Source organism: Ovis canadensis, chromosome 22, assembly GCF_042477335.2.
Source record: "Ovis canadensis isolate MfBH-ARS-UI-01 breed Bighorn chromosome 22, ARS-UI_OviCan_v2, whole genome shotgun sequence".
NCBI classification, from domain to species: domain Eukaryota; kingdom Metazoa; phylum Chordata; class Mammalia; order Artiodactyla; family Bovidae; genus Ovis; species Ovis canadensis.
The window spans coordinates 6112507-6254608 of record NC_091266.1 but is presented as its reverse complement, the minus strand read 5'-3'; positions in this window follow the sequence as shown (position 1 = coordinate 6254608).

Sequence of the window (142102 nt, the reverse complement as noted above, 5' to 3'; positions counted from 1 at the left end):
ACAGGAAAGGGGAGAGGAACTCCAGGGTCGTGCCACCATTCCAAGAGTCCCCCAGATGTGTCAGTCCATTCCAGAGGAACCTGTTTTCCCTGCACTGCCTTGACGTTCAAGCCGAGGATAGACTCCCACCACGTGTGCACGTGGGACAGCCCTGTGGGAAAGCCTCGTGGGAAAGCCTCGTGGGAAAGACTCGAGGGAAAACCATAGAACCTTTGATCCACGCGGCGGACTGCGTGACACTGCTGCTACCGCTCTGGAGGAAAGCGCAAGTGCATGCCCGCATTCGAGACGAGGACTGACTCCCCTGGGGAGACTCCAGAAGTATCCCAAGATCCATGTCAGCACTGGAGAGGAATCCTCAGGTTCCGGCCCCGACTCCACACAAGGTCTTAGTCCCCAGCATTGACGGGAGAGGAATCCCGAGAGGCCCCCGAGGAACTCGCATGGGGACTGGCCTTTCCTGAGGCCACCAGAGCGGGTCCCTGAGGTCCCCGTCGTAAGTCGAGAGCACCTGCCGCAACTCGAGAAAATCCATGAGGTTTTGCCCTCCAGGCGAGATGAGGCCCATTTCCCCTGAGGCTTCTCGAGGCTAATCACGTCTAACCACTGGAACTTCCAAAGGGTCCTTCACACCCTTGCTGCAACTCAAGAAGTTCCCCGACATACCCGTCTCCACTCGAGAGGAAGCACGTGGGGTTCCGCACACATCCAGGGGAGCCGCGTTTCCGCCTCCTAGCTCGAGATGAGGGATCCTTTCCCTGTTTCGTAGGGAAAGAATTCCCGGCGTTCCCGTCGCATCTCAAGAGGAGGCGCTCTCCACAGGAAAGGCGAGAGGAACTCCAGAGTCGTGCCACCATTCCAAGAGTCCCCCAGATGTGTCTGTCCATTCCAGAGGAACCTGTTTTCCCTGCACTGCCTTGACGTTCAAGCCGAGGATCAACTCCCACCACGTGTGCACGTGGGACAGCCCTGTGGGAAAGCCTCGTGGGAAAGCCTCGTGGGAAAGACTCGAGGGAAAACCATAGATCCTTTGATCCACGCGGCCGACAGCGTAACACTGCTGCTACAGCTCTGGAGGAAAGCGCAAGGGCATGCCCGCATTCGAGATGAGGACTGACTCCCCTGGGGAGACTCCAGAAGTACCCCAAGATACATGTCAGCACTGGAGAGGAATCCTCAGGTTCCGGCCCCGACTCCACACAAGGTCTTAGGCACCGGCATCAACGGGAAAGGAATCCCGAGAGGCCCCCGAGGAACTCGCATGGGGACTGGCCTTTCCTGAGGCCACCAGAGCGGGTCCCCGAGGTCCCCGTCGTAAGTCGAGAGCACCTGCCGCAACTCGAGAAAATCCAGGAGGTTTTGCCCTCCAGGCGAGATGAGGCCCATTTCCGCTGAGGCTTATCGAGGCTAATCACATCTAACCACTGGAACTTCCAAAGGGTCCTTCACACCCTTGCTGCAACTCAAGCAGTTCCGCGGCATACCCGTCTCCACTCGAGAGGAAGCCCGTGGGGTGCCGCACACATCCAGGGGAGCCCCGTTTCCGCCTCCTAGTTCGAGATGAGGGATCCTATCCCTGTTTCGTAGGGAAAGAATTCCCGGCGTTCCCTTCGCATCTCAAGAGGAGGCGCTCTCCACTGGAAAGGCGAGAGGAACTCCAGGGTCGTGCCACCATTCCAAGAGTCCCCCAGATGTGTCAGTCCATTCCAGGGGAACATGTTTTCCCTGAACTGCCTTGACGTTCAAGCCGAGGATCGACTCCCACCACGTGTGCACGTGGGACAGCCCTGTGGGAAAGCCTCGTGGGACAGCCTCGTGGGAAAGACTCGAGGGAAAACCATAGATCCTTTGATCCACGCGGCGAACTGCGTGACACTGCTGCTACCGCTCTGGAGGAAAGCGCAAGTGCATGCCCGCATGCGAGACGAGGACTGACTCCCCTGGGGAGACTCCAGAAGTAGCCCAAGTTCCATGTCAGCACTGGAGAGGAATCTTCAGGTTCCGGCCCCGACTCCACACAAGGTCTTAGGCCCCGGCATCGACGGGAGAGGAATCCCAAGAGGCCCCCTAGGAACTGGCATGGGGACTGGCCTTTCCTGAGGCCTCCAGAGCGGGTCCCTGAGGTCCCCGTCGTAAGTCGAGAGCACCTGCCGCAACTCGAGAAAATCCAGGAGGTTTTGCCCTCCAGGCGAGATGAGGCCCATTTCCGCTGAGGCTTCTCGAGGCTAATCACATCTAACCACTGGAACTTCCAAAGGGTCCTTCACACCCTTGCTGCAACTCGAGAAGTTCCCCGACATACCCGTCTCCACTCGAGAGGAAGCACGTGGGGTCCCGCACACATCCAGGGGAGCCCCGTTTCCGCCTCCTAGCTCGAGATGAGGGATCCTTTCCCTGTTTCGTAGGGAAAGAATTCCCGGCGTTCCCGTCGCATCTCAAGAGGAGGCGCTCTCCACAGGAAAGGGGAGAGGAACTCCAGGGTCGTGCCACCATTCCAAGAGTCCCCCAGATGTGTCAGTCCATTCCAGAGGAACCTGTTTTCCCTGCACTGCCTTGACGTTCAAGCCGAGGATCGACTCCCACCACGTGTGCACGTGGGACAGCCCTGTGGGAAAGCCTCGTGGGAAAGCCTCGTGGGAAAGACTCGAGGGAAAAAAATAGAACCTTTGATCCACGCGGCGGACTGCGTGACACTGCTGCTACCGCTCTGCAGGAAAGCGCAAGTGCATGCCCGCATTCGAGACGAGGACTGACTCCCCTGGGGAGACTCCAGAAGTATCCCAAGATCCATGTCAGCACTGGAGAGGAATCCTCAGATTCCGGCCCCGACTCCACACAAGGTCTTAGTCCCCAGCATTGACGGGAGAGGAATCCCGAGAGGCCCCCGAGGAACTCGCATGGGGACTGGCCTTTCCTGAGGCCACCAGAGCGGGTCCCTGAGGTCCCCGTCGTAAGTCGAGAGCACCTGCCGCAACTCGAGAAAATCCAGGAGGTTTTACCCTCCAGGCGAGATGAGGCCCATTTCCCCTGAGGCTTCTCGAGGCTAATCACGTCTAACCACTGGAACTTCCAAAGGGTCCTTCACACCCTTGCTGCAACTCAAGAAGTTCCCCGACATACCCGTCTCCACTCGAGAGGAATCACGTGGGGTCCTGCACACATCCAGGGGAGCCCCGATTCCACCTCCTAGCTCGAGATGAGGGATCCTTTCCCTGTTTCGTAGGGAAAGAATTCCCGGCGTTCCCGTCGCATCTCAAGAGGAGGCGCTCTCCACAGGAAAGGCGAGAGGAACTCCAGTGTCGTGCCACCATTCCAAGAGTGCCCCAGATGTGTCAGTCCATTCCAGAGGAACCTGTTTTCCCTGCACTGCCTTGACGTTCAAGCCGAGGATAGACTCCCACCACGTGTGCACGTGGGACAGCCCTGTGGGAAAGCCTCGAGGGAAAGCCTCGTGGGAAAGACTCGAGGGAAAACCATAGATCCTTTGATCCACGCGGCGGACTGCGTGACACTGCTGCTACCGCTCTGGAGGAATGCGCAAGTGCATGCCCGCATTCGAGACGAGGACTGACTCCCCTGGGGAGACTCCAGAAGTACCCCAAGATCCATGTCAGCACTGGAGAGGAATCCTCAGGTTCCGGCCCCGACTCCACACAAGGTCTTAGTCCCCAGCATTGACGGGAGAGGAATCCCGAGAGGCCCCCGAGGAACTCGCATGGGGACTGGCCTTTCCTGAGGCCACCAGAGCGGGTCCCTGAGGTCCCCGTCGTAAGTCGAGAGCACCTGCCGCAACTCGAGAAAATCCAGGAGGTTTTGCCCTCCAGGCGAGATGAGGCCCATTTCCGCTGAGACTTCTCGAGGCTAATTACGTCTAACCACTGGAACTTCCTAAGGGTCCTTCACACCCTTGCTGCAACTCAAGAAGTTCCCCGACATACCCGTCTCCACTCGAGAGGAAGCACGTGGGTTCCCGCACACATCCAGGGGAGCCCCGTTTCCGCCTCCTAGCTCGAGATGAGGGATCCTTTCCCTGTTTCGTAGGGAAAGAATTCCCGGCGTTCCTGTCGCATCTCAAGAGGAGGCGCTCTCCACAGGAAAGGCGAGAGGAACTCCAGGGTCGTGCCACCATTCCAAGAGTCCCCCAGATGTGTCAGTCCATTCCAGAGGAACCTGTTTTCCCTGCACTGCCTTGACGTTCAAGCCGAGGATCGACTCCCACCACGTGTGCACGTGGGACAGCCCTGTGGGAAAGCCTCGTGGGAAAGCCTCGTGGGAAAGACTCGAGGGAAAACCATAGATCCTTTGATCCACGCGGCGGACTGCGTGACACTGCTGCTACCGCTCTGGAGGAAAGCGCAAGTGCATGCCCGCATTCGAGACGAGGACTGACTCCCCTGGGGAGACTCCAGAAGTACCCCAAGATCCATGTCAGCACTGGAGAGGAATCCTCAGGTTCCGGCCCCGACTCCACACAAGGTCTTAGGCCCCGGCATCGACGGGAGAGGAATCCCGAGAGGCCCCCGAGGAACTCGCATGGGGACTGGCCTTTCCTGAGGCCTCCAGAGCGGGTCCCTGAGGTCCCCGTCGTAAGTCGAGAGCACCTGCCGCAACTCGAGAAAATCCAGATGGTTTTGCCCTCCAGGCGAGATGAGGCCCATTTCCGCTGAGGCTTCTCGAGGCTAATCACCTCTAACCACTGGAACTTCCAAAGGTCATTCACACCCTTGCTGCAACTCAAGAAGTTCCCCGACATACCCGTCTACACTCGAGAGGAAGCACGTGGGGTCCCGCACACATACAGGGGAGACCCGTTTCCGCCTACTAGCTCGAGATGAGGGATCCCTTCCCTGTTTCGTAGGGAAAGAATTCCCGGCGTTCCCATTGCATCTCAAGAGGAGGCACTCTCCACAGGAAAGGCGAGAGGAACTTCAGGGTCGTGCCACCATTCCAAGAGTCCCCCAGATGTGTCAGTCCATTCCAGAGGAACCTGTTTTCCCTGCACTGCCTTGACGTTCAAGCCGAGGATCGACTCCCACCACGTGTGCACGTGGGACAGCCCTGTGGGAAAGCCTCGTGGGAAAGACTCGAGGGAAAACCATAGATCCTTTGATCCACGCGCCGGACTGCTTGACACTGCTCCTACCGCCCTGGAGGAAAGCGCAAGTGCATGCCCGCATTCGAGACGAGGACTGACTCCCCTGGGGAGACTCCAGAAGTATCCCAAGATCCATGTCAGCACTGGAGAGGAATCCTCAGGTTCCGGCCCCGACTCCACACAAGGTCTTAGTCCCCAGCATTGACGGGAGAGGAATCCCAAGAGGCCCCCGAGGAACTCGCATGGGGACTGGCCTTTCCTGAGGCCACCAGAGCGGGTCCCTGAGGTCCCCGTCGTAAGTCGAGAGCACCTGCCGCAACTCGAGAAAATCCAGGAGGTTTTGCCCTCCAGGCGAGATGAGGCCCATTTCCCCTGAGGCTTCTCGAGGCTAATCACGTCTAACCACTGGAACTTCCAAAGGGTCCTTCACACCCTTGCTGCAACTCAAGAAGTTCCCCGACATACCCGTCTCCACTCGAGAGGAAGCACGTGGGGTTCCGCACACATCCAGGGGAGCCGCGTTTCCGCCTCCTAGCTCGAGATGAGGGATCCTTTCCCTGTTTCGTAGGGAAAGAATTCCCGGCGTTCCCGTCGCATCTCAAGAGGAGGCGCTCTCCACAGGAAAGGCGAGAGGAACTCCAGGGTCATGCCACCATTCCAAGAGTCCCCCAGATGTGTCAGTCCATTCCAGAGGAACCTGTTTTCCCTGCACTGCCTTGACGTTCAAGCCTAGGATCGACTCCCACCACGTGTGCACGTGGGACAGCCCTGTGGGAAAGCCTCGTGGGAAAGCCTCGTGGGAAAGACTCGAGGGAAAACCATAGATCCTTTGATCCACGCGGCGGACTGCGTGACACTGCTGCTACCGCTCTGGAGGAAAGCGCAAGTGCATGCCCGCATTCGAGACGAGGACTGACTCCCCTGGGGAGACTCCAGAAGTACCCCAAGATCCATGTCAGCACTGGAGAGGAATCCTCAGGTTCCGGCCCCGACTCCACACAAGGTCTTAGGCCCCGGCATCGACGGGAGAGGAATCCCGAGAGGCCCCCGAGGAACTCGCATGGGGACTGGCCTTTCCTGAGGCCTCCAGAGCGGGTCCCTGAGGTCCCCGTCGTAAGTCGAGAGCACCTGCCGCAACTCGAGAAAATCCAGGAGGTTTTGCCCTCCAGGCGAGATGAGGCCCTTTTCCGCTGAGGCTACTCGAGGCTAATCACATCTAACCACTGGAACTTCCAAAGGGTCCTTCACACCCTTGCTGCAACACAAGCAGTTCCACGACATACCCGTCTCCACTCGAGAGGAAGCACGTGGGGTCCCGCACACATCCAGGGGAGCCCCGTTTCCGCCTCCTAGCTCGAGATGAGGGATCCTTTCCCTGTTTCGTAGGGAAAGAATTCCCGGCGTTCCCGTCGCATCTCAAGAGGAGGCGCTCTCCACAGGAAAGGGGAGAGGAACTCCAGGGTCGTGCCACCATTCCAAGAGTCCCCCAGATGTGTCAGTCCATTCCAGAGGAACCTGTTTTCCCTGCACTGCCTTGACGTTCAAGCCGAGGATAGACTCCCACCACGTGTGCAAGTGGGACAGCCCTGTGGGAAAGCCTCGTGGGAAAGCCTCGAGGGAAAGACTCGAGGGAAAACCATAGATCCTTTGATCCACGCGGCGGACTGCGTGACACTGCTGCTACCGCTCTGGAGGAAAGCGCAAGTGCATGCCCGCATTCGAGAGAAGGACTGACTCCCCTGGGGAGACTCCAGAAGTACCCCAAGATCCATGTCAGCACTGGAGAGGAATCCTCAGGTTCCGGCCCCGACTCCACACAAGGTCTTAGGCCCCGGCATCGACGGGAGAGGAATCCCGAGAGGCCCCCGAGGAACTCGCATGGGGACTGGCCTTTCCTGAGGCCTCCAGAGCGGGTCCCTGAGGTCCCCGTCGTAAGTCGAGAGCACCTGCCGCAACTCGAGAAAATCCAGATGGTTTTGCCCTCCAGGCGAGATGAGGCCCATTTCCGCTGAGGCTTCTCGAGGCTAATCACATCTAACCACTGGAACTTCCAAAGGGTCCTTCACACCCTTGCTGCAACTCAAGAAGTTCCCCGACATACCCGTCTCCACTCGAGAGGAAGCACGTGGGTTCCCGCACACATCCAGGGGAGCCCCGTTTCCGCCTCCTAGCTCGAGATGAGGGATCCTTTCCCTGTTTCGTAGGGAAAGAATTCCCGGCGTTCCCGTCGCATCTCAAGAGGAGGCGCTCTCCACAGGAAAGGCGAGAGGAACTCCAGGGTCGTGCCACCATTCCAAGAGTCCCCCAGATGTGTCAGTTCATTCCAGAGGAACCTGTTTTCCCTGCACTGCCTTGACGTTCAAGCCGAGGATCGACTCCCACCACGTGTGCACGTGGGACAGCCCTGTGGGAAAGCCTCGTGGGAAAGCCTCGTGGGAAAGACTCGAGGGAAAACCATAGATCCTTTGATCCACGCGGCGGACTGCGTGACACTGCTGCTACCGCTCTGGAGGAAAGCGCAAGTGCATGCCCGCATTCGAGACGAGGACTGACTCCCCTGGGGAGACTCCAGAAGAACCCCAAGATACATGTCAGCACTGGAGAGGAATCCTCAGGTTCCGGCCCCGACTCCACACAAGGTCTTAGGCCCCGGCATCGACGGGAGAGGAATCCCGAGAGGCCCCCGAGGAACTCGCATGGGGACTGGCCTTTCCTGAGGCCTCCAGAGCGGGTCCCTGAGTTCCCCGTCGTAAGTCGAGAGCACCTGCCGCAACTCGAGAAAATCCAGATGGTTTTGCCCTCCAGGCGAGATGAGGCCCATTTCCGCTGAGGCTTCTCGAGGCTAATCACCTCTAACCACTGGAACTTCCAAAGGTCATTCACACCCTTGCTGCAACTCAAGAAGTTCCCCGACATACCCGTCTACACTCGAGAGGAAGCACGTGGGGTCCCGCACACATACAGGGGAGACCCGTTTCCGCCTACTAGCTCGAGATGAGGGATCCCTTCCCTGTTTCGTAGGGAAAGAATTCCCGGCGTTCCCATTGCATCTCAAGAGGAGGCACTCTCCACAGGAAAGGCGAGAGGAACTTCAGGGTCGTGCCACCATTCCAAGAGTCCCCCAGATGTGTCAGTCCATTCCAGAGGAACCTGTTTTCCCTGCACTGCCTTGACGTTCAAGCCGAGGATCGACTCCCACCACGTGTGCACGTGGGACAGCCCTGTGGGAAAGCCTCGTGGGAAAGACTCGAGGGAAAACCATAGATCCTTTGATCCACGCGCCGGACTGCTTGACACTGCTGCTACCGCTCTGGAGGAAAGCGCAAGTGCATGCCCGCATTCGAGACGAGGACTGACTCCCCTGGGGAGACTCCAGAAGTACCCCAAGATCCATGTCAGCACTGGAGAGTAATCCTCAGGTTCCGGCCCCGACTCCACACAAGGTCTTATTCCTTGCATTGACGGGAGAGGAATCCCGAGAGTCCCCCGAGGAACTCGCATGGGGACTGGCCTTTCCTGAGGCCACCAGAGCGGGTCCCTGAGGTCCCCGTCGTAAGTCGAGAGCACCTGCCGCAACTCGAGAAAATCCAGGAGGTTTTGCCCTCCAGGCGAGATGAGGCCCATTTCCGCTGAGGCTTCTCGAGGCTAATCACGTCTAACCACTGGAACTTCCTATGGGTCCTTCACACCCTTGCTGCAACTCAAGAAGTTCCCCGACATACCCGTCTCCGCTCGAGAGGAAGCACGTGGGGTCCCGCACACATCCAGGGGAGCCCCGTTTCCGCCTCCTAGCTCGAGATGAAGGATCCTTTCCCTGTTTCGTAGGGAAAGAATTCCCGGCGTTCCCGTCGCATCTCAAGAGGAGGCGCTCTCCACAGGAAAGGCGAGAGGAACTCCAGGGTCGTGCCACCATTCCAAGAGTCCCCCAGATGTGTCAGTCCATTCCAGAGGAAACTGTTTTCCCTGCACTGCCTTGACGTTCAAGCCGAGGATAGACTCCCACCATCTGTGCACGTGGGACAGCCTTGTGGGAAAGCCTCGTGGGAAAGCCTCGTGGGAAAGACTCGAGGGAAAACCATAGATCCTTTGATCCACTCGGCGGACTGCGTGAAACTGCTGCTACCGCTCTGGAGGAAAGCGCAAGTGCATGCCCGCATTTGAGACGAGGACTGACTCCCCTGGGGAGACTCCAGAAGTACCCCAAGATCCATGTCAGCACTGGAGAGGAATCCTCAGGTTCCGGCCCCGACTCCACACAAGGTCTTAGGCCCCGGCATCGACGGGAGAGGAATCCCGAGAGGCCCCTGAGGAACTCGCATGGGGACTGGCCTTTCCTGAGGCCACCAGAGCGGGTCCCTGAGGTCCCCGTCGTAAGTCGAGAGCACCTGCCGCAACTCGAGAAAATCCAGAAGGTTTTGCCCTCCAGGCTAGATGAGGCCCATTTCCGCTGAGGCTTCTCGAGGATAATCACATCTAACCACTGGAACTTCCAAAGGGTCCTTCACACCCTTGTTGCAACTCAAGAAGTTCCCCGACATACCCGTCTCCACTCGAGAGGAAGCACGTGGGGTCCCGCACACATCCAAGGGAGCCCCGTTTCCGCCTCCTAGATCGAGATGAGGGATCCTTTCCCTGTTTCGTAGGGAAAGAATTCCCGGCGTTCCCATCGCATCTCAAGAGGAGGCGCTCTCCACAGGAAAGGGGAGAGGAACTCCAGGGTCGTGCCACCATTCCAAGAGTCCCCCAGATGTGTCAGTCCATTCCAGAGGAAACTCTTTTCCCTGCACTGCCTTGACGTTCAAGCCGAGGATCGACTCCCACCACGTGTGCACATGGGACAGCCCTGTGGGAAAGCCTCGTGGGAAAGACTCGAGGGAAAACCATAGATCCTTTGATCCACACGGCGGACTGCGTGACACTGCTGCTACCGCTCTGGAGTAAAGCGCAATTGCATGCCCGCATGCGAGACGAGGACTGACTCCCCTGGGGAGACTCCAGAAGTACCCCAAGATCCATGTCAGCACTGGAGAGGAATCCTCAGGTTCCGGCCCCGACTCCACACAAGGTCTTAGTCCCCGGCATAGACGGGAGAGGAATCCCGAGAGGCCCCCGAGGAACTCGCATGGGGACTGGCCTTTCCTGAGGCTACCAGAGCGGGTCCCTGAGTTCCCCGTCGTAAGTCGAGAGCACCTGCCCCAACTCGAGAAAATCCAGGAGGTTTTGCGCTCCAGGCGAGATGAGGCCCATTTCCGCTGAGGCTTCTCGAGGCTAATCAAGTCTAACCAGTGGAACTTCCTAAGGTTCCTTCACACCCTTGCTGCAACTCAAAAGTTCCCCGACATACCCATCTTCACTCGAGAGGAAGCACGTGGGGTCCCGCACACATCCAGGGGAGCCCCGTTTCCGCCTCCTAGCTCGAGATGAGGGATCCTTTCCCTGTTTCGTAGGGAAAGAATTCCCGGCGTTCCCGTCGCATCTCAAGAGGAGGCGCTCTCCACAGGAAAGGCGAGAGTAACTCCATGGTCGTGCCACCATTCCAAGAGACTCCCAGATGTGTCAGTCCATTCCAGAGGAACCTGTTTTCCCTGCACTGCCTTGACCTTCAAGCCGAGGATCGACTCCCACCACGTGTGCACGTGGGACAGCCCTGTGGGAAAGCCTCGTGGGAAAGCCTCGTGGGAAAGACTCGAGGGAAAACCATAGATCCTTTGATCCACGCGGCGGACTGCGTGACACTGCTGCTACCGCTCTGGAGGAAAGCGCAAGTGCATGCCCGCATTCGAGAGAAGGACTGACTCCCCTGGGGAGACTCCAGAAGTACCCCAAGATCCATGTCAGCACTGGAGAGGAATCCTCAGGTTCCGGCCCCGACTCCACACAAGGTCTTAGGCCCCGGCATCGACGGGAGAGGAATCCCGAGAGGCCCGCGAGGAACTCGCATGGGGACTGGCCTTTCCTGAGGCCACCAGAGCGGGTCCCTGAGGTCGCGTCGTAAGTCGAGAGCACCTGCCGCAACTCGAGAAAATCCATGAGGTTTTGCCCTCCAGGCGAGATGAGGCCCATTTCCGCTGAGGCTTCTCGAGGCTAATCACATCTCACCACTGGAACTTCAAAGGGTCCTTCACACCCTTGCTGCAACTCAAGCAGTTCCGCGACATACCCGTCTCCACTCGAGAGGAAGCACGTGGGGTCCCGCACACATCCAGGGGAGCCCCGTTTCCGCCTCCTAGCTCGAGATGAGGGATCCTTTCCCTGTTTCGTAGGGAAAGAATTCCCGGCGTTCCCGTCGCATCTCAAGAGGAGGCGCTCTCCACAGGAAAGGCGAGAGGAACTCCAGGGTCGTGCCACCATTCCAAGAGTCCCCCAGATGTGTCAGTCCATTCCCGAGGAACCTGTTTTCCCTGCACTGCCTTGACGTTCAAGCCTAGGATCGACTCCCACCACGTGTGCACGTGGGACAGCCCTGTGGGAAAGCCTCGTGGGAAAGCCTCGTGGGAAAGACTCGAGGGAAAACCATAGATCCTTTGATCCACGCGGCGGACTGCGTGACACTGCTGCTACCGCTCTGGAGGAATGCGCAAGTGCATGCCCGCATTCGAGACGAGGACTGACTCCCCTGGGGAGACTCCAGAAGTACCCCAAGATCCATGTCAGCACTGGAGAGGAATCCTCAGGTTCCGGCCCCGACTCCACACAAGGTCTTAGTCCCCAGCATTGACGGGAGAGGAATCCCGAGAGGCCCCCGAGGAACTCGCATGGGGACTGGCCTTTCCTGAGGCCACCAGAGCGGGTCCCTGAGGTCCCCGTCGTAAGTCGAGAGCACCTGCCGCAACTCGAGAAAATCCAGGAGGTTTTGCCCTCCAGGCGAGATGAGGCCCATTTCCGCTGAGACTTCTCGAGGCTAATTACGTCTAACCACTGGAACTTCCTAAGGGTCCTTCACACCCTTGCTGCAACTCAAGAAGTTCCCCGACATACCCGTCTCCACTCGAGAGGAAGCACGTGGGTTCCCGCACACATCCAGGGGAGCCCCGTTTCCGCCTCCTAGCTCGAGATGAGGGATCCTTTCCCTGTTTCGTAGGGAAAGAATTCCCGGCGTTCCCGTCGCATCTCAAGAGGAGGCGCTCTCCACAGGAAAGGCGAGAGGAACTCCAGGGTCGTGCCACCATTCCAAGAGTCCCCCAGATGTGTCAGTCCATTCCAGAGGAACCTGTTTTCCCTGCACTGCCTTTACGTTCAAGCCGAGGATCGACTCCCACCACGTGTGCACGTGGGACAGCCCTGTGGGAAAGCCTCGTGGGAAAGCCTCGTGGGAAAGACTCGAGGGAAAACCATAGATCCTTTGATCCACGCGGCGGACTGCGTGACACTGCTGCTACCGCTCTGGAGGAAAGCGCAAGTGCATGCCCGCATTCGAGACGAGGACTGACTCCCCTGGGGAGACTCCAGAAGTACCCCAAGATCCATGTCAGCACTGGAGAGGAATCCTCAGGTTCCGGCCCCGACTCCACACAAGGTCTTAGGCCCCGGCATCGACGGGAGAGGAATCCCGAGAGGCCCCCGAGGAACTCGCATGGGGACTGGCCTTTCCTGAGGCCTCCAGAGCGGGTCCCTGAGGTCCCCGTCGTAAGTCGAGAGCACCTGCCGCAACTCGAGAAAATCCAGATGGTTTTGCCCTCCAGGCGAGATGAGGCCCATTTCCGCTGAGGCTTCTCGAGGCTAATCACCTCTAACCACTGGAACTTCCAAAGGTCATTCACACCCTTGCTGCAACTCAAGAAGTTCCCCGACATACCCGTCTACACTCGAGAGGAAGCACGTGGGGTCCCGCACACATACAGGGGAGACCCGTTTCCGCCTACTAGCTCGAGATGAGGGATCCCTTCCCTGTTTCGTAGGGAAAGAATTCCCGGCGTTCCCATCGCATCTCAAGAGGAGGCACTCTCCACAGGAAAGGCGAGAGGAACTTCAAGGTCGTGCCACCATTCCAAGAGTCCCCCAGATGTGTCAGTCCATTCCAGAGGAACCTGTTTTCCCTGCACTGCCTGACGTTCAAGCCGAGGATCGACTCCCACCACGTGTGCACGTGAGACAGCCCTGTGGGAAAGCCTCGTGGGAAAGACTCGAGGGAAAACCATAGATCCTTTGATCCACGCGCCGGACTGCTTGACACTGCTGCTACCGTTCTGGAGGAAAGCGCAAGTGCATGCCCGCATTCGAGACGAGGACTGACTCCCCTGGGGAGACTCCAGAAGTACCCCAAGATCCATGTCAGCACTGGAGAGTAATCCTCAGGTTCCGGCCCCGACTCCACACAAGGTCTTAGTCCCCGGCATTGACGGGAGAGGAATCCCGAGAGTCCCCCGAGGAACTCGCATGGGGACTGGCCTTTCCTGAGGCCACCAGAGCGGGTCCCTGAGGTCCCCGTCGTAAGTCGAGAGCACCTGCCGCAACTCGAGAAAATCCAGGAGGTTTTGCCCTCCAGGCGAGATGAGGCCCATTTCCGCTGAGGCTTCTCGAGGCTAATCACGTCTAACCACTGGAACTTCCTAAGGGTCCTTCACACCCTTGCTGCAACTCAAGAAGTTCCCCGACATACCCGTCTCCGCTCGAGAGGAAGCACGTGGGGTCCCGCACACATCCAGGGGAGCCCCGTTTCCGCCTCCTAGCTCGAGATGAAGGATCCTTTCCCTGTTTCGTAGGGAAAGAATTCCCGGCGTTCCCGTCGCATCTCAAGAGGAGGCGCTCTCCACAGGAAAGGCGAGAGGAACTCCAGGGTCGTGCCACCATTCCAAGAGTCCCCCAGATGTGTCAGTCCATTCCAGAGGAAACTGTTTTCCCTGCACTGCCTTGACGTTCAAGCCGAGGATAGACTCCCACCATCTGTGCACGTGGGACAGCCTTGTGGGAAAGCCTCGTGGGAAAGCCTCGTGGGAAAGACTCGAGGGAAAACCATAGATCCTTTGATCCACTCGGCGGACTGCGTGAAACTGCTGCTACCGCTCTGGAGGAAAGCGCAAGTGCATGCCCGCATTCGAGACGAGGACTGACTCCCCTGGGGAGACTCCAGAAGTACCCCAAGATCCATGTCAGCACTGGAGAGTAATCCTCAGGTTCCGGCCCCGACTCCACACAAGGTCTTAGGCCCCGGCATCGACGGGAGAGGAATCCCGAGAGGCCCCTGAGGAACTCGCATGGGGACTGGCCTTTCCTGAGGCCACCAGAGCGGGTCCCTGAGGTCCCCGTCGTAAGTCGAGAGCACCTGCCGCAACTCGAGAAAATCCAGGAGGTTTTGCCCTCCAGGCGAGATGAGGCCCATTTCCGCTGAGGCTTCTCGAGGCTAATCACATCTAACCACTGGAACTTCCAAAGGGTCCTTCACACCCTTGTTGCAACTCAAGAAGTTCCCCGACATACCCGTCTCCACTCGAGAGGAAGCACGTGGGGTCCCGCACACATCCAAGGGAGCCCCGTTTCCGCCTCCTAGCTCGAGATGAGGGATCCTTTCCCTGTTTCGTAGGGAAAGAATTCCCGGCGTTCCCATCGCATTTCAAGAGGAGGCGCTCTCCACAGGAAAGGGGAGAGGAACTCCAGGGTCGTGCCACCATTCCAAGAGTCCCCCAGATGTGTCAGTCCATTCCAGAGGAATCTGTTTTCCCTGCACTGCCTTGACGTTCAAGCCGAGGATCGACTCCCACCACGTGTGCACATGGGACAGCCCTGTGGGAAAGCCTCGTGGGAAAGACTCGAGGGACAACCATAGATCCTTTGATCCACACGGCGGACTGCGTGACACTGCTGCTACCGCTCTGGAGGAAAGCGCAAGTGCATGCCCGCATTCGAGAGAAGGACTGACTCCCCTGGGGAGACTCCAGAAGTACCCCAAGATCCATGTCAGCACTGGAGAGGAATCCTCAGGTTCCGGCCCCGACTCCACACAAGGTCTTAGGCCCCGGCATCGACGGGAGAGGAATCCCGAGAGGCCCGCGAGGAACTCGCATGGGGACTGGCCTTTCCTGAGGCCACCAGAGCGGGTCCCTGAGGTCGCGTCGTAAGTCGAGAGCACCTGCCGCAACTCGAGAAAATCCATGAGGTTTTGCCCTCCAGGCGAGATGAGGCCCATTTCCGCTGAGGCTTCTCGAGGCTAATCACATCTCACCACTGGAACTTCCAAAGGGTCCTTCACACCCTTGCTGCAACTCAAGCAGTTCCGCGACATACCCGTCTCCACTCGAGAGGAAGCACGTGGGGTCCCGCACACATCCAGGGGAGCCCCGTTTCCGCCTCCTAGCTCGAGATGAGGGATCCTTTCCCTGTTTCGTAGGGAAAGAATTCCCGGCGTTCCCGTCGCATCTCAAGAGGAGGCGCTCTCCACAGGAAAGGCGAGAGGAACTCCAGGGTCGTGCCACCATTCCAAGAGTCCCCCAGATGTCTCAGTCCATTCCAGAGGAACCTGTTTTCCCTGCACTGCCTTGACGTTCAAGCCTAGGATCGACTCCCACCACGTGTGCACGTGGGACAGCCCTGTGGGAAAGCCTCGTGGGAAAGCCTCGTGGGAAAGACTCGAGGGAAAAACATAGATCCTTTGATCCACGCGGCGGACTGCGTGACACTGCTGCTACCGCTCTGGAGGAAAGCGCAAGTGCATGCCCGCATTCGAGACGAGGACTGACTCCCCTGGGGAGACTCCAGAAGTACCCCAAGATCCATGTCAGCACTGGAGAGTAATCCTCAGCTTCCGGCCCCGACTCCACACAAGGTCTTAGGCCCCGGCATCGACGGGAGAGGAATCCCGAGAGGCCCCCGAGGAACTCGCATGGGGACTGGCCTTTCCTGAGGCCTCCAGAGCGGGTCCCTGAGGTCCCCGTCGAAAGTCGAGAGCACCTGCCGCAACTCGAGAAAATCCAGGAGGTTTTGCCCTCCAGGCGAGATGAGGCCCATTTCCGATGAGGCTACTCGAGGCTAATCACATCTAACCACTGGAACTTCCAAAGGGTCCTTCACACCCTTGCTGCCACACCAGCAGTTCCACGACATACCCGTCTCCACTCGAGAGGAAGCACGTGGGGTCCCGCACACATCCAGGGGAGCCCCGTTTCCGCCTCCTAGCTCGAGATGAGGGATCCTTTCCCTGTTTCGTAGGGAAAGAATTCCCGGCATTCCCCTCGCATCTCAAGAGGAGGCGCTCTCCACAGGAAAGGGGAGAGGAACTCCAGGGTCGTGCCACCATTCCAAGAGTCCCCCAGATGTGTCAGTCCATTCCAGAGGAAACTGTTTTCCCTGCACTGCCTTGACGTTCAAGCCGAGGATAGACTCCCACCATCTGTGCACGTGGGACAGCCTTGTGGGAAAGCCTCGTGGGAAAGCCTCGTGGGAAAGACTCGAGGGAAAACCATAGATCCTTTGATCCACTCGGCGGACTGCGTGAAACTGCTGCTACCGCTCTGGAGGAAAGCGCAAGTGCATGCCCGCATTCGAGACGAGGACTGACTCCCCTGGGGAGACTCCAGAAGTACCCCAAGATCCATGTCAGCACTGGAGAGGAATCCTCAGGTTCCGGCCCCGACTCCACACAAGGTCTTAGGCCCCGACATCGACGGGAGAGGAATCCCGAGAGGCCCCTGAGGAACTCGCATGGGGACTGGCCTTTCCTGAGGCCACCAGAGCGGGTCCCTGAGGTCCCCGTCGTAAGTCGAGAGCACCTGCCGCAACTCGAGAAAATCCAGGAGGTTTTGCCCTCCAGGCTAGATGAGGCCCATTTCCGCTGAGGCTTCTCGAGGCTAATCACATCTAACCACTGGAACTTCCAAAGGGTCCTTCACACCCTTGTTGCAACTCAAGAAGTTCCCCGACATACCCGTCTCCACTCGAGAGGAAGCACGTGGGGTCCCGCACACATCCAAGGGATCCCCGTTTCCGCCTCCTAGCTCGAGTTGAGGGATCCTTTCCCTGTTTCGTAGGGAAAGAATTCCCGGCGTTCCCATCGCATCTCAAGAGGAGGCGCTCTCCACAGGAAAGGCGAGTGGAACTCCAGGGTCGTGCCACCATTCCAAGAGTCCCCCAGATGTGTCAGTCCATTCCAGAGGAACCTGTTTTCCCTGCACTGCCTTGACGTTCAAGCCTAGGATCGACTCCCACCACGTGTGCACGTGGGACAGCCCTGTGGGAAAGCCTCGTGGGAAAGCCTCGTGGGAAAGACTCGAGGGAAAACCATAGATCCTTTGATCCACGCGGCGGACTGCGTGACACTGCTGCTACCGCTCTGGAGGAATGCGCAAGTGCATGCCCGCATTCGAGACGAGGACTGACTCCCCTGGGGAGACTCCAGAAGTACCCCAAGATCCATGTCAGCACTGGAGAGGAATCCTCAGGTTCCGGCCCCGACTCCACACAAGGTCTTAGTCCCCAGCATTGACGGGAGAGGAATCCCGAGAGGCCCCCGAGGAACTCGCATGGGGACTGGCCTTTCCTGAGGCCACCAGAGCGGGTCCCTGAGGTCCCCGTCGTAAGTCGAGAGCACCTGCCGCAACTCGAGAAAATCCAGGAGGTTTTGCCCTCCAGGCGAGATGAGGCCCATTTCCGCTGAGACTTCTCGAGGCTAATTACGTCTAACCACTGGAACTTCCTAAGGGTCCTTCACACCCTTGCTGCAACTCAAGAAGTTCCCCGACATACCCGTCTCCACTCGAGAGGAAGCACGTGGGTTCCCGCACACATCCAGGGGAGCCCGGTTTCCGCCTCCTAGCTCGAGATGAGGGATCCTTTCCCTGTTTCGTAGGGAAAGAATTCCCGGCGTTCCCGTCGCATCTCAAGAGGAGGCGCTCTCCACAGGAAAGGCGAGAGGAACTCCAGGGTCGTGCCACCATTCCAAGAGTCCCCCAGATGTGTCAGTCCATTCCAGAGGAACCTGTTTTCCCTGCACTGCCTTGACGTTCAAGCCGAGGATCGACTACCACCACGTGTGCACGTGGGACAGCCCTGTGGGAAAGCCTCGTGGGAAAGCCTCGTGGGAAAGACTCGAGGGAAAACCATAGATCCTTTGATCCACGCGGCGGACTGCGTGACACTGCTGCTACCGCTCTGGAGGAAAGCGCAAGTGCATGCCCGCATTCGAGACGAGGACTGACTCCCCTGGGGAGACTCCAGAAATACCCCAAGATCCATGTCAGCACTGGAGAGGAATCCTCAGGTTCCGGCCCCGACTCCACACAAGGTCTTACGCCCCGGCATCGACGGGAGAGGAATCCCGAGAGGCCCCCGAGGAACTCGCATGGGGACTGGCCTTTCCTGAGGCCTCCAGAGCGGGTCCCTGAGGTCCCCGTCGTAAGTCGAGAGCACCTGCCGCAACTCGAGAAAATCCAGATGGTTTTGCCCTCCAGGCGAGATGAGGCCCATTTCCGCTGAGGCTTCTCGAGGCTAATCACCTCTAACCACTGGAACTTCCAAAGGTCATTCACACCCTTGCTGCAACTCAAGAAGTTCCCCGACATACCCGTCTACACTCGAGAGGAAGCACGTGGGGTCCCGCACACATACAGGGGAGACCCGTTTCCGCCTACTAGCTCGAGATGAGGGATCCCTTCCCTGTTTCGTAGGGAAAGAATTCCCGGCGTTCCCATCGAATCTCAAGAGGAGGCACTCTCCACAGGAAAGGCGAGAGGAACTTCAGGGTCGTGCCACCATTCCAAGAGTCCCCCAGATGTGTCAGTCCATTCCAGAGGAACCTGTTTTCCCTGCACTGCCTTGACGTTCAAGCCGAGGATCGACTCCCACCACGTGTGCACGTGAGACAGCCCTGTGGGAAAGCCTCGTGGGAAAGACTCGAGGGAAAACCATAGATCCTTTGATCCACGCGCCGGACTGCTTGACACTGCTGCTACCGCTCTGGAGGAAAGCGCAAGTGCATGCCCGCATTCGAGACGAGGACTGACTCCCCTGGGGAGACTCCAGAAGTACCCCAAGATCCATGTCAGCACTGGAGAGGAATCCTCAGGTTCCGGCCCCGACTCCACACAAGGTCTTAGTCCCCGGCATTGACGGGAGAGGAATCCCGAGAGTCCCCCGAGGAACTCGCATGGGGACTGGCCTTTCCTGAGGCCACCAGAGCGGGTCCCTGAGGTCCCCGTCGTAAGTCGAGAGCACCTGCCGCAACTCGAGAAAATCCAGGACGTTTTGCCCTCCAGGCGAGATGAGGCCCATTTCCGCTGAGGCTTCTCGAGGCTAATCACGTCTAACCACTGGAACTTCCTAAGGGTCCTTCACACCCTTGCTGCAACTCAAGAAGTTCCCCGACATACCCGTCTCCGCTAGAGAGGAAGCACGTGGGGTCCCGCACACATCCAGGGGAGCCCCGTTTCCGCCTCCTAGCTCGAGATGAAGGATCCTTTCCCTGTTTCGTAGGGAAAGAATTCCCGGCGTTCCCGTCGCATCTCAAGAGGAGGCGCTCTCCACAGGAAAGGCGAGAGGAACTCCAGGGTCGTGCCACCATTCCAAGAGTCCCCCAGATGTGTCAGTCCATTCCAGAGGAAACTGTTTTCCCTGCACTGCCTTGACGTTCAAGCCGAGGATAGACTCCCACCATCTGTGCACGGGGGACAGCCTTGTGGGAAAGCCTCGTGGGAAAGACTCGAGGGAAAACCATAGATCCTTTGATCCACTCGGCGGACTGCGTGAAACTGCTGCTACCGCTCTGGAGGAAAGCGCAAGTGCATGCCCGCATTCGAGACGAGGACTGACTCCCCTGGGGAGACTCCAGAAGTACCCCAAGATCCATGTCAGCACTGGAGAGTAATCCTCAGGTTCCGGCCCCGACTCCACACAAGGTCTTAGGCCCCGGCATCGACGGGAGAGGAATCCCGAGAGGCCCCTGAGGAACTCGCATGGGGACTGGCCTTTCCTGAGGCCACCAGAGCGGGTCCCTGAGGTCCCCGTCGTAAGTCAAGAGCACCTGCCGCAACTCGAGAAAATCCAGGAGGTTTTGCCCTCCAGGCTAGATGAGGCCCATTTCCGCTGAGGCTTCTCGAGGCTAATCACATCTAACCACTGGAACTTCCAAAGGGTCCTTCACACCCTTGCTGCAACTCAAGCAGTTCCGCGACATACCCGTCTCCACTCGAGAGGAAGCACGTGGGGTCCCGCACACATCCAGGGGAGCCCCGTTTCCGCCTCCTAGCTCGAGATGAGGGATCCTTTCCCTGTTTCGTAGGGAAAGAATTCCCGGCGTTCCCGTCGCATCTCAAGAGGAGGCGCTCTCCACAGGAAAGGCGAGAGGAACTCCAGGGTCGTGCCACCATTCCAAGAGTCCCCCAGATGTGTCAGTCCATTCCAGAGGAACCTGTTTTCCCTGCACTGCCTTGACGTTCAAGCCTAGGATCGACTCCCACCACGTGTGCACGTGGGACAGCCCTGTGGGAAAGCCTCGTGGGAAAGCCTCGTGGGAAAGACTCGAGGGAAAACCATAGATCCTTTGATCCACGCGGCGGACTGCGTGACACTGCTGCTACCGCTCTGGAGGAAAGCGCAAGTGCATGCCCGCATTCGAGACGAGGACTGACTCCCCTGGGGAGACTCCAGAAGTACCCCAAGATCCATGTCAGCACTGGAGAGGAATCCTCAGGTTCCGGCCCCGACTCCACACAAGGTCTGAGGCCCCGGCATCGACGGGAGAGGAATCCCGAGAGGCCCCCGAGGAACTCGCATGGGGACTGGCCTTTCCTGAGGCCTCCAGAGCGGGTCCCTGAGGTCCCCGTCGAAAGTCGAGAGCACCTGCCGCAACTCGAGAAAATCCAGGAGGTTTTGCCCTCCAGGGGAGATGAGGCCCATTTCCGATGAGGCTACTCGAGGCTAATCACATCTAACCACTGGAACTTCCAAAGGGTCCTTCACACCCTTGCTGCCACACCAGCAGTTCCACGACATACCCGTCTCCACTCGAGAGGAAGCACGTGGGGTCCCGCACACATCCAGGGGAGCCCCGTTTCCGCCTCCTAGCTCGAGATGAGGGATCCTTTCCCTGTTTCGTAGGGAAAGAATTCCCGGCGTTCCTGTCGTATCTCAAGAGGAGGCGCTCTCCACAGGAAAGGGAGAGGAACTCCAGGGTCGTGCCACCATTCCAAGAGTCCCCCAGATGTGTCAGTCCATTCCAGAGGAACCTGTTTTCCCTGCACTGCCTTGACGTTCAAGCCGAGGATAGACTCCCACCACGTGTGCACGTGGGACAGCCCTGTGGGAAAGCCTCGTGGGAAAGCCTCGTGGGAAAGACTCGAGGGAAAACCATAGAACCTTTGATCCACGCGGCGGACTGCGTGACACTGCTGCTACCGCTCTGGAGGAAAGCGCAAGTGCATGCCCGCATTCGAGACGAGGACTGACTCCCCTGGGGAGACTCCAGAAGTATCCCAAGATCCATGTCAGCACTGGAGAGGAATCCTCAGGTTCCGGCCCCGACTCCACACAAGGTCTTAGTCCCCAGCATTGACGGGAGAGGAATCCCGAGAGGCCCCCGAGGAACTCGCATGGGGACTGGCCTTTCCTGAGGCCACCAGAGCGGGTCCCTGAGGTCCCCGTCGTAAGTCTAGAGCACCTTCCGCAACTCGAGAAAATCCAGGAGGTTTTGCCCTCCAGGCGAGATGAGGCCCATTTCCCCTGAGGCTTCTCGAGGCTAATCACGTCTAACCACTGGAACTTCCAAAGGGTCCTTCACACCCTTGCTGCAACTCAAGAAGTTCCCCGACATACCCGTCTCCACTCGAGAGGAAGCACGTGGGGTCCCGCACACATCCAGGGGAGCCCCGTTTCCGCCTCCTAGCTTGAGATGAGGGATCCTTTCCCTGCTTAGTAGGGAAAGAATTCCCGGCGTTCCCGTCGCATCTCAAGAGGAGGCGCTCTCCACAGGAAAGGGGAGAGGAACTCCAGGGTCGTGCCACCATTCCAAGAGACCCACAGATGTGTCAGTCCATTCCAGAGGAACCTGTTTTCCCTGCACTGCCTTGACGTTCAAGCCGAGGATCGACTCCCACCACGTGTGCACGTGGGACAGCCCTGTGGGAAAGCCTCGTGGGAAAGCTTCGTGGGAAAGACTCGAGGGAAAACCATAGATCCTTTGATCCACGCGGCGGACTGCGTGACACTGCTGCTACCGCTCTGGAGGAATGCGCAAGTGCATGCCCGCATTCGAGACGAGGACTGACTCCCCTGGGGAGACTCCAGAAGTACCCCAAGATCCATGTCAGCACTGGAGAGGAATCCTCAGGTTCCGGCCCCGACTCCACACAAGGTCTTAGTCCCCAGCATTGACGGGAGAGGAATCCCGAGAGGCCCCCGAGGACCTCGCATGGGGACTGGCCTTTCCTGAGGCCACCAGAGCGGGTCCCTGAGGTCCCCATCGTAAGTCGAGAGCACCTGCCGCAACTCGAGAAAATCCAGGAGGTTTTGCCCTCCAGGCGAGATGAGGCCCATTTCCTCTGAGACTTCTCGAGGCTAATCACGTCTAACCACTGGAACTTCCTAAGGGTCCTTCACACCCTTGCTGCAACTCAAGAAGTTCCCCGACATACCCGTCTCCACTCGAGAGGAAGCACGTGGGTTCCCGCACACATCCAGGGGAGCCCCGTTTCCGCCTCCTAGCTCGAGATGAGGGATCCTTTCCCTGTTTCGTAGGGAAAGAATTCCCGGCGTTCCCGTCGCATCTCAAGAGGAGGCGCTCTCCACAGGAAAGGCGAGAGGAACTCCAGGGTCGTGCCACCATTCCAAGAGTCCCCCAGATGTGTCAGTCCATTCCAGAGGAACCTGTTTTCCCTGCACTGCCTTGGCGTTCAAGCCGAGGATCGACTCCCACCACGTGTGCACGTGGGACAGCCCTGTGGGAAAGCCTCGTGGGAAAGCCTCGTGGGAAAGACTCGAGGGAAAACCATAGATCCTTTGATCCACGCGGCGGACTGCGTGACACTGTTGCTACCGCTCTGGAGGAAAGCGCAAGTGCATGCCCGCATTCGAGACGAGGACTGACTCCCCTGGGGAGACTCCAGAAGTACCCCAAGATCCATGTCAGCACTGGAGAGGAATCCTCAGGTTCCGGCCCCGACTCCACACAAGGTCTTAGGCCCCGGCATCGACGGGAGAGGAATCCCGAGAGGCCCCCGAGGAACTCGCATGGGGACTGGCCTTTCCTGAGGCCTCCAGAGCGGGTCCCTGAGGTCCCCGTCGTAAGTCGAGAGCACCTGCCGCAACTCGAGAAAATCCAGGTGGTTTTGCCCTCCAGGCGAGATGAGGCCCATTTCCGCTGAGGCTTCTCGAGGCTAATCACCTCTAACCACTGGAACTTCCAAAGGTCATTCACACCCTTGCTGCAACTCAAGAAGTTCCCCGACATACCCGTCTACACTCGAGAGGAAGCACCTGGGGTCCCGCACACATCCAGGGGAGACCCGTTTCCGCCTACTAGCTCGAGATGAGGGATCCCTTCCCTGTTTCGTAGGGAAAGAATTCCCGGCGTTCCCATCGCATCTCAAGAGGAGGCACTCTCCACAGGAAAGGCGAGAGGAACTTCAGGGTCGTGCCACCATTCCAAGAGTCCCCCAGATGTGTCAGTCCATTCCAGAGGAACCTGTTTTCCCTGCACTGCCTTGACGTTCAAGCCGAGGATCGACTCCCACCACGTGTGCACGTGGGACAGCCCTGTGGGAAAGCCTCGTGGGAAAGACTCGAGGGAAAACCATAGATCCTTTGATCCACGCGGCGGACTGCTTGACACTGCTGCTACCGCTCTGGAGGAAAGCGCAAGTGCATGCCCGCATTCGAGACGAGGACTGACTCCCCTGGGGAGACTCCAGAAGTACCCCAAGATCCATGTCAGCACTGGAGAGTAATCCTCAGGTTCCGGCCCCGACTCCACACAAGGTCTTAGTCCCCGGCATTGACGGGAGAGGAATCCCGAGAGGCCCCCGAGGAACTCGCATGGGGACTGGCCTTTCCTGAGGCCTCCAGAGCGGGTCCCTGAGGTCCCCGTCGAAAGTCGAGAGCACCTGCCGCAACTAGAGAAAATCCAGGAGGTTTTGCCCTCCAGGCGAGATGAGGCCCATTTCCGATGAGGCTACTCGAGGCTAATCACATCTAACCACTGGAACTTCCAAAGGGTCCTTCACACCCTTGCTGCCACACCAGCAGTTCCACGACATACCCGTCTCCACTCGAGAGGAAGCACGTGGGGTCCCGCACACATCCAGGGGAGCCCCGTTTCCGCCTCCTAGCTTGAGATGAGGGATCCTTTCCCTGCTTAGTAGGGAAAGAATTCCCGGCGTTCCCGTCGCATCTCAAGAGGAGGCGCTCTCCACAGGAAAGGCGAGAGGAACTCCAGGGTCGTGCCACCATTCCAAGAGACCCACAGATGTGTCAGTCCATTCCAGAGGAACCTGTTTTCCCTGCACTGCCTTGACGTTCAAGCCGAGGATCGACTCCCACCACGTGTGCACGTGGGACAGCCCTGTGGGAAAACCTCGTGGGAAAGCTTCGTGGGAAAGACTCGAGGGAAAACCATAGATCCTTTGATCCACGCGGCGGACTGCGTGACACTGCTGCTACCGCTCTGGAGGAATGCGCAAGTGCATGCCCGCATTCGAGACGAGGACTGACTCCCCTGGGGAGACTCCAGAAGTACCCCAAGATCCATGTCAGCACTGGAGAGGAATCCTCAGGTTCCGGCCCCGACTCCACACAAGGTCTTAGTCCCCAGCATTGACGGGAGAGGAATCCCGAGGGGCCCCCGAGGAACTCGCATGGGGACTGGCCTTTCCTGAGGCCACCAGAGCGGGTCCCTGAGGTCCCCGTCGTAAGTCGAGAGCACCTGCCGCAACTCGAGAAAATCCAGGAGGTTTTGCCCTCCAGGCGAGATGAGGCCCATTTCCTCTGAGACTTCTCGAGGCTAATCACGTCTAACCACTGGAACTTCCTAAGGGTCCTTCACACCCTTGCTGCAACTCAAGAAGTTCCCCGACATACCCATCTCCACTCGAGAGGAAGCACGTGGGTTCCCGCACACATCCAGGGGAGCCCCGTTTCCGCCTCCTAGCTCGAGATGAGGGATCCTTTCCCTGTTTCGTAGGGAAAGAATTCCCGGCGTTCCCGTCGCATCTCAAGAGGAGGCGCTCTCCACAGGAAAGGCGAGAGGAACTCCAGGGTCGTGCCACCATTCCAAGAGTCCCCCAGATGTGTCAGTCCATTCCCGAGGAACCTGTTTTCCCTGCACTGCCTTGACGTTCAAGCCGAGGATCGACTCCCACCACGTGTGCACGTGGGACAGCCCTGTGGGAAAGCCTCGTGGGAAAGCCTCGTGGGAAAGACTCGAGGGAAAACCATAGATCCTTTGATCCACGCGGCGGACTGCGTGACACTGTTGCTACAGCTCTGGAGGAAAGCGCAAGTGCATGCCCGCATTCGAGACGAGGACTGACTCCCCTGGGGAGACTCCAGAAGTACCCCAAGATCCATGTCAGCACTGGAGAGGAATCCTCAGGTTCCGGCCCCGACTCCACACAAGGTCTTAGGCCCCGGCATCGACGGGAGAGGAATCCCGAGAGGCCCCCGAGGAACTCGCATGGGGACTGGCCTTTCCTGAGGCCTCCAGAGCGGGTCCCTGAGGTCCCCGTCGTAAGTCGAGAGCACCTGCCGCAACTCGAGAAAATCCAGGTGGTTTTGCCCTCAGGCGAGATGAGGCCCATTTCCGCTGAGGCTTCTCGAGGCTAATCACCTCTAACCACTGGAACTTCCAAAGGTCATTCACACCCTTGCTGCAACTCAAGAAGTTCCCCGACATACCCGTCTACACTCGAGAGGAAGCGCCTGGGGTCCCGCACACATCCAGGGGAGACCCGTTTCCGCCTACTAGCTCGAGATGAGGGATCCCTTCCCTGTTTCGTAGGGAAAGAATTCCCGGCGTTCCCATCGCATCTCAAGAGGAGGCACTCTCCACAGGAAAGGCGAGAGGAACTTCAGGGTCGTGCCACCATTCCAAGAGTCCCCCAGATGTGTCAGTCCATTCCAGAGGAACCTGTTTTCCCTGCACTGCCTTGACGTTCAAGCCGAGGATCGACTCCCACCACGTGTGCACGTGGGACAGCCCTGTGGGAAAGCCTCGTGGGAAAGACTCGAGGGAAAACCATAGATCCTTTGATCCACGCGGCGGACTGCTTGACACTGCTGCTACCGCTCTGGAGGAAAGCGCAAGTGCATGCCCGCATTCGAGACGAGGACTGACTCCCCTGGGGAGACTCCAGAAGTACCCCAAGATCCATGTCAGCACTGGAGAGTAATCCTCAGGTTCCGGCCCCGACTCCACACAAGGTCTTAGTCCCCGGCATTGACGGGAGAGGAATCCCGAGAGGCCCCCGAGGAACTCGCATGGGGACTGGCCTTTCCTGAGGCCTCCAGAGCGGGTCCCTGAGGTCCCCGTCGAAAGTCGAGAGCACCTGCCGCAACTCGAGAAAATCCAGGAGGTTTTGCCCTCCAGGCGAGATGAGGCCCATTTCCGATGAGGCTACTCGAGGCTAATCACATCTAACCACTGGAACTTCCAAAGGGTCCTTCACACCCTTGCTGCCACACCAGCAGTTCCACGACATACCCGTCTCCACTCGAGAGGAAGCACGTGGGGTCCCGCACACATCCAGGGGAGCCCCGTTTCCGCCTCCTAGCTCGAGATGAGGGATCCTTTCCCTGTTTCGTAGGGAAAGAATTCCCGGCGTTCCCGTCGCATCTCAAGAGGAGGCGCTCTCCACAGGAAAGGCGAGAGGAACTCCAGGGTCGTGCCACCATTCCAAGAGTCCCCCAGATGTGTCAGTCCATTTCAGAGGAACCTGTTTTCCCTGCACTGCCTTGACGTTCAAGCCGAGGATCGACTCCCACCACGTGTGCACGTGGGACAGCCCTGTGGGAAAGCCTCGTGGGAAAGCCTCGTGGGAAAGACTAGAGGGAAAACCATAGATCCTTTGATCCACGCGGCGGACTGCGTGACACTGTTGCTACCGCTCTGGAGGAAAGCGCAAGTGCATGCCCGCATTCGAGACGAGGACTGACTCCCCTGGGGAGACTCCAGAAGTACCCCAAGATCCATGTCAGCACTGGAGAGGAATCCTCAGGTTCCGGCCCTGACTCCACACAAGGTCTTAGGCCCCGGCATCGACGGGAGAGGAATCCCGAGAGGCCCCCGAGGAACTCGCATGGGGACTGGCCTTTCCTGAGGCCTCCAGAGCGGGTCCCTGAGGTCCCCGTCGTAAGTCGAGAGCACCTGCCGCAACTCGAGAAAATCCAGGTGGTTTTGCCCTCAGGCGAGATGAGGCCCATTTCCGCTGAGGCTTCTCGAGGCTAATCACCTCTAACCACTGGAACTTCCAAAGGTCATTCACACCCTTGCTGCAACTCAAGAAGTTCCCCGACATACCCGTCTACACTCGAGAGGAAGCACCTGGGGTCCCGCACACATCCAGGGGAGACCCGTTTCCGCCTACTAGCTCGAGATGAGGGATCCCTTCCCTGTTTCGTAGGGAAAGAATTCCCGGCGTTCCCATCGCATCTCAAGAGGAGGCACTCTCCACAGGAAAGGCGAGAGGAACTTCAGGGTCGTGCCACCATTCCAAGAGTCCCCCAGATGTGTCAGTCCATTCCAGAGGAACCTGTTTTCCCTGCACTGCCTTGACGTTCAAGCCGAGGATCGACTCCCACCACGTGTGCACGTGGGACAGCCCTGTGGGAAAGCCTCGTGGGAAAGACTCGAGGGAAAACCATAGATCCTTTGATCCACGCGGCGGACTGCTTGACACTGCTGCTACCGCTCTGGAGGAAAGCGCAAGTGCATGCCCGCATTCGAGACGAGGACTGACTCCCCTGGGGAGACTCCAGAAGTACCCCAAGATCCATGTCAGCACTGGAGAGTAATCCTCAGGTTCCGGCCCCGACTCCACACAAGGTCTTAGTCCCCGGCATTGACGGGAGAGGAATCCCGAGAGGCCCCCGAGGAACTCGCATGGGGACTGGCCTTTCCTGAGGCCTCCAGAGCGGGTCCCTGAGGTCCCCGTCGAAAGTCGAGAGCACCTGCCGCAACTAGAGAAAATCCAGGAGGTTTTGCCCTCCAGGCGAGATGAGGCCCATTTCCGATGAGGCTACTCGAGGCTAATCACATCTAACCACTGGAACTTCCAAAGGGTCCTTCACACCCTTGCTGCCACACCAGCAGTTCCACGACATACCCGTCTCCACTCGAGAGGAAGCACGTGGGGTCCCGCACACATCCAGGGGAGCCCCGTTTCCGCCTCCTAGCTTGAGATGAGGGATCCTTTCCCTGCTTAGTAGGGAAAGAATTCCCGGCGTTCCCGTCGCATCTCAAGAGGAGGCGCTCTCCACAGGAAAGGCGAGAGGAACTCCAGGGTCGTGCCACCATTCCAAGAGACCCACAGATGTGTCAGTCCATTCCAGAGGAACCTGTTTTCCCTGCACTGCCTTGACGTTCAAGCCGAGGATCGACTCCCACCACGTGTGCACGTGGGACAGCCCTGTGGGAAAACCTCGTGGGAAAGCTTCGTGGGAAAGACTCGAGGGAAAACCATAGATCCTTTGATCCACGCGGCGGACTGCGTGACACTGCTGCTACCGCTCTGGAGGAATGCGCAAGTGCATGCCCGCATTCGAGACGAGGACTGACTCCCCTGGGGAGACTCCAGAAGTACCCCAAGATCCATGTCAGCACTGGAGAGGAATCCTCAGGTTCCGGCCCCGACTCCACACAAGGTCTTAGTCCCCAGCATTGACGGGAGAGGAATCCCGAGAGGCCCCCGAGGAACTCGCATGGGGACTGGCCTTTCCTGAGGCCACCAGAGCGGGTCCCTGAGGTCCCCGTCGTAAGTCGAGAGCACCTGCCGCAACTCTAGAAAATCCAGGAGGTTTTGCCCTCCAGGCGAGATGAGGCCCATTTCCTCTGAGACTTCTCGAGGCTAATCACGTCTAACCACTGGAACTTCCTAAGGGTCCTTCACACCCTTGCTGCAACTCAAGAAGTTCCCCGACATACCCGTCTCCACTCGAGAGGAAGCACGTGGGTTCCCGCACACATCCAGGGGAGCCCCGTTTCCGCCTCCTAGCTCGAGATGAGGGATCCTTTCCCTGTTTCGTAGGGAAAGAATTCCCGGCGTTCCCGTCGCATCTCAAGAGGAGGCGCTCTCCACAGGAAAGGCGAGAGGAACTCCAGGGTCGTGCCACCATTCCAAGAGTCCCCCAGATGTGTCAGTCCATTCCCGAGGAACCTGTTTTCCCTGCACTGCCTTGACGTTCAAGCCGAGGATCGACTCCCACCACGTGTGCACGTGGGACAGCCCTGTGGGAAAGCCTCGTGGGAAAGCCTCGTGGGAAAGACTCGAGGGAAAACCATAGATCCTTTGATCCACGCGGCGGACTGCGTGACACTGTTGCTACAGCTCTGGAGGAAAGCGCAAGTGCATGCCCGCATTCGAGACGAGGACTGACTCCCCTGGGGAGACTCCAGAAGTACCCCAAGATCCATGTCAGCACTGGAGAGGAATCCTCAGGTTCCGGCCCCGACTCCACACAAGGTCTTAGGCCCCGGCATCGACGGGAGAGGAATCCCGAGAGGCCCCCGAGGAACTCGCATGGGGACTGGCCTTTCCTGAGGCCTCCAGAGCGGGTCCCTGAGGTCCCCGTCGTAAGTCGAGAGCACCTGCCGCAACTCGAGAAAATCCAGGTGGTTTTGCCCTCAGGCGAGATGAGGCCCATTTCCGCTGAGGCTTCTCGAGGCTAATCACCTCTAACCACTGGAACTTCCAAAGGTCATTCACACCCTTGCTGCAACTCAAGAAGTTCCCCGACATACCCGTCTACACTCGAGAGGAAGCGCCTGGGGTCCCGCACACATCCAGGGGAGACCCGTTTCCGCCTACTAGCTCGAGATGAGGGATCCCTTCCCTGTTTCGTAGGGAAAGAATTCCCGGCGTTCCCATCGCATCTCAAGAGGAGGCACTCTCCACAGGAAAGGCGAGAGGAACTTCAGGGTCGTGCCACCATTCCAAGAGTCCCCCAGATGTGTCAGTCCATTCCAGAGGAACCTGTTTTCCCTGCACTGCCTTGACGTTCAAGCCGAGGATCGACTCCCACCACGTGTGCACGTGGGACAGCCCTGTGGGAAAGCCTCGTGGGAAAGACTCGAGGGAAAACCATAGATCCTTTGATCCACGCGGCGGACTGCTTGACACTGCTGCTACCGCTCTGGAGGAAAGCGCAAGTGCATGCCCGCATTCGAGACGAGGACTGACTCCCCTGGGGAGACTCCAGAAGTACCCCAAGATCCATGTCAGCACTGGAGAGTAATCCTCAGGTTCCGGCCCCGACTCCACACAAGGTCTTAGTCCCCGGCATTGACGGGAGAGGAATCCCGAGAGGCCCCCGAGGAACTCGCATGGGGACTGGCCTTTCCTGAGGCCTCCAGAGCGGGTCCCTGAGGTCCCCGTCGAAAGTCGAGAGCACCTGCCGCAACTCGAGAAAATCCAGGAGGTTTTGCCCTCCAGGCGAGATGAGGCCCATTTCCGATGAGGCTACTCGAGGCTAATCACATCTAACCACTGGAACTTCCAAAGGGTCCTTCACACCCTTGCTGCCACACCAGCAGTTCCACGACATACCCGTCTCCACTCGAGAGGAAGCACGTGGGGTCCCGCACACATCCAGGGGAGCCCCGTTTCCGCCTCCTAGCTCGAGATGAGGGATCCTTTCCCTGTTTCGTAGGGAAAGAATTCCCGGCGTTCCCGTCGCATCTCAAGAGGAGGCGCTCTCCACAGGAAAGGCGAGAGGAACTCCAGGGTCGTGCCACCATTCCAAGAGTCCCCCAGATGTGTCAGTCCATTTCAGAGGAACCTGTTTTCCCTGCACTGCCTTGACGTTCAAGCCGAGGATCGACTCCCACCACGTGTGCACGTGGGACAGCCCTGTGGGAAAGCCTCGTGGGAAAGCCTCGTGGGAAAGACTCGAGGGAAAACCATAGATCCTTTGATCCACGCGGCGGACTGCGTGACACTGTTGCTACCGCTCTGGAGGAAAGCGCAAGTGCATGCCCGCATTCGAGACGAGGACTGACTCCCCTGGGGAGACTCCAGAAGTACCCCAAGATCCATGTCAGCACTGGAGAGGAATCCTCAGGTTCCGGCCCTGACTCCACACAAGGTCTTAGGCCCCGGCATCGACGGGAGAGGAATCCCGAGAGGCCCCCGAGGAACTCGCATGGGGACTGGCCTTTCCTGAGGCCTCCAGAGCGGGTCCCTGAGGTCCCCGTCGTAAGTCGAGAGCACCTGCCGCAACTCGAGAAAATCCAGGTGGTTTTGCCCTCAGGCGAGATGAGGCCCATTTCCGCTGAGGCTTCTCGAGGCTAATCACCTCTAACCACTGGAACTTCCAAAGGTCATTCACACCCTTGCTGCAACTCAAGAAGTTCCCCGACATACCCGTCTACACTCGAGAGGAAGCACCTGGGGTCCCGCACACATCCAGGGGAGACCCGTTTCCGCCTACTAGCTCGAGATGAGGGATCCCTTCCCTGTTTCGTAGGGAAAGAATTCCCGGCGTTCCCATCGCATCTCAAGAGGAGGCACTCTCCACAGGAAAGGCGAGAGGAACTTCAGGGTCGTGCCACCATTCCAAGAGTCCCCCAGATGTGTCAGTCCATTCCAGAGGAACCTGTTTTCCCTGCACTGCCTTGACGTTCAAGCCGAGGATCGACTCCCACCACGTGTGCACGTGGGACAACCCTGTGGGAAAGCCTCGTGGGAAAGACTCGAGGGAAAACCATAGATCCTTTGATCCACGCGGCGGACTGCTTGACACTGCTGCTACCGCTCTGGAGGAAAGCGCAAGTGCATGCCCGCATTCGAGACGAGGACTGACTCCCCTGGGGAGACTCCAGAAGTACCCCAAGATCCATGTCAGCACTGGAGAGTAATCCTCAGGTTCCGGCCCCGACTCCACACAAGGTCTTAGTCCCCGGCATTGACGGGAGAGGAATCCCGAGAGGCCCCCGAGGAACTCGCATGGGGACTGGCCTTTCCTGAGGCCTCCAGAGCGGGTCCCTGAGGTCCCCGTCGAAAGTCGAGAGCACCTGCCGCAACTCGAGAAAATCCAGGAGGTTTTGCCCTCCAGGCGAGATGAGGCCCATTTCCGATGAGGCTACTCGAGGCTAATCACATCTAACCACTGGAACTTCCAAAGGGTCCTTCACACCCTTGCTGCCACACCAGCAGTTCCACGACATACCCGTCTCCACTCGAGAGGAAGCACGTGGGGTCCCGCACACATACAGGGGAGCCCCGTTTCCGCCTCCTAGCTCGAGATGAGGGATCCTTTCCCTGTTTCGTAGGGAAAGAATTCCCGGCGTTCCCGTCGCATCTCAAGAGGAGGCGCTCTCCACAGGAAAGGGGAGAGGAACTCCAGGGTCGTGCCACCATTCCAAGAGTTCCCCAGATGTGTCAGTCCATTCCAGAGGAACCTGTTTTCCCTGCACTGCCTTGACGTTCAAGCCGAGGATCGACTCCCACCACGTGTGCACGTGGGACAGCCCTGTGGGAAAGCCTCGTGGGAAAGCCTCGTGGGAAAGACTCGAGGGAAAACCATAGATCCTTTGATCCACGCGGCGGACTGCGTGACACTGTTGCTACCGCTCTGGAGGAAAGCGCAAGTGCATGCCCGCATTCGAGACGAGGACTGACTCCCCTGGGGAGACTCCAGAAGTACCCCAAGATCCATGTCAGCACTGGAGAGGAATCCTCAGGTTCCGGCCCCGACTCCACACAAGGTCTTAGGCCCCGGCATTGACGGGAGAGGAATCCCGAGAGGCCCCCGAGGAACTCGCATGGGGACTGGCCTTTCCTGAGGCCACCAGAGCGGGTCCCTGAGGTCCCCGTCGTAAGTCGAGAGCACCTTCCGCAACTCGAGAAAATCCAGGAGGTTTTGCCCTCCAGGCGAGATGAGGCCCATTTCCCCTGAGGCTTCTCGAGGCTAATCACGTCTAACCACTGGAACTTCCAAAGGGTCCTTCACACCCTTGCTGCAACTCAAGAAGTTCCCCGACATACCCGTCTCCACTCGAGAGGAAGCACGTGGGGTCCCGCACACATCCAGGGGAGCCCCGTTTCCGCCTCCTAGCTCGAGATGAGGGATCCTTTCCCTGTTTCGTAGGGAAAGAATTCCCGGCGTTCCCGTCGCATCTCAAGAGGAGGCGCTTTCCACAGGAAAGGCGAGAGGAACTCCAGGGTCGAGCCACCATTCCAAGAGTCCCCCAGATGGGTCAGTCCATTCCAGAGGAACCTGTTTTCCCTGCACTGCCTTGACGTTCAAGCCGAGGATCGACTCCCACCACGTGTGCACGTGGGACAGCCCTGTGGGAAAGCCTCGTTGGAAAGCCTCGTGGGAAAGACTCGAGGGAAAACCATAGATCCTTTGATCCACGCGGCGGACTGCGTGACACTGCTGCTACCGCTCTGGAGGAAAGTGCAAGTGCATGCCCGCATTCGAGACGAGGACTGACTCCCCTGGGGAGACTCCAGAAGTACCCCAAGATCCATGTCAGCACTGGAGAGGAATCCTCAGGTTCCGGCCCCGACTCCACACAAGGTCTTAGGCCCCGGCATCGACGGGAGAGGAATCCCGAAAGGCCACCGAGGAACTCGCATGGGGACTGGCCTTTCTTGAGGCCACCAGAGCGGGTCCCTGAGGTCCCCATCGTAAGTCGAGAGCACCTGCCGCAACTCGAGAAAATCCAGGAGGTTTTGCCCTCCAGGCGAGATGAGGCCCATTTCCGCTGAGACTTCTCGAGGCTAATTACGTCTAACCACTGGAACTTCCTAAGGGTCCTTCACACCCTTGCTGCAACTCAAGAAGTTCCCCGACATACCCGTCTCCACTCGAGAGGAAGCACGTGGGTTCCCGCACACATCCAGGGGAGCCCGGTTTCCGCCTCCTAGCTCGAGATGAGGGATCCTTTCCCTGTTTCGTAGGGAAAGAATTCCCGGCGTTCCCGTCTCATCTCAAGAGGAGGCGCTCTCCACAGGAAAGGCGAGAGGAACTCCAGGGTCGTGCCACCATTCCAAGAGTCCCCCAGATGTGTCAGTCCATTCCAGAGGAACCTGTTTTCCCTGCACTGCCTTGACGTTCAAGCCGAGGATCGACTACCACCACGTGTGCACGTGGGACAGCCCTGTGGGAAAGCCTCGTGGGAAAGCCTCGTGGGAAAGACTCGAGGGAAAACCATAGATCCTTTGATCCACGCGGCGGACTGCGTGACACTGCTGCTACCGCTCTGGAGGAAAGCGCAAGTGCATGCCCGCATTCGAGACGAGGACTGACTCCCCTGGGGAGACTCCAGAAATACCCCAAGATCCATGTCAGCACTGGAGAGGAATCCTCAGGTTCCGGCCCCGACTCCACACAAGGTCTTACGCCCCGGCATCGACGGGAGAGGAATCCCGAGAGGCCCCCGAGGAACTCGCATGGGGACTGGCCTTTCCTGAGGCCTCCAGAGCGGGTCCCTGAGGTCCCCGTCGTAAGTCGAGAGCACCTGCCGCAACTCGAGAAAATCCAGATGGTTTTGCCCTCCAGGCGAGATGAGGCCCATTTCCGCTGAGGCTTCTCGAGGCTAATCACCTCTAACCACTGGAACTTACAAAGGTCATTCACACCCTTGCTGCAACTCAAGAAGTTCCCCGACATACCCGTCTACACTCGAGAGGAAGCACGTGGGGTCCCGCACACATACAGGGGAGACCCGTTTCCGCCTACTAGCTCGAGATGAGGGATCCCTTCCCTGTTTCGTAGGGAAAGAATTCCCGGCGTTCCCATCGAATCTCAAGAGGAGGCACTCTCCACAGGAAAGGTGAGAGGAACTTCAGGGTCGTGCCACCATTCCAAGAGTCCCCCAGATGTGTCAGTCCATTCCAGAGGAACCTGTTTTCCCTGCACTGCCTTGACGTTCAAGCCGAGGATCGACTCCCACCACGTGTGCACGTGAGACAGCCCTGTGGGAAAGCCTCGTGGGAAAGACTCGAGGGAAAACCATAGATCCTTTGATCCACGCGCCGGACTGCTTGACACTGCTGCTACCGCTCTGGAGGAAAGCGCAAGTGCATGCCCGCATTCGAGACGAGGACTGACTCCCCTGGGGAGACTCCAGAAGTACCCCAAGATCCATGTCAGCACTGGAGAGGAATCCTCAGGTTCCGGCCCCGACTCCACACAAGGTCTTAGTCCCCGGCATTGACGGGAGAGGAATCCCGAGAGTCCCCCGAGGAACTCGCATGGGGACTGGCCTTTCCTGAGGCCACCAGAGCGGGTCCCTGAGGTCCCCGTCGTAAGTCGAGAGCACCTGCCGCAACTCGAGAAAATCCAGGACGTTTTGCCCTCCAGGCGAGATGAGGCCCATTTCCGCTGAGGCTTCTCGAGGCTAATCACGTCTAACCACTGGAACTTCCTAAGGGTCCTTCACACCCTTGCTGCAACTCAAGAAGTTCCCCGACATACCCGTCTCCGCTCGAGAGGAAGCACGTGGGGTCCCGCACACATCCAGGGGAGCCCCGTTTCCGCCTCCTAGCTCGAGATGAAGGATCCTTTCCCTGTTTCGTAGGGAAAGAATTCCCGGCGTTCCCGTCGCATCTCAAGAGGAGGCGCTCTCCACAGGAAAGGCGAGAGGAACTCCAGGGTCGTGCCACCATTCCAAGAGTCCCCCAGATGTGTCAGTCCATTCCAGAGGAAACTGTTTTCCCTGCACTGCCTTGACGTTCAAGCCGAGAATAGACTCCCACCATCTGTGCACGGGGGACAGCCTTGTGGGAAAGCCTCTTGGGAAAGACTCGAGGGAAAACCATAGATCCTTTGATCCACTCGGCGGACTGCGTGAAACTGCTGCTACCGCTCTGGAGGAAAGCGCAAGTGCATGCCCGCATTCGAGACGAGGACTGACTCCCCTGGGGAGACTCCAGAAGTACCCCAAGATCCATGTCAGCACTGGAGAGTAATCCTCAGGTTCCGGCCCCGACTCCACACAAGGTCTTAGGCCCCGGCATCGACGGGAGAGGAATCCCGAGAGGCCCCTGAGGAACTCGCATGGGGACTGGCCTTTCCTGAGGCCACCAGAGCGGGTCCCTGAGGTCCCCGTCGTAAGTCGAGAGCACCTGCCGCAACTCGAGAAAATCCAGGAGGTTTTGCCCTCCAGGCTAGATGAGGCCCATTTCCGCTGAGGCTTCTCGAGGCTAATCACATCTAACCACTGGAACTTCCAAAGGGTCCTTCACACCCTTGCTGCAACTCAAGCAGTTCCGCGACATACCCGTCTCCACTCGAGAGGAAGCACGTGGGGTCCCGCACACATCCAGGGGAGCCCCGTTTCCGCCTCCTAGCTCGAGATGAGGGATCCTTTCCCTGTTTCGTAGGGAAAGAATTCCCGGCGTTCCCGTCGCATCTCAAGAGGAGGCGCTCTCCACAGGAAAGGCGAGAGGAACTCCAGGGTCGTGCCACCATTCCAAGAGTCCCCCAGATGTGTCAGTCCATTCCAGAGGAACCTGTTTTCCCTGCACTGCCTTGACGTTCAAGCCTAGGATCGACTCCCACCACGTGTGCACGTGGGACAGCCCTGTGGGAAAGCCTCGTGGGAAAGCCTCGTGGGAAAGACTCGAGGGAAAACCATAGATCCTTTGATCCACGCGGCGGACTGCGTGACACTGCTGCTACCGCTCTGGAGGAAAGCGCAAGTGCATGCCCGCATTCGAGACGAGGACTGACTCCCCTGGGGAGACTCCAGAAGTACCCCAAGATCCATGTCAGCACTGGAGAGGAATCCTCAGGTTCCGGCCCCGACTCCACACAAGGTCTGAGGCCCCGGCATCGACGGGAGAGGAATCCCGAGAGGCCCCCGAGGAACTCGCATGGGGACTGGCCTTTCCTGAGGCCTCCAGAGCGGGTCCCTGAGGTCCCCGTCGAAAGTCGAGAGCACCTGCCGCAACTCGAGAAAATCCAGGAGGTTTTGCCCTCCAGGGGAGATGAGGCCCATTTCCGATGAGGCTACTCGAGGCTAATCACATCTAACCACTGGAACTTCCAAAGGGTCCTTCACACCCTTGCTGCCACACCAGCAGTTCCACGACATACCCGTCTCCACTCGAGAGGAAGCACGTGGGGTCCCGCACACATCCAGGGGAGCCCCGTTTCCGCCTCCTAGCTCGAGATGAGGGATCCTTTCCCTGTTTCGTAGGGAAAGAATTCCCGGCGTTCCTGTCGCATCTCAAGAGGAGGCGCTCTCCACAGGAAAGGGAGAGGAACTCCAGGGTCGTGCCACCATTCCAAGAGTCCCCCAGATGTGTCAGTCCATTCCAGAGGAACCTGTTTTCCCTGCACTGCCTTGACGTTCAAGCCGAGGATAGACTCCCACCACGTGTGCACGTGGGACAGCCCTGTGGGAAAGCCTCGTGGGAAAGCCTCGTGGGAAAGACTCGAGGGAAAACCATAGAACCTTTGATCCACGCGGCGGACTGCGTGACACTGCTGCTACCGCTCTGGAGGAAAGCGCAAGTGCATGCCCGCATTCGAGACGAGGACTGACTCCCCTGGGGAGACTCCAGAAGTATCCCAAGATCCATGTCAGCACTGGAGAGGAATCCTCAGGTTCCGGCCCCGACTCCACACAAGGTCTTAGTCCCCAGCATTGACGGGAGAGGAATCCCGAGAGGCCCCCGAGGAACTCGCATGGGGACTGGCCTTTCCTGAGGCCACCAGAGCGGGTCCCTGAGGTCCCCGTCGTAAGTCTAGAGCACCTTCCGCAACTCGAGAAAATCCAGGAGGTTTTGCCCTCCAGGCGAGATGAGGCCCATTTCCCCTGAGGCTTCTCGAGGCTAATCACGTCTAACCACTGGAACTTCCAAAGGGTCCTTCACACCCTTGCTGCAACTCAAGAAGTTCCCCGACATACCCGTCTCCACTCGAGAGGAAGCACGTGGGGTCCCGCACACATCCAGGGGAGCCCCGTTTCCGCCTCCTAGCTTGAGATGAGGGATCCTTTCCCTGCTTAGTAGGGAAAGAATTCCCGGCGTTCCCGTCGCATCTCAAGAGGAGGCGCTCTCCACAGGAAAGGGGAGAGGAACTCCAGGGTCGTGCCACCATTCCAAGAGACCCACAGATGTGTCAGTCCATTCCAGAGGAACCTGTTTTCCCTGCACTGCCTTGACGTTCAAGCCGAGGATCGACTCCCACCACGTGTGCACGTGGGACAGCCCTGTGGGAAAGCCTCGTGGGAAAGCTTCGTGGGAAAGACTCGAGGGAAAACCATAGAACCTTTGATCCACGCGGCGGACTGCGTGACACTGCTGCTACCGCTCTGGAGGAATGCGCAAGTGCATGCCCGCATTCGAGACGAGGACTGACTCCCCTGGGGAGACTCCAGAAGTACCCCAAGATCCATGTCAGCACTGGAGAGGAATCCTCAGGTTCCGGCCCCGACTCCACACAAGGTCTTAGTCCCCAGCATTGACGGGAGAGGAATCCCGAGAGGCCCCCGAGGACCTCGCATGGGGACTGGCCTTTCCTGAGGCCACCAGAGCGGGTCCCTGAGGTCCCCATCGTAAGTCGAGAGCACCTGCCGCAACTCGAGAAAATCCAGGAGGTTTTGCCCTCCAGGCGAGATGAGGCCCATTTCCTCTGAGACTTCTCGAGGCTAATCACGTCTAACCACTGGAACTTCCTAAGGGTCCTTCACACCCTTGCTGCAACTCAAGAAGTTCCCCGACATACCCGTCTCCACTCGAGAGGAAGCACGTGGGTTCCCGCACACATCCAGGGGAGCCCCGTTTCCGCCTCCTAGCTCGAGATGAGGGATCCTTTCCCTGTTTCGTAGGGAAAGAATTCCCGGCGTTCCCGTCGCATCTCAAGAGGAGGCGCTCTCCACAGGAAAGGCGAGAGGAACTCCAGGGTCGTGCCACCATTCCAAGAGTCCCCCAGATGTGTCAGTCCATTCCAGAGGAACCTGTTTTCCCTGCACTGCCTTGGCGTTCAAGCCGAGGATCGACTCCCACCACGTGTGCACGTGGGACAGCCCTGTGGGAAAGCCTCGTGGGAAAGCCTCGTGGGAAAGACTCGAGGGAAAACCATAGATCCTTTGATCCACGCGGCGGACTGCGTGACACTGTTGCTACCGCTCTGGAGGAAAGCGCAAGTGCATGCCCGCATTCGAGACGAGGACTGACTCCCCTGGGGAGACTCCAGAAGTACCCCAAGATCCATGTCAGCACTGGAGAGGAATCCTCAGGTTCCGGCCCCGACTCCACACAAGGTCTTAGGCCCCGGCATCGACGGGAGAGGAATCCCGAGAGGCCCCCGAGGAACTCGCATGGGGACTGGCCTTTCCTGAGGCCTCCAGAGCGGGTCCCTGAGGTCCCCGTCGTAAGTCGAGAGCACCTGCCGCAACTCGAGAAAATCCAGGTGGTTTTGCCCTCCAGGCGAGATGAGGCCCATTTCCGCTGAGGCTTCTCGAGGCTAATCACCTCTAACCACTGGAACTTCCAAAGGTCATTCACACCCTTGCTGCAACTCAAGAAGTTCCCCGACATACCCGTCTACACTCGAGAGGAAGCACCTGGGGTCCCGCACACATCCAGGGGAGACCCGTTTCCGCCTACTAGCTCGAGATGAGGGATCCCTTCCCTGTTTCGTAGGGAAAGAATTCCCGGCGTTCCCATCGCATCTCAAGAGGAGGCACTCTCCACAGGAAAGGCGAGAGGAACTTCAGGGTCGTGCCACCATTCCAAGAGTCCCCCAGATGTGTCAGTCCATTCCAGAGGAACCTGTTTTCCCTGCACTGCCTTGACGTTCAAGCCGAGGATCGACTCCCACCACGTGTGCACGTGGGACAGCCCTGTGGGAAAGCCTCGTGGGAAAGACTCGAGGGAAAACCATAGATCCTTTGATCCACGCGGCGGACTGCTTGACACTGCTGCTACCGCTCTGGAGGAAAGCGCAAGTGCATGCCCGCATTCGAGACGAGGACTGACTCCCCTGTGGAGACTCCAGAAGTACCCCAAGATCCATGTCAGCACTGGAGAGTAATCCTCAGGTTCCGGCCCCGACTCCACACAAGGTCTTAGTCCCCGGCATTGACGGGAGAGGAATCCCGAGAGGCCCCCGAGGAACTCGCATGGGGACTGGCCTTTCCTGAGGCCTCCAGAGCGGGTCCCTGAGGTCCCCGTCGAAAGTCGAGAGCACCTGCCGCAACTAGAGAAAATCCAGGAGGTTTTGCCCTCCAGGCGAGATGAGGCCCATTTCCGATGAGGCTACTCGAGGCTAATCACATCTAACCACTGGAACTTCCAAAGGGTCCTTCACACCCTTGCTGCCACACCAGCAGTTCCACGACATACCCGTCTCCACTCGAGAGGAAGCACGTGGGGTCCCGCACACATCCAGGGGAGCCCCGTTTCCGCCTCCTAGCTTGAGATGAGGGATCCTTTCCCTGCTTAGTAGGGAAAGAATTCCCGGCGTTCCCGTCGCATCTCAAGAGGAGGCGCTCTCCACAGGAAAGGCGAGAGGAACTCCAGGGTCGTGCCACCATTCCAAGAGACCCACAGATGTGTCAGTCCATTCCAGAGGAACCTGTTTTCCCTGCACTGCCTTGACGTTCAAGCCGAGGATCGACTCCCACCACGTGTGCACGTGGGACAGCCCTGTGGGAAAACCTCGTGGGAAAGCTTCGTGGGAAAGACTCGAGGGAAAACCATAGATCCTTTGATCCACGCGGCGGACTGCGTGACACTGCTGCTACCGCTCTGGAGGAATGCGCAAGTGCATGCCCGCATTCGAGACGAGGACTGACTCCCCTGGGGAGACTCCAGAAGTACCCCAAGATCCATGTCAGCACTGGAGAGGAATCCTCAGGTTCCGGCCCCGACTCCACACAAGGTCTTAGTCCCCAGCATTGACGGGAGAGGAATCCCGAGAGGCCCCCGAGGAACTCGCATGGGGACTGGCCTTTCCTGAGGCCACCAGAGCGGGTCCCTGAGGTCCCCGTCGTAAGTCGAGAGCACCTGCCGCAACTCGAGAAAATCCAGGAGGTTTTGCCCTCCAGGCGAGATGAGGCCCATTTCCTCTGAGACTTCTCGAGGCTAATCACGTCTAACCACTGGAACTTCCTAAGGGTCCTTCACACCCTTGCTGCAACTCAAGAAGTTCCCCGACATACCCGTCTCCACTCGAGAGGAAGCACGTGGGTTCCCGCACACATCCAGGGGAGCCCCGTTTCCGCCTCCTAGCTCGAGATGAGGGATCCTTTCCCTGTTTCGTAGGGAAAGAATTCCCGGCGTTCCCGTCGCATCTCAAGAGGAGGCGCTCTCCACAGGAAAGGCGAGAGGAACTCCAGGGTCGTGCCACCATTCCAAGAGTCCCCCAGATGTGTCAGTCCATTCCAGAGGAACCTGTTTTCCCTGCACTGCCTTGACGTTCAAGCCGAGGATCGACTACCACCACGTGTGCACGTGGGACAGCCCTGTGGGAAAGCCTCGTGGGAAAGCCTCGTGGGAAAGACTCGAGGGAAAACCATAGATCCTTTGATCCACGCGGCGGACTGCGTGACACTGCTGCTACCGCTCTGGAGGAAAGCGCAAGTGCATGCCCGCATTCGAGACGAGGACTGACTCCCCTGGGGAGACTCCAGAAATACCCCAAGATCCATGTCAGCACTGGAGAGGAATCCTCAGGTTCCGGCCCCGACTCCACACAAGGTCTTACGCCCCGGCATCGACGGGAGAGGAATCCCGAGAGGCCCCCGAGGAACTCGCATGGGGACTGGCCTTTCCTGAGGCCTCCAGAGCGGGTCCCTGAGGTCCCCGTCGTAAGTCGAGAGCACCTGCCGCAACTCGAGAAAATCCAGATGGTTTTGCCCTCCAGGCGAGATGAGGCCCATTTCCGCTGAGGCTTCTCGAGGCTAATCACCTCTAACCACTGGAACTTCCAAAGGTCATTCACACCCTTGCTGCAACTCAAGAAGTTCCCCGACATACCCGTCTACACTCGAGAGGAAGCACGTGGGGTCCCGCACACATACAGGGGAGACCCGTTTCCGCCTACTAGCTCGAGATGAGGGATCCCTTCCCTGTTTCGTAGGGAAAGAATTCCCGGCGTTCCCATCGAATCTCAAGAGGAGGCGCTCTCCACAGGAAAGGTGAGAGGAACTTCAGGGTCGTGCCACCATTCCAAGAGTCCCCCAGATGTGTCAGTCCATTCCAGAGGAACCTGTTTTCCCTGCACTGCCTTGACGTTCAAGCCGAGGATCGACTCCCACCACGTGTGCACGTGAGACAGCCCTGTGGGAAAGCCTCGTGGGAAAGACTCGAGGGAAAACCATAGATCCTTTGATCCACGCGCCGGACTGCTTGACACTGCTGCTACCGCTCTGGAGGAAAGCGCAAGTGCATGCCCGCATTCGAGACGAGGACTGACTCCCCTGGGGAGACTCCAGAAGTACCCCAAGATCCATGTCAGCACTGGAGAGGAATCCTCAGGTTCCGGCCCCGACTCCACACAAGGTCTTAGTCCCCGGCATTGACGGGAGAGGAATCCCGAGAGTCCCCCGAGGAACTCGCATGGGGACTGGCCTTTCCTGAGGCCACCAGAGCGGGTCCCTGAGGTCCCCGTCGTAAGTCGAGAGCACCTGCCGCAACTCGAGAAAATCCAGGACGTTTTGCCCTCCAGGCGAGATGAGGCCCATTTCCGCTGAGGCTTCTCGAGGCTAATCACGTCTAACCACTGGAACTTCCTAAGGGTCCTTCACACCCTTGCTGCAACTCAAGAAGTTCCCCGACATACCCGTCTCCGCTCGAGAGGAAGCACGTGGGGTCCCGCACACATCCAGGGGAGCCCCGTTTCCGCCTCCTAGCTCGAGATGAAGGATCCTTTCCCTGTTTCGTAGGGAAAGAATTCCCGGCGTTCCCGTCGCATCTCAAGAGGAGGCGCTCTCCACAGGAAAGGCGAGAGGAACTCCAGGGTCGTGCCACCATTCCAAGAGTCCCCCAGATGTGTCAGTCCATTCCAGAGGAAACTGTTTTCCCTGCACTGCCTTGACGTTCAAGCCGAGGATAGACTCCCACCATCTGTGCACGGGGGACAGCCTTGTGGGAAAGCCTCTTGGGAAAGACTCGAGGGAAAACCATAGATCCTTTGATCCACTCGGCGGACTGCGTGAAACTGCTGCTACCGCTCTGGAGGAAAGCGCAAGTGCATGCCCGCATTCGAGACGAGGACTGACTCCCCTGGGGAGACTCCAGAAGTACCCCAAGATCCATGTCAGCACTGGAGAGTAATCCTCAGGTTCCGGCCCCGACTCCACACAAGGTCTTAGGCCCCGGCATCGACGGGAGAGGAATCCCGAGAGGCCCCTGAGGAACTCGCATGGGGACTGGCCTTTCCTGAGGCCACCAGAGCGGGTCCCTGAGGTCCCCGTCGTAAGTCAAGAGCACCTGCCGCAACTCGAGAAAATCCAGGAGGTTTTGCCCTCCAGGCTAGATGAGGCCCATTTCCGCTGAGGCTTCTCGAGGCTAATCACATCTAACCACTGGAACTTCCAAAGGGTCCTTCACACCCTTGCTGCAACTCAAGCAGTTCCGCGACATACCCGTCTCCACTCGAGAGGAAGCACGTGGGGTCCCGCACACATCCAGGGGAGCCCCGTTTCCGCCTCCTAGCTCGAGATGAGGGATCCTTTCCCTGTTTCGTAGGGAAAGAATTCCCGGCGTTCCCGTCGCATCTCAAGAGGAGGCGCTCTCCACAGGAAAGGCGAGAGGAACTCCAGGGTCGTGCCACCATTCCAAGAGTCCCCCAGATGTGTCAGTCCATTCCAGAGGAACCTGTTTTCCCTGCACTGCCTTGACGTTCAAGCCTAGGATCGACTCCCACCACGTGTGCACGTGGGACAGCCCTGTGGGAAAGCCTCGTGGGAAAGCCTCGTGGGAAAGACTCGAGGGAAAACCATAGATCCTTTGATCCACGCGGCGGACTGCGTGACACTGCTGCTACCGCTCTGGAGGAAAGCGCAAGTGCATGCCCGCATTCGAGACGAGGACTGACTCCCCTGGGGAGACTCCAGAAGTACCCCAAGATCCATGTCAGCACTGGAGAGGAATCCTCAGGTTCCGGCCCCGACTCCACACAAGGTCTGAGGCCCCGGCATCGACGGGAGAGGAATCCCGAGAGGCCCCCGAGGAACTCGCATGGGGACTGGCCTTTCCTGAGGCCTCCAGAGCGGGTCCCTGAGGTCCCCGTCGAAAGTCGAGAGCACCTGCCGCAACTCGAGAAAATCCAGGAGGTTTTGCCCTCCAGGGGAGATGAGGCCCATTTCCGATGAGGCTACTCGAGGCTAATCACATCTAACCACTGGAACTTCCAAAGGGTCCTTCACACCCTTGCTGCCACACCAGCAGTTCCACGACATACCCGTCTCCACTCGAGAGGAAGCACGTGGGGTCCCGCACACATCCAGGGGAGCCCCGTTTCCGCCTCCTAGCTCGAGATGAGGGATCCTTTCCCTGTTTCGTAGGGAAAGAATTCCCGGCGTTCCTGTCGCATCTCAAGAGGAGGCGCTCTCCACAGGAAAGGGAGAGGAACTCCAGGGTCGTGCCACCATTCCAAGAGTCCCCCAGATGTGTCAGTCCATTCCAGAGGAACCTGTTTTCCCTGCACTGCCTTGACGTTCAAGCCGAGGATAGACTCCCACCACGTGTGCACGTGGGACAGCCCTGTGGGAAAGCCTCGTGGTAAAGCCTCGTGGGAAAGACTCGAGGGAAAACCATAGAACCTTTGATCCACGCGGCGGACTGCGTGACACTGCTGCTACCGCTCTGGAGGAAAGCGCAAGTGCATGCCCGCATTCGAGACGAGGACTGACTCCCCTGGGGAGACTCCAGAAGTATCCCAAGATCCATGTCAGCACTGGAGAGGAATCCTCAGGTTCCGGCCCCGACTCCACACAAGGTCTTAGTCCCCAGCATTGACGGGAGAGGAATCCCGAGAGGCCCCCGAGGAACTCGCATGGGGACTGGCCTTTCCTGAGGCCACCAGAGCGGGTCCCTGAGGTCCCCGTCGTAAGTCTAGAGCACCTTCCGCAACTCGAGAAAATCCAGGAGGTTTTGCCCTCCAGGCGAGATGAGGCCCATTTCCCCTGAGGCTTCTCGAGGCTAATCACGTCTAACCACTGGAACTTCCAAAGGGTCCTTCACACCCTTGCTGCAACTCAAGAAGTTCCCCGACATACCCGTCTCCACTCGAGAGGAAGCACGTGGGGTCCCGCACACATCCAGGGGAGCCCCGTTTCCGCCTCCTAGCTTGAGATGAGGGATCCTTTCCCTGCTTAGTAGGGAAAGAATTCCCGGCGTTCCCGTCGCATCTCAAGAGGAGGCGCTCTCCACAGGAAAGGGGAGAGGAACTCCAGGGTCGTGCCACCATTCCAAGAGACCCACAGATGTGTCAGTCCATTCCAGAGGAACCTGTTTTCCCTGCACTGCCTTGACGTTCAAGCCGAGGATCGACTCCCACCACGTGTGCACGTGGGACAGCCCTGTGGGAAAGCCTCGTGGGAAAGCTTCGTGGGAAAGACTCGAGGGAAAACCATAGAACCTTTGATCCACGCGGCGGACTGCGTGACACTGCTGCTACCGCTCTGGAGGAATGCGCAAGTGCATGCCCGCATTCGAGACGAGGACTGACTCCCCTGGGGAGACTCCAGAAGTACCCCAAGATCCATGTCAGCACTGGAGAGGAATCCTCAGGTTCCGGCCCCGACTCCACACAAGGTCTTAGTCCCCAGCATTGACGGGAGAGGAATCCCGAGAGGCCCCCGAGGACCTCGCATGGGGACTGGCCTTTCCTGAGGCCACCAGAGCGGGTCCCTGAGGTCCCCATCGTAAGTCGAGAGCACCTGCCGCAACTCGAGAAAATCCAGGAGGTTTTGCCCTCCAGGCGAGATGAGGCCCATTTCCTCTGAGACTTCTCGAGGCTAATCACGTCTAACCACTGGAACTTCCTAAGGGTCCTTCACACCCTTGCTGCAACTCAAGAAGTTCCCCGACATACCCGTCTCCACTCGAGAGGAAGCACGTGGGTTCCCGCACACATCCAGGGGAGCCCCGTTTCCGCCTCCTAGCTCGAGATGAGGGATCCTTTCCCTGTTTCGTAGGGAAAGAATTCCCGGCGTTCCCGTCGCATCTCAAGAGGAGGCGCTCTCCACAGGAAAGGCGAGAGGAACTCCAGGGTCGTGCCACCATTCCAAGAGTCCCCCAGATGTGTCAGTCCATTCCAGAGGAACCTGTTTTCCCTGCACTGCCTTGGCGTTCAAGCCGAGGATCGACTCCCACCACGTGTGCACGTGGGACAGCCCTGTGGGAAAGCCTCGTGGGAAAGCCTCGTGGGAAAGACTCGAGGGAAAACCATAGATCCTTTGATCCACGCGGCGGACTGCGTGACACTGTTGCTACCGCTCTGGAGGAAAGCGCAAGTGCATGCCCGCATTCGAGACGAGGACTGACTCCCCTGGGGAGACTCCAGAAGTACCCCAAGATCCATGTCAGCACTGGAGAGGAATCCTCAGGTTCCGGCCCCGACTCCACACAAGGTCTTAGGCCCCGGCATCGACGGGAGAGGAATCCCGAGAGGCCCCCGAGGAACTCGCATGGGGACTGGCCTTTCCTGAGGCCTCCAGAGCGGGTCCCTGAGGTCCCCGTCGTAAGTCGAGAGCACCTGCCGCAACTCGAGAAAATCCAGGTGGTTTTGCCCTCCAGGCGAGATGAGGCCCATTTCCGCTGAGGCTTCTCGAGGCTAATCACCTCTAACCACTGGAACTTCCAAAGGTCATTCACACCCTTGCTGCAACTCAAGAAGTTCCCCGACATACCCGTCTACACTCGAGAGGAAGCACCTGGGGTCCCGCACACATCCAGGGGAGACCCGTTTCCGCCTACTAGCTCGAGATGAGGGATCCCTTCCCTGTTTCGTAGGGAAAGAATTCCCGGCGTTCCCATCGCATCTCAAGAGGAGGCACTCTCCACAGGAAAGGCGAGAGGAACTTCAGGGTCGTGCCACCATTCCAAGAGTCCCCCAGATGTGTCAGTCCATTCCAGAGGAACCTGTTTTCCCTGCACTGCCTTGACGTTCAAGCCGAGGATCGACTCCCACCACGTGTGCACGTGGGACAGCCCTGTGGGAAAGCCTCGTGGGAAAGACTCGAGGGAAAACCATAGATCCTTTGATCCACGCGGCGGACTGCTTGACACTGCTGCTACCGCTCTGGAGGAAAGCGCAAGTGCATGCCCGCATTCGAGACGAGGACTGACTCCCCTGGGGAGACTCCAGAAGTACCCCAAGATCCATGTCAGCACTGGAGAGTAATCCTCAGGTTCCGGCCCCGACTCCACACAAGGTCTTAGTCCCCGGCATTGACGGGAGAGGAATCCCGAGAGGCCCCCGAGGAACTCGCATGGGGACTGGCCTTTCCTGAGGCCTCCAGAGCGGGTCCCTGAGGTCCCCGTCGAAAGTCGAGAGCACCTGCCGCAACTAGAGAAAATCCAGGAGGTTTTGCCCTCCAGGCGAGATGAGGCCCATTTCCGATGAGGCTACTCGAGGCTAATCACATCTAACCACTGGAACTTCCAAAGGGTCCTTCACACCCTTGCTGCCACACCAGCAGTTCCACGACATACCCGTCTCCACTCGAGAGGAAGCACGTGGGGTCCCGCACACATCCAGGGGAGCCCCGTTTCCGCCTCCTAGCTTGAGATGAGGGATCCTTTCCCTGCTTAGTAGGGAAAGAATTCCCGGCGTTCCCGTCGCATCTCAAGAGGAGGCGCTCTCCACAGGAAAGGCGAGAGGAACTCCAGGGTCGTGCCACCATTCCAAGAGACCCACAGATGTGTCAGTCCATTCCAGAGGAACCTGTTTTCCCTGCACTGCCTTGACGTTCAAGCCGAGGATCGACTCCCACCACGTGTGCACGTGGGACAGCCCTGTGGGAAAACCTCGTGGGAAAGCTTCGTGGGAAAGACTCGAGGGAAAACCATAGATCCTTTGATCCACGCGGCGGACTGCGTGACACTGCTGCTACCGCTCTGGAGGAATGCGCAAGTGCATGCCCGCATTCGAGACGAGGACTGACTCCCCTGGGGAGACTCCAGAAGTACCCCAAGATCCATGTCAGCACTGGAGAGGAATCCTCAGGTTCCGGCCCCGACTCCACACAAGGTCTTAGTCCCCAGCATTGACGGGAGAGGAATCCCGAGAGGCCCCCGAGGAACTCGCATGGGGACTGGCCTTTCCTGAGGCCACCAGAGCGGGTCCCTGAGGTCCCCGTCGTAAGTCGAGAGCACCTGCCGCAACTCGAGAAAATCCAGGAGGTTTTGCCCTCCAGGCGAGATGAGGCCCATTTCCTCTGAGACTTCTCGAGGCTAATCACGTCTAACCACTGGAACTTCCTAAGGGTCCTTCACACCCTTGCTGCAACTCAAGAAGTTCCCCGACATACCCGTCTCCACTCGAGAGGAAGCACGTGGGTTCCCGCACACATCCAGGGGAGCCCCGTTTCCGCCTCCTAGCTCGAGATGAGGGATCCTTTCCCTGTTTCGTAGGGAAAGAATTCCCGGCGTTCCCGTCGCATCTCAAGAGGAGGCGCTCTCCACAGGAAAGGCGAGAGGAACTCCAGGGTCGTGCCACCATTCCAAGAGTCCCCCAGATGTGTCAGTCCATTCCCGAGGAACCTGTTTTCCCTGCACTGCCTTGACGTTCAAGCCGAGGATCGACTCCCACCACGTGTGCACGTGGGACAGCCCTGTGGGAAAGCCTCGTGGGAAAGCCTCGTGGGAAAGACTCGAGGGAAAACCATAGATCCTTTGATCCACGCGGCGGACTGCGTGACACTGTTGCTACAGCTCTGGAGGAAAGCGCAAGTGCATGCCCGCATTCGAGACGAGGACTGACTCCCCTGGGGAGACTCCAGAAGTACCCCAAGATCCATTTCAGCACTGGAGAGGAATCCTCAGGTTCCGGCCCCGACTCCACACAAGGTCTTAGGCCCCGGCATCGACGGGAGAGGAATCCCGAGAGGCCCCCGAGGAACTCGCATGGGGACTGGCCTTTCCTGAGGCCTCCAGAGCGGGTCCCTGAGGTCCCCGTCGTAAGTCGAGAGCACCTGCCGCAACTCGAGAAAATCCAGGTGGTTTTGCCCTCAGGCGAGATGAGGCCCATTTCCGCTGAGGCTTCTCGAGGCTAATCACCTCTAACCACTGGAACTTCCAAAGGTCATTCACACCCTTGCTGCAACTCAAGAAGTTCCCCGACATACCCGTCTACACTCGAGAGGAAGCGCCTGGGGTCCCGCACACATCCAGGGGAGACCCGTTTCCGCCTACTAGCTCGAGATGAGGGATCCCTTCCCTGTTTCGTAGGGAAAGAATTCCCGGCGTTCCCATCGCATCTCAAGAGGAGGCACTCTCCACAGGAAAGGCGAGAGGAACTTCAGGGTCGTGCCACCATTCCAAGAGTCCCCCAGATGTGTCAGTCCATTCCAGAGGAACCTGTTTTCCCTGCACTGCCTTGACGTTCAAGCCGAGGATCGACTCCCACCACGTGTGCACGTGGGACAGCCCTGTGGGAAAGCCTCGTGGGAAAGACTCGAGGGAAAACCATAGATCCTTTGATCCACGCGGCGGACTGCTTGACACTGCTGCTACCGCTCTGGAGGAAAGCGCAAGTGCATGCCCGCATTCGAGACGAGGACTGACTCCCCTGGGGAGACTCCAGAAGTACCCCAAGATCCATGTCAGCACTGGAGAGTAATCCTCAGGTTCCGGCCCCGACTCCACACAAGGTCTTAGTCCCCGGCATTGACGGGAGAGGAATCCCGAGAGGCCCCCGAGGAACTCGCATGGGGACTGGCCTTTCCTGAGGCCTCCAGAGCGGGTCCCTGAGGTCCCCGTCGAAAGTCGAGAGCACCTGCCGCAACTCGAGAAAATCCAGGAGGTTTTGCCCTCCAGGGGAGATGAGGCCCATTTCCGATGAGGCTACTCGAGGCTAATCACATCTAACCACTGGAACTTCCAAAGGGTCCTTCACACCCTTGCTGCCACACCAGCAGTTCCACGACATACCCGTCTCCACTCGAGAGGAAGCACGTGGGGTCCCGCACACATCCAGGGGAGCCCCGTTTCCGCCTCCTAGCTCGAGATGAGGGATCCTTTCCCTGTTTCGTAGGGAAAGAATTCCCGGCGTTCCCGTCGCATCTCAAGAGGAGGCGCTCTCCACAGGAAAGGCGAGAGGAACTCCAGGGTCGTGCCACCATTCCAAGAGTCCCCCAGATGTGTCAGTCCATTCCAGAGGAACCTGTTTTCCCTGCACTGCCTTGACGTTCAAGCCGAGGATCGACTCCCACCACGTGTGCACGTGGGACAGCCCTGTGGGAAAGCCTCGTGGGAAAGACTCGAGGGAAAACCATAGATCCTTTGATCCACGCGGCGGACTGCTTGACACTGCTGCTACCGCTCTGGAGGAAAGCGCAAGTGCATGCCCGCATTCGAGACGAGGACTGACTCCCCTGGGGAGACTCCAGAAGTACCCCAAGATCCATGTCAGCACTGGAGAGTAATCCTCAGGTTCCGGCCCCGACTCCACACAAGGTCTTAGTCCCCGGCATTGACGGGAGAGGAATCCCGAGAGGCCCCCGAGGAACTCGCATGGGGACTGGCCTTTCCTGAGGCCTCCAGAGCGGGTCCCTGAGGTCCCCGTCGAAAGTCGAGAGCACCTGCCGCAACTAGAGAAAATCCAGGAGGTTTTGCCCTCCAGGCGAGATGAGGCCCATTTCCGATGAGGCTACTCGAGGCTAATCACATCTAACCACTGGAACTTCCAAAGGGTCCTTCACACCCTTGCTGCCACACCAGCAGTTCCACGACATACCCGTCTCCACTCGAGAGGAAGCACGTGGGGTCCCGCACACATCCAGGGGAGCCCCGTTTCCGCCTCCTAGCTTGAGATGAGGGATCCTTTCCCTGCTTAGTAGGGAAAGAATTCCCGGCGTTCCCGTCGCATCTCAAGAGGAGGCGCTCTCCACAGGAAAGGCGAGAGGAACTCCAGGGTCGTGCCACCATTCCAAGAGACCCACAGATGTGTCAGTCCATTCCAGAGGAACCTGTTTTCCCTGCACTGCCTTGACGTTCAAGCCGAGGATCGACTCCCACCACGTGTGCACGTGGGACAGCCCTGTGGGAAAACCTCGTGGGAAAGCTTCGTGGGAAAGACTCGAGGGAAAACCATAGATCCTTTGATCCACGCGGCGGACTGCGTGACACTGCTGCTACCGCTCTGGAGGAATGCGCAAGTGCATGCCCGCATTCGAGACGAGGACTGACTCCCCTGGGGAGACTCCAGAAGTACCCCAAGATCCATGTCAGCACTGGAGAGGAATCCTCAGGTTCCGGCCCCGACTCCACACAAGGTCTTAGTCCCCAGCATTGACGGGAGAGGAATCCCGAGAGGCCCCCGAGGAACTCGCATGGGGACTGGCCTTTCCTGAGGCCACCAGAGCGGGTCCCTGAGGTCCCCGTCGTAAGTCGAGAGCACCTGCCGCAACTCGAGAAAATCCAGGAGGTTTTGCCCTCCAGGCGAGATGAGGCCCATTTCCTCTGAGACTTCTCGAGGCTAATCACGTCTAACCACTGGAACTTCCTAAGGGTCCTTCACACCCTTGCTGCAACTCAAGAAGTTCCCCGACATACCCGTCTCCACTCGAGAGGAAGCACGTGGGTTCCCGCACACATCCAGGGGAGCCCCGTTTCCGCCTCCTAGCTCGAGATGAGGGATCCTTTCCCTGTTTCGTAGGGAAAGAATTCCCGGCGTTCCCGTCGCATCTCAAGAGGAGGCGCTCTCCACAGGAAAGGCGAGAGGAACTCCAGGGTCGTGCCACCATTCCAAGAGTCCCCCAGATGTGTCAGTCCATTCCCGAGGAACCTGTTTTCCCTGCACTGCCTTGACGTTCAAGCCGAGGATCGATTCCCACCACGTGTGCACGTGGGACAGCCCTGTGGGAAAGCCTCGTGGGAAAGCCTCGTGGGAAAGACTCGAGGGAAAACCATAGATCCTTTGATCCACGCGGCGGACTGCGTGACACTGTTGCTACAGCTCTGGAGGAAAGCGCAAGTGCATGCCCGCATTCGAGACGAGGACTGACTCCCCTGGGGAGACTCCAGAAGTACCCCAAGATCCATGTCAGCACTGGAGAGGAATCCTCAGGTTCCGGCCCCGACTCCACACAAGGTCTTAGGCCCCGGCATCGACGGGAGAGGAATCCCGAGAGGCCCCCGAGGAACTCGCATGGGGACTGGCCTTTCCTGAGGCCTCCAGAGCGGGTCCCTGAGGTCCCCGTCGTAAGTCGAGAGCACCTGCCGCAACTCGAGAAAATCCAGGTGGTTTTGCCCTCCAGGCGAGATGAGGCCCATTTCCGCTGAGGCTTCTCGAGGCTAATCACCTCTAACCACTGGAACTTCCAAAGGTCATTCACACCCTTGCTGCAACTCAAGAAGTTCCCCGACATACCCGTCTACACTCGAGAGGAAGCGCCTGGGGTCCCGCACACATCCAGGGGAGACCCGTTTCCGCCTACTAGCTCGAGATGAGGGATCCCTTCCCTGTTTCGTAGGGAAAGAATTCCCGGCGTTCCCATCGCATCTCAAGAGGAGGCACTCTCCACAGGAAAGGCGAGAGGAACTTCAGGGTCGTGCCACCATTCCAAGAGTCCCCCAGATGTGTCAGTCCATTCCAGAGGAACCTGTTTTCCCTGCACTGCCTTGACGTTCAAGCCGAGGATCGACTCCCACCACGTGTGCACGTGGGACAGCCCTGTGGGAAAGCCTCGTGGGAAAGACTCGAGGGAAAACCATAGATCCTTTGATCCACGCGGCGGACTGCTTGACACTGCTGCTACCGCTCTGGAGGAAAGCGCAAGTGCATGCCCGCATTCGAGACGAGGACTGACTCCCCTGGGGAGACTCCAGAAGTACCCCAAGATCCATGTCAGCACTGGAGAGTAATCCTCAGGTTCCGGCCCCGACTCCACACAAGGTCTTAGTCCCCGGCATTGACGGGAGAGGAATCCCGAGAGGCCCCCGAGGAACTCGCATGGGGACTGGCCTTTCCTGAGGCCTCCAGAGCGGGTCCCTGAGGTCCCCGTCGAAAGTCGAGAGCACCTGCCGCAACTCGAGAAAATCCAGGAGGTTTTGCCCTCCAGGCGAGATGAGGCCCATTTCCGATGAGGCTACTCGAGGCTAATCACATCTAACCACTGGAACTTCCAAAGGGTCCTTCACACCCTTGCTGCCACACCAGCAGTTCCACGACATACCCGTCTCCACTCGAGAGGAAGCACGTGGGGTCCCGCACACATCCAGGGGAGCCCCGTTTCCGCCTCCTAGCTCGAGATGAGGGATCCTTTCCCTGTTTCGTAGGGAAAGAATTCCCGGCGTTCCCGTCGCATCTCAAGAGGAGGCGCTCTCCACAGGAAAGGCGAGAGGAACTCCAGGGTCGTGCCACCATTCCAAGAGTCCCCCAGATGTGTCAGTCCATTTCAGAGGAACCTGTTTTCCCTGCACTGCCTTGACGTTCAAGCCGAGGATCGACTCCCACCACGTGTGCACGTGGGACAGCCCTGTGGGAAAGCCTCGTGGGAAAGCCTCGTGGGAAAGACTCGAGGGAAAACCATAGATCCTTTGATCCACGCGGCGGACTGCGTGACACTGTTGCTACCGCTCTGGAGGAAAGCGCAAGTGCATGCCCGCATTCGAGACGAGGACTGACTCCCCTGGGGAGACTCCAGAAGTACCCCAAGATCCATGTCAGCACTGGAGAGGAATCGTCAGGTTCCGGCCCTGACTCCACACAAGGTCTTAGGCCCCGGCATCGACGGGAGAGGAATCCCGAGAGGCCCCCGAGGAACTCGCATGGGGACTGGCCTTTCCTGATGCCACCAGAGCGGGTCCCTGAGGTCCCCGTCGTAAGTCGAGAGCACCTGCCGCAACTCGAGAAAATCCAGGTGGTTTTGCCCTCAGGCGAGATGAGGCCCATTTCCGCTGAGGCTTCTCGAGGCTAATCACCTCTAACCACTGGAACTTCCAAAGGTCATTCACACCCTTGCTGCAACTCAAGAAGTTCCCCGACATACCCGTCTACACTCGAGAGGAAGCACCTGGGGTCCCGCACACATCCAGGGGAGACCCGTTTCCGCCTACTAGCTCGAGATGAGGGATCCCTTCCCTGTTTCGTAGGGAAAGAATTCCCGGCGTTCCCATCGCATCTCAAGAGGAGGCACTCTCCACAGGAAAGGCGAGAGGAACTTCAGGGTCGTGCCACCATTCCAAGAGTCCCCCAGATGTGTCAGTCCATTCCAGAGGAACCTGTTTTCCCTGCACTGCCTTGACGTTCAAGCCGAGGATCGACTCCCACCACGTGTGCACGTGGGACAGCCCTGTGGGAAAGCCTCGTGGGAAAGACTCGAGGGAAAACCATAGATCCTTTGATCCACGCGGCGGACTGCTTGACACTGCTGCTACGGCTCTGGAGGAAAGCGCAAGTGCATGCCCGCATTCGAGACGAGGACTGACTCCCCTGGGGAGACTCCAGAAGTACCCCAAGATCCATGTCAGCACTGGAGAGTAATCCTCAGGTTCCGGCCCCGACTCCACACAAGGTCTTAGTCCCCGGCATTGACGGGAGAGGAATCCCGAGAGGCCCCCGAGGAACTCGCATGGGGACTGGCCTTTCCTGAGGCCTCCAGAGCGGGTCCCTGAGGTCCCCGTCGAAAGTCGAGAGCACCTGCCGCAACTCGAGAAAATCCAGGAGGTTTTGCCCTCCAGGCGAGATGAGGCCCATTTCCGATGAGGCTACTCGAGGCTAATCACATCTAACCACTGGAACTTCCAAAGGGTCCTTCACACCCTTGCTGCCACACCAGCAGTTCCACGACATACCCGTCTCCACTCGAGAGGAAGCACGTGGGGTCCCGCACACATCCAGGGGAGCCCCGTTTCCGCCTCCTAGCTCGAGATGAGGGATCCTTTCCCTGTTTCGTAGGGAAAGAATTCCCGGCGTTCCCGTCGCATCTCAAGAGGAGGCGCTCTCCACAGGAAAGGGGAGAGGAACTCCAGGGTCGTGCCACCATTCCAAGAGTTCCCCAGATGTGTCAGTCCATTCCAGAGGAACCTGTTTTCCCTGCACTGCCTTGACGTTCAAGCCGAGGATCGACTCCCACCACGTGTGCACGTGGGACAGCCCTGTGGGAAAGCCTCGTGGGAAAGCCTCGTGGGAAAGACTCGAGGGAAAACCATAGATCCTTTGATCCACGCGGCGGACTGCGTGACACTGTTGCTACCGCTCTGGAGGAAAGCGCAAGTGCATGCCCGCATTCGAGACGAGGACTGACTCCCCTGGGGAGACTCCAGAAGTACCCCAAGATCCATGTCAGCACTGGAGAGGAATCCTCAGGTTCCGGCCCCGACTTCACACAAGGTCTTAGGCCCCGGCATTGACGGGAGAGGAATCCCGAGAGGCCCCCGAGGAACTCGCATGGGGACTGGCCTTTCCTGAGGCCACCAGAGCGGGTCCCTGAGGTCCCCGTCGTAAGTCGAGAGCACCTTCCGCAACTCGAGAAAATCCAGGAGGTTTTGCCCTCCAGGCGAGATGAGGCCCATTTCCCCTGAGGCTTCTCGAGGCTAATCACGTCTAACCACTGGAACTTCCAAAGGGTCCTTCACACCCTTGCTGCAACTCAAGAAGTTCCCCGACATACCCGTCTCCACTCGAGAGGAAGCACGTGGGGTCCCGCACACATCCAGGGGAGCCCCGTTTCCGCCTCCTAGCTCGAGATGAGGGATCCTTTCCCTGTTTCGTAGGGAAAGAATTCCCGGCGTTCCCGTCGCATCTCAAGAGGAGGCGCTTTCCACAGGAAAGGCGAGAGGAACTCCAGGGTCGAGCCACCATTCCAAGAGTCCCCCAGATGGGTCAGTCCATTCCAGAGGAACCTGTTTTCCCTGCACTGCCTTGACGTTCAAGCCGAGGATCGACTCCCACCACGTGTGCACGTGGGACAGCCCTGTGGGAAAGCCTCGTTGGAAAGCCTCGTGGGAAAGACTCGAGGGAAAACCATAGATCCTTTGATCCACGCGGCGGACTGCGTGACACTGCTGCTACCGCTCTGGAGGAAAGTGCAAGTGCATGCCCGCATTCGAGACGAGGACTGACTCCCCTGGGGAGACTCCAGAAGTACCCCAAGATCCATGTCAGCACTGGAGAGGAATCCTCAGGTTCCGGCCCCGACTCCACACAAGGTCTTAGGCCCCGGCATCGACGGGAGAGGAATCCCGAAAGGCCACCGAGGAACTCGCATGGGGACTGGCCTTTCTTGAGGCCACCAGAGCGGGTCCCTGAGGTCCCCATCGTAAGTCGAGAGCACCTGCCGCAACTCGAGAAAATCCAGGAGGTTTTGCCCTCCAGGCGAGTTGAGGCCCATTTCCGCTGAGGCTTCTTTAGGCTAATCACATCTAACCACTGGAACTTCCAAAGGGTCCTTCACACCCTTGCTGCAACTCAAGAAGTTCCCCGACATACGCGTCTCCACTCGAGAGGAAGCACGTGGGGTCCCGCACACATCCAGGGGAGCCCCGTTTCCGCCTCCTAGCTCGAGATGAGGGATCCTTTCACTGTTTCTTAGGGAAAGAATTCCCGGCGTTCCCGTCGCATCTCAAGAGGAGGCGCTCTCCACAGGAAAGGCGAGAGGAACTCCAGGGTCGTGCCACCATTCCAAGAGTCCCCCAGATGGGTCAGTCCATTCCAGAGGAACCTGTTTTCCCTGCACTGCCTTGACGTTCAAGCCAAGGATAGACTCCCACCATCTGTGCACGTGGGACAGCCCTGTGGGAAAGCCTCGTGGGAAAGCCTCGTGGGAAAGACTCGAGGGAAAACCATAGATCCTTTGATCCACTCGGCGGACTGCGTGACACTGCTGCTACCGCTCTGGAGGAAAGCGCAAGTGCATGCCCGCATTCGAGACGAGGACTGACTCCCCTGGGGAGACTCCAGAAGTACCCCAAGATCCATGTCAGCACTGGAGAGGAATCCTCAGGTTCCGGCCCCGAATCCACACAAGGTCTTAGGCCCCGGCATCGACGGGAGAGGAATCCCGAGAGGCCCCTGAGGAACTCGCATGGGGACTGGCCTTTCCTGAGGCCACCAGAGCGGGTCCCTGAGGTCCCCGTCGTAAGTCGAGAGCACCTGCCGCAACTCGAGAAAATCCAGGAGGTTTTGCCCTCCAGGCTAGATGAGGCCCATTTCCGCTGAGGCTTCTCGAGGCTAATCACATCTAACCACTGGAACTTCCAAAGGGTCCTTCACACCCTTGTTGCAACTCAAGAAGTTCCCCGACATACCCGTCTCCACTCGAGAGGAAGCACGTGGGGTCCCGCACACATCCAAGGGAGCCCCGTTTCCGCCTCCTAGCTCGAGATGAGGGATCCTTTCCCTGTTTCGTAGGGAAAGAATTCCCGGCGTTCCCATCGCATCTCAAGAGGAGGCGCTCTACACAGGAAAGGGGAGAGGAACTCCAGGGTCGTGCCACCATTCCAAGAGTCCCCCAGATGTGTCAGTCCATTCCAGAGGAAACTGTTTTCCCTGCACTGCCTTGACGTTCAAGCCGAGGATCGACTCCCACCACGTGTGCACATGGGACAGCCCTGTGGGAAAGCCTCGTGGGAAAGACTCGAGGGAAAACCATAGATCCTTTGATCCACGCGGCGGACTGCGTGACACTGCTGCTACCGCTCTGGAGGAAAGCGCAATTGCATGCCCGCATGCGAGACGAGGACTGATTCCCCTGGGGAGACTCCAGAAGTACCCCAAGATCCATGTCAGCACTGGAGAGGAATCCTCAGGTTCCGGCCCCGACCCCACACAAGGTCTTAGTCCCCGGCATTGACGGGAGAGGAATCCCGAGAGGCCCCCGAGGAACTCGCATGGGGACTGGCCTTTCCTGAGGCTACCAGAGCGGGTCCCTGAGTTCCCCGTCGTAAGTCGAGAGCACCTGCCGCAACTCGAGAAAATCCAGGAGGTTTTGCCCTCCAGGCGAGATGAGGCCCATTTCCGCTGAGGCTTCTCGGGGCTAATCAAGTCTAACCACTGGAACTTCCTAAGTTTCCTTCACACCTTTGCTGCAACTCAAAAGTTCCCCGACATACCCATCTTCACTCGAGAGGAAGCACGTGGGGTCCCGCACACATCCAGGGGAGCCCCGTTTCCGCCTCCTAGCTCGAGAAGAGGGATCCTTTCCCTGTTTCGTAGGGAAAGAATTCCCGGCGTTCCCGTCGCATCTCAAGAGGAGGCGCTCTCCACAGGAAAGGCGAGAGGAACTCCAGGGTCGTGGCACCATTCCAAGAGACCCCCAGATGTGTCAGTCCATTCCAGAGGACCCTGTTTTCCCGGCACTGCCTTGACGTTCAAGCCGAGGATCGAGTCCCACCACGTGTGCATGGGGTACAGCCCTGTGGGTAAGCCTCGTGGGAAAGCCTCGTGGGAAAGACTCGAGGGAAAACCATAGATCCTTTGATCCACGCGGCGGACTGCGTGACACTGCTGCTACCACTCTGGAGGAAAGCGCAAGTGCATGCCCGCATTCGAGACGAGGACTGACTCCCCTGGGGAGACTCCAGAAGTACCCCAAGATCCATGTCAGCACTGGAGAGGAATCCTCAGGTTCCGGCCCCCACTCCACACAAGGTCTTAGGCCCCGGCATCGACGGGAGAGGAATCCCGAGAGGCCCCCGAGGAACTTGCATGGGGACTGGCCTTTCCTGAGGCCACCAGAGCGGGTCCCTGAGGTCCCCGTCGTAAGTCGAGAGCACCTGCCGCAACTCGAGAAAATTCAGGAGGTTTTGCCCTCCAGGCGAGATTAGGCCAATTTCCGCTGAGGCTTCTCGAGGCTAATCAAATCTAACCACTGGAACTTCCAAAAGGACCTTCACACCATTGCTGCAACTCAAGCAGTTCCGCGACATACCCGTCTCCACTCGAGAGGAAGCACGTGGGGTCCCGCACACATCCAGGGGAGCCCGGTTTCCGCCTCCTAGCTCGAGATGAGGGATCCTTTCCCTGTTTCGTAGGGAAAGAATTCCCGGCGTTCCCGTCCCATCTCAAGAGGAGGCGCTCTCCACAGGAAAGGCGAGAGGAACTCCAGGGTCGTGCCACCATTCCAAGAGACCCCCAGATGTGTCAGTCCATTACAGAGGAACCTGTTTTCCCTGCACTGCCTTGACGTTCAAGCCGAGGATCGACTCCCACCACGTGTGCACGTGGGACAGCCCTGTGGGAAAGCCTCGTGGGAAAGCCTCGTGGGAAAGCCTCGTGGGAAAGACTCGAGGGAAAACCATAGATCCTTTGATCCACTCGGCGGACTGCGTGACACTGCTGCTACCGCTCTGGAGGAAAGCGCAAGTGCATGCCCGCATTCGAGACGAGGACTGACTCCCCTGGGGAGACTCCAGAAGTACCCCAAGATCCATGTCAGCACTGGAGAGGAATCCTCAGGTTCCGGCCCCGAATCCACACAAGGTCTTAGGCCCCGGCATCGACGGGAGAGGAATCCCGAGAGGCCCCTGAGGAACTCGCATGGGGACTGGCCTTTCCTGAGGCCACCAGAGCGGGTCCCTGAGGTCCCCGTCGTAAGTCGAGAGCACCTGCCGCAACTCGAGAAAATCCAGGAGGTTTTGCCCTCCAGGCTAGATGAGGCCCATTTCCGCTGAGGCTTCTCGAGGCTAATCACATCTAACCACTGGAACTTCCAAAGGGTCCTTCACACCCTTGTTGCAACTCAAGAAGTTCCCCGACATACCCGTCTCCACTCGAGAGGAAGCACGTGGGGTCCCGCACACATCCAAGGGAGCCCCGTTTCCGCCTCCTAGCTCGAGATGAGGGATCCTTTCCCTGTTTCGTAGGGAAAGAATTCCCGGCGTTCCCATCGCATCTCAAGAGGAGGCGCTCTACACAGGAAAGGGGAGAGGAACTCCAGGGTCGTGCCACCATTCCAAGAGTCCCCCAGATGTGTCAGTCCATTCCAGAGGAAACCGTTTTCCCTGCACTGCCTTGACGTTCAAGCCGAGGATCGACTCCCACCACGTGTGCACATGGGACAGCCCTGTGGGAAAGCCTCGTGGGAAAGACTCGAGGGAAAACCATAGATCCTTTGATCCACGCGGCGGACTGCGTGACACTGCTGCTACCGCTCTGGAGGAAAGCGCAATTGCATGCCCGCATGCGAGACGAGGACTGACTCCCCTGGGGAGACTCCAGAAGTACCCCAAGATCCATGTCAGCACTGGAGAGGAATCCTCAGGTTCCGGCCCCGACTCCACACAAGGTCTTAGTCCCCGGCATTGACGGGAGAGGAATCCCGAGAGGCCCCCGAGGAACTCGCATGGGGACTGGCCTTTCCTGAGGCTACCAGAGCGGGTCCCTGAGTTCCCCGTCGTAAGTCGAGAGCACCTGCCGCAACTCGAGAAAATCCAGGAGGTTTTGCCCTCCAGGCGAGATGAGGCCCATTTCCGCTGAGGCTTCTCGGGGCTAATCAAGTCTAACCACTGGAACTTCCTAAGTTTCCTTCACACCTTTGCTGCAACTCAAAAGTTCCCCGACATACCCATCTTCACTCGAGAGGAAGCACGTGGGGTCCCGCACACATCCAGGGGAGCCCCGTTTCCTCCTCCTAGCTCGAGAAGAGGGATCCTTTCCCTGTTTCGTAGGGAAAGAATTCCCGGCGTTCCCGTCGCATCTCAAGAGGAGGCGCTCTCCACAGGAAAGGCGAGAGGAACTCCAGGGTCGTGGCACCATTCCAAGAGACCCCCAGATGTGTCAGTCCATTCCAGAGGACCCTGTTTTCCCGGCACTGCCTTGACGTTCAAGCCGAGGATCGAGTCCCACCACGTGTGCATGGGGTACAGCCCTGTGGGAAAGCCTCGTGGGAAAGCCTCGTGGGAAAGACTCAAGGGAAAACCATAGATCCTTTGATCCACGCGGCGGACTGCGTGACACTGCTGCTACCACTCTGGAGGAAAGCGCAAGTGCATGCCCGCATTCGAGACGAGGACTGACTCCCCTGGGGAGACTCCAGAAGTACCCCAAGATCCATGTCAGCACTGGAGAGGAATCCTCAGGTTCCGGCCCCGACTCCACACAAGGTCTTAGGCCCCGGCATCGACGGGAGAGGAATCCCGAGAGGCCCCCGAGGAACTTGCATGGGGACTGGCCTTTCCTGAGGCCACCAGAGCGGGTCCCTGAGGTCCCCGTCGTAAGTCGAGAGCACCTGCCGCAACTCGAGAAAATTCAGGAGGTTTTGCCCTCCAGGCGAGATTAGGCCAATTTCCGCTGAGGCTTCTCGAGGCTAATCAAATCTAACCACTGGAACTTCCAAAAGGACCTTCACACCATTGCTGCAACTCAAGCAGTTCCGCGACATACCCGTCTCCACTCGAGAGGAAGCACGTGGGGTCCCGCACACATCCAGGGGAGCCCGGTTTCCGCCTCCTAGCTCGAGATGAGGGATCCTTTCCCTGTTTCGTAGGGAAAGAATTCCCGGCGTTCCCGTCCCATCTCAAGAGGAGGCGCTCTCCACAGGAAAGGCGAGAGGAACTCCAGGGTCGTGCCACCATTCCAAGAGACCCCCAGATGTGTCAGTCCATTACAGAGGAACCTGTTTTCCCTGCACTGCCTTGACGTTCAAGCCGAGGATCGACTCCCACCACGTGTGCACGTGGGACAGCCCTGTGGGAAAGCCTCGTGGGAAAGCCTCGTGGGAAAGACTCGAGGGAGAACCATAGATCCTTTGATCTAAGAGGCGGACTGCGTGACACTGCTGCTACCGCTCTGGAGGAAAGCGCAAGTGCATGCCGCATTCGAGACGAGGACTGACTCCCCTGGGGAGACTCCAGAAGTACCCCAAGATCCATGTCAGCACTGGAGAGTAATACTCAGGTTCCGGCCCTCACTCCACACAAGGTCTTAGGCCCCGGCATCGACGGGAGAGGAATCCCGAGAGGCCCCCGAGGAACTCGCATGAGGACTGGCCTTTCCTGAGGCCACCAGAGCGGGTCGCTGAGGTCCCCGTCGTAAGTCGAGAGCACCTGCTGCAACTCGAGAAAATCCAGGAGGTTTTGCCCTCCAGGCGAGATGAGGCCCATTTCCGCTGAGGCTTCTCGAGGCTAATCACATCTAACCACTGGAACATCCAAAGGGTCCTTCACACCCTTGCTGCAACTCAAGAAGTTCCCCGACATACGCGTCTCCACTAGAGAGGAAGCACGTGGGGTCCCGCACACATCCAGGGGAGCCCCGTTTCCGCCTCCTAGCTCGAGATGAGGGATCCTTTCCCTGTTTCTTAGGGAAAGAATTCCCGGCGTTCCCGTCGCATCTCAAGAGGAGGCGCTCTCCACAGGAAAGGCGAGAGGAACTCCAGGGTCGTGCCACCATTCCAAGAGTCCCCCAGATGGGTCAGTCCATTCCAGAGGAACCTGTTTTCCCTGCACTGCCTTGATGTTCAAGCCGAGGATCGACTCCCACCACGTGTGCACGTGGAACAGCCCTGTGGGAAAGCCTCGTGGGAAAACCTCGTGGGAAAGCCTCGTGGGAAAGACTCGAGCGGAAACCATACATCCTTTGATCCACGCGGCAGACTGCGTGACACTGCTGCTACCGCTCTGGAGGAAAGCGCAAGTGCATGCCCGCCTTCGAGACGAGGACTGACTCAACCTGGGGAGACTCCAGAAGTACCCCAAGGTCCATGTCAGCACTGGAGAGGAATCCTCAGGTTCCGGCCCCGACTCCACACAAGGTCTTAGGGCCCGGCATCGACGGGAGAGGAATCCCGAGAGGCCCCTGAGGAACTCGCATGGGGACTGGCCTTTCCTGAGGCCACCAGAGCGGGTCCCTGAGGTCCCCGTCGTAAGTCGAGAGCACCTGCCGCAAATCGAGAAAATCCAGGAGGTTTTGCCCTCCAGGCGAGATGAGGCCCATTTCCGCTGAGGCTTCTCGAGGCTAATCACGTCTAACCACTGGAACTTCCAAAAGGTCGTTCACACCCTTGCTGCAACTCAAGAAGTTCCCCGACATACCCGTCTCCACTCGAGAGGAAGCACGTGGGGTCCCGCACACATCCAGGGGAGGCCCGTTTCCGCCTCCTAGATCGAGATGAGGGTTCCTTTACCTGTTTCGTAGGGAAAGAATTCCCGGCGTTCCCGTCGCATCTCAAGAGGGTGCGCTCTCCACAGGAAAGGCGAGAGGAACTCCAGGGTCGTGCCACCATTCCAAGAGTCCCCCAGAAGTGTCAGTCCATTCCAGAGGAACCTGTTTTCCCTGCACTGCCGTGACGTTCAAGCCGAGGATCGACTCCCACCACGTGTGCACATGGGACAGCCCTGTGGGAAAGCCTCGTGGGAAAGCCTCGTGGGAAAGACTCGAGGGAAAACCATAGATCCTTTGATCCACGCGGCGGACTGCGTGACACTGCTGCTACCGCTCTGGAGGAAAGCGCAATTGCATGCCCGCATGCGAGACGAGGACTGACTCCCCTGGGGAGACTCCAGAAGTACCCCAAGATCCATGTCAGCACTGGAGAGGAATCCTCAGGTTCCGGCCCCGACTCCACACAAGGTCTTAGTCCCCGGCATTGACGGGAGAGGAATCCCGAGAGGCCCCCGAGGAACTCGCATGGGAACTGGCCTTTCCTGAGGCTACCAGAGCGGGTCCCTGAGTTCCCCGTCGTAAGTCGAGAGCACCTGCCGCAACTCGAGAAAATCCAGGAGGTTTTGCCCTCCAGGCGAGATGAGGCCCATTTCCGCTGAGGCTTCTCGGGGCTAATCAAGTCTAACCACTGGAACTTCCTAAGTTTCCTTCACACCTTTGCTGCAACTCAAAAGTTCCCCGACATACCCATCTTCACTCGAGAGGAAGCACGTGGGGTCCCGCACACATCCAGGGGAGCCCCGTTTCCTCCTCCTAGCTCGAGAAGAGGGATCCTTTCCCTGTTTCGTAGGGAAAGAATTCCCGGCGTTCCCGTCGCATCTCAAGAGGAGGCGCTCTCCACAGGAAAGGCGAGAGGAACTCCAGGGTCGTGGCACCATTCCAAGAGACCCCCAGATGTGTCAGTCCATTCCAGAGGACCCTGTTTTCCCGGCACTGCCTTGACGTTCAAGCCGAGGATCGAGTCCCACCACGTGTGCATGGGGTACAGCCCTGTGGGAAAGCCTCGTGGGAAAGCCTCGTGGGAAAGCCTCGAGGGAAAACCATAGATCCTTTGATCCACGCGGCGGACTGCGTGACACTGCTGCTACCACTCTGGAGGAAAGCGCAAGTGCATGCCCGCATTCGAGACGAGGACTGACTCCCCTGGGGAGACTCCAGAAGTACCCCAAGATCCATGTCAGCACTGGAGAGGAATCCTCAGGTTCCGGCCCCGACTCCACACAAGGTCTTAGGCCCCGGCATCGACGGGAGAGGAATCCCGAGAGGCCCCCGAGGAACTTGCATGGGGACTGGCCTTTCCTGAGGCCACCAGAGCGGGTCCCTGAGGTCCCCGTCGTAAGTCGAGAGCACCTGCCGCAACTCGAGAAAATTCAGGAGGTTTTGCCCTCCAGGCGAGATTAGGCCAATTTCCGCTGAGGCTTCTCGAGGCTAATCAAATCTAACCACTGGAACTTCCAAAAGGACCTTCACACCATTGCTGCAACTCAAGCAGTTCCGCGACATACCCGTCTCCACTCGAGAGGAAGCACGTGGGGTCCCGCACACATCCAGGGGAGCCCGGTTTCCGCCTCCTAGCTCGAGATGAGGGATCCTTTCCCTGTTTCGTAGGGAAAGAATTCCCGGCGTTCCCGACCCATCTCAAGAGGAGGCGCTCTCCACAGGAAAGGCGAGAGGAACTCCAGGGTCGTGCCACCATTCCAAGAGACCCCCAGATGTGTCAGTCCATTACAGAGGAACCTGTTTTCCCTGCACTGCCTTGACGTTCAAGCCGAGGATCGACTCCCACCACGTGTGCACGTGGGACAGCCCTGTGGGAAAGCCTCGTGGGAAAGCCTCGTGGGAAAGACTCGAGGGAGAACCATAGATCCTTTGATCTAAGAGGCGGACTGCGTGACACTGCTGCTACCGCTCTGGAGGAAAGCGCAAGTGCATGCCGCATTCGAGACGAGGACTGACTCCCCTGGGGAGACTCCAGAAGTACCCCAAGATCCATGTCAGCACTGGAGAGTAATACTCAGGTTCCGGCCCTCACTCCACACAAGGTCTTAGGCCCCGGCATCGACGGGAGAGGAATCCCGAGAGGCCCCCGAGGAACTCGCATGAGGACTGGCCTTTCCTGAGGCCACCAGAGCGGGTCGCTGAGGTCCCCGTCGTAAGTCGAGAGCACCTGCTGCAACTCGAGAAAATCCAGGAGGTTTTGCCCTCCAGGCGAGATGAGGCCCATTTCCGCTGAGGCTTCTCGAGGCTAATCACATCTAACCACTGGAACATCCAAAGGGTCCTTCACACCCTTGCTGCAACTCAAGAAGTTCCCCGACATACGCGTCTCCACTAGAGAGGAAGCACGTGGGGTCCCGCACACATCCAGGGGAGCCCCGTTTCCGCCTCCTAGCTCGAGATGAGGGATCCTTTCCCTGTTTCTTAGGGAAAGAATTCCCGGCGTTCCCGTCGCATCTCAAGAGGAGGCGCTCTCCACAGGAAAGGCGAGAGGAACTCCAGGGTCGTGCCACCATTCCAAGAGTCCCCCAGATGGGTCAGTCCATTCCAGAGGAACCTGTTTTCCCTGCACTGCCTTGATGTTCAAGCCGAGGATAGACTCCCACCATCTGTGCACGTGGGACAGCCCTGTGGGAAAGCCTCCTGGGAAAGCCTCGTGGGAAAGACTCGAGGGAAAACCATAGATCCTTTGATCCACGCGGCGGACTGCGTGACACTGCTGCTACCGCTCTGGAGGAAAGCGCAAGTGCATGCCCGCATTCGAGACGAGGACTCACTCCCCTGGGGAGACTCCAGAAGTACCCCTAGATCCATGTCAGCACTGGAGAGGAATCCTCAGGTTCCGGCCCCGAATCCACACAAGGTCTTAGGCCCCGGCATCGACGGGAAAGGATTCCCGAGAGGCCCCCGAGGAACTCGCATGGGGACTGGCCTTTCCTGAGGCCACCAGAGAGGGTCCCTGAGGTCCCCGTCGTAAGTCGAGAGCACCTGCCGCAACTCGAGAAATTCCAGGAGGTTTTGCCCTCCAGGCGAGATGAGGCCCATTTCCGCTGAGGCTTCTCGAGGCTAATCACATCTAACCACTGGAACTTCCAAAGGGTCCTTCACACCCTTGCTGCAACTCAAGAAGTTCCCCGACATAACCGTCTCCACTCGATAGTAAGCACGAGGTTCCCGCACACATCCAGGGGAGCCCCGTTTCCGCCTCGTAGCTCGAGATGAGGGATCCTTTCCCTGTTTTGTAGGGAAAGAATTCCCGGCGTTCCCGTCGCATCTCAAGAGGAGGCGCCCTCAACAGGAAAGGGGAGAGGATCTCCAGAGTCGTGCCACCATTCCAAGAGATCCCCAGATGTGTCAGTCCATTACAGAGGAGCCTGTTTTCCCTGCACTGCCTTGACGTTCAAGCCGAGGATCGACTCCCACCACGTGTGCACGTGGAACAGCCCTGTGGGAAAGCCTCGTGGGAAAACCTCGTGGGAAAGCCTCGTGGGAAAGACTCGAGCGGAAACCATACATCCTTTGATCCACGCGGCAGACTGCGTGACACTGCTGCTACCGCTCTGGAGGAAAGCGCAAGTGCATGCCCGCCTTCGAGACGAGGACTGACTCCCCTGGGGAGACTCCAGAAGTACCCCAAGGTCCATGTCAGCACTGGAGAGGAATCCTCAGGTTCCGGCCCCGACTCCACACAAGGTCTTAGGGCCCGGCATCGACGGGAGAGGAATCCCGAGAGGCCCCTGAGGAACTCGCATGGGGACTGGCCTTTCCTGAGGCCACCAGAGCGGGTCCCTGAGGTCCCCGTCGTAAGTCGAGAGCACCTGCCGCAAATCGAGAAAATCCAGGAGGTTTTGCCCTCCAGGCGAGATGAGGCCCATTTCCGCTGAGGCTTCTCGAGGCTAATCACGTCTAACCACTGGAACTTCCAAAAGGTCGTTCACACCCTTGCTGCAACTCAAGAAGTTCCCCGACATACCCGTCTCCACTCGAGAGGAAGCACGTGGGGTCCCGCACACATCCAGGGGAGGCCCGTTTCCGCCTCCTAGATCGAGATGAGGGTTCCTTTACCTGTTTCGTAGGGAAAGAATTCCCGGCGTTCCCGTCGCATCTCAAGAGGGTGCGCTCTCCACAGGAAAGGCGAGAGGAACTCCAGGGTCGTGCCACCATTCCAAGAGTCCCCCAGAAGTGTCAGTCCATTCCAGAGGAACCTGTTTTCCCTGCACTGCCTTGACGTTCAAGCCGAGGATCGACTCCCACCACGTGTGCACATGGGACAGCCCTGTGGGAAAGCCTCGTGGGAAAGCCTCGTGGGAAAGACTCGAGGGAAAACCATAGATCCTTTGATCCATGCGGCGGACTGCGTGACACTGCTGCTACCGCTCTGGAGGAAAGCGCAAGTGCATGCCCGCATTCGAGACGAGGACTGACTCCCCTGGGGAGACTCCAGAAGTACTCCAAGATCCATGTCAGCACTGGAGAGGAATACTCAGGTTCTGGCCACGACTCCACACAAGGTCTTAGGCACCGGCATCGACGGGAGAGGAATCCCGAGAGGCCCCCGAGGAACTCGCATGGGGACTGGCCTTTCCTGAGGCCACCAGAGCGGGTCCCTGAGGTCCCCGTCGTAAGTCGAGAGCACCTGCCGCAACTCGAGAAATTCCAGGAGGTTTTGCCCTCCAGGCGAGATGAGGCCCATTTCCGCTGAGGCTTCTCGAGGCTAATCACATCTAACCACTGGAACTTCCAAAAGGTCCTTCACACGCTTGCTGCAACTCAAGAGGTTCCCCGACATACCCGTCTCCACTCGAGAGGAAGCACGAGGGTCCCGCACACATCCAGGGGAGCCCCGTTTCCGCCTCCTAGCTCGAGATGAGGGATCCTTTCCCTGTTTTGTAGCGAAAGAATTCCCTGCGTTCCCGTCGCATCTCAAGAGGAGGCGCTCTCCACAGGTAAGGCGAGAGGAACTCCAGGGTCGTGCCACCATTCCAAGAGTCCCCCAGATGTGTCAGTCCATTCCAGAGGAACCTGTTTTCCCTGCACTGCCTTGACGTTCAAGCCGAGGATAGACTCCCACCACGTGTGCACGTGGGACAGCCCTGTGGGAAAGCCTCGTGGGAAAGCCTCGTGGGAAAGACTCGAGGGAAAACCATAGATCCTTTGATCCACGCGGCGGACTGCGTGACACAGCTGCTACCGCTCTGGAGGAAAGCGCAAGTGCATGCCCGCGTTCGAGACGAGGTCTGACTCCCCCGGGGAAACTCCAGAAGTACCCCAAGGTCCATGTCAGCACTGGAGAGGAATCCTCAGGTTCCGGCCCCGACTCCACACAAGGTCTTAGGCACCGGCATCGACGGGAGAGGAATCCCGAGAGGCCCCCGAGGAACTCGCATGGGGACTGGCCGTTTCTGCGGCCACCAGACCGGGTCCCTGAGGTCCCCGTCGTAAGTTGAGAGCACCTGCCGCAACTCGAGAAATTCCAGGAGGTTTTGCCCTCCAGGCGAGATGAGGCCCATTTCCGCTGAGGCTTCTCGAGGCTAATCACATCTAACCACTGGAACTTCCTAAGGGTCCTTCACACCCTTGCTGCAACTCAAGGAGTTCCGCGACATACCCGTCTCCACTCGAGAGGAAGCACGTGGGGTGCCGCACACATCCAGGGGAGCCCCGTTTCCGCCTTCTAGCTCGAGATGAGGGATCTTTTCCCTGTTTCGTAGGGAAAGAATTCCCGGCGTTCCCGTCGCATCTCAAGAGGAGGCGCTCTCCACAGGAAAGGCGAGAGGAACTCCAGGGTCATGCCACCATTCCAAGAGACCCTCAGATGTGTCAGTCCATTCTAGCGGAACCTGTTTTCCCTGCACTGCCTTGACGTTCAAGCCGAGGATCGACTCCCACCACGTGTGCACGTGGGACAGCCCTGTGGGAAAGCCTCGTGGGAAAGCCTCGTGGGAAAGACTCGAGGGAAAACCATAGATCCTTTGATCCACGCGGCGGACTGCGTGACACTGCTGCTACCGCTCTGGAGGAAAGCGCAAGTGCATGCCCGAATTCAAGACGAGGACTGACTCCCCAGGGGAGACTCCAGAAGTACCCCAAGATCCATGTCAGCACTGGAGAAGAATCCTCAGGTTCCGGCCCCGACTCCACACAACGTCTTAGGCCCCAGCATCGACGGGAGAGGAATCCCGAGAGGACCCCGAGGAACTCTCATGGGGACTGGCCTTTCCTGAGGCCACCAGAGCGGGTCCCTGTGGTCCCCTTCGTAAGTCGAGAGCACCTGCTGCAACTCGAGAAAATCCAGGAGGTTTTGCCCTCCAGGCGAGATGAGGCCCATTTCCGCTGAGGCTTCTCGAAGCTAATCACATCTAACCACTGGAACTTCCAAAGGGTCCTTCACATCCTTGCTGCAACACAATCAGTTCCGCGACATTCCCGTCTCCACTAGAGAGGAAGCACGTGGGGTTCCGCACACATCCAGGGGAGCCCCGTTTCCGCCTCCTAGTTCGAGATGAGGGACCTTTCCCTGTTTCCTAGGGAAAGAATTCCCGGCGTTCCCGTCGCATCTCAAGAGGAGGCGCTCTCCACAGGAAAGGCGAGAGGAACTTCAGGGTCGTGAAACCATTCCAAGAGTCCCCCAGATATGTCAGTACATTCCAGAGGAACCTGTTTTCCCTGCACTGCCTTGACGTTCAAGCCGAGGATCGACTCCCACCACGTGTGCACGTGGGACAGCCCTGTGGGAAAGCCTCGTGGGAAAGCCTCGTGGGAAAGACTAGAGGGAAAACCATAGATCCTTTGATCCACGCGGCAGACTGCGTGACACTGCTGCTACCGCTCTGGAGGAAAGCGCATGTGCATGCCCGCATTCGAGACGAGGACTGACTCCCCTGGGGAGACTCCAGAAGTAGCCCAAGATACATGTCAGCACTGGAGAGGAATCCTCAGGTTGTGGCCCCGACTCCACACAAGGTCTTAGGCCCCGGCATCGACGGGAGAAGAATCCCGAGAGGCCCCCGAGGAACTGGCATGGGGACTGGCCTTTCCTGCGGCCACCAGAGCGGGTCCCTGAGGTCCCCGTCGTAAGTCGAGAGCACCTGACGCAACTCGAGAAAATCCAGGAGGTTTTGCCCTCCAGGCGAGATGAGGCCCATTTCCGCTGAGGCTTCTCGAGGCTAATCACGTCTAACCACTGGAACTTCCAAAGGGTCCTTCACACCCTTGCTGCAACTCAAAGAGTTCCGCGACATACCCGTCTGGACTCGAGAGGAAGCACGTGGGTTCCCGCAAACATCCAGGGGAGCCCCGTTTCCGCCTCCTAGCTCGAGATGAGGGATCCTTTCCCTGTTTCGTAGGGAAAGAATTCCCGGCGTTCCCGTCGCATGTCAAGAGGAGGCGCTCTCCACAGGAAAGGCTAGAGGAACTCCAGAGTCGTGCCACCATTCCAAGAGACCCTCAGATGTGTCAGTCCATTCTAGAGGAACCTGTTTTCCCTGCACTTCCTTGACGTTCAAGCCGAGGATCGACTCCCACCACGTCTGCACGTGGGACAGCCCTGTGGGAAAGCCTCGTGGGAAAGCCTCGTGGGAAAGACTCGAGGGAAAACCATAGATCCTTTGATCCACGCGGCGGACTGCGTGACACTGCTGCTACCGCTCTGGAGGAAAGCGCAAGTGCATGCCCGCATTCGTGACGAGGACTGACTCCCCTGGGGAGACTCCAGAAGTACTCCAAGATCCATGTCAGGACTGGAGAGGAATCCTCAGGTTCCCGCCCCAACTCCACACAAGGTCTTAGGCCCCGGCATCGACGGGAGAGGAATCCCGAGAGGCCCCCGAGGAACTCGCATGGGGACTGGCCTTTCCTGAGGCCACCAGAGCGGGTCCCTGAGGTCCCCGTCGTAAGTTAGAGCACCTGCCACAACTCGAAAAAATCCAGGAGGTTTTGCCCTCCAGGCGAGATGAGGCCCATTTCCGCTGAGGCTTCTCGAGGCCAATCACGTCTAACCACTGGAACTTCCAAAGGGACCTTCACACCCTTACTGCAACCTAAGAAGTTCCCCGACATACCCGTCTCCACTGGAGAGGAAGCACGTGTGGTCCCGCACACATCCAATGGAGACCCGTTTCCGCCTCCTAGCTCGAGATGAGGGATCCTTTCCCTCTTTCGTAGGATAAGATTCCCGGCGTTCCCGTCGCATCTCAAGAGGAGGCGCTCTCCACAGGAAAGGCGAGAGGAACTCCAGGGTCGTGCCACCATTCCAAGAGTCACCCAGATGTGTCAGTCCATTCCAGAGGAAACTGTTTTCCCTGCACTTCCTTGACGTTCAAGCCGAGGATCGACTCCCACCATGTATGCACGTGGGACAGCCCTGTGGGAATGCCTCGTGGGAAAGCCTCGTGGGCAAGACTCAAGGGAAAACCATAGATCCTTTGATCCACGCGGCGGACTGCGTGACACTGCTGCTACCGCTCTGGAGGAAAGCGCAAGTGCATGCCCGCATTCGAGACGAGGACTGACTCCCCTGGGGAGACTCCAGAAGTACCCCAAGATCCATGTCAGCACTGGAGAGGAATCCTCAGGTTCCGGCCCCGACTCCACACAAGGTCTTAGTCCCCGGCATCGACGGGAGAGGAATCCCGAGAGGCCCCCGAGGAACTCGCATGGGGACTGGCCTTTCCTGAGGCCACCAGAGCGGGTCCCTGAGGTCCCCGTCGTAAGTTGAGAGCACCTGCCGCAACCCGAGAAAATCCAGGAGGTTTTGCCTTCCAGGCGAGATGAGGCCCATTTCCGCTGAGGCTTCTCGAGGCCAATCACATCTAACTACTGGAACTTCCAAAGGGTCCTTCACACCCTTACTGCAACTCAAGAAGTTCCCCGACATACCCGTCTCACTCCAGAGGAAGCACGTGCGGTCCCGCACACATCCAGGGGAGCCCCGTTTCCGCCTCCTAGCTCGAGATGAGGGATCCTTTCCCTGTTTCGTAGGGAAAGAATTCCCGGCGTTCCCGTCGCATCTCAAGAGGAGGCGCTCTCCACAGGAAAGGCGAGAGGAACTTCAGGGTCGTGCCACCATTCCAAGAGTCCCCCAGATATGTCAGTCCATTCCAGAGGAACCTGTTTTCCCTGCACTGCCTTGACGTTCAAGCCGAGGATCGACTCCCACCACGTGTGCACGTGGGACAGCATTGTGGGAAAGACTCGAGGGAAAACCATAGATCCTTTGATCCACGTGGCGGACTGCGTGACACTGCTGCTACCGCTCTGGGCGAAAGCGCAAGTGCATGCCCGCATTCGAGACGAGGACTGACTCCCCTGGGGAGACTTCTGAAGTACCCCAAGATCCATGTCAGCACAGGAGAGGAATCCTCAGGTTCCGGCCCCGACTCCACACAAGGTCTTAGGCCCCGGCATCGACGGGAGAGGAATCCCGAGAGGCCCCAGAGGAACTCGCATGGGGACTGGCCTTTCCTGAGGCCACTAGAGCGGGTCCCGAGGTTCCCGTCGAAAGTCGAGAGCACCTGCCGCAAATCGAGAAAATCCAGGAGGTCCTGCCCTCCAGGCGAGATGAGGCCCATTTCCGCTGAGGCTTCTCGAGGCTAATCACATCTAACCACTGAAACTTCCAAAGGGTCCTTCACACCCTTGCTGCAACTCAAGAAGTTCCTCAACATACCCGTCTCCACTCGAGAGGAAGCACGAGGGTTCCGCACACTTCCAGGGGAGCCCCGTTTCCGCCTCCTAGCTTGAGATGAGGGATCCTTTCCCTGTTCCGTAGGGAAAGAATTCCCGGCGGTCCCGTCGCATCTCAAGAGGAGGCGCTCTCCACAGGAAAGGCGAGAGGAACTCCGGGGTCGTGCCACCATTCCAAGAGTCCCCCAGATGTGTCAGTCCATTCCAGAGGAACCTGTTTTCCCTGCACTGCCTTGACGTTCAAGCCGAGGATCGACTCCCACCACGTGTGCACGTTGGACAGCCCTGTGGGAAAGCCTCGTGGGAAAGCCTCGTTGGAAAGACTCGAGGGAAAACCATAGATCCTTTGATCCAGGCGGCGGACTGCGTGACACTGCTGCTACCGCTCTGGAGGAAAGCGCAAGTGCATGCCCGCATTCGAGACGAGGACTGACTCCCCTGGGGAGACTCCAGAAGTACCCCAAGATCCATGTCAGCACTGGAGAGGAATCCTCAGGTTCCAGCCCCGACTCCACACAAGGTCTTAGGCCCCGGCATTGACGGGAGAGGAATCCCGAGAGGCCCCCGAGGAACTCGCATGGGGACTGGCCTTTCCTGCGGCCACCAGAGCGGGTCCCTGAGGTCCCCGTCGTAAGTTGAGAGCACCTGCCGCAACTCGAGAAAATCCAGGAGGTTTTGCCCTCCAGGCGAGATGAGGCCCATTTCCGCTGAGGATTCTCGAGGCTAATCACATCTAACCACTGGAACTTCCAAAGGGTCATTCACACCATTGATGCAACTCAAGAAGTTCCCCGACATACCCGTCTCCACTCGAGAGGAAGCACGAGGGTCCCGCACACATCCAGGGGAGCCCCGTTTCCGCCTCCTAGCTCGAGATGAGGGATCCTTTCCCTGTTTCGTAGGGAAAGATTCCTGGCTTTCCCGTCGCATCTCAAGAGGAGGCGCTCTCCACAGGAAAGGCGAGAGGAACTCCAGGGTCGTGCCACCATTCCAAGAGTCCCCCAGATGTGTCAGTCCATTCCAGAGGAACCTGTTTTCCCTGCACTGCCTTGACGTTCAAGCCGAGGATCGACTCCCACCACGTGTGCACGTGGGACAGCACTGTGGGAAAGCCTCGTGATAAAGCCTCGTGGGAAAGACTCGAGGGAAAGCCATAGATCCTTTGATCCACGCGGCGGACTGCGTGACACTGCTGCTACCGCTCTGGAGGAAAGCGCAAGTGCATGCCCGCATTCGAGACGAGGAATGACTCCCCTGGGGAGACTCCAGAAGTACCCCAAGATCCATGTCAGCACTGGAGAGGAATCCTCAGGTTCCGGCCCCCACTCCACACAAGGTCTTAGGCCCCGGCATCGACGGGAGAGGAATCCCGAGAGGCCCCCGAGGACCTCGCATGGGGACTGGCCTTTCCTGAGGCCACCAGAGCGGGTCCCTGAGGTCCCCGTCGTAAGTCGAGAGCACCTGCCGCAACTCGAAAAAATTCAGGAGGTTTTACCCTCCAGGCGAGATGAGGCCCATTTCCAATGAGGCTTCTCGAGGCCAATCACGTCTAACCACTGGAACTTCCAAAGGGTCCTTCACACCCTTGCTGCAACTCAAGAAGTTCCCCGACATACCCGTGTCCTCTCGAGAGGAAGCACGAGGGTCCCGCACACATCCAGGGGAACCCCGTTTCCGCCTCCTTGCTCGAGATGAGGGATCCTTTCCCTGTTTCGTAGGGAAAGAATTCCCGGCGTTCCCGTCGCATCTCAAGAGGAGGCGCTTTCCACAGGAAAGGCGAGAGGAACTCAAGGGTCGTGCCACCATTCCAAGTGTCCCCCAGATGTGTCAGTCCATTCCAGAGGAACCTGTTTTCCCTTCACTGCCTTTACGTTCAAGCCGAGGATCGACTCCCACCACGTGTGCACGTTGGACAGCCCTGTGGGAAAGCCTCGTGGGAAAGACTCGTGGGAAAGACTCGAGGGAAAACCATAGATCCTTTGATCCACGTGGCGGACTGCGTGACACTGCTGCTACCGCTCTGGGCGAAAGCGCAAGTGCATGCCCGCATTCGAGACGAGGACTGACTCCCCTGGGGAGACTTCTGAAGTACCCCAAGATCCATGTCAGCACAGGAGAGGAATCCTCAGGTTCCGGCCCCGACTCCACACAAGGTCTTAGGCCCCGGCATCGACGGGAGAGGAATCCCGAGAGGCCCCCGAGGAACTCGCATGGGGACTGGCCTTTCCTGAGGCCACCAGAGCGGGTCCCGAGGTACCCGTCGAAAGTCGAGAGCACCTGCCGCAACTCGAGAAAATCCAGGAGGTCCTGCCCTCCAGGCGAGATGAGGCCCATTTCCGCTGAGGCTTCTCGAGGCTAATCACATCTAACCACTGAAACTTCCAAAGGGTCCTTCACAACCTTGCTTCAACTCAAGAAGTTCCTCAACATACCCGTCTCCACTCGAGAGGAAGCACGAGGGTCCCGCACACATCCAGGGGAGCCCCGTTTCCGCCTCCTAGCTCGAGATGAGGGATCCTTTCCCTGTTTCGTAGGGAAAGATTCCCGGCTTTCCCGTCGCATCTCAAGAGGAGGCGCTCTCCACAGGAAAGGCGAGAGGAACTCCAGGGTCGTGCCACCATTCCAAGAGTCCCCCAGATGTGTCAGTGCATTCCAGAGGAACCTGTTTTCCCTGCACTGCCTTGACGTTCAAGCCGAGGATCGACTCCCACCACGTGTGCACGTGGGACAGCACTGTGGGAAAGCCTCGTGATAAAGCCTCGTGGGAAAGAATCGAGGGAAAGCCATAGATCCTTTGATCCACGCGGCGGACTGCGTGACACTGCAGCTACCGCTCTGGAGGAAAGCGCAAGTGCATGCCCGCATTCGAGACGAGGAATGACTCCCCTGGGGAGACTCCAGAAGTACCCCAAGATCCATGTCAGCACTGGAGAGGAATCCTCAGGTTCCGGCCCCCACTCCACACAAGGTCTTAGGCCCCGGCATCGACGGGAGAGGAATCCCGAGAGGCCCCTGAGGAACTCGCATGGGGACTGGCCTTTCCTGAGGCCACCAGAGCGGGTCCCTGTGGTCCCCGTCGTAAGTCGAGAGCACCTGCCGCAACTCGAAAAAATCCAGGGGGTTTTGCCCTCCAGGCGAGATGAGGCCCATTTCCGCTGAGGCTTCTCGAGGCCAATCACGTCTAACCACTGGAACTTCCAAAGGGTCCTTCACACCCTTGCTGCAACTCAAGAAGTTCCCCGACATACCCGTGTCCACTCGAGAAGAAGCACGAGGGTCCCGCACACATCCAGGGGAGCCCCGTTTCCGCCTCCTTGCTCGAGATGAGGGATCCTTTCCCTGTTTCGTAGGGAAAGAATTCCCGGCGTTCCCGTCGCATCTCAAGAGGAGGCGCTTTCCACAGTAAAGGCGAGAGGAACTCAAGGGTCGTGCCACCATTCCAAGTGTCCCCCAGATGTGTCAGTCCATTCCAGAGGAACCTGTTTTCCCTGCACTGCCTTGATGTTCAAGCCGAGGATCGACTCCCACCACGTGTGCACGTTGGACAGCCCTGTGGGAAAGCCTCGTGGGAAAGACTCGTGGGAAAGACTCGAGGGAAAACCATAGATCCTTTGATCCACGTGGCGGACTGCGTGACACTGCTGCTACCGCTCTGGGCGAAAGCGCAAATGCATGCCCGCATTCGAGACGAGGACTGACTCCCCTGGGGAGACTTCTGAAATACCCCAAGATCCATGTCAGCACAGGAGAGGAATCCTCAGGTTCCGGCCCTGACTCCACACAAGGTCTTAGGCCCCGGCATCGACGGGAGAGGAATCCCGAGAGGCCCCAGAGGAACTCGCATGGGGACTGGCCTTTCCTGAGGCCACTAGAGCGGGTCCCGAGTTACCCGTCGAAAGTCGAGAGCACCTGCCGCAAATCGAGAAAATCCAGGAGGTCCTGCCCTCCAGGCGAGATGAGGCCCATTTCCGCTGAGGCTTCTCGAGGCTAATCACATCTAACCACTGAAACTTCCAAAGGGTCTTTAACACCCTTGCTGCAACTCAAGAAGTTCCCCAACATACCCGTCTCCACTCGAGAGGAAGCACGAGGGTCCCGCACACATCAAGGGGAGACCCGTTTCCGCCTCCTAGCTCAAGATGAGGGATCCTTTCCATGTTCCGTAGGGAAAGAATTCCCGGCGGTCCCATCGCATCTCAAGAGGAGGCGCTCTCCACAGGAAAGGCGATAGGAACTCCAGGGTCGTGCCACCATTCCAAGAGTCCCCCAGATGTGTCAGTCCATTCCAGAGGAAACTGTTTTCCCTGCACTGCCTTGACGTTCAAGCCGAGGATCGACTCCCACCACGTGTGCACGTGGGACAGCCCTGTACAAAAGCCTCGTGGGAAAGCCTCGTGGGAAAGACTCGAGGGAAAACCATAGATCCTTTGATCCAGGCGGCGGACTGCGTGACACTGCTGCTACCGCTCTGGAGGAAAGCGCAAGTGCATGCCCGCATTGGAGACGAGGACTGACTCCCCTGGGGAGACTCCAGAAGTACCCCAAGATCCATGTCAGCACTGGAGAGGAATCCTCAGGTTCCGGCCCCGACTCCACACAAGGTCTTAGGCCCCGGCATCGACGGGAGAGGAATCCCGAGAGGCCCCCGAGGAACTCGCATGGGGACTGGCCTTTCCTGAGGCCACCAGAGCGGGTCCCCGAGGTCCCCGTGGTAAGTCGAGAGCACCTGCCGCAACTCGAGAAAATCCAGGAGGTTTTGCCCTCCAGGCGAGATGAGGCCCATTTCAGCTGAGGCTTCTCGAGGCTGATCACATCTAACCACTGGAACTTCCAAAGGGTCCTTCACACCCTTGCTGCAACTCAAGAAGTTCCCCGACATACCCGTGTCCACTCGAGAGGAAGCACGTGGGGTCCCGCACACATCCAGGGGAGCCCCGTTTCCGCCTCCTTGCTCGAGATGAGGGATCCTTTCCCTGTTTCGTAGGGAAAGAATTCCCGGCGTTCCCGTCGCATCTCAAGAGGAGGCGCTCTCCACAGGAAAGGCGAGAGGAACTCCAGGGTCGTGCCACCATTCCAAGAGTCCCCCAGATGTGTCAGTCCATTCCAGAGGAACCTGTTTTCCCTGCACTGCCTTGCCGTTCAAGCCAAGGATCGAGTCCCACCACGTGTGCACGTGGGACAGCCCTGTGGGAAATCCTCGTGGGAAAGCCTCGTGGGAAAGACTCGAGGGAAAACCATAGATCCTTTGATCCACGCGGCGGACTGCGTGACACTGCTGCTACCGCTCTGTGGGAATGTGCAAGTTCATGCCCGCATTCGAGACGAGGACTGACTCCCCTGGGGAGACTCCAGAAATACCCCAAGATCCATGTCAGCACTGGAGAGGAATCCTCAGGTTCCGGCCCCGACTCCACACTAGGTCTTAAGCCCCGGCATCGACGGGAGAGGAATCCCGAGAGGCCCCCGAGGAACTCGCATGGGGACTGGCCTTTCCTGAGGCCACCAGAGCGGGTCCCCGAAGTCCCCGTCGTAAGTCGAGATCACCTGCCGCAACTCGAGAAAATCCAGGAGGTTTTGCCCTCCAGGCGAGATGAGGCCCATTTCCGCTGAGGCTTCTCGATGCTAATCACATCTAACCACTGGAACTTCCAAAGGGTCCTTCACACCCTTGCTGCAACTCAAGAAGTTCCCCGACATACCCGTCTCCACTCGAGAGGAAGCATGAGGGTCCCGCACACATCCAGGGGAGCCCCGTTTCCACCTAATAGCTCGAGATGAGGGACCCTTTCCCTGTTTCGTAGGGAAAGAATTCCCGGCGTTCCCGTCGCATCTCAAGATGAAGCCCTCTCCAAGGAAAGGCGAGAGGAACTCCAAGGTCGTGCCACCATTGCAAGAGCCCCCAGATGTGTCAGTCCATTCCAGAGGAACATGTTTTCCCTGCACTGCCTTGACGTTCAAGCCGAGGATCGACTCCCACCACGTGTGTACGTGGGACAGCCCTGTGGGAAAGCCTCGTGGGAAAGCCTCGTGGGAAAGACTCGAGGGAAAACCATAGATCCTTTGATCCATGCGGCGGACTGCGTGACACTGCTGCTACCGCTCTGGAGGAAAGCGCAAGTGCATGCCCGCATTCGAGACGAGGACTGACTCCCCTGGGGAGACTCCAGAAGTACCCCAAGATCCATGTCAGCACTGGAGAGGAATCCTCAGGTTCCGGCCCCGACTCCACACAAGGTCTTACGCCCCGGCATCCATGGGACAGGAATCCCGAGAGGGCCCCGAGGAACTCGCATCGGGACTGGCCTTTCCTGCAGCCTCCAGAGCGTGTCCCCGAAGTCCCCGTCGTAAGTCGAGAGCACCTGCCGCAACTCGAGAAATTCCAGGAGGTTTTGCCCTCCAGGCGAGATGAGGCCCATTTCCGCTGAGGCTTCTCGAGGCTAATCACATCTAACCACTGGAACTTCCAAAGGGTCCTTCACACCCTTGCTGCAACTCAAGAAGTTCCCCGACATACCCGTCTCCACTCGAGAGGATGCACGAGGGTCCCGCACACATCCAGGGGAGCCCCGTTTCCGCCTCCTAGCTCGAGATGAGGAATCCTTTCCCTGTTCCGAAGGGAAAGAATTCCCGGCATTCCCATCGCATCTCAAGAGGAGGTGCTCTCCACAGGAAAGGCGAGAGGAACTCCAGGGTCGTGCCACCATTCCAAGAGTCCCCCAGATGTGTCAGTCCATTCCAGAGGAACCTGTTTTCCCTGCACTGCCTTGACGTTCAAGCCGAGGATCGACTCCCACCACGTGTGCACGTGGGACAGTCCTGTGGGAAAGCCTCGTGGGAAAGCCTCGTGGGAAAGACTCGAGGGAAAACCATAGATCCTTTGATCCAGGCGGCGGACTGCGTGACACTGCTGCTACCGCTCTGGGGGAAAGCGCAAGTGCATGCCCGCATTGGAGACGAGGACTGACTCCCCTGGGGAGACTCCAGAAGAACCCCAAGATCCATGTCAGCACTGGAGAGGAATCCTCAGGTTCCGGCCCCGACTCCACACAAGGTTTTAGGCCCTGGCATTGACGGGAGAGGAATCCCGAGAGGCCCCCGAGGAACTCGCATGGGGACTGGCCTTTCCTGCCGCCACCAGAGCGGGTCCCGGAGGTCCCCGTCGTAAGTCGAGAGGACCTGCCGCAACTCGAGAAAATCCAGGAGGTTTTGCCCTCCAGGCGAGATGAGGCCCATTTCCGCTGAGGCTTCTCGAGGCTAATCACATCTAACCACTGGAACTTCCAAAGGGTCCTTCACACCCTTGCTGCAACTCAAGAAGTTCCCCGACATACCCGTCTCCACTCGAGAGGAAGCACGAGGGTCCCGGACACATCCAGGGGAGCCCCGTGTCCGCCTCCTAGCTCGAGATGAGGGATCCTTTCCCTGTTTCGTAGGGAAAGATTCCCGGCTTTACCGTCGCATCTCAAGAGGAGGCGTTCTCCACAGGAAAGGCGAGAGGAACTCCAGGGTCGTGCCACCATTCCAAGAGCCCCCAGATGTGTCAGTCCATTCCAGAGGAACCTGTTTTCCCTGCACTGCCTTGACGTTCAAGCCGAGGATCGACTCCCACCACGTGTGCACGTGGGACAGCCCGGTGGGAAAGCCTCGTGGGAAAGCCTCGTGGGAAAGAATCGAGGGAAAGCCATAGATCCTTTGATCCACGCGGCGGACTGCGTGAGACTGCTGCTACCGCTCTGGAGGAAAGCGCAAGTGCATGCCCGCATTCGAGACGAGGAATGACTCCCCTGTGGAGACTCCAGAAGTACCCCAAGATCCATGTCAGCACTGGAGAGGAATCCTCAGGTTCTGGCCCCGACTCCACACAAGGTCTTAGGCCTCGGCATCGACGGTAGAGGAATCCCGAGAGGCCCCCGAGGAACTCGCATGCGGACTGGCCTTTCCTGAGGCCACCAGAGCGGGTCCCTGAGGTCCCAGTCGTAAGTCGAGAGCACCTGCCGCAACTCCAGAAAATCCAGGAGGTTTTGCCCTCCAGGCGAGATGAGGCCCATTTCCGCTGAGGCTTCTCGAGGCCAATCACGTCTAACCACTGGAACTTCCAAAGGGTCCTTCACACCCTTGCTGCAACTCAAGAAGTTACCCGACATACCCGTCTCCACTCGAGAGGAAGCACGTGGGGTCCCGCACACATCCAGGGGAGGCCCGTTTCCGCCTCCTAGCTCGAGATGAGGGATCCTTTCCCTGTTTCGTAGGGAAAGATTCCCGGCTTTCCCGTCGCATCTCAAGAGGAGGCGCTCTCCACAGGAAAGGCGAGAGGAACTCCAGGGTCGTGCCACCATTCCAAGAGTCCCCCAGATGTGTCAGTCCATTCCAGAGGAACCTGTTTTCCCTGCACTGCCTTGACGTTCAAGCCGAGGATCGACTCCCAAAACGTGTGCACGTGGGACAGCCCTGTGGGAAAGCCTCGTGGGAAAGCCTCGTGGGAAAGAATCGAGGGAAAGCCATAGATCCTTTGATCCACGCGGCGGACTGCGTGACACTGCTGCTACCGCTCTGGAGGAAAGAACAAGTGCATGCCCGCATTCGAGACAAGGAATGACTCCCCTGGGGAGACTCCAGAAGTACCCCAAGATCCATGTCAGCACTGGAGAGGAATCCTCAGGTTCCGGCCCCCACTCCACACAAGGTCTTAGGCCCCGGCATCGACGGGAGAGGAATCCCGAGAGGCCCCTGAGGAACTCGCATGGGGACTGGCCTTTCCTGAGGCCACCAGAGCGGTTCCCGGTGGTCCCCGTCGTAAGTCGAGAGCATCTGCCGCAACTCGAAAAAATCCAGGAGGTTTTGCCCTCCAGGCGAGATGAGGCCCATTTCCGCTGAGGCTTCTCGAGGCCAATCACGTCTAACCACTGGAACTTCCAAAGGGTCCTTCACACCCTTGCTGCAACTCAAGAAGTTCCCCGACATACCCGTGTCCACTCGAGAGGAAGCACGAGGGTCCCGCACACATCCAGGGGAACCCCGTTTCCGCCTCCTTGCTCGAGATGAGGGATCCTTTCCCTGTTTCGTAGGGAAAGAATTCCCGGCGTTCCCGTCGCATCTCAAGAGGAGGCGCTTTCCACAGTAAAGGCGAAAGGAACTCAAGGGTCGTGCCACCATTCCAAGTGTCCCCCAGATGTGTCAGTCCATTCCAGAGGAACCTGTTTTCCCTGCACTGCCTTGACGTTCAAGCCGAGGATCGACTCCCACCACGTGTGCACGTTGGACAGCCCTGTGGGAAAGCCTCGTGGGAAAGACTCGTGGGAAAGACTCGAGGGAAAACCATAGATCCTTTGATCCACGTGGCGGACTGCGTGACACTGCTGCTACCGCTCTGGGGGAAAGCGCAAGTGCATGCCCGCATTCGAGACGAGGACTGACTCCCCTGGGGAGACGTCTGAAGTATCCCAAGATCCATGTCAGCACAGGAGAGGAATCCTCAGGTTCCGGCCCCGACTCCACACAAGGTCTTAGGCCCCGGCATCGACGGGAGAGGAATCCCGAGAGGCCCCAGAGGAACTCGCATGGGGACTGGCCTTTCCTGAGGCCACTAGAGCGGGTCCCGAGGTACCCGTCGAAAGTCGAGAGCACCTGCCGCAAATCGAGAAAATCCAGGAGGTTTTGCCCTCCAGGCGAGATGAGGCCCATTTCCGCTGAGGCTTCTCGAGGCTAATCACATCTAACCTCTGAAACTTCCAAAGGGTCTTTAACACCCTTGCTGCAACTCAAGAAGTTCCCCAACATACCCGTCTCCACTCTAGAGGAAGCACGAGGGTCCCGCACACATCCAGGGGAGCCCCGTTTTCGCCTCCTAGCTCAAGATGAGGGATCCTTTCCCTGTTCCGTAGGGAGAGAATTCCCGGCGGTCCCGTCGCATCTCAAGAGGAGGCGCTCTCCACAGGAAAGGCGAGAGAAACTCCGGGGTCGTGCCACCATTCCAAGAGTCCCCCAGATGTGTCAGTCCATTCCAGAGGAACCTGTTTTCCCTGCACTGCCTTGACGTTCAAGCCGAGGATCGACTCCCACCACGTGTGCACGTGGGACAGCCCTGTGGGAAAGCCTCGTGGGAAAGCCTCGTGGGAAAGACTCGAGGGAAAACCATAGATCCTTTGATCCACGCGGCGGACTGCGTGACACTGCTGCTACCGCTCTGGAGGAAAGCGCAAGTGCATGCCCGCATTCGAGACGAGGAATGACTCCCCTGGGGAGACTCCAGAAGTACCCCAAGATCCATGTCAGCACTGGAGAGGAATCCTCAGGTTCCGGCCCCCACTCCACACAAGGTCTTAGGCCCCGGCATCGACGGGAGAGGAATCCCGAGAGGCCCCCGAGGAACTCGCATGGGGACTGGCCTTTCCTGAGGCCACCAGAGCGGGTCCCTGTGGTCCCCGTCGTAAGTCGAGAGCACCTGCCGCAACTCGAAAAAATTCAGGAGGTTTTACCCTCCAGGCGAGATGAGGCCCATTTCCAATGAGGCTTCTCGAGGCCAATCACGTCTAACCACTGGAACTTCCAAAGGGTCCTTCACACCCTTGCTGCAACTCAAGAAGTTCCCCGACATACCCGTGTCCTCTCGAGAGGAAGCACGAGGGTCCCGCACACATCCAGGGGAGCCCCGTTTCCGCCTCCTTGCTCGAGATGAGGGATCCTTTCCCTGTTTCGTAGGGAAAGAATTCCCGGCGTTCCCGTCGCATCTCAAGAGGAGGCGCTTTCCACAGGAAAGGCGAGAGGAACTCAAGGGTCGTGCCACCATTCCAAGTGTCCCCCAGATGTGTCAGTCCATTCCAGAGGAACCTGTTTTCCCTTCACTGCCTTGACGTTCAAGCCGAGGATCGACTCCCACCACGTGTGCACGTTGGACAGCCCTGTGGGAAAGCCTCGTGGGAAAGACTCGTGGGAAAGACACGAGGGAAAACCATAGATCCTTTGATCCACGTGGCGGACTGCGTGACACTGCTGCTACCGCTCTGGGCGAAAGCGCAAGTGCATGCCCGCATTCGAGACGAGGACTGACTCCCCTGGGGAGACTTCTGAAGTACCCCAAGATCCATGTCAGCACAGGAGAGGAATCCTCAGGTTCCGGCCCCGACTCCACACAAGGTCTTAGGCCCCGGCATCGACGGGAGAGGAATCCCGAGAGGCCCCCGAGGAACTCGCATGGGGACTGGCCTTTCCTGAGGCCACCAGAGCGGGTACCGAGGTACCCGTCGAAAGTCGAGAGCACCTGCCGCAAATCGAGAAAATCCAGGAGGTCCTGCCCTCCAGGCGAGATGAGGCCCATTTCCGCTGAGGCTTCTCGAGGCTAATGACATCTAACCACTGAAACTTCCAAAGGGTCCTTCACAACCTTGCTTCAACTCAAGAAGTTCCTCAACATACCCGTCTCCACTCGAGAGGAAGCACGAGGGTCCCGCACACATCCAGGGGAGCCCCGTTTCCGCCTCCTCGCTCGAGATGAGGGATCCTTTCCCTGTTTCGTAGGGAAAGAATTCCCGGCTTTCCCGTCGCATCTCACGAGGAGGCGCTCTCCACAGGAAAGGCGAGAGGAACTCCAGGGTCGTGCCACCATTCCAAGAGTCCCCCAGATGTGTCAGTCCATTCCAGAGGAACCTGTTTTCCCTGCACTGCCTTGACGTTCAAGCCGAGGATCGACTCCCACCACGTGTGCACGTGGGACAGCCCTGTGGGAAAGCGTCGTGGGAAAGCCTCGTGGGAAAGACTCGAGGGAAAACCATAGATCCTTTGATCCACGCGGCGGACTGCGTGACACTGCTGATACCGCTCTGGAGGAAAGCGCAAGTGCATGCCCGCATTCGAGACGAGGAATGACTCCCCTGGGGAGACTCCAGAAGTACCCCAAGATCCATGTCAGCACTGGAGAGGAATCCTCAGGTTCCGGCCCCCACTCCACACAAGGTCTTAGGCCCCGGCATCGATGGGAGAGGAATCCCGAGAGGCCCCCGAGGAACTCGCATGGGGACTGGCCTTTCCTGAGGCCACCAGAGCGGGTCCCTGTGGTCCCCGTCGTAAGTCGAGAGCACCTGCCGCAACTCGAAAAAATTCAGGAGGTTTTACCTTCCAGGCGAGATGAGGCCCATTTCCAATGAGGCTTCTCGAGGCCAATCACGTCTAACCACTGGAACTTCCAAAGGGTCCTTCACACCCTTGCTGCAACTCAAGAAGTTCCCCGACATACCCGTGTCCTCTCGAGAGGAAGCACGAGGGTCCCGCACACATCCAGGGGAGCCCCGTTTCCGCCTCCTTGCTCGAGATGAGGGATCCTTTCCCTGTTTCGTAGGGAAAGAATTCCCGGCGTTCCCGTCGCATCTCAAGAGGAGGCGCTTTCCACAGGAAAGGCGAGAGGAACTCAAGGGTCGTGCCACCATTCCAAGTGTCCCCCAGATGTGTCAGTCCATTCCAGAGGAACCTGTTTTCCCTTCACTGCCTTGACGTTCAAGCCGAGGATCGACTCCCACCACGTGTGCACGTTGGACAGCCCTGTGGGAAAGCCTCGTGGGAAAGACTCGTGGGAAAGACTCGAGGGAAAACCATAGATCCTTTGATCCACGTGGCGGACTGCGTTACACTGCTGCTACCGCTCTGGGCGAAAGCGCAAGTGCATGCCCGCATTCGAGACGAGGACTGACTCCCCTGGGGAGACTTCTGAAGTACCCCAAGATCCATGTCAGCACAGGAGAGGAATCCTCAGGTTCCGGCCCCGACTCCACACAAGGTCTTAGGCCCCGGCATCGACGGGAGAGGAATCCCGAGAGGCCCCCGAGGAACTCGCATGGGGACTGGCCTTTCCTGAGGCCACCAGAGAGGGTCCCGAGGTACCCGTCGAAAGTCGAGAGCACCTGCCGCAAATCGAGAAAATCCAGGAGGTCCTGCCCTCCAGGCGAGATGAGGCCCATTTCCGCTGAGGCTTCTCGAGGCTAATCACATCTAACCACTGAAACTTCCAAAGGGTCCTTCACAACCTTGCTTCAACTCAAGAAGTTCCTCAACATACCCGTCTCCACTCGAGAGGAAGCACGAGGGTCCCGCACACATCCAGGGGAGCCCCGTTTCCGCCTCCTAGCTCGAGATGAGGGATCCTTTCCCTGTTTCGTAGGGAAAGATTACCGGCTTTCCCGTCGCATCTCAAGAGGAGGCGCTCTCCACAGGAAAGGCGAGAGGAACTCCAGGGTCGTGCCACCATTCCAAGAGTCCCCCAGATGTGTCAGTGCATTCCAGAGGAACCTGTTTTCCCTGCACTGCCTTGACGTTCAAGCCGAGGATCGACTCCCACCACGTGTGCACGTGGGACAGCACTGTGGGAAAGCCTCGTGATAAAGCCTCGTGGGAAAGAATCGAGGGAAAGCCATAGATCCTTTGATCCACGCGGCGGACTGCGTGACACTGCAGCTACCGCTCTGGAGGAAAGCGCAAGTGCATGTCCGCATTCGAGACGAGGAATGACTCCCCTGGGGAGACTCCAGAAGTACCCCAAGATCCATGTCAGCACAGGAGAGGAATCCTCAGGTTCCGGCCCCCACTCCACACAAGGTCTTAGGCCCCGGCATCGACGGGAGAGGAATCCCGAGAGGCCCCTGAGGAACTCGCATGGGGACTGGCCTTTCCTGAGGCCACCAGAGCGGGTCCCTGTGGTCCCCGTCGTAAGTCGAGAGCACCTGCCGCAACTCGAAAAAATCCAGGAGGTTTTGCCCTCCAGGCGAGATGAGGCCCATTTCCGCTGAGGCTTCTCGAGGCCAATCACGTCTAACCACTGGAAATTCCAAAGGGTCCTTCACACCCTTGCTGCAACTCAAGAAGTTCCCCGACATACCCGTGTCCACTCGAGAGGAAGCACGAGGGTCCCGCACACATCCAGGGGAGCCCCGTTTCCGCCTCCTTGCTCGAGATGAGGGATCCTTTCCCTGTTTCGTAGGGAAAGAATTCCCGGCGTTCCCGTCGCATCTCAAGAGGAGGCGCTTTCCACAGTAAAGGCGAGAGGAACTCAAGGGTCGTGCCACCATTCCAAGTGTCCCCCAGATGTGTCAGTCCATTCCAGAGGAACCTGTTTTCCCTGCACTGCCTTGACGTTCAAGCCGAGGATCGACTCCCACCACGTGTGCACGTTGGACAGCCCTGTGGGAAAGCCTCGTGGGGAAGACTCGTGGGAAAGACTCGAGGGAAAACCATAGATCCTTTGATCCACGTGGCGGACTGCGTGACATTGCTGCTACCGCTCTGGGCGAAAGCGCAAGTGCATGCCCGCATTCGAGACGAGGACTGACTCCCCTGGGGAGACTTCTGAAGTACCCCAAGATCCATGTCAGCACAGGAGAGGAATCCTCAGGTTCCGGCCCTGACTCCACACAAGGTCTTAGGCCCCGGCATCGACGGGAGAGGAATCCCGAGAGGCCCCAGAGGAACTCGCATGGGGACTGGCCTTTCCTGAGGCCACTAGAGCGGGTCCCGAGTTACCCGTCGAAAGTCGAGAGCACCTGCCGCAAATCGAGAAAATCCAGGAGGTCCTGCCCTCCAGGCGAGATGAGGCCCATTTCCGCTGAGGCTACTCGAGGCTAATCACATCTAACCAGTGGAACTTCCAAAGGGTCTTTAACACCCTTGCTGCAACTCAAGAAGTTCCCCAACATACCCGTCTCCACCCGAGAGGAAGCACGAGGGTCCCGCACACATCAAGGGGAGCCCCGTTTCCGCCTCCTAGCTCAAGATGAGGGATCCTTTCCCTGTTCCGTAGGGAAAGAATTCCCGGCGGTCCCGTCGCATCTCAAGAGGAGGCGCTCTCCACAGGAAAGGCGATAGGAACTCCGGGGTCGTGCCACCATTCCAAGAGTCCACCAGATGTGTCAGTCCATTCCAGAGGAAACTGTTTTCCCTGCACTGCCTTGACGTTCAAGCCGAGGATCGACTCCCACCACGTGTGCACGTGGGACAGCCCTGTGGGAAAGCCTCGTGGGAAAGCCTCGTGGGAAAGACTCGAGGGAAAACCATAGATCCTTTGATCCAGGCGGCGGACTGCGTGACACTGCTGCTACCGCTCTGGAGGAAAGCGCAAGTGCATGCCCGCATTGGAGACGAGGACTGACTCCCCTGGGGAGACTCCAGAAGTACCCCAAGATCCATGTCAGCACTGGAGAGGAATCCTCAGGTTCCGGCCCCGACTCCACACTAGGTCTTAAGCCCCGGCATCTACGGGAGAGGAATCCCGAGAGGCCCCCGAGGAACTCGCATGGGGACTGGCCTTTCCTGAGGCCACCAGAGCGGGTCCCCGAAGTCCCCATCGTAAGTCGAGATCACCTGCCGCAACTCGAGAAAATCCAGGAGGTTTTGCCCTCCAGGCGAGATGAGGCCCATTTCCGCTGAGGCTTCTCGATGCTAATCACATCTAACCACTGGAACTTCCAAAGGATCCTTCACACCCTTGCTGCAACTCAAGAAGTTCCCCGACATACCCGTCTCCACTCGAGAGGAAGCATGAGGGTCCCGCACACATCCAGGGGAGCCCCGTTTCCACCTAATAGCTCGAGATGAGGGATCCTTTCCCTGTTTCGTAGGGAAAGAATTCCCGGCGTTCCCGTCGCATCTCAAGATGAAGCCCTCTCCACAGAAAAGGCGAGAGGAACTTCAAGGTCGTGCCACCATTCCAAGAGCCCCCAGATGTGTCAGTCCATTCCAGAGGAACATGTTTTCCCTGCACTGCCTTGACGTTCAAGCCGAGGATCGACTCCCACCACGTGTGTACGTGGGACAGCCCTGTGGGAAAGCCTCGTGGGAAAGCCTCGTGGGAAAGACTCGAGGGAAAACCATAGATCCTTTGATCCACGCGGCGGACTGCGTGACACTGCTGCTACCGCTCTGGAGGAAAGCGCAAGTGCATGCCCGCATTCGAGACGAGGACTGACTCCCCTGGGGAGACTCCAGAAGTACCCCAAGATCCATGTCAGCACTGGAGAGGAATCCTCAGGTTCCGGCCCCGACTCCACACAAGGTCTTACGCCCCGGCATCGATGGGAGAGGAATCCCGAGAGGGCCCCGAGGAACTCGCATCGGGACTGGCCTTTCCTGCAGCCTCCAGAGCGTGTCCCCGAAGTCCCCGTCGTAAGTCGAGAGCACCTGCCGCAACTCGAGAAATTCCAGGAGGTTTTGCCCTCCAGGCGAGATGAGGCCCATTTCCGCTGAGGCTTCTCGAGGCTAATCACATCTAACCACTGGAACTTCCAAAGGGTCCTTCACACCCTTGCTGCAACTCAAGAAGTTCCCCGACATACCCGTCTCCACTCGAGAGGATGCACGAGGGTCCCGCACACATCCAGGGGAGCCCCGTTTCCGCCTCCTAGCTCGAGATGAGGAATCCTTTCCCTGTTCCGAAGGGAAAGAATTCCCGGCATTCCCGTCGCATCTCAAGAGGAGGTGCTCTCCACAGGAAAGGCGAGAGGAACTCCAGGGTCGTGCCACCATTCCAAGAGTCCCCCAGATGTGTCAGTCCATTCCAGAGGAACCTGTTTTCCCTGCACTGCCTTGACGTTCAAGCCGAGGATCGACTCCCACCACGTGTGCACGTGGGACAGTCCTGTGGGAAAGCCTCGTGGGAAAGCCTCGTGGGAAAGACTCGAGGGAAAACCATAGATCCTTTGATCCAGGCGGCGGACTGCGTGACACTGCTGCTACCGCTCTGGGGGAAAGCGCAAGTGCATGCCCGCATTCGAGACGAGGACTGACTCCCCTGGGGAGACTCCAGAAGTACCCCAAGATCCATGTCAGCACTGGAGAGGAATCCTCAGGTTCCGGCCCCGACTCCACACAAGGTCTTAGGCCCCGGCATTGACGGGAGAGGAATCCCGAGAGGCCCCCGAGGAACTCGCATGGGGACTGGCCTTTCCTGCCGCCACCAGAGCGGGTCCCTGAGGTCCCTGTCGTAAGTTGAGAGCACCTGCCGCAACTCGAGAAAATCCAGGAGGTTTTGCCCTCCAGGCGAGATGAGGCCCATTTCCGCTGAGGCTTCTCGAGGCTAATCACATCTAACCACTGGAACTTCCAAAGGGTCCTTCACACCCTTGCTGCAACTCAAGAAGTTCCCCGACATACCCGTCTCCACTCGAGAGCAAGCAGTTGGGGTCCCGCACACATCCAGGGGAGCCCCGTTTCCGCCTCCTAGCTCGAGATGAGGGATCCTTTCCCTGTTTCGTAGGGAAAGATTCCCGGCTTTCCCGTCGCATCTCAAGAGGAGGCGCTCTCCACAGGAAAGGCGAGAGGAACTCCAGGGTCGTGACACCATTCCAAGAGCCCCCAGATGTGTCAGTCCATTCCAGAGGAACCTGTTTTCCCTCCACTGCCTTGACGTTCAAGCCGAGGATCGACTCCCACCACGTGTGCACGTGGGACAGCCCTGTGGGAAAGCCTCGTGGGAAAGCCTCGTGGGAAAGAATCGAGGGAAAGCCATAGATCCTTTGATCCACGCGGCGGACTGCGTGACACTGCTGCTACCGCTCTGGAGGAAAGCGCAAGTGCATGCCCGCATTCGAGACGAGGAATGACTCCCCTGTGGAGACTCCAGAAGTACCCCAAGATCCATGTCAGCACTGGAGAGGAATCCTCAGGTTCTGGCCCCGACTCCACACAAGGTCTTAGGCCTCGGCATCGACGGTAGAGGAATCCCGAGAGGCCCCCGAGGAACTCGCATGCGGACTGGCCTTTCCTGAGGCCACCAGAGCGGGTCCCTGAGGTCCTAGTCGTAAGTCGAGAGCACCTGCCGCAACTCCAGAAAATCCAGGAGGTTTTGCCCTCCAGGCGAGATGAGGCCCATTTCCGCTGAGGCTTCTCGAGGCCAATCACGTCTAACCACTGGAACTTCCAAAGGGTCCTTCACACCCTTGCTGCAACTCAAGAAGTTACCCGACATACCCGTCTCCACTCGAGAGGAAGCACGTGGGGTCCCGCACACATCCAGGGGAGCCCCGTTTCCGCCTCCTAGCTCGAGATGAGGGATCCTTTCCCTGTTTCGTAGGGAAAGATTCCCGGCTTTCCCGTCGCATCTCAAGAGGAGGCGCTCTCCACAAGAAAGGCGAGAGGAACTCCAGGGTCGTGCCACCATTCCAAGAGTCCCCCAGATGTGTCAGTCCATTCCAGAGGAACCTGTTTTCCCTGCACTGCCTTGACGTTCAAGCCGAGGATCGACTCCCAAAACGTGTGCACGTGGGACAGCCCTGTGGGAAAGCCTCGTGGGAAAGCCTCGTGGGAAAGAATCGAGGGAAAGCCATAGATCCTTTGATCCACGCGGCGGACTGCGTGACACTGCTGCTACCGCTCTGGAGGAAAGAACAAGTGCATGCCCGCATTCGAGACAAGGAATGACTCCCCTGGGGAGACTCCAGAAGTACCCCAAGATCCATGTCAGCACTGGAGAGGAATCCTCAGGTTCCGGCCCCCACTCCACACAAGGTCTTAGGCCCCGGCATCAACGGGAGAGGAATCCCGAGAGGCCCCTGAGGAACTCGCATGGGGACTGGCCTTTCCTGAGGCCACCAGAACGGGTCCCTGTGGTCCCCGTCGTAAGTCGAGAGCACCTGCCGCAACTCGAAAAAATCCAGGAGGTTTTGCCCTCCAGGCGAGATGAGGCCCATTTCCGCTGAGGCTTCTCGAGGCCAATCACGTCTAACCACTGGAACTTCCAAAGGGTCCTTCACACCCTTGCTGCAACTCAAGAAGTTCCCCGACATACCCGTGTCCACTCGAGAGGAAGCACGAGGGTCCCGCACACATCCAGGGGAGCCCCGTTTCCGCCTCCTTGCTCGAGATGAGGGATCCTTTCCCTGCTTCGTAGGGAAAGAATTCCCGGCGTTCCCGTCGCATCTCAAGATGAAGCCCTCTCCACAGAAAAGGCGAGAGGAACTCCAGGGTCGTGCCACCATTCCAAGAGCCCCCAGATATGTCAGTCCATTCCAGAGGAACATGTTTTCCCTGCACTGCCTTGACGTTCAAGCCGAGGATCGACTCCCACCACGTGTGTACGTGGGACAGCCCTGTGGGAAAGCCTCGTGGGAAAGCCTCGTGGGAAAGACTCGAGGGAAAACCATAGATCCTTTGATCCACGCGGCGGACTGCGTGACACTGCTGCTACCGCTCTGGAGGAAAGCGCAAGTGCATGCCCGCATTCGAGACGAGGACTGACTCCCCTGGGGAGACTCCAGATGTACCCCAAGATCCATGTCAGCACTGGAGAGGAATCCTCAGGTTCCGGCCCCGACTCCACACAAGGTCTTACACCCCGGCATCGATGGGAGAGGAATCCCGAGAGGGCCCCGAGGAACTCTCATCGGGACTGGCCTTTCCTGCAGCCTCCAGAGCGTGTCCCCGAAGTCCCCGACGTAAGTCGAGAGCACCTGCCGCAACTCGAGAAATTCAAGGAGGTTTTGCCCTCCAGGCGAGATGAGGCCCATTTCCGCTGAGGCTTCTCGAGGCTAATCACATCTAACCACTGGAACTTCCAAAGGGTCCTTCACACCCTTGCTGCAACTCAAGAAGTTCCCCGACATACCCGTCTCCACTCGAGAGGATGCACGAGGGTCCCGCACACATCCAGGGGAGCCCCGTTTCCGCCTCCTAGCTCGAGATGAGGAATCCTTTCCCTCTTCCGAAGGGAAAGAATTCCCGGCATTCCCGTCGCATCTCAAGAGGAGGTGCTCTCCACAGGAAAGGCGAGAGGAACTCCAGGGTCGTGCCACCATTCCAAGAGTCCCCCAGATGTGTCAGTCCATTCCAGAGGAACCTGTTTTCCCTGCACTGCCTTGACGTTCAAGCCGAGAATCGACTCCCACCACGTGTGCACGTGGGACAGCCCTGTGGGAAAGCCTCGTGGGAAAGCCTCGTGGGAAAGACTCGAGGGAAAACCATAGATCCTTTGATCCAGGCGGCGGACTGCATGACACTGCTGCTACCGCTCTGGGGGAAAGCGCAAGTGCATGCCCGCATTCGAGACGAGGACTGACTCCCCTGGGGAGACTCCAGAAGAACCCCAAGATCCATGTCAGCACTGGAGAGGAATCCTCAGGTTCCGGCCCCGACTCCACACAAGGTCTTAGGCCCCGGCATTGATGGGAGAGGAATCCCGAGAGGCCCCTGAGGAACTCGCATGGGGACTGGCCTTTCCTGCGGCCACCAGAGCGGGTCCCTGAGGTCCCCGTCGTAAGTTGAGAGCACCTGCCGCAACTCGAGAAAATCCAGGAGGTTTTGCCCTCCAGGCGAGATGAGGCCCATTTCCGCTGAGGCTTCTCGAGGCTAATCACATCTAACCACTGGAACTTCCAAAGGGTCCTTCACACCCTTGCTGCAACTCAATAAGTTCCCCGACATACCCTTCTCCACTCGAGAGGAAGCACGAGGGTCCCGCACACATCCAGGGGAGCCCCGTTTCCGCCTCCTAGCTCGAGATGAGGGATCCATTCCCTGTTTCGTAGGGAAAGATTCCCGGCTTTCCCGTCGCATCTCAAGAGGAGGCGCTCTCCACAGGAAAGGCGAGAGGAACTCCAGGGTCGTGCCACCATTCCAAGAGCCCCCAGATGTGTCAGTCCATTCCAGAGGAACCTGTTTTCCCTGCACTGCCTTGACGTTCAAGCCGAGGATCGACTCCCACCACGTGTGCACGTGGGACAGCCCTGTGGGAAAGCCTCGTGGGAAAGCCTCGTGGGAAAGAATCGAGGGAAAGCCATAGATCCTTTGATCCACGCGGCGGACTGCGTGACACTGCAGCTACCGCTCTGGAGGAAAGCGCAAGTGCATGCCCGCATTCGAGACGAGGAATGACTCCCCTGGGGAGACTCCAGAAGTACCCCAAGATCCATGTCAGCACTGGAGAGGAATCCTCAGGTTCCGGCCCCCACTCCACACAAGGTCTTAGGCCCCGGCATCGACGGGAGAGGAATCGCGAGAGGCCCCCGAGGAACTCGCATGGGGACTGGCCTTTCCTGAGGCCACCAGAGCGGGTCCCTGAGGTCCCCGTCGTAAGTCGAGAGCACCTGCCGCAACTCGAGAAAATCCTGGAGGTTTTGCCCTCCAGGCGAGATGAGGCCCATTTCCGCTGAGGCTTCTCGAGGCCAATCACATCTAACCACTGGAACTTCCAAAAGGTCCTTCACACCATTGCTGCAACTCAAGAAGTTCCCAGACATACCCGTCTGCACTCGAGAGGAAGCACGTGGGGTCCCGCACACATCCAGGGAGCCCCGTTTCCGCCTCCTACCTCCAGATGAAGGATCCTTTCCCTGTTTCGTAGGGAAAGAATTCCCGGCGTTCCCGTCGCATCTCAATAGGAGGCGCTCTCCACAGGAAAGGCGAGAGGAACTCCAGGGTCGTGCCACCATTCCAAGAGTCCCCCAGATGTGTCAGTCCATTCCAGAGGAACCTGTTTTCCCTGCACTGCCTTGACGTTCAAGCCGAGGATCGACTCCCACCACGTGTGCACGTGGGACAGCCCTGTGGGAAAGCCTCGTGGGAAAGCCTCGTGGGAAAGACTCGAGGGAAAACCATAGATCCTTTGATCCAGGCGGCGGACTGCATGACACTGCTGCTACCGCTCTGGGGGAAAGCGCAAGTGCATGCCCGCATTCGAGACGAGGACTGACTCCCCTGGGGAGACTCCAGAAGAACCCCAAGATCCATGTCAGCACTGGAGAGGAATCCTCAGGTTCCGGCCCCGACTCCACACAAGGTCTTAGGCCCCGGCATCGAAGGGATAGGAATCCCGAGAGGCCCCCGAGGAACTCGCATGGGGACTGGCCTTTCCTGCAGCCAGCAGATCGTGTCCCCGAGGTCCCCATCGTAAATCGAGAGCACCTGCCGCAACTCGAGAAATTCCAGGAGGTTTTGCCCTCCAGGCGAGATGAGGCCCATTTCCGCTGAGGCTTCTCGAGGCTCTTCACATCTAACCACTGGAACTTCCAAAGGGTCCTTCACACCCTTGCTGCAACTCAAGAAGTTCCCCGACATACCCGTCTCCACTCGAGAGGATGCACGAGGGTCCCGCACACATCCAGGGGAGCCCCGTTTCCGCCTTCTAGCTCGAGATGAGGGATCCTTTCCCTGTTTCGTAGGGAAAGCATTCCCGGCGTTCCCGTCGCATCTCAAGAGGAGGCGCTCTCCACAGGAAAGGCGAGAGGAACTCCAGGGTCGTGCCACCATTCCAAGAGTCCCCCAGATGTGTCAGTCCATTCCAGAGGAACCTGTTTTCCCTGCACTGCCTTGACGTTCAAGCCGAGGATCGACTCCCACCACGTGTGCACGTGGGACAGCCCTGTGGGAAAGCCTCGTGGGAAAGCCTCGTGGGAAAGACTCGAGGGAAAACCATAGATCCTTTGATCCAGGCGGCGGACTGCATGACACTGCTGCTACCGCTCTGGGGGAAAGCGCAAGTGCATGCCCGCATTCGAGACGAGGACTGACTCCCCTGGGGAGACTCCAGAAGAACCCCAAGATACATGTCAGCACTGGAGAGGAATCCTCAGGTTCCGGCCCCGACTCCACACAAGGTCTTAGGCCCCGGCATCGACGGGAGAGGAATCCCGAGAGGCCCCCGAGGAACTCGCATGGGGACTGGCCTTTCCTGAGGCCACCAGGGCGGGTCCCCGAGGTCCCCGTCGTAAGTCGAGAGCACCTACCGCAAATCGAGAAATTCCAGGAGGTTTTGCCCTCCAGGCGAGATGAGGCCCATTTCCGCTGAGGCTTCTCGAGGCTAATCACATCTAACCACTGGAACTTCCAAAGGGTCCTTCACACCCTTGCTGCAACTCAAGAAGTTCCCCGACATACCCGTCTCCACTCGAGAGGAAGCACGAGGGTCCCGCACACATCCAGGGGAGCCCCGTTTCCACCTCCTAGCTCGAGATGAGGGATCCTTTCCCTGTTTCGTAGGCAAAGAATTCCCGGCGTTCCCGTCGCATCTCAAGATGAAGCGCTCTCCACAGAAAAGGCGAGAGGAACTCCAGGGTCGGGCCACCATTCCAAGAGTCCCCCAGATGTGTCAGTCCATTCCAGAGGAACCTGTTTTCCCTGCACTGCCTTGACGTTCAAGCCGAGGATCGACTCCCACTACGTGTGCACGTGGGACAGCCCTGTGGGAAAGCCTCGTGGGAAAGCCTCGTGGGAAAGACTCGAGGGAAAACCATAGATCCTTTGATCCACGCGGCGGACTGCGTAACACTGCTGCTCCGCTCTGGAGGAAAGCGCAACTGCATGCCCGCATTCGAGACGAGGTCTGACTCCCCTGGGGAGACTCCAGAAGTACCCCAAGATCCATGTCAGCACTGGAGAGGAATCCTCAGGTTCCGGCCCCGACTCCACACAAGGTCTTAGGCCCCGGCATCGACGGGAGAGGAATCCCGAGAGGCCCCCGAGGAACTCGCATGGGGACTGGCCTTTCCTGGAGCCTCCAGAGCGTCTCCCCGAATTCCCCGTCGTAAGTCGAGAGCACCTGCCGCAACTGGAGAAATTCCAGGAGTTTTTGCCCTCCAGGCGAGATGAGGCCCATTTCCGCTGAGGCTTCTCGAGGCTAATCACATCTAACCACTGGAACCTCCAACGGGTCCCTCACACCCTTGCTGCAACTCAAGAAGTTGCCCGACATAACCGTCTCCACTCGAGAGGTAGCACAGGGTCCCGCACACATCCAGGGGAGCCCCGTTTCCGCCTCCTAGCTCGAGATGAGGGATCCTTTCCCTGTTTCGTAGGGAAAAAATTCCCGGCGTTCCCGTCGCATGTCAAGAGGAGGCGCTCTCCACAGGAAAGGGGAGTGGAACTCCAGGGTCGTGCCACCATTCCAAGAGACCCCCAGATGTTTCAGTCCATTAGAGAGGAACCTGATTCCCTGCACTGCCTTGACGTTCAAGCCGAGGATCGACTCCCACCACGTGTGCACGTGGGACAGCCCTGTGGGAAAGCCTCGTGGGAAAGCCTCATGGGAAAGACTCGAGGGAAATCCATAGATCCTTTGATCCACGCGGCGGACTGCGTGGCACTGCTGCTACCGCTCTGGAGGAAAGCGCAAGTGCATGCCCGCATTCGAGACGAGGACTGACTCCCCTGGGGAGACTCCAGAAGTAGCCCAAGATCCATGTCAGCACTGGAGAGGAATCCTCAGGTTCCGGCCCCGAGCCACACAAGGTCTTAGGCCCCGGCATCGACGGGAGAGGAATCCCTAGATGCCCCCGAGGAACTCGCATGGGGACTGGCCTTTCCTGCAGCCTCTAGAGCGTGTCCCGGAAGTCCCTGACGTAAGTCGAGAGCACCTGCCGCAACTCGAGAAATTCCAAGAGGTTTTGCCCTCGAGGCGAGATGAGGCCCATTTCCGCTGAGGCTTCTCGAGGCTAATCACATCTAACCACTGGAACTTCCAAAGGGTCCTTCACACCCTTGCTGCAACTCAAGAAGTTCCCCGACATACCTGTCTTCTCTCGAGAGGAAGCACGAGGGTCGCGCACACATCCAGGGGAGCCCCGTTTCCGCCGCCTAGCTCGAGATGAGGGATCCTTTCCCTGTTTCGTAGGGAAAGAATTCCCGGCGTTCCCGTCGCATCTCAAGAGGAGGCACTCTCCACAGGAAAGGCGAGAGGAACTCCAGGGTCGTGCCACCATTCCAAGATTCCCCCAGATGTGTCAGTCCATTTCAGAGGAACCTGTTTTCCCTGCACTGCCTTGACCTTCAAGCCGAGGATCGACTCCCACCACGTGTGCACGTGGGACAGCCCCGTGGGAAAGCCTCGTGGGAAAGCCTCGTGGGAAAGACTCGAGGGAAAACCATAGATCCTTTGATCCACGCGGCGGACTGCGTGGCACTGCTGCTACCGCTCTGGAGGAAAGCACAAGTGTATGCCCGCATTCGAGACGAGGACTGACTCCCCTGGGGAGACTCCAGAAGTACCCCAAGATCCATGTCAGCACTGGAGAGGAATCCTCAGGTTCCTGCCCCGTCTCCACAAAAGGTCTTAGGCCCCGGCATCGACGGAAGAGGAATCCCGAGAGGCCCCCGAGGACCTCGCATGGGGACTGGCCTTTCCTGAGGCCACCAGAGCGGGTCCCTGAGGTCACCGTCGTAAGTCGATAGCACCTGCCGCAACTCGAAAAATCCAGGAGGTTTTGCCCTCCAGGCGAGATGAGGCCCATTTCCGCTGAGGCTTCTCGAGGCTAATCGCATCTAACCACTGGAACTTTCAAAGGGTCCTACACACCCTTTCTGCAACTCAAGAAGTTCCCCGACACACCCGTCTCCACTCGAGAGGAAGCACGAGGGTCCCGCACACATCCAGGGGAGCCCCGTTTCCACCTCCTAGCTCGAGATGAGGGATCCTTTCCCTGTTTCGTAGGGAAAGAATTCCCGGCGTTCCCGTCGCATCTCAAGAGGAGGCGCTCTCCACAGGAAAGGCGAGAGGAACTCCAGGGTCGTGCCACCATTCCAAGAGTCCCCCAGATGTGTCAGTCCATTCCAGAGGGACCTGTTTACCCTGCACTGACTTGACGTTCAAGCCGAGGATCGACTCCCTCCACGTGTGCACGTGGGTCAGCCCTGTGGGAAAGCCTCATGGGAAAGCCTCCTGGGAAAGACTCGAGGGAAAACCATAGATCCTTTGATCCACGCGGCGGACTGCGAGACACTGCTGCTACCGCTCTGGAGGAAAGCGCAAGTGCATGCCCGCATTCGAGACGAGGACTGACTCCCCTGGGGAGACTCCAGAAGTACCCCAAGATCCATGTCAGCACTAGAGAGGAATCCTCAAGTTCCGACCCCGACTCCACACAAGGTCTTAGGCCCCGGTATCGACGGGAGAGGAATCCCGAGAGGCCCCCTAGGAACTCGCATGGGGACTGGCCTTTCCTGAGGCCACCAGAGCGGGTCCCTGAGGTCCCCGTCGTAAGCCGAGAGCACCTGCCGCAACTCGAGAAAATCCAGGAGGTTTTGCCCTCCAGGCGAGATGAGGCCCATTTCCGCTGAGGCTTCTCGAGGCTAATCACATCTAACCACTGGAACTTCCAAAGGGTCCTTCACACCCTTGCTGCAACTAAAGAAGTTCCCCGACATACCTGTCTCCACTGGAGAGGAAGCACGAGGGTCGCTCACACATCCAGGGGAGCCCCGTTTCCGCCGCCTAGCTCGAGATGAGGGATCCTTTCCCTTTTTCGTAGGGAAAGAATTCCCGGCGTTCCCGTCGCATCTCAAGAGGAGGCACTCTCCACAGGAAAGGCGAGAGGAACTCCAGGGTCGTGCCACCATTCCAAGATTCCCCCAGATGTGTCAGTCCATTTCAGAGGAACCTGTTTTCCCTGCACTGCCTTGACCTTCAAGCCGAGGATCGACTCCCACCACGTGTGCACGTGGGACAGCCCTGTGGGAAAGCCGCGTGGGAAAGCCTCGTGGGAAAGACTCGAGGGAAAACCATAGATCCTTTGATCCACGCGGCGGACTGCGTGGCACTGCTGCTACCGCTCTGGAGGAAAGCGCAAGTGTATGCCCGCATTCGAGACGAGGACTGACTCCCCTGGGGAGACTCCAGAAGTACCCCAAGATCCATGTCAGCACTGGAGAGGAATACTCAGGTTCCGGCCCCGACTCCACACTAAGTCCTAGGCCCCGGCATCGACCGGAGAGGAATCCCGCGAGGCCCCCGAGGAACTCGCATGGGGACTGGCCTTTCCTGAGGCCACCAGAGCGGGTCCCTGAGGTCCCCGTCGTAAGTCGAGAGCACCTGCCGCAACTCGAGAAAATCCAGGAGGTTTTGCCCTCCAGGCGAGATGAGGCCCATTTCCGCTGAGGCCTCTCGAGGCTAATCACATCTAACCACTGGAACTTCCAAAGGGTCCTTCACACCCTTGCTGCAACTCAAGAAGTTCCGCGACATACCCGTCTCCACTCTAGAGGAAGCACGTGGGGTCCCGCACACATCCAGGGGAACCCCGTTTCCGCCTCCTAGCTCGAGATGAGGGATCCTTTCCTTGTTTCGTAGGGAAAGAATTCCCGGCGTTCCCGTCGCATCTCAAGAGGAGACGCTCTCCACAGGAAAGGCGAGAGGAACTCCAGGGTCGTGCCTCCATTCCAGGAGTCCCTCAGATGTGTCAGTCCATTCCAGAGGAACCTGTTTTCCCTGCACTGCCTTTACGTTCAAGCCGAGGATCGACTCCCACCACGTGTGCACGTGGGACAGCCCTGTGGGAAAGCCTCGTGGGAAAGCCTCGTGGGAAAGACTCGAGGGAAAACCATAGATCCTTTGATCCACGCGGCGGACTGCGTGACACTGCTGCTACCACTCTGGAGGAAAGCGCAAGTGCATGCCCGCATTCGAGACGAGGACTGACTCCCCTGGGGAGACTCCAGAAGTACCCCAAGATCCATGTCAGCACTGGAGAGGAATCCTCAGGTTCCGGCCCCGACTCCACGCAAGGTCTTAGGCCCCGGCATCGACGGGAGAGGAATCCCGAGAGGCCCCCGAGGAACTCGCATGCGGACTGGCCTTTCCTGAGGCCTCCAGAGCGGGTCCCTGAGGTCCCCGTCGTAAGTCGAGAGCACCTGCCACAACTCGAGAAAATCCAGGAGGTTTTGCCCTCCAGGCGAGATGAGGCCCATTTCCGCTGAGGCTTCTCGAGGCTAATCACATCTAACCACTGGAACTTCCAAAGGGTCCTTCACACCCTTGCTACAACTCAAGCAGTTCCGTGACATACCCGTCTCCACTCGAGAGGAAGCACGTGGGGTCCCGCACACATCCAGGGGAGCCTCGTTTCCGCCTCCTAGCTCAAGATGAGGGATCCTTTCCTTGTTTTGTAGGGAAAGAATTCCCGGCGTTCCCGTCGCATCTCAAGAGGAGGCGCTCTCCACAGGAAAGGCGAGAGGAACTCCAGGGTCGTGCCACCATTCCAAGAGTCCCCCAGATGTGTCAGTCCATTCCAGAGGAACCTGTTTTCCCTGCACTGCCTTGACGTTCAAGCCGAGGATCGACTCCCACCACATGTGCACGAGGGACAGCCCTGTGGGAAAGCCTCGTGGGAACCCTCGTGGGAAAGACTCGAGGGAAAACCATAGATCTTTTGATCCACGCGGCGGACTGCGTGACACTGCTGCTACCGCTCTGGAGGAAAGCGCAAGTGCATGCCCGCATTCGAGACGAGGACTGACTCCCCTGGGGAGACTCCAGAAGTACCCCAAGATCCATGTCAGCACTGGAGAGGAATCCTCAGGTTCCGGCCCCGACTCCACACAAGGTCTTAGGCCCCGGCATCGACGGGAGAGGAATCCCGAGAGCCCCCGAGGAACTCGCATGGGGACTGGCCTTTCCTGAGGCCACCAGAATGGGTCCCTGAGGTCCCCGTGGTAACTCGAGAGCACCTGCCGCAACTCGAGAAAATCCAGGAGGTTTTGCCCTCCAGGCGAGATGAGGCCCATTTCCGCTGAGCTTCTCGAGGCTAATCACATCTGACCACTGGAACTTCCAAAGGGTCCTTCACAGCCTTGCTGCAACTCAAGAAGTTCCCCGACATAACCGTATCCACTCGAGAGGAAGCACGTGGGGTCCCGCACATATCCAGGGGAGCCCCGTTTCCGCCTCCTAGCTCGAGATGAGGGATCCTTTCCCTGTTTCGTAGGAAAAGAATTCCCGGCGTTCCCGTCTCATCTCAAGAAGAGGCGCTCTCCACAGGAAAGTCGAGAGGAACTCCAGGGTCGTGCCACCATTCCAAGAGTCCCCCAGATGGGTCAGTCCATTCCAGAGGAACCTGTTTTCCCTGCACTGCCTTGACGTTCAAGCCGAGGATCGACTCCCACCACGTGTGCACGTGGGACAGCCCTGTGGGAAAGCCTCGTGGGAAAGCCTCGTGGGAAAGACTTGAGGGAAAACCATAGATCCTTTGATCCACGCGGCGGAATGCGTGACACTGCTGATACCGCTCTGGAGGAAAGCGTAAGTGCATGCCCGCATTCGAGACGAGGACTGACTCCCCTGGGGAGACTCGAGAAGTACCCCAAGATCCATGTCAGCACTGGAGAGGAATCCTCAGGTTCCAGCCCCGACTCCACACAAGGTCTTAGGCCCCGGCATCGACGGGAGAGGAATCCCGAGAGGCCCCCGAGGAACTCGCATGGGGACTGGCCTTTCCTGAGGCCACCAGAGCGAGTCCCTGAGGTCCCTGTCGTAAGTCGAGAGCACCTGCCGCAACTCGAGAAAATCCAGGAGGTTTTGCCCTCCAGGCGAGATGAGGCCCATTTCCGCTGAGGCTTCTCGAGGCTAATCACATCTAACCACTGGAACTTCCAAAGGGTCCTTCACACCCTTGCTGCAACTCAAGAAGTTCCTCGACATACCCGTCTGCACTCGAGAGGAAGCACGTGGGGTCCCGCACACATCCAGGGGAGCCCCATTTCCGCCTCCTAGCCCGAGATGAGGGATCCTTTCCCTGTTTCGTAGGGAAAGAATTCCCGGCGTTTCCGTCGCATCTCAAGAGGAGGTGCTCTCCACAGGAAAGGAGAGAGGAACTCCAGGGTCGTGCCACCATTCCAAGAGTCCCCCAGATGTGTGAGTCCATTCCAGAGGAACCTGTTTTCCCCGCACTGCCTTGACGTTCAAGCCGAGGATCGACTCCCACCACGTGTGCACGTGGGACAGCCCTGTGGGAAAGCCTCGTGGGAAAGCCTCGTGGGAAAGACTCGAGGGAAAACCATAGATCCTTTGATCCACGCGGCAGACTGCGTGACACTGCTGCTACCGCTCTGGAGGAAAGCGCAAGTGCATGCCCGCATTCGAGACGAGGACTGACTCCCCTGGGGAGACTCCAGTAGTACCCCAAGATCCATGTCAGCACTGGAGAGGAATCCTCAGGTTCCGGTCCCGACTCCACACAAGGTCTTAGGCCCCGGCATCCACGGGAGAGGAATCCCGAGAGGCCCCCGAGGAACTCGCATGGGGACTGGCCTTTCCTGAGGCCACCAGAGCGGGTCCCTGAGGTCCCCGTCGTAAGACGAGAGCACCTGCCGCAACTCGAGAAAATACAGGAGGTTTTGCCCTCCAGCCGAGATGAAGCCCAATTCCGCTGAGGCTTCTCGAGGCTAATCACATCTAACCACTGGAACTTTCAAAGGGTCCTTCACACCCTTGCTGCAACTCAAGAAGTTCCCCGACATACCCGTCTCCACTGGAGAGGAAGCAAGAGGGTCCCGCACACATCCACGGGAGCCCCGTTTCCGCCTCCTAGCTTGAGATGAGGGATCCTTTCCCTGTTTCGTAGGGAAAGAATTCCCGGCGTTCCCTTCGCATCTCAAGAGGAGGCGCTCTCCACAGGAAAGGGGAGAGGAACTCCAGGGTCGTGCCACCATTCCAAGAGACCCCCAGATGTGTCAGTCCATTCCAGAGGAACCTGTTTTCCCTGCACTGCCTTGATGTTCAAGCCGAGGATCGACTCCCACCACGTGTGAACGTGGGACAGCCCTGTGGGAAAGCCTCGTGGGAAAGTCTCGAGGGAAAACCATAGATCCTTTGATCCACGCGGCGGACTGCGTGACACTGCTGCCACCGCTCTGGAGGAAAGCGCAAGTGCATGCCCGCATTCGAGACGAGGACTGACTCCCCTGGGGAGACTCCAGAAGTACCCCAAGATCCATGTCAGCACTGGAGATGAATCCTCAGACTCCTGCCTCGACTCCACACAAGGTCTTAGGCCCCGGCATCAACGGGAGAGGAATCCCGAGAGGCCCCCGAAGAGCTCGCATGGGGACTGGCCTTCCTGAGGCCACCAGAGCGGGTCCCTGAGGTCCCCGTCGTAAGTCGAGAGCACCTGCCGCAACTCGAGAAAATCCAGGAGGTTTTGCCCTCCAGGCGAGATGAGGCCCATTTCGGCTGAGGCTTCTCGAGGCTAAACACATCTAACCACTGGAACTTCCAAAGGGTCCTTCACACCCTTGCTGCAACTCAAGAAGTTCCCCAACATACCCGTCTCCACTCGAGAGGAAGCACGTTGGGTGCCGCACACATCCAGGGGAGCCCCGTTTCCGCCTCCTAGTTCGAGATGAGGGATCCTATCCCTATTTCGTAGGGAAAGAATTCCCGGCGTTCCCTTCGCATCTCAAGAGGAGGCGCTCTCCACAGGAAAGGCGAGAGCAACTCCAGGGTCGTGCCACCATTCCACGAGTCCCCCAGATGTGTCAGTCCATTCCAGAGGAATCTGTTTTCCCTGAACTACCTTGACATTCAAGCCGAGGATCGACTCCCACCACGTGTGCACGTGGGACAGCCCTGTGGGAAAGCCTCGTGGGACAGCCTCGTGGGAAAGACTCGAGGGAAAACCAAAGATCCTTTTGTCCACGCGCGGACTGTGTTACACTGCTGCTACCGCTCTGGAGGAATGCGCAAGTGCATGCCCTCATTCGAGACGAAGACTGACTCCCCTGTGGAGACTCCAGAAGTACCCCAAGATCCATGTCAGCACTGGAGAGGAATCCTCAGGTTTCTGCCCCGACTCCACACAAGGTCTTAGGCCCCGGCATCGACAGGAGAGGAATCCCAAGAGGCCCTCGAGGAACTCGCATGGGGACTGGCCTTTCATGAGGCCACCAGAGCGGGTCCCTGAGGTCCCCGTCTTAAGTCGAGAGCACCTGCCGCAACTCGAGAAAATCCAGGAGGTTTTGCCCTCCAGGCGAGATGAGGCCCATTTCCCCTGAGGCTTCTCGAGGCTAATCACATCTAACCACTGGAACTTCCAAAGGGTCCTTCACACCCTTGCTGCAACTCAAGCAGTTCCGCGACATACCCGTCTCCACTCGAGAGGAAGCACGTGGGGTCCCGCACACATACAGGGGAGCCCCGTTTCCGCCTCCTAGCTCGAGATGAGGGATCCTTTCCCTGTTTCGTAGGGATAGAATTCCCGGCGTTCCGTCGCATCTCAAGAGGAGGCGCTCTCCACAGGAAAGGCGAGAGGAACTCCAGGGTCGTGGCACCATTCCAAGAGACCCCCAGATGTGTCAGTCCATTCCAGAGGAACCTGTTTTCCCTGCACTGCCTTGACGTTCAAGCCGAGGATCGACTCCCACCACGTGTGCACGTGGGACAGCCCTGTGGGAAAGCCTCGTGGGAAAGCCTCGTGGGAAAGACTCGAGGGAAAACCATAGATCCTTTGATCCACGCGGCCGACTGCTTGACACTGCTGCTACCGCTCTGGAGGAAAGCGCAAGTGCATGCCCGCATTCGAGACGAGGACTGACTCCCCTGGGGAGACTCCAGAAATACCCCAAGATCCATGTCAGCACTGGAGAGGAATCCACAGGTTCCGGCCCCGACTCCACACAAGGTATTAGTCCCCGGCATCGACGGGAGAGGTATCCCGAGAGGCCCCCGAGGAACTCGCATGGGGACTGGCCTTTCCTGAGGCCTCCAGAGCGGGTCCCTGAGGTCCCCGTCGTAAGTCGAGAGCACCTGCCGCAACTCGAGAAAATCCAGGAGGTTTTGCCCTCCAGGCGAGATGAGGCCCATTTCCGCTGAGGCTTCTCGAGGCTAATCACATCTAACCACTGGAACTTCCAAAGGGTCCTTCACACCCTTGATGCAACTCAAGCAGTTCCGCGACATACCCGTCTCCACTCGAGAGGAAGCACGTGGGGTCCCGCACACATCCAGGGGAGCCCCGTTTCCGCCTCCTAGCTCGAGATGAGGGATCCTTTCCCTGTTTCGTAGGGAAAGAATTCTCGGCGTTCCATTCGCATCTCAAGAGGAGGCGCTCTCCACAGGAAAGGAGAGAGGAACTCCAGGGTCGTGCCACCATTCCAAGAGTCCCCCAGATGTGTCAGTCCATTCCAGAGGAACCTGTTTTCCCCGCACTGCCTTGACGTTCAAGCCGAGGATCGACTCCCACCACGTGTGCACGTGGGACAGCCCTGTGGGAAAGCCTCGTGGGAAAGCCTCGTGGGAAAGACTCGAGGGAAAACCATAGATCCTTTGATCCACGCGGCGGACTGCGTGACACTGCTGCTACCGCTCTGGAGGAAAGCGCAAGTGCATGCCCGCATTCGAGACGAGGACTGACTCCCCTGGGGAGACTCCAGAAGTACCCCAAGATCCATGTCAGCACTGGAGAGGAATCCTCAGGTTCCGGCCCCGACTCCACACAAGGTCTTAGGCCCCGGCATCGACGGGAGAGGAATCCCGAGAGGCCCCCGAGGAACTCGCATGGGGACTGGCCTTTCCTGAGGCCACCAGAGCGGGTCCCTGAGGTCCCCGTCGTAAGTCGAGAGCACCTGCAGCAACTCGAGAAAATCCAGGGGGTTTTGCCCTCCAGGCGAGATGAGGCCCATTTCCGCTGAGGCTTCTCGAGGCTAATCACATCTAACCACTGGAACTTCCAAAGGGTCCTTCACACCCTTGCTGCAACTCAAGCAGTTCCGCGACATACCCGTCTCCACTAGCGAGGAAGCACTTGGGGTCCCGCACACATCCAGGGGAGCCCCGTTTCCGCCTCCTAGCTCGAGATGAGGGAACCTTTCCCTGTTTCGTAGGTAAAGAATTCCCGGCGTTCCCGTCGCATCTCAAGAGGAGGCGCTCTCCACAGGTAAGGCGAGAGGAACTCCAGGGTCGTGGCACCATTCCAAGAGACCACCAGATGTGTCAGTCCATTCCAGAGGAACCTGTTTTCCCTGCACTGCCTTGACGTTCAAGCCGAGGATCGACTCCCACCACGTGTGCACGTGGGACAGCCCTGTGGGAAAGCCTGGTGGGAAAGCCTCGTGGGAAAGACTCGAGGGAAAACCATAGATCCTTTGATCCACGCGGCGGACTGCGTGACACTGCTGCTACCGCTCTGGAGGAAAGCGCAAGTGCATGCCTGCATTCGAGACGAGGACTGACTCCCATGGGGAGACTCCAGAAGTACCCCAAGATCCATGTCAGCACTGGAGAGGAATCCTCAGGTTCCGGCCCCGACTCCACACAAGGTCTTAGGCCCCGGCATCGACGGGAGAGGAATCCCGAGAGGCCCCCGAGGAACTCACATGGGGACTGGCCTTTCCTGAGGCCACCAGAGCGGGTCCCTGAGGTCCTCGTCGTAAGTCGAGAGCACCTGCCGCAACTCGAGAAAATCCAGGAGGTGTTGCCCTCCAGGCGAGATGAGGCCCATTTCCGCTGAGGCTTCTCGAGGCTAATCACATCTAACCACTGGAACTTCCAAAGGGTCCTTCACACCCTTGCTGCAACTCAAGAAGTTCCACGACATAACCGTCTCCACTCGAGAGGAAGCACGTGGGGTCCCGCACACATCCAGGGGAGCCCCGTTTCCGCCTCCTAGCTCGAGATGAGGGATCCTTTCCCTGTTTCGTAGGGAAAGAATTCCCGGCGTTCCCGTCGCATCTCAAGAGGAGGCGCTCTCCACAGGAAAGGCGAGAGGAACACCAGGGTCGTGCCACCATTCCAAGAGTCCCCCAGATGTGTCAGTCCATTCCAGAGGAACCTGTTTTCCCCGCACTGCCTGGACGTTCAAGCCGAGGATCGACTCCCACCACGTGTGCTCGTGGGACAGCCCTGTGGGAAAGCCTCGTGGGAAAGCCTCGTGGGAAAGACTCGAGGGAAAAGCATAGATCCTTTGATCCAAGGGGCGGATTGCGTGACACTGCTGCTACCGCTCTGGAGGAAAGCGCAAGTGCATGCCCGCATTCGAGACGGGGACTGACTCCCCTGGGGAGACTCCAGAAGTACCCCAAGATCCATGTCAGCACTGGAGAGGAATCCTCAGGTTCCGGTCCCGACTCCACACAAGGTCTTAGGCCCCGGCATCCACGGGAGAGGAATCCCGAGAGGCCCCCGAGGAACTCGCATGGGGACTGGCCTTTCCTGAGGCCACCAGAGCGGGTCCCTGAGGTCCCCGTCGTAAGACGAGAGCACCTGCCGCAACTCGAGAAAATCCAGGAGGTTTTGCCCTCCAGGCGAGATGAGGCCCATTTCCGCTGAGGCTTCTCGAGGCTAATCACATCTAACCACTGGAACTTCCAAAGGGTCCTTCACACCCTTGCTGCAACTCAAGCAGTTCCGCGACATACCCGTCTCCACTCGAGAGGAAGCACGTGGGGTCCCGCACACATCCAGGGGAGCCCCGTTTCCGCCTCCTAGCTCGAGATGAGGGATCCTTTCCCTGTTTCGTAGGGAAAGAATTCCCGGCGTTCCCGTCGCATCTCAAGAGGAGGCGCTCTCCACAGGAAAGGAGAGAGGAACTCCAGGGTCGTGCCACCATTCCAAGAGTCCCCCAGATGTGTCAGTCCATTCCAGAGGAACCTGTTTTCCCCGCACTGCCTTGACGTTCAAGCCGAGGATCGACTCCCACCACGTGTGCACGTGGGGCAGCCCTGTGGGAAAGCCTCGTGGGAAAGCCTCGTGGGAAAGACTCGAGGGAAAACCATAGATCCTTTGATCCACGCGGCGGACTGCGTGACACTGCTGCTACCGCTCTGGAGGAAAGCGCAAGTGCATGCCCGCATTCGAGACGAGGACTGACTCCCCTGGGGAGACTCCAGTAGTACCCCAAGATCCATGTCAGCACTGGAGAGGAATCCTCAGGTTCCGGCCCCAACTCCACACAAGGTCTTAGGCCCCGGCATCGACGGGAGAGGAATCCCGAGAGGCCCCCGAGGAACTCGCATGGGGACTGGCCTTTCCTGAGGCCACCACAGCGGGTCCCTGAGGTCCCCGTCGAAAGTCGAGAGCACCTGCCGCAACTCGAGAAAATCCAGGAGGTTTTGCCCTCCAAGCGAGATGAGGCCCATTTCCGCTGAGGCTTCTCGAGGCTAATCACATCTAACCACTGGAACTTCCAAAGGGTCCTTCACAACCTTGCTGCAACTCAAGAAGTTCCCCGACATACCCGTCTGCAATCGAGAGGAAGCACTTGGGGTCCCGCACACATCCAGGGGAGCCCCATTTCCGCCTCCTAGCCCGAGATGAGGGATCCTTTCCCTGTTTCATAGGGAAAGAATTCCCGGCGTTCCCGTCGCATCTCAAGAGGAGGCGCACTCCACAGGAAAGGCGAGAGGAACTCCAGGGTCGTGCCACCATTCCAAGAGACCCCCAGATGAGTCAGTCCAATACAGAGGAAGCTGTTTTCCCTGCACTGCCTTGACGTTCAAGCCGAGGATCGACTCCCACCACGTGTGCACGTGGGACAGCCCTGTGGGAAAGCCTCGTGGGAAAGCCTCGTGGGAAAGACTCGAGGGAAAACCATAGATCCTTTGATCCACGGGGTGGACTGCGTGACACTGCTGCTACCGCTCTGGAGGAAAGCGCAAGTGCAGGCCCTCATTCGAGACGAGCACTGACTCTCCGGGGAGACTCCAGAAGTACCCCAAGATCCATGTCAGCACTGGAGAGGAATCCTCAGGTTCCGGCCCCGACTCCACACAAGGTCTTAGGCCCCGGCATCCACGGGAGAGGAATCCCGAGAGGCCCCCGAGGAACTCGCATGGGGACTGGCCTTTCCTGAGGCCACCAGAGCGGGTCCCTGATGTCCCCGTCGTAAGTCGAGAGCACCTGCCGCAACTCGAGAAAATCCAGGAGGTGTTGCCCTCCAGGCGAGATGAGGCCCATTTCCGCTGAGGCTTCTGGAGGCTAATCACCTCTAACCACTGGAACTTCCAAAGGGTCCTTCACACCCTTGCTGCAACTCAAGCAGTTCCGCGACATACCCGTCTCCACTCGAGAGGAAGCACGTGGGGTCCCGCACACATCCAGGGGAGCCCCGTTTCCGCCTCCTAGCTCGAGATGAGGGAACCTTTCCCTGTTTCGTAGGGAAAGAATTCCCGGCGTTCCCGTCGCATCTCAAGAGGAGGCGCTCTCCACAGGTAAGGAGAGAGGAACTCCAGGGTCGTGGCACCATTCCAAGAGACCACCAGATGTGTCAGTCCATTCCAGAGGAACCTGTTTTCCCTGCACTGCCTTGACGTTCAAGCCGAGGATCGACTCCCACCACGTGTGCACGTGGGACAGCCCTGTGGGAAAGCCTGGTGGGAAAGCCTCGTGGGAAAGACTCGAGGGAAAACCATAGATCCTTTGATCCACGCGGCGGACTGCGTGACACTGCTGCTACCGCTCTGGAGGAAAGCGCAAGTGCATGCCTGCATTCGAGACGAGGACTGACTCCCCTGGGGAGACTCCAGAAGTACCCCAAGATCCATGTCAGCACTGGAGAGGAATCCTCAGGTTCCGGTCCCGACTCCACACAAGGTCTTAGGCCCCGGCATCCACGGGAGAGGAATCCCGAGAGGCCCCTGAGGAACTCGCATGGGGACTGGCCTTTCCTGAGGCCACCAGAGCGGGTCCCTGAGGTCCCCGTCGTAAGACGAGAGCACCTGCCGCAACTCGAGAAAATACAGGAGGTTTTGCCCTCCAGCCGAGATGAAGCCCAATTCCGCTGAGGCATCTCGAGGCTAATCACATCTAACCACTGGAACTTTCAAAGGGTCCTTCACACCCTTGCTGCAACTCAAGAAGTTCCCCGACATACCCGTCTCCACTCGAGAGGAAGCACGAGGGTCCCGCACACATCCACGGGAGCCCCGTTTCCGCCTCCTAGCTTGAGATGAGGGATCCTTTCCCTGTTTCGTAGGGAAAGAATTCCCGGCGTTCCCTTCGCATCTCAAGAGGAGGCGCTCTCCACAGGAAAGGGGAGAGGAACTCCAGGGTCGTGCCACCATTCCAAGAGACCCCCAGATGTGTCAGTCGATTCCAGAGGAACCTGTTTTCCCTGCACTGCCTTGATGTTCAAGCCGAGGATCGACTCCCACCACGTGTGAACGTGGGACAGCCCTGTGGGAAAGCCTCGTGGGAAAGCCTCGTGGGAAAGACTCGAGGGAAAACCATAGATCCTTTGATCCACGCGGCGGACTGCGTGACACTGCTGCCACCGCTCTGGAGGAAAGCGCAAGTGCATGCCCGCATTCGAGACGAGGACTGACTCCCCTGGGGAGACTCCAGAAGTACCCCAAGATCCATGTCAGCACTGGAGAGGAATCCTCAGATTCCGGCCTCGACTCCACACAAGGTCTTAGGCCCCGGCATCAACGGGAGAGGAATCCCGAGAGGCCCCCGAAGAGCTCGCATGGGGACTGGCCTTCCTGAGGCCACCAGAGCGGGTCCCTGAGGTCCCCGTCGTAAGTCGAGAGCACCTGCCGCAACTCGAGAAAATCCAGGAGGTTTTGCCCTCCAGGCGAGATGAGGCCCATTTCCGCTGAGGCTTCTCGAGGCTAATCACATCTAACCACTGGAACTTCCAAAGGGTCCTTCACACCCTTGCTGCAACTCAAGAAGTTCCCCAACATACCCGTCTCCACTCGAGAGGAAGCTCGTGGGGTGCCGCACACATCCAGGGAAGCCCCGTTTCCGCCTCCTAGTTCGAGATGAGGGATCCTATCCCTATTTCGTAGGGAAAGAATTCCCGGCGTTCCCTTCGCATCTCAAGAGGAGGCGCTCTCCACAGGAAAGGCGAGAGCAACTCCAGGGTCGTGCCACCATTCCACGAGTCCCCCAGATGTGTCAGTCCATTCCAGAGGAAACTGTTTTCCCTGAACTGCCTTGACGTTCAAGCCGAGGATCGACTCACACCACGTGTGCACGTGGGACAGCCCTGTGGGAAAGCCTCGTGGGACAGCCTCGTGGGAAAGACTCGAGGGAAAACCAAAGATCCTTTTGTCCACGCGCGGACTGTGTTACACTGCTGCTACCGCTCTGGAGGAAAGCGCAAGTGCATGCCCTCATTCGAGACGAAGACTGACTCCCCTGGGGAGACTCCAGAAGTACCCCAAGATCCATGTCAGCACTGGAGAGGAATCCTCAGGTTTCTGCCCCGACTCCACACAAGGTCTTAGGCCCCGGCATCGACAGGAGAGGAATCCCAAGAGGCCCTCAAGGAACTCGCATGGGGACTGGCCTTTCATGAGGCCACCAGAGCGGGTCCCTGAGGTCCCCGTCGTAAGTCGAGAGCACCTGCCGCAACTCGAGAAAATCCAGGAGGTTTTGCCCTCCAGGCGAGATGAGGCCCATTTCCCCTGAGGCTTCTCGAGGCTAATCACATCTAACCACTGGAACTTCCAAAGGGTCCTTCACACCCTTGCTGCAACTCAAGCAGTTCCGCGACATAACCGTCTCCACTCGAGAGCAAGCACTTGGGGTCCCGCACACATTCAGGGGAGCCCCGTTTCCGCCTCCTAGCTCGAGATGAGGGATCCTTTCCCTGTTTCGTAGGGAAATAATTCCCGGCGTTCCCGTCGCATCTCAAGAGGAGGTGCTCTCCACAGGAAAGGCGAGAGGAACTCCAGGGTCGTGCCACCATTCCAAGAGTCCCCCAGATGTGTCAGTCCATTCCAGAGGAACCTGTTTTCCCTGAACTGCCTTGACGTTCAAGCCGTGGATCGACTCGCACCACGTGTGCACTTGGGACAGACCTGTGGGAAAGCCTCGTGGGAAAGCCTCGTGGGAAAGACTCGAGGGAAAACCATAGATCCTTTGATCCACGCGGCGGACTGCGTGACACGGCTGCTACCGCTCTGGAGGAAAGCGCAAGTGCATGCCCGCATTCGAGACGAGGACTGACTCCCCTGGGGAGACTCCAGAAGTACCCCAAGATCCATGTCAGCACTGGAGAGGAAACCTCAGGTTCCGGCCCCGACTCCACACAAGGTCTTAGGCCCCGGCATCGACGGGAGAGGAATCCCGAGTGGCCCCCGAGGAACTCACATGGGGACTGGCCTTTCCTGAGGCCACCAGAGGGGGTCCCTGAGGTCCTCGTCGTAAGTCGAGAGCACCTGCCGCAATTCGAGAAAATCCAGGAGGTGTTGCCCTCCAGGCGAGATGAGGCCCATTTCCGCTGAGGCTTCTCGAGGCTAATCACATCTAACCACTGGAACTTCCAAAGGGTCCTTCTCACCCTTGCTGTAACTCAAGAAGTTCCACGACATAACCGTCTCCACTCGAGAGGAAGCACGTGGGGTCCCGCACACATCCAGGGGAGCCCCGTTTCCGCCTCCTAGCTCGAGATGAGGGATCCTTTCCCTGTTTCGTAGGGAAAGAATTCCCGGCGTTCCCGTCGCATCTCAAGAGGAGGCGCTCTCCACAGGAAAGGCGAGAGGAACTCCAGGGTCGTGCCACCATTCCAAGAGTCCCCCAGATGTGTCAGTCCATTCCAGAGGAACCTGTATTCCCTGCACTGCCTTGACGTTCAAGCCGAGGATCGACGCCCACCACGTGTGCACGTGGGACAGCCCTGTGGGAAAGCCTCGTGGGAAAGCCTCGTGGGAAAGACTCGAGGGAAAAGCATAGATCCTTTGATCCACGGGGCGGATTGCGTGACACTGCTGCTACCGCTCTGGAGGAAAGCGCAAGTGCATGCCCGCATTCGAGACGGGGACTGACTCCCCTGGGGAGACTCCAGAAGTACCCCAAGATCCATGTCAGCACTGGAGAGGAATCCTCAGGTTCCGGCCCCGACTCCACACAAGGTCTTAGGCCCCGGCATCGACGGGAGAGGAATCCCGAGAGGCCCCCGAGGAACTCGCATGGGGACTGGCCTTTCCTGAGGCCACCAGAGCGGGTCCCTGAGGTCCCCGTCGTAAGACGAGAGCACCTGCCGCAACTCGAGAAAATACAGGAGGTTTTGCCGTCCAGCCGAGATGAAGCCCAATTCCGCTGAGGCTTCTCGAGGCTAATCACATCTAACCACTGGAACTTTCAAAGGGTCCTTCACACCCTTGCTGCAACTCAAGAAGTTCCCCGACATACCCGTCTCCACTCGAGAGGAAGCACGTGGGGTGCCGCACACATCCAGGGGAGCCCCGTTTCCGCCTCCTAGTTCGAGATGAGGGATCCTATCCCTATTTCGTAGGGAAAGAATTCCCGGCGTTCCCTTCGCATCTCAAGAGGAGGCGCTCTCCACAGGAAAGGCGAGAGCAACTCCAGGGTCGTGCCACCATTCCACGAGTCCCCCAGATGTGTCAGTCCATTCCAAAGGAACCTGTTTTCCCTGAACTGCCTTGACGTTCAAGCCGAGGATCGACTCCCACCACGTGTGCACGTGGGACAGCCCTGTGGGAAAGCCTCGTGGGACAGCCTCGTGGGAAAGACTCGAGGGAAAACCAAAGATCCTTTTGTCCACGCGCGGACTGTGTTACACTGCTGCTACCGCTCTGGAGGAAAGCGCAAGTGCATGCCCTCATTCGAGACGAAGACTGACTCCCCTGTGGAGACTCCAGAAGTACCCCAAGATCCATGTCAGCACTGGAGAGGAATCCTCAGGTTCCGGCCCCGACTCCACACAAGGTCTTAGGCCCCGGCATCGACAGGAGAGGAATCCCAAGAGGCCCTCGAGGAACTCGCATGGGGACTGGCCTTTCATGAGGCCACCAGAGCGGGTCCCTGAGGTCCCCGTCGTAAGTCGAGAGCACCTGCCGCAACTCGAGAAAATCCAGGAGGTTTTGCCCTCCAGGCGAGATGAGGCCCATTTCCCCTGAGGCTTCTCGAGGCTAATCACATCTAACCACTGGAACTTCCAAAGGGTCCTTCACACCCTTGCTGCAACTCAAGCAGTTCCGCGACATACCCGTCTCCACTCGAGAGCAAGCAGTTGGGGTCCCGCACACATCCAGGGGAGCCCCGTTTCCGCCTCCTAGCTCGAGATGAGGGATCCTTTCCCTGTTTCGTAGGGAAAGAATTCCCGGCGTTCCCGTCGCATCTCAAGAGGAGGTGCTCTCCACAGGAAAGGCGAGAGGAACTCCAGGGTCGTGCCACCATTCCAAGAGTCCCCCAGATGTGTCAGTCCATTCCAGAGGAACCTGTTTTCCCTGAACTGCCTTGACGTTCAAGCCGTGGATCGACTCGCACCACGTGTGCACTTGCGACAGACCTGTGGGAAAGCCTCGTGGGAAAGCCTCGTGGGAAAGACTCGAGGGAAAACCATAGATCCTTTGATCCACGCGGCGGACTGCGTGACACGGCTGCTACCGCTCTGGAGGAAAGCGCAAGTGCATGCCCGCATTCGAGACGAGGACTGACTCCCCTGGGGAGACTCCAGAAGTACCCCAAGATCCATGTCAGCACTGGAGAGGAATCCTCAGGTTCCGGCCCCTACGCCACACAAGGTCTTAGGCCCCGGCATCGACGGGAGAGGAATCCCGAGAGGACCCCGAGGAACTCGCATGGGGACTGGCCTTTCCTGAGGCCTCCAGAGCGGGTCCCTGAGGTCCCCGTCGTAAGTCGAGAGCACCTGCCGCAACTCGAGAAAATCCAGGAGGTTTTGCCCTCCAGGCGAGATGAGGCCCATTTCCGCTGAGGCTTCTCGAGGCTAATCACATCTAACCACTGGAACTTCCAAAGGGTCCTTCACACCCTTGCTGCAACTCAAGCAGTTCCGCGACATATCCGTCTCCACTCGAGAGGAAGCACGTGGGGTCCCGCACACATACAGGGGAGCCCCGTTTCCGCCTCCTAGCTCGAGATGAGGGATCCTTTCGCTGTTTCGTAGGGATAGCATTCCCGGCGTTCCGTCGCATCTCAAGAGGAGGCGCTCTCCACAGGAAAGGCGAGAGGAACTCCAGGGTCGTGGCACCATTCCAAGAGACCCCCAGATGTGTCAGTCCATTCCAGAGGAACCTGTTTTCCCTGCACTGCCTTGACGTTCAAGCCGAGGATCGACTCCCACCACGTGTGCACGTGGGACAGCCCTGTGGGAAAGCCTCGTGGGAAAGCCTCGTGGGAAAGACTCGAGGGAAAAGCATAGATCCTTTGATCCACGGGGCGGATTGCGTGACACTGCTGCTACCGCTCTGGAGGAAAGCGCAAGTGCATGCCCGCATTCGAGACGGGGACTGACTCCCCTGGGGAGACTCCAGAAGTACCCCAAGATCCATGTCAGCACTGGAGAGGAATCCTCAGGTTCCGTTCCCGACTCCACACAAGGTCTTAGGCCCCGGCATCCACGGGAGAGGAATCCCGAGAGGCCCCCGAGGAACTCGCATGGGGACTGGCCTTTCCTGAGGCCACCAGAGCGCGTCCCTGAGGTCCCCGTCGTAAGACGAGAGCACCTGCCGCACCTCGAGAAAATACAGGAGGTTTTGCCCTCCAGCCGAGATGAAGCCCAATTCCGCTGAGGCTTCTCGAGGCTAATCACATCTAACCACTGGAACTTTCAAAGGGTCCTTCACACCCTTGCTGCAACTCAAGAAGTTCCCCGACATACCCGTCTCCACTCGAGAGGAAGCACGAGGGTCCCGCACACATCCACGGGAGCCCCGTTTCCGCCTCCTAGCTTGAGATGAGGGATCCTTTCCCTGTTTCGTAGGGAAAGAATTCCCGGCGTTCCCTTCGCATCTCAAGAGGAGGCGCTCTCCACAGGAAAGGCGAGAGGAACTCCAGGGTCGTGCCACCATTCCAAGAGACCCCCAGATGTGTCAGTCCATTCCAGAGGAACCTGTTTTCCCTGCACTGCCTTGATGTTCAAGCCGAGGATCGACTCCCACCACGTGTGCACGTGGGACAGCCCTGTGGGAAAGCCTCGTGGGAAAGCCTCGTGGGAAAGACTCGAGGGAAAACCATAGATCCTTTGATCCACGCGGCGGACTGCGTGACACTGCTGCCACCGCTCTGGAGGAAAGCGCAAGTGCATGCCCGCATTCGAGACGAGGAATGACTCCCCTGGGGAGACTCCAGAAGTACCCCAAGATCCATGTCAGCACTGGAGAGGAATCCTCAGGTTCCGGCCTCGACTCCACACAAGGTCTTAGGCCCCGGCATCAACGGGAGAGGAATCCCGAGAGGCCCCCGAAGAGCTCGCATGGGGACTGGCCTTCCTGAGGCCACCAGAGCGGGTCCCTGAGGTCCCCGTCGTAAGTCGAGAGCACCTGCCGCAACTCGAGAAAATCCAGGAGGTTTTGCCCTCCAGGCGAGATGAGGCCCATTTCCGCTGAGGCTTCTCGAGGCTAATCACATCTAACCACTGGAACTTCCAAAGGGTCCTTCACACCCTTGCTGCAACTCAAGAAGTTCCCCAACATACCCGTCTCCACTCGAGAGGAAGAACGTTGGGTGCCGCACACATCCAGGGGAGCCCCGTTTCCGCCTCCTAGTTCGAGATGAGGGATCCTATCCCTATTTCGCAGGGAAAGAATTCCCGGCGTTCCCTTCGCATCTCAAGAGGAGGCGCTCTCCACAGGAAAGGCGAGAGCAACTCCAGGGTCGTGCCACCATTCCACGAGTCCCCCAGATGTGTCAGTCCATTCCAGAGGAACCTGTTTTCCCTGAACTGCCTTGACGTTCAAGCCGAGGATCAACTCCCACCACGTGTGCACGTGGGACAGCCCTGTGGGAAAGCCTCGTGGGACAGCCTCGTGGGAAAGACTCGAGGGAAAACCAAAGATCCTTTTGTCCACGCGCGGACTGTGTTACACTGCTGCTACCGCTCTGGAGGAAAGCGCAAGTGCATGCCCTCATTCGAGACGAAGACCGACTCCCCTGTGGAGACTCCAGAAGTATCCCAAGATCCATGTCAGCACTGGAGAGGAATCCTCAGGTTTCTGCCCCGACTCCACACAAGGTCTTAGGCCCCGGCATCGACAGGAGAGGAATCCCAAGAGGCCCTCGAGGAACTCGCATGGGGACTGGCCTTTCATGAGGCCACCAGAGCGGGTCCCTGAGGTCCCCGTCGTAAGTCGAGAGCACCTGCCGCAACTCGAGAAAATCCAGGAGGTTTTGCCCTCCAGGCGAGATGAGGCCCATTTCCGCTGAGGCTTCTCGAAGCTAATCACATCTAACCACTGGAACATCCAAAGGGTCCTTCTCACCCTTGCTGCAACTCAAGAAGTTCCCCGACATACCCGTCTCCACTCGAGAGGAAGCATGAGGGTCAAGCACACATCCAGGGGAGCCCCGTTTCCGCCTCCTAGCTCGAGATGAGGGATCCTTTCCCTGTTTCGTAGGGAAAGAATTCCCGGCGTTCCCGTCGCATCTCAAGAGGAGGCGCTCTCCACAGGAAAGGCGAGAGGAACTCCAGGGTCGTGCCACCATTCCAAGGGTCCCCCAGATGTGTCAGTACATTCCAGAGGAACCTGTTTTCCCTGCACTGCCTTGACGTTCAAGCCGAGGATCGACTCCCACCACGTGTGCACGTGGGACAGCCCTGTGGGAAAGCCTCGTGGGAAAGCCTCGTGGGAAAGACTCGAGGGAAAACCATAGATCCTTTGATCCACGCGGCGGACTCCGTGACACTGCTGCCACCGCTCTGGAGGAAAGCGCAAGTGCATGCCCGCATTCGAGACGAGGACTGACTCCCCTGGGGAGACTCCAGAAGTACCCCAAGATCCATGTCAGCACTGGAGAGGAATCCTCAGGTTCCGGCCCCGACAACACACAAGTTCTTAGGCCCCGGCATCGACAGGAGAGGAATCCCGAGAGGCCCCCGAGGAACTCGCATGGGGACTGGCCTTTCCTGAGGCCACCAGAGCGGGCCCTGAGGTCCCCGTCGTAAGTCGAGAGCACCTGCCGCAACTCGAGTAAATCCAGGAGGTTTTGCCCTCCAGGCGAGATGAGGCCCATTTCCGCTGAGGCTTCTCGAGGCTAATCATATCTAACCACTGGAACTTCCAAAGGGTCCTTCACACACTTGATGCAACTCAAGAAGTTCCCCGACATACCCGTCTCCACTCGAGAGGAAGCACATGGGGTCCCGCACACATCCAGGGGAGCCCCGTTTCTGCCTCCTAGCTCGAGATGAGGGATCCTTTCCCTGTTTCGTAGGGAAAGAATTCCCGGCGTTCCCGTGGCATCTCAAGAGGAGGCGCTCTCCACAGGAAAGGGGAGAGGAACTCCAGGGTCGTGCCACCATTCCAAGAGACCCCCAGATGTGTCAGTCCATTCCAGAGGAACCTGTTTTCCCTGCACTGCCTTGACGTTCAAGCCGAGGATCGACTCCCACCACGTGTGCACGTGGGACAGCCCTGTGGGAAAGCCTCGTGGGAAAGCCTCGTGGGAAAGACTCGAGGGAAAACCATAGATCCTTTGATCCACGCGGCGGACTGCGTGACACTGCTGCTACCGCTCTGGAGGAAAGCGCAAGTGCATGCCCGCATTCGAGACGAGGACTGACTCCCCTGGGGAGACTCCAGAAGTACCCCAAGATCCATGTCAGCACTGGAGAGGAATCCTCAGGTTCCGGCCCCGACTCCACACATGGACTTAGGCCCCGGATTCGACGGGAGAGGAATCCCGAGAGGCCCCCGAGGAACTCGCATGGGGACTGGCCTTTCCTGAGGCCACCAGAGCGAGTCCCTGAGGTTCCCGTCGTAAGTCGAGAGCACCTGCCGCAACTCGAGAAAATCTAGGAGGTTTTGCCCTCCAGGCGAGATGAGGCACATTTCCGCTGAGGCTTCTCGAGGCTAATCACGTCTAACCACTGGAACTTCCTAAGGGTCCTTCACACCCTTGCTGCAACTCAAGAAGTTCCCCGACATATCGGTCTCCACTCGAGAGGAAGCTCGTGGGGTCAGGCACACATCCAGGGGAGCCCCGTTTCCGCCTCCTAGCTTGAGATGAGGGATCCTTTCCCTGTTTCGTAGGGAAAGAATTCCCGGCGTTCCCGTCGCATCTCAAGAGGAGGCGCTCTCCACAGGAAAGGCGAGAGGAACTCCAGGGTCGTGCCACCATTCCAAGAGTCCCCCAGATGTGTCAGTCCATTCCAAAGGAACCTGTTTTCCCTGCACTGCCTTGACGTTCAAGCCGAAGATCGAGTCCCACCACGTGTGCACGTGGGACAGCCCTGTGGGATAGCCTCGTGGGAAAGCCTCGTGGGAAAGACTCGAGGGAAAACCATAGATCCTTTGATCCACGCGGCGGACTGCGTGACACTGCTGCTACCGCTCTGGAGGAAAGCGCAAGTGCATGGCCGCATTCGAGACGAGGACTGACTCCCCTGTGGAGACTCCAGAAGTACCCCAAGATCCATGTCAGCACTGGAGAGGAATCCTCAGGTTCCGGCCCCGACTCCACACAAGGTCTTAGGCCCCGGCATCGACGGGAGAGGAATCCCGAGAGGCCCCCGAGGAACTCGCATGGGGACTGGCCTTTCCTGAGGCCACAAGAGCGGGTCCCTGAGGTCCCCGTCGTAAGTCGAGAGCACCTGCCGCAACTCGAGAAAATCCAGGAGGTTTTGCCCTCCAGGCGAGATGAGGCCCATTTCTGCTGAGGCTTCTCGAGGTTAATCACATCTAACCACTGGAACTTCCAAAGGGTCCTTCACACCCTTGCTGCAACTCAAGAAGTTCCCCGACATACCCGTCTCAATTTGAGAGGAAGCACATGGGGTCCCGCACACATCCAGGGGAGCCCCGTTTCCGCCTCCTAGCTCGAGATGAGGTATCCTTTCCCTGTTTCGTAGGGAAAGATTTCCCGGCGTTCCCGTCGCAACTCAAAAGGAGGCACTGTCCACAGGAAAGGCGAGAGGAACTCCAGGGTCGTGCCACCATTCCAAGAGTCCCCCAGATGTGTAAGTCCATTCCAGAGGAACCTGTTTTCCCTGCACTGCCTTGACGTTCAAGCCGAGGATCGACTCCCACCACGTGTGTACGTGGGACAGCCCTGTGGGAAAGCCTCGTGGGAAAGCCTCGTGGGAAAGACTCGAGGGAAAACCATAGATCCTTTGATCCACGCGGCGGACTGCGTGACACTGCTGCTACCGCTCTGGAGGAAAGCGCAAGTGCATGCCCGCATTCGAGACGAGGACTGACTCCCCTGGGGAGACTCCAGAAGTACCCCAAGATCCATGTCAGCACTGGAGAGGAATCCTCAGGTTCCGGCCCCGACTCCACACAAGGTCTTAGTCCCCGGCATCGACGGGAGAGGAATCCCGAGAGGCCCGCGAGGAACTCGCATGGGGACTGGCCTTTCCTGAGGCCACCAGAGCGGGTCCCTGAGGTCCCCGTCGTAAGTCGAGAGCACCTGCCGCAACTCGAGAAAATCCAGGAGGTTTTGCCCTCCAGGCGAGATGAGGCCCATTTCCGCTGAGGCTTCTCGAGGCTAATCACGTCTAACCACTGGAACTTCCAAATGGTCCTTCACACCCTTACTGCAACTCAAGAAGTTCCCCGACATACCCGTCTCCACTCGAGAGGAAGCACGTGGGGTCTCGCACACATCCAGGGGAGCCCCGTTTCCGCCTCCTAGCTCGAGATGAGGGATCCTTTCCCTGTTTCGTAGGGAAAGAATTCCCGGCGTTCCCGTCGCATCTCAAGAGGAGGAGCTCTCCACAGGAAAGGCTAGAGGAACTCCAGGGTCGTGCCACCATTCCAAGAGGCCCCCAGATGTGTCAGTCCATTCTAGAGGAACCTGTTTTCCCTGCACTGCCTTGACGTTCAAGCCGAGGATCGACTACCACCACGTGTGCACGTGGGACAGCCCTGTGGGAAAGCCTCGTGGGAAAGCCTCGTGGGAAAGACTCGAGGGAAAAACATAGATCCTTTGATCCACGCGGCTGACTGCGTGACACTGCTGCTACCGCTCTGGAGGAAAGCGCAAGTGCATACCCGCATTCGAGACGAGGACTGACTACCCTGGGGAGACTCCAGAAGTACCCCAAGATCCATGTCAGCACTGGAGAGGAATCCTCAGGTTCCGACCCCGATTCCACACAAGGTCTTAGGCCCCGGCATCGACGGGAGAGGAATCCCGAGAGGCCCCCGAGGAACTCGCATGGGGACTGGCCTTTCCTGAGGCCACCTGAGCTGGTCCCTGAGGACCCGTCGTAAGTCGAGAGCACCTGCCGCAACTCGAGGAAATCCAGGAGGTTTTGCCCTCCAGGCGACATGAGGCCCATTTCCGCTGAGGCTTCTCGAGGCTAATCACGTCTAACCACTGGAACTTCCTAAGGGTCCTTCACACCCTTGCTGCAACTCAAGAAGTTCCCCGACATACCCGTCTCCACTCGAGAGGAAGCTCGTGGGGTCCGGCACACATCCAGGGGAGCCCCGTTTCCGCCTCCTAGCTTGAGATGAGGGATCCTTTCCCTGTTTCGTAGGGCAAGAATTCCCGGCGTTCCCGTCGCATCTCAGGAGGAGGCGCTCTCCACAGGAAAGGCGAGAGGAACTCCAGGGTCGTGCCACCATTCCAAGAGTCCCCCAGATGTGTCAGTCCATTACAGAGGAAGCTGTTTTCCCTGCACTGCCTTGACGTTCAAGCCGAGGATCGACTCCCACCACGTGTGCACGTGGGACAGCCTTGTGGGAAAGCCTCGTGGGAAAGCCTCCTGGGAAAGTTCGAGGGAAAACCATAGATCCTTTGATCCACGCGGCGGACTGAGTGACACTGCTGCTACCGCTCTGGAGGAAAGCGCAAGTGCATGCCCGCATTCGAGACGAGGACTGACTCCCCTGGGGAGACTCCAGAAGTACCCCAAGATCCATGTCAGCACTGGAGAGGAATCCTCAGGTTCCGGCCCCGACTCCACACATGGTCTTAGGCCCCGGCATCGACGGGAGAGGAATCCCGAGAGGCCCCCGAGGAACTCGCATGGGGACTGGCCTTTCCTGAGGCCACCAGAGCGGGTCCCTGAGGTCCTCGTCGTAAGTCGAGAGCACCTGCCGCAACTCGAGAAAATCCAGGAGGTTTTGCCCTCCAGGCTAGATGAGGCCCATTTCCGCTGAGGCTTCTCGAGGCTAATCACATCTAACCACTGGAACTTCCAAAGGGTCCTTCACAGCCTTGCTGCAACTCAAGAAGTTCCCCGACATACCCGTCTCCACTCGAGAGGAAGCACGAGGGTCCCGCACACATCCAGGGGAGCCCCGTTTCCACCTTCCAGCTCGAGATGAGGGATCCTTTCCCTGTTTCGTAGGGAAAGAATTCCCGGCGTTCCCGTCGCATCTCAAGAGGAGGCGCTCTCCACAGGAAAGCCGAGAGGAACTCCAGGGTCGTGCCACCATTCCAAGAGTCCCCCAGATGTGTCAGTCCATTCCAGAGGAACCTGTTTTCCCTGCACTGCCTTGACGTTCAAGCCGAGGATCGACTCCCACCACGTGTGCACGGGGGACAGCCCTGTGGGAAAGCCTCGTGGGAAAGCCTCGTGGGAAAGACTCGAGGGAAAACCATAGATCCTTTGATCCACGCGGCGGACTGCGTGACACTGCTGCTACCACGCTGGAGGAAAGCGCAAGTGCATGCCCCCATTCGAGACGAGGACTGACTCCCCTGGGGAGACTCCAGAAGTACCCCAACATCCATGTCAGCACTGGAGAGGAATCCTCAGGTTCCGGCCCCGACTCCACACAAGGTGTTAGGCCCCGGCATCGACGGGAGAGGAATCCCGAGAGACCCCGAGGAACTCGCATGGGGACTGGCCTTTCCTGAGGCCACCAGAGCGGGTCCCTGAGGTCCCCGTCGTAAGTCTAGAGCACCTGCCTCAACTCGAGAAAATCCAGGAGGTTTTGCCCTCCAGGCGAGATGAGGCCCATTTCCGCTGAGGCTTCTCGAGGCTAATCACATCTAACCACTGGAACTTCCAACGGGTCCTTCACACGCTTGCTGCAACTCAAGAAGTTCCCCGACATACCCGTCTCCACTCGAGAGGAAGCACGAGGGTCCCGCACACATCCAGGGGAGCCCCGTTTCCGCCTCCTAGCTCGAGATGAGGGATCCTTTCCCTGTTTCGTAGGGAAAGAATTCCAGGCGTTCCCGTCGCATCTCAAGAGGAGGCGCTCTCCACAGGAAAGGCGAGAGGAACTCCAGGGTCGTGCCACCATTCCAAGAGTCCCGAAGATGTGTCAGTCCATTCCAGAGGAACGTGTTTTCCCTGCACTGCCTTGACGTTCAAGCCGAGGATCGACTCCCACCACGTGTGCACGTGGGACAGCCCTGTGGGAAAGCCTCGTGGGAAAGCCTCGTGGGAAAGACTCGAGGGAAAACCATAGATCCTTTGATCCACGCGGCGGACTGCGTGACACTGCTGCTACCGCTTTGGAGGAAAGCGCAAGTGCATGCCCGCATTCGAGACGAGCACTGACTCCCCTGGGGAGACTCCAGAAGTACCCCAAGATCCATGTCAGCACTGGAGAGGAATCCTCAGGTTCCGGCCCCGACTTCACACAAGGTCTTAGGCCCCGGCATCGACGGGAGAGGAATCCCGAGAGGCCCCCGAGGAACACGCATGGGGACTGGCCTTTCCTGAGCCCACAAGAGCGGGTCCCTGAGGTCCCCGTCTTAAGTCGAGAGCACCTGCCGCAACTCGAGAAAATCCAGGAGGTTTTGCCCTCCAGGCGAGATGAGGCCCATTTCCGCTGACGCTTCTCGAGGCTAATCACATCTAACCACTGGAACTTCCAAAGGGTCCTTCACACCCTTGCTGCAACTCAAGAAGTTCCCCGACATACCCGTCTCCACTCGAGAGGAAGCACGAGGGTCCCGCACACATCCAGGGAAGCCCCGTTTCCGCCTCCTAGCTCGAGATGAGGGATCCTTTCCCTGTTTCGTAGGGAAAGAATTCCCGGCGTTCCCGTCGCATCTCAAGAGGAGGCGCTCTCCACAGGAAAGGCGAGAGGAACTCCAGGGTCGTGCCACCATTCCAAGAGTCCCCCAGATGTGTCAGTCCATTCCAGAGGAACCTGTTTTCCCTGCACTGCCTTGACGTTCAAGCCGAGGATCGACTCCCACCACGTGTGCACGTGGGACAGCCCTGTGGGAAAGCCTCGTGGGACAGCCTCGTGGGAAAGACTCGAGGGAAAACCAAAGATCCTTTTGTCCACGCGCGGACTGTGTTACACTGCTGCTACCGCTCTGGAGGAAAGCGCAAGTTCATGCCCTCATTCGAGACGAAGACCGACTCCCCTGTGGAGACTCCAGAAGTATCCCAAGATCCATGTCAGCACTGGAGAGGAATCCTCAGGTTTCTGCCCCGACTCCACACAAGGTCTTAGGCCCCGGCATCGACAGGAGAGGAATCCCAAGAGGCCCTCGAGGAACTCGCATGGGGACTGGCCTTTCATGAGGCCACCAGAGCGGGTCCCTGAGGTCCCCGTCGTAAGTCGAGAGCACCTGCCGCAACTCGAGAAAATCCAGGAGGTTTTGCCCTCCAGGCGAGATGAGGCCCATTTCCGCTGAGGCTTCTCGAAGCTAATCACATCTAACCACTGGAACATCCAAAGGGTCCTTCTCACCCTTGCTGCAACTCAAGAAGTTCCCCGACATACCCGTCTCCACTCGAGAGGAAGCATGAGGGTCAAGCACACATCCAGGGGAGCCCCGTTTCCGCCTCCTAGCTCGAGATGAGGGATCCTTTCCCTGTTTCGTAGGGAAAGAATTCCCGGCGTTCCCGTCGCATCTCAAGAGGAGGCGCTCTCCACAGGAAAGGCGAGAGGAACTCCAGGGTCGTGCCACCATTCCAAGGGTCCCCCAGATGTGTCAGTACATTCCAGAGGAACCTGTTTTCCCTGCACTGCCTTGACGTTCAAGCCGAGGATCGACTCCCACCACGTGTGCACGTGGGACAGCCCTGTGGGAAAGCCTCGTGGGAAAGCCTCGTGGGAAAGACTCGAGGGAAAACCATAGATCCTTTGATCCACGCGGCGGACTCCGTGACACTGCTGCCACCGCTCTGGAGGAAAGCGCAAGTGCATGCCCGCATTCGAGACGAGGACTGACTCCCCTGGGGAGACTCCAGAAGTACCCCAAGATCCATGTCAGCACTGGAGAGGAATCCTCAGGTTCCGGCCCCGACAACACACAAGTTCTTAGGCCCCGGCATCGACAGGAGAGGAATCCCGAGAGGCCCCCGAGGAACTCGCATGGGGACTGGCCTTTCCTGAGGCCACCAGAGCGGGCCCTGAGGTCCCCGTCGTAAGTCGAGAGCACCTGCCGCAACTCGAGTAAATCCAGGAGGTTTTGCCCTCCAGGCGAGATGAGGCCCATTTCCGCTGAGGCTTCTCGAGGCTAATCATATCTAACCACTGGAACTTCCAAAGGGTCCTTCACACACTTGATGCAACTCAAGAAGTTCCCCGACATACCCGTCTCCACTCGAGAGGAAGCACATGGGGTCCCGCACACATCCAGGGGAGCCCCGTTTCTGCCTCCTAGCTCGAGATGAGGGATCCTTTCCCTGTTTCGTAGGGAAAGAATTCCCGGCGTTCCCGTGGCATCTCAAGAGGAGGCGCTCTCCACAGGAAAGGGGAGAGGAACTCCAGGGTCGTGCCACCATTCCAAGAGACCCCCAGATGTGTCAGTCCATTCCAGAGGAACCTGTTTTCCCTGCACTGCCTTGACGTTCAAGCCGAGGATCGACTCCCACCACGTGTGCACGTGGGACAGCCCTGTGGGAAAGCCTCGTGGGAAAGCCTCGTGGGAAAGACTCGAGGGAAAACCATAGATCCTTTGATCCACGCGGCGGACTGCGTGACACTGCTGCTACCGCTCTGGAGGAAAGCGCAAGTGCATGCCCGCATTCGAGACGAGGACTGACTCCCCTGGGGAGACTCCAGAAGTACCCCAAGATCCATGTCAGCACTGGAGAGGAATCCTCAGGTTCCGGCCCCGACTCCACACATGGACTTAGGCCCCGGATTCGACGGGAGAGGAATCCCGAGAGGCCCCCGAGGAACTCGCATGGGGACTGGCCTTTCCTGAGGCCACCAGAGCGAGTCCCTGAGGTTCCCGTCGTAAGTCGAGAGCACGTGCCGCAACTCGAGAAAATCTAGGAGGTTTTGCCCTCCAGGCGAGATGAGGCACATTTCCGCTGAGGCTTCTCGAGGCTAATCACGTCTAACCACTGGAACTTCCTAAGGGTCCTTCACACCCTTGCTGCAACTCAAGAAGTTCCCCGACATATCGGTCTCCACTCGAGAGGAAGCTCGTGGGGTCCGGCACACATCCAGGGGAGCCCCGTTTCCGCCTCCTAGCTTGAGATGAGGGATCCTTTCCCTGTTTCGTAGGGAAAGAATTCCCGGCGTTCCCGTCGCATCTCAAGAGGAGGCGCTCTCCACAGGAAAGGCGAGAGGAACTCCAGGGTCGTGCCACCATTCCAAGAGTCCCCCAGATGTGTCAGTCCATTCCAAAGGAACCTGTTTTCCCTGCACTGCCTTGACGTTCAAGCCGAAGATCGAGTCCCACCACGTGTGCACGTGGGACAGCCCTGTGGGATAGCCTCGTGGGAAAGCCTCGTGGGAAAGACTCGAGGGAAAACCATAGATCCTTTGATCCACGCGGCGGACTGCGTGACACTGCTGCTACCGCTCTGGAGGAAAGCGCAAGTGCATGGCCGCATTCGAGACGAGGACTGACTCCCCTGTGGAGACTCCAGAAGTACCCCAAGATCCATGTCAGCACTGGAGAGGAATCCTCAGGTTCCGGCCCCGACTCCACACAAGGTCTTAGGCCCCGGCATCGACGGGAGAGGAATCCCGAGAGGCCCCCGAGGAACTCGCATGGGGACTGGCCTTTCCTGAGGCCACAAGAGCGGGTCCCTGAGGTCCCCGTCGTAAGTCGAGAGCACCTGCCGCAACTCGAGAAAATCCAGGAGGTTTTGCCCTCCAGGCGAGATGAGGCCCATTTCCGCTGAGGCTTCTCGAGGCTAATCACGTCTAACCACTGGAACTTCCTAAGGGTCCTTCACACCCTTGCTGCAACTCAAGAAGTTCCCCGACATACCCGTCTCCACTCGAGAGGAAGCTCGTGGGGTCCGGCACACATCCAGGGGAGCCCCGTTTCCGCCTCCTAGCTTGAGATGAGGGATCCTTTCCCTGTTTCGTAGGGCAAGAATTCCCGGCGTTCCCGTCGCATCTCAGGAGGAGGCGCTCTCCACAGGAAAGGCGAGAGGAACTCCAGGGTCGTGCCACCATTCCAAGAGTCCCCCAGATGTGTCAGTCCATTACAGAGGAAGCTGTTTTCCCTGCACTGCCTTGACGTTCAAGCCGAGGATCGACTCCCACCACGTGTGCACGTGGGACAGCCTTGTGGGAAAGCCTCGTGGGAAAGCCTCCTGGGAAAGTTCGAGGGAAAACCATAGATCCTTTGATCCACGCGGCGGACTGAGTGACACTGCTGCTACCGCTCTGGAGGAAAGCGCAAGTGCATGCCCGCATTCGAGACGAGGACTGACTCCCCTGGGGAGACTCCAGAAGTACCCCAAGATCCATGTCAGCACTGGAGAGGAATCCTCAGGTTCCGGCCCCGACTCCACACATGGTCTTAGGCCCCGGCATCGACGGGAGAGGAATCCCGAGAGGCCCCCGAGGAACTCGCATGGGGACTGGCCTTTCCTGAGGCCACCAGAGCGGGTCCCTGAGGTCCTCGTCGTAAGTCGAGAGCACCTGCCGCAACTCGAGAAAATCCAGGAGGTTTTGCCCTCCAGGCTAGATGAGGCCCATTTCCGCTGAGCCTTCTCGAGGCTAATCACATCTAACCACTGGAACTTCCAAAGGGTCCTTCACAGCCTTGCTGCAACTCAAGAAGTTCCCCGACATACCCGTCTCCACTCGAGAGGAAGCACGAGGGTCCCGCTCACATCCAGGGGAGCCCCGTTTCCTCCTTCCAGCTCGAGATGAGGGATCCTTTCCCTGTATCGTAGGGAAAGAATTCCCGGCGTTCCCGTCGCATCTCAAGAGGAGGCGCTCTCCACAGGAAAGCCGAGAGGAACTCCAGGGTCGTGCCACCATTCCAAGAGTCCCCCAGATGTGTCAGTCCATTCCAGAGGAACCTGTTTTCCCTGCACTGCCTTGACGTTCAAGCCGAGGATCGACTCCCACCACGTGTGCACGGGGGACAGCCCTGTGGGAAAGCCTCGTGGGAAAGCCTCGTGGGAAAGACTCGAGGGAAAACCATAGATCCTTTGATCCACGCGGCGGACTGCGTGACACTGCTGCTACCACGCTGGAGGAAAGCGCAAGTGCATGCCCCCATTCGAGACGAGGACTGACTCCCCTGGGGAGACTCCAGAAGTACCCCAACATCCATGTCAGCACTGGAGAGGAATCCTCAGGTTCCGGCCCCGACTCCACACAAGGTGTTAGGCCCCGGCATCGACGGGAGAGGAATCCCGAGAGACCCCGAGGAACTCGCATGGGGACTGGCCTTTCCTGAGGCCACCAGAGCGGGTCCCTGAGGTCCCCGTCGTAAGTCTAGAGCACCTGCCTCAACTCGAGAAAATCCAGGAGGTTTTGCCCTCCAGGCGAGATGAGGCCCATTTCCGCTGAGGCTTCTCGAGGCTAATCACATCTAACCACTGGAACTTCCAACGGGTCCTTCACACGCTTGCTGCAACTCAAGAAGTTCCCCGACATACCCGTCTCCACTCGAGAGGAAGCACGAGGGTCCCGCACACATCCAGGGGAGCCCCGTTTCCGCCTCCTAGCTCGAGATGAGGGATCCTTTCCCTGTTTCGTAGGGAAAGAATTCCAGGCGTTCCCGTCGCATCTCAAGAGGAGGCGCTCTCCACAGGAAAGGCGAGAGGAACTCCAGGGTCGTGCCACCATTCCAAGAGTCCCGAAGATGTGTCAGTCCATTCCAGAGGAACGTGTTTTCCCTGCACTGCCTTGACGTTCAAGCCGAGGATCGACTCCCACCACGTGTGCACGTGGGACAGCCCTGTGGGAAAGCCTCGTGGGAAAGCCTCGTGGGAAAGACTCGAGGGAAAACCATAGATCCTTTGATCCACGCGGCGGACTGCGTGACACTGCTGCTACCGCTTTGGAGGAAAGCGCAAGTGCATGCCCGCATTCGAGACGAGCACTGACTCCCCTGGGGAGACTCCAGAAGTACCCCAAGATCCATGTCAGCACTGGAGAGGAATCCTCAGGTTCCGGCCCCGACTTCACACAAGGTCTTAGGCCCCGGCATCGACGGGAGAGGAATCCCGAGAGGCCCCCGAGGAACACGCATGGGGACTGGCCTTTCCTGAGCCCACAAGAGCGGGTCCCTGAGGTCCCCGTCTTAAGTCGAGAGCACCTGCCGCAACTCGAGAAAATCCAGGAGGTTTTGCCCTCCAGGCGAGATGAGGCCCATTTCCGCTGACGCTTCTCGAGGCTAATCACATCTAACCACTGGAACTTCCAAAGGGTCCTTCACACCCTTGCTGCAACTCAAGAAGTTCCCCGACATACCCGTCTCCACTCGAGAGGAAGCACGAGGGTCCCGCACACATCCAGGGAAGCCCCGTTTCCGCCTCCTAGCTCGAGATGAGGGATCCTTTCCCTGTTTCGTAGGGAAAGAATTCCCGGCGTTCCCGTCGCATCTCAAGAGGAGGCGCTCTCCACAGGAAAGGCGAGAGGAACTCCAGGGTCGTGCCACCATTCCAAGAGTCCCCCAGATGTGTCAGTCCATTCCAGAGGAACCTGTTTTCCCTGCACTGCCTTGACGTTCAAGCCGAGGATCGACTCCCACCACGTGTGCACGTGGGACAGCCCTGTGGGAAAGCCTCGTGGGACAGCCTCGTGGGAAAGACTCGAGGGAAAACCAAAGATCCTTTTGTCCACGCGCGGACTGTGTTACACTGCTGCTACCGCTCTGGAGGAAAGCGCAAGTGCATGCCCTCATTCGAGACGAAGACCGACTCCCCTGTGGAGACTCCAGAAGTATCCCAAGATCCATGTCAGCACTGGAGAGGAATCCTCAGGTTTCTGCCCCGACTCCACACAAGGTCTTAGGCCCCGGCATCGACAGGAGAGGAATCCCAAGAGGCCCTCGAGGAACTCGCATGGGGACTGGCCTTTCATGAGGCCACCAGAGCGGGTCCCTGAGGTCCCCGTCGTAAGTCGAGAGCACCTGCCGCAACTCGAGAAAATCCAGGAGGTTTTGCCCTCCAGGCGAGATGAGGCCCATTTCCGCTGAGGCTTCTCGAAGCTAATCACATCTAACCACTGGAACATCCAAAGGGTCCTTCTCACCCTTGCTGCAACTCAAGAAGTTCCCCGACATACCCGTCTCCACTCGAGAGGAAGCATGAGGGTCAAGCACACATCCAGGGGAGCCCCGTTTCCGCCTCCTAGCTCGAGATGAGGGATCCTTTCCCTGTTTCGTAGGGAAAGAATTCCCGGCGTTCCCGTCGCATCTCAAGAGGAGGCGCTCTCCACAGGAAAGGCGAGAGGAACTCCAGGGTCGTGCCACCATTCCAAGGGTCCCCCAGATGTGTCAGTACATTCCAGAGGAACCTGTTTTCCCTGCACTGCCTTGACGTTCAAGCCGAGGATCGACTCCCACCACGTGTGCACGTGGGACAGCCCTGTGGGAAAGCCTCGTGGGAAAGCCTCGTGGGAAAGACTCGAGGGAAAACCATAGATCCTTTGATCCACGCGGCGGACTCCGTGACACTGCTGCCACCGCTCTGGAGGAAAGCGCAAGTGCATGCCCGCATTCGAGACGAGGACTGACTCCCCTGGGGAGACTCCAGAAGTACCCCAAGATCCATGTCAGCACTGGAGAGGAATCCTCAGGTTCCGGCCCCGACAACACACAAGTTCTTAGGCCCCGGCATCGACAGGAGAGGAATCCCGAGAGGCCCCCGAGGAACTCGCATGGGGACTGGCCTTTCCTGAGGCCACCAGAGCGGGCCCTGAGGTCCCCGTCGTAAGTCGAGAGCACCTGCCGCAACTCGAGTAAATCCAGGAGGTTTTGCCCTCCAGGCGAGATGAGGCCCATTTCCGCTGAGGCTTCTCGAGGCTAATCATATCTAACCACTGGAACTTCCAAAGGGTCCTTCACACACTTGATGCAACTCAAGAAGTTCCCCGACATACCCGTCTCCACTCGAGAGGAAGCACATGGGGTCCCGCACACATCCAGGGGAGCCCCGTTTCTGCCTCCTAGCTCGAGATGAGGGATCCTTTCCCTGTTTCGTAGGGAAAGAATTCCCGGCGTTCCCGTGGCATCTCAAGAGGAGGCGCTCTCCACAGGAAAGGGGAGAGGAACTCCAGGGTCGTGCCACCATTCCAAGAGACCCCCAGATGTGTCAGTCCATTCCAGAGGAACCTGTTTTCCCTGCACTGCCTTGACGTTCAAGCCGAGGATCGACTCCCACCACGTGTGCACGTGGGACAGCCCTGTGGGAAAGCCTCGTGGGAAAGCCTCGTGGGAAAGACTCGAGGGAAAACCATAGATCCTTTGATCCACGCGGCGGACTGCGTGACACTGCTGCTACCGCTCTGGAGGAAAGCGCAAGTGCATGCCCGCATTCGAGACGAGGACTGACTCCCCTGGGGAGACTCCAGAAGTACCCCAAGATCCATGTCAGCACTGGAGAGGAATCCTCAGGTTCCGGCCCCGACTCCACACATGGACTTAGGCCCCGGATTCGACGGGAGAGGAATCCCGAGAGGCCCCCGAGGAACTCGCATGGGGACTGGCCTTTCCTGAGGCCACCAGAGCGAGTCCCTGAGGTTCCCGTCGTAAGTCGAGAGCACGTGCCGCAACTCGAGAAAATCTAGGAGGTTTTGCCCTCCAGGCGAGATGAGGCACATTTCCGCTGAGGCTTCTCGAGGCTAATCACGTCTAACCACTGGAACTTCCTAAGGGTCCTTCACACCCTTGCTGCAACTCAAGAAGTTCCCCGACATATCGGTCTCCACTCGAGAGGAAGCTCGTGGGGTCCGGCACACATCCAGGGGAGCCCCGTTTCCGCCTCCTAGCTTGAGATGAGGGATCCTTTCCCTGTTTCGTAGGGAAAGAATTCCCGGCGTTCCCGTCGCATCTCAAGAGGAGGCGCTCTCCACAGGAAAGGCGAGAGGAACTCCAGGGTCGTGCCACCATTCCAAGAGTCCCCCAGATGTGTCAGTCCATTCCAAAGGAACCTGTTTTCCCTGCACTGCCTTGACGTTCAAGCCGAAGATCGAGTCCCACCACGTGTGCACGTGGGACAGCCCTGTGGGATAGCCTCGTGGGAAAGCCTCGTGGGAAAGACTCGAGGGAAAACCATAGATCCTTTGATCCACGCGGCGGACTGCGTGACACTGCTGCTACCGCTCTGGAGGAAAGCGCAAGTGCATGGCCGCATTCGAGACGAGGACTGACTCCCCTGTGGAGACTCCAGAAGTACCCCAAGATCCATGTCAGCACTGGAGAGGAATCCTCAGGTTCCGGCCCCGACTCCACACAAGGTCTTAGGCCCCGGCATCGACGGGAGAGGAATCCCGAGAGGCCCCCGAGGAACTCGCATGGGGACTGGCCTTTCCTGAGGCCACAAGAGCGGGTCCCTGAGGTCCCCGTCGTAAGTCGAGAGCACCTGCCGCAACTCGAGAAAATCCAGGAGGTTTTGCCCTCCAGGCGAGATGAGGCCCATTTCTGCTGAGGCTTCTCGAGGTTAATCACATCTAACCACTGGAACTTCCAAAGGTCCTTCACACCCTTGCTGCAACTCAAGAAGTTCCCCGACATACCCGTCTGCACTCGAGAGGAAGCACGTGGGGTCCCGCACACATACAGGGGAGCCCCATTTCCGCCTCCTAGCCCGAGATGACGGACCCTTTCCCTGTTTCGTAGGGAAAGAATTCCCGGCGTTCCCGTCGCATCTCAAGAGGAGGCGCTCTCCACAGGAAAGGCGAGAGGAACTCCAGGGTCGTGCCACCATTCCAAGAGACCCCCAGATGTGTCAGTCCATTACAGAGGAAGCTGTTTTCCCTGCACTGCCTTGACGTTCAAGACGAGGATCGACTCCCACCACGTGTGCACGTGGGAAAGCCCTGTGGGAAAGCCTCGTGGGAAAGCCTCGTGGGAAAGACTCGAGGGAAAACCATAGATCCTTTGATCCACGCGGCGGACTGCGTGACACTGCTGCTACCGCTCTGGAGGAAAGCGCAAGTGCATGCCCGCATTCGAGACGAGGACTGACTCCCCTGGGGAGACTCCAGAAGTACCCCAAGATCCATGTCAGCACTGGAGAGGAATCCTCAGGTTCCGGCCCCGACTCCACACAAGGTCTTAGGCCCCGGCATCGACGGGAGAGGAATCCCGAGAGGCCCCCGAGGAACTCGCATGGGGACTGGCCTTTCCTGAGGCCACCAGAGCGGGTCCCTGAGGTCCCCGTCGTAAGTCGAGAGCACCTGCCGCAACTCGAGAAAATCCAGGAGGTTTTGCCATCCAGGCGAGATGAGGCCCATTTCCGCTGAGGCTTCTCGAGGCTAATCACATCTAACCACTGGAACTTCCAAAGGGTCCTTTTCACCCTTGCTGCAACTCAAGAAGTTCCCCGACATACCCGTCTCCACTCGAGAAGAAGAACGAGGGTCCCGCACACAACCAGGGGAGCCCCGTTTCCGCCTCCTAGCTCGAGATGAGGGATCCTTTCCCTGTTTTGTAGGGAAAGAATTCCCGGCGTTCCCGTCGCATCTCAACAGGAGGCGCTCTCCACAGGAAAGGCGAGAGGAACTCCAGGGACGTGCCACCATTCCAAGAGTCCCCCAGATGTGTCAGTCCATTCCAGAGGAACCTGTTTTCCCTGCACTGCCTTGACGTTCAAGCCGAGGATCGACTCCCACCACGTGTGCACGTGGGACAGCCCTGGGGAAAGCCTCGTGAGAAAGCCTCGTCGGAAAGACTCGAGGGAAAACCATAGATCCTTTGATCCACGCGGCGGACAGCGTGACACTGCTGCTACCGCTCTGGAGGAAAGCGCAAGTGCATGCCCGCATTGGAGACGAGGACTGACTCCCCTGGGGAGACTCCAGAAGTACCCCAAGATCCATGTCAGCACTGGAGAGGAAACCTCAGGTCCGGCCTCGACACCACACAAGGTCTTTGGCCCCGGCATCGACGGGAGAGGAATCCCGAGAGACCCCCGAAGAACTCGCATGGGGACTGGCCTTCCTGAGGCCACCAGAGCGGGTCCCTGAGGTCCCCTTCGTAAGTCGAGAGCACCTGCCGCAACTCGAGAAATTCCAGGAGGTTTTGCCCTCCAGGCGAGATGAGGCCCATTTCCGCTGAGGCTTCTCGAGGCTAATCACATCTAACCAGTGGAACTTCCAAAGGGTCCTTCACACCCTTGCTGCAACTCAAGCAGTTCCGCGACATACCCGTCTCCACTCGAGAGGAAGCACGTGGGGTGCCGCACACATCCAGGGGAACCCCGTTTCCGCCTCCTAGTTCGAGATGAGGGATCCTATCCCTGTATCGTAGGGAAAGAATTCCCGGCGTTCCCGTCGCATCTCAAGAGGAGGCGCTCTCCACAGGAAAGGCGAGAGCAACTCCAGAGTCGTGCCACCATTACAAGAGTCCCCCAGATGTGTCAGTCCATTCCAGAGGAACCTGTTTTCCCTGAACTGCCTTGACGTTCAAGCCGAGTATCGACTCCCACCACTTGTGCACGTGGGACAGCCCTGTGGGAAAGCCTCGTGGGACAGCCTCGTTGGAAAGACTCGAGGGAAAACCATAGATCCTTTGATCCACGCGGCGGACTGTATGACACTGCTGCTACCGCTCTGGAGGAAAGCGCAAGTGCATGCCCGCATTCGAGACAAGGACTGACTCGTGGGGAGACTCAAGAAGTACCCCAAGATCCATGTCAGCACTGGAGAGGAATCCTCAGGTTCCGGCCCCGACTCCACACAAGGTCTTAGGCCCCGGCATCGACAGGAGAGGAATCCCAAGAGGCCCTCGAGGAACTCGCATGGGGACTGGCCTTTCCTGAGGCCACCAGAGCGGGTCCCTGAGGTCCACGTCGTAAGTCGAGAGCACCTGCTGCAACTCGAGAAAATCCAGGAGGTTTTGCCCTCCAGGCGAGATGAGGCCCATTTCCGCTGAGGCTTCTCGAGGCTAATCACATCTAACCACTGGAACTTCCAAAGGATCCTTCACACCCTTGCTGCAACTCAAGAAGTTCCCCGACATACCCGTCTCAATTTGAGAGGAAGCACATGGGGTCCCGCACACATCCAGGGGAGCCCCGTTTCCGCCTCCTAGCTCGAGATGAGGTATCCTTTCCCTGTTTCGTAGGGAAAGATTTCCCGGCGTTCCCGTCGCAACTCAAAAGGAGGCACTGTCCACAGGAAAGGCGAGAGGAACTCCAGGGTCGTGCCACCATTCCAAGAGTCCCCCAGATGTGTAAGTCCATTCCAGAGGAACCTGTTTTCCCTGCACTGCCTTGACGTTCAAGCCGAGGATCGACTCCCACCACGTGTGTACGTGGGACAGCCCTGTGGGAAAGCCTCGTGGGAAAGCCTCGTGGGAAAGACTCGAGGGAAAACCATAGATCCTTTGATCCACGCGGCGGACTGCGTGACACTGCTGCTACCGCTCTGGAGGAAAGCGCAAGTGCATGCCCGCATTCGAGACGAGGACTGACTCCCCTGGGGAGACTCCAGAAGTACCCCAAGATCCATGTCAGCACTGGAGAGGAATCCTCAGGTTCCGGCCCCGACTCCACACAAGGTCTTAGTCCCCGGCATCGACGGGAGAGGAATCCCGAGAGGCCCGCGAGGAACTCGCATGGGGACTGGCCTTTCCTGAGGCCACCAGAGCGGGTCCCTGAGGTCCCCGTCGTAAGTCGAGAGCACCTGCCGCAACTCGAGAAAATCCAGGAGGTTTTGCCCTCCAGGCGAGATGAGGCCCATTTCCGCTGAGGCTTCTCGAGGCTAATCACGTCTAACCACTGGAACTTCCAAATGGTCCTTCACACCCTTACTGCAACTCAAGAAGTTCCCCGACATACCCGTCTCCACTCGAGAGGAAGCACGTGGGGTCTCGCACACATCCAGGGGAGCCCCGTTTCCGCCTCCTAGCTCGAGATGAGGGATCCTTTCCCTGTTTCGTAGGGAAAGAATTCCCGGCGTTCCCGTCGCATCTCAAGAGGAGGAGCTCTCCACAGGAAAGGCTAGAGGAACTCCAGGGTCGTGCCACCATTCCAAGAGGCCCCCAGATGTGTCAGTCCATTCTAGAGGAACCTGTTTTCCCTGCACTGCCTTGACGTTCAAGCCGAGGATCGACTACCACCACGTGTGCACGTTGGACAGCCCTGTGGGAAAGCCTCGTGGGAAAGCCTCGTGGGAAAGACTCGAGGGAAAACCATAGATCCTTTGATCCACGCGGCTGACTGCGTGACACTGCTGCTACCGCTCTGGAGGAAAGCGCAAGTGCATACCCGCATTCGAGACGAGGACTGACTACCCTGGGGAGACTCCAGAAGTACCCCAAGATCCATGTCAGCACTGGAGAGGAATCCTCAGGTTCCGACCCCGATTCCACACAAGGTCTTAGGCCCCGGCATCGACGGGAGAGGAATCCCGAGAGGCCCCCGAGGAACTCGCATGGGGACTGGCCTTTCCTGAGGCCACCTGAGCTGGTCCCTGAGGACCCGTCGTAAGTCGAGAGCACCTGCCGCAACTCGAGGAAATCCAGGAGGTTTTGCCCTCCAGGCGACATGAGGCCCATTTCCGCTGAGGCTTCTCGAGGCTAATCACGTCTAACCACTGGAACTTCCTAAGGGTCCTTCACACCCTTGCTGCAACTCAAGAAGTTCCCCGACATACCCGTCTCCACTCGAGAGGAAGCTCGTGGGGTCCGGCACACATCCAGGGGAGCCCCGTTTCCGCCTCCTAGCTTGAGATGAGGGATCCTTTCCCTGTTTCGTAGGGCAAGAATTCCCGGCGTTCCCGTCGCATCTCAGGAGGAGGCGCTCTCCACAGGAAAGGCGAGAGGAACTCCAGGGTCGTGCCACCATTCCAAGAGTCCCCCAGATGTGTCAGTCCATTACAGAGGAAGCTGTTTTCCCTGCACTGCCTTGACGTTCAAGCCGAGGATCGACTCCCACCACGTGTGCACGTGGGACAGCCTTGTGGGAAAGCCTCGTGGGAAAGCCTCCTGGGAAAGTTCGAGGGACAACCATAGATCCTTTGATCCACGCGGCGGACTGATTGACACTGCTGCTACCGCTCTGGAGGAAAGCGCAAGTGCATGCCCGCATTCGAGACGAGGACTGACTCCCCTGGGGAGACTCCAGAAGTACCCCAAGATCCATGTCAGCACTGGAGAGGAATCCTCAGGTTCCGGCCCCGACTCCACACATGGTCTTAGGCCCCGGCATCGACGGGAGAGGAATCCCGAGAGGCCCCCGAGGAACTCGCATGGGGACTGGCCTTTCCTGAGGCCACCAGAGCGGGTCCCTGAGGTCCTCGTCGTAAGTCGAGAGCACCTGCCGCAACTCGAGAAAATCCAGGAGGTTTTGCCCTCCAGGCTAGATGAGGCCCATTTCCGCTGAGGCTTCTCGAGGCTAATCACATCTAACCACTGGAACTTCCAAAGGGTCCTTCACAGCCTTGCTGCAACTCAAGAAGTTCCCCGACATACCCGTCTCCACTCGAGAGGAAGCACGAGGGTCCCGCACACATCCAGGGGAGCCCCGTTTCCACCTTCCAGCTCGAGATGAGGGATCCTTTCCCTGTTTCGTAGGGAAAGAATTCCCGGCGTTCCCGTCGCATCTCAAGAGGAGGCGCTCTCCACAGGAAAGCCGAGAGGAACTCCAGGGTCGTGCCACCATTCCAAGAGTCCCCCAGATGTGTCAGTCCATTCCAGAGGAACCTGTTTTCCCTGCACTGCCTTGACGTTCAAGCCGAGGATCGACTCCCACCACGTGTGCACGGGGGACAGCCCTGTGGGAAAGCCTCGTGGGAAAGCCTCGTGGGAAAGACTCGAGGGAAAACCATAGATCCTTTGATCCACGCGGCGGACTGCGTGACACTGCTGCTACCGCGCTGGAGGAAAGCGCAAGTGCATGCCCCCATTCGAGACGAGGACTGACTCCCCTGGGGAGACTCCAGAAGTACCCCAACATCCATGTCAGCACTGGAGAGGAATCCTCAGTTTCCGGCCCCGACTCCACACAAGGTGTTAGGCCCCGGCATCGACGGGAGAGGAATCCCGAGAGACCCCGAGGAACTCGCATGGGGACTGGCCTTTCCTGAGGCCACCAGAGCGGGTCCCTGAGGTCCCCATCGTAATTCTAGAGCACCTGCCTCAACTCGAGAAAATCCAGGAGGTTTTGCCCTCCAGGCGAGATGAGGCCCATTTCCGCTGAGGCTTCTCGAGGCTAATCACATCTAACCACTGGAACTTCCAACGGGTCCTTCACACGCTTGCTGCAACTCAAGAAGTTCCCCGACATACCCGTCTCCACTCGAGAGGAAGCACGAGGGTCCCGCACACATCCAGGGGAGCCCCGTTTCCGCCTCCTAGCTCGAGATGAGGGATCCTTTCCCTGTTTCGTAGGGAAAGAATTCCCGGCCTTTCCGTCGCATCTCCAGAGGAGGCGCTCTCCACAGGAAAGGCGAGAGGAACTCCAGGTTCGTGCCTCCATTCCAAGAATCCCCCAGATGTGTCAGTCCATTCCAGAGGAACCTGTTTTCCCTGCACTGCCTTGACGTTCAAGCCGAGGATCGACTCCCACCACCTGTGCACGTGGGACAGCCCTGTGGGAAAGCCTCGTGGGAAAGCCTCGTGGGAAAGACTCGAGGGAAAACCATAGATCCTTTGATCCACGCGGCGGACTGCGGGACACTGCTGCTACCGCTCTGGAGGAAAGCGCAAGTGCATGCCCGCATTAGAGTCGAGCACTGACTCCCCTGGGGAGACTCCAGAAGTACCCCAAGATCCATGTCAGCACTGGAGAGGAATCCTCAGGTTCCGGCCCCGACTCCACACATGGTCTTAGGCCCCGGCATCGACGGGAGAGGAATCCCGAGAGGCCCCCGAGGAACTCGCATGGGGACTGGCCTTTCCTGAGGCCACCAGAGCGGGTCCCTGAGGTCCTCGTCGTAAGTCGAGAGCACCTGCCGCAACTCGAGAAAATCCAGGAGGTTTTGCCCTCCAGGCGAGATGAGGCCCATTTCCGCTGAGGCTTCTCGAGGCTAATCACATCTAACCACTGGAACTTCCAAAGGGTCCTTCACAGCCTTGCTGCAACTCAAGAAGTTCCCCGACATACCCCTCTCCACTCGAGAGGAAGCACGAGGGTCCCGCACACATCCAGGGGAGCCCCGTTTCCGCCTTCCAGCTCGAGATGAGGGATCCTTTCCCTGTTTCGTAGGGAAAGAATTCCCGGCGTTCCCGTCGCATCTCAAGAGGAGGCGCTCTCCACAGGAAAGCCCAGAGGAACTCCAGGGTCGTGCCACCATTCCAAGAGTCCCCCAGATGTGTCAGTCCATTCCAGAGGAACCTGTTTTCCCTGCACTGCCTTGACGTTCAAGCCGAGGATCGACTCCCACCACGTGTGCACGTGGGACAGCCCTGTGGGAAAGCCTCGTGGGAAAGCCTCGTGGGAAAGACTCGAGGGAAAACCATAGATCCTTTGATTCACGCGGCGTACTGCGTGACACTGCTGCTACCGCGCTGGAGGAAAGCGCAAGTGCATGCCCGCATTCGAGACGAGGACTGACTCCCCTGGGGAGACTCCAGAAGTACCCCAAGATCCATGTCAGCACTGGAGAGGAATCCTCAGGTTCCGGCCCCGACTCCAAACAAGGTCTTAGGCCCCGGCATCGACGGGAGAGGAATACCGAGAGACCCCGAGGAACTCGCATGGGGACTGGCCTTTCCTGAGGCCACCAGAGCGGGTCCCTGAGGTCCCCGTCGTAAGTCTAGAGCACCTGCTTCAACTCGAGAAAATCCAGGAGGTTTTGCCCTCCAGGCGAGATGAGGCCCATTTCCGCTGAGGCTTCTCGAGGCTAATCACATCTAACCACTGGAACTTCCAACGGGTCCTTCACACGCTTGCTGCAACTCAAGAAGTTCCCCGACATACCCGTCTCCACTCGAGAGGAAGCACGAGGGTCCCGCACACATCCAGGGGAGCCCCGTTTCCGCCTCCTAGCTCGAGATGAGGGATCCTTTCCCTGTTTCGTAGGGAAAGAATTCCCGGCCTTTCCGTCGCATCTCAAGAGGAGGCGCTCTCCACAGGAAAGGCGAGAGGAACTCCAGGTTCGTGCCTCCATTCCAAGAATCCCCCAGATGTGTCAGTCCATTCCAGAGGAACCTGTTTTCCCTGCACTGCGTGACGTTCAAGCTGAGGATCGGCTTCCACCACGTGTGCACGGGGGACAGCCCTGTGGGAAAGCCTCGTGGGAAAGCCTCATGGGAAAGACTCGAGGGAAAACCATAGATCCTTTGATCCACGCGGCGGACTGCGTGACACTGCTGCTACCGCTCTGGAGGAAAGGGCAAGTGCATGCCAACATTCGAGACGAGGACTGACTCCCCTGGGGAGACTCCAGAAGTACCCCAAGATCCATGTCAGCACTGGAGAGGAATCCTCAGGTTCCGGCCCCGACTCCACACAAGGTCTTAGGCCCCGGCATCGACGGCAGAGGAATCCCGAGAGGACCCCGAGGAACTCGCATGGGGACCGGCCTTTTCTGAGGCCACCAGAGTGGGTCCCTGAGGTCCCCGTCCTAAGTCGAGAGCACCTGCCGCAACTCGAGAAAATCCAGGAGGTTTTTCCCTCCAGGGGAGATGAGGCCCATTTCCGCTGAGGCTTCTCGAGGCTAATCACATCTAACCACTGGAACTTCCAAATGGTCCTTCACACCCTTGCTGCAACTCAAGAAGTTCCCCGCCATAGCCATCTCCGCTCGAGAGGAATCACGAGGGTCCCGCACACATCCAGGGGAGCCCCGTTTCCGCCTCCTAGCTCGAGATGAGGGATCCTTTCCCTGTTTCGTAGGGAAAGAATTCCCGGCATTCCCGTCGCATCTCAAGAGGAGGCGCTCTCCACAGGAAAGGCGAGAGGAACTCCAGGGTCGTGCCACCATTCCAAGAGTCCCCCAGATGTGTCAGTCCATTCCAGAGGAACCTGTTTTCCCTGCACTGCCTTGACGTTCAAGCCGAGGATCGACTCCCACCACGTGTGCACGTGGGACCGCCCTTTGGGAAAGCCTCGTGGGAAAGCCTCGTGGGAAAGACTCGATTGAAAACCATAGATCCTTTGATCCACGCGGCGGACT